Source organism: Sus scrofa, chromosome 1 (genome assembly GCF_054392235.1).
Source record: "Sus scrofa isolate SSC_HxYL_T2T_F1_AM1 chromosome 1, Sscrofa_HxYL_maternal_Yorkshire_Landrace_v2.0, whole genome shotgun sequence".
Taxonomy (NCBI): domain Eukaryota; kingdom Metazoa; phylum Chordata; class Mammalia; order Artiodactyla; family Suidae; genus Sus; species Sus scrofa.
In genome coordinates this window covers 93,232,045-93,371,642 of record NC_139383.1, presented here as the reverse complement: position 1 = coordinate 93,371,642, position 139,598 = coordinate 93,232,045, and positions in this window count along the sequence as shown.

Below are 139,598 nucleotides of genomic sequence, written 5' to 3'. Positions count from 1 at the left end.
TGCTCAGGAAAGCAGCGCTTTCAGCTTTGTCCCCTAGGTCTCTGCTTGCCGTAGGGCCAAGGAGGGTTTGGGGTGCCTCCTGCTCCCTGGGCACTGGTGCTGTGCTGGTGGTCGCTGGAGCTAGATACCAACTCCAAACGTGCTCTACTTCAGGAAGAAGGCAGATGGGGCCTGAAAAGGCCTTGTGTGCACTGGCCCCAGAACTTCACATTCCGCCAGCTGGGGAGGGACCCAGCTAGGGCCCATCTCAGAAAAGGCACAAAACTAGCTTGTGGCAGCTGCATTCATGAAAGTGAAACTCTCCTCTGGGAAACCAAGCTCAGCCCCAACGCGTGATTGCTCAAAAAAGCAGCGCTTTCTTGTTTCTCCCTTAGCCCATTGCTCGCCATAGGAACAAGGAAGGTCTGGGCTGCCTCCTGCTCCGTGTGAACTGGTGCTTTGCAGGTCATCACTAGAGCTGGAAACCAACTCCAAACGTGCTCTACTTCAGGGAGATGGCCGATGGGGCCGGAAAAGCCTTGTGTGCAGTGGCCCAAACACCCCACACTTTGCCAGCTAGGGAGGGACCCAGCTAGGGCCCATCTCAGAAAAGGCACAAAACTAGCTTCTGGCAGCTGCATTCGTGAAAGTGAAACTCTCCTCGGGACACCAAGCTCAGCCCCAATGCGTGTTTGCTCAGGAAAGCAGCGCTTTCTGGTTTCTCCCCTTGCCCATTGCTCACCATAGGAACCTGGAGGTTCTGCGCTGCCTCAAGCTCCCTGGGCACTTGTGCTTTGCTGGTGGTCGCTTGAGGTTGAAACCTACTTCAAACGTGCTCTCCTTTGGGGAGAAGGCGGATGGGACCTGAAAAGGCCTTGTGTGCCGTGGCACCACCACCCTTCCTTTCACCAGCTAGGGAGGGACCCAGCTAGGGCCCATCTCAGAAAAGGCACAAAACTAGCTTCCGGCAGCTGAATTTGCAAAAGTGAAACTCTCCTCGGGAAAACAAGCTCAGCCCCAATGCGTGTTTGCTCAGGAAAGCAGCGCTTTCCGGTTTCTCCCCTAGCCCTTTGCTCGCCATAGGAACAAGGAGGGTCTGGGCTGCCTCCTGCTCCCTGTGCCCTGGTGCTTTGCTGGTGGTCGCTGGAGCTGGAAGCCAACTCCAAACGTGCTCTACTTCAGGAAGAAGGCGGATGGGGCCTGAAAAGGCCTTGTGTGCAATGGCCCCACCACCCCATCTTTCTCCAACTAGGGAGAGACCCACCTAGTGCCCATCTCAGAAAAGGCACAAAACTAGCTTCTGGGAGCTGCATTCATGAAAGTGAAACTCTCCTCTGGGAAACCAAGCTCAGCCCCAACGCGTGATTGCTCAAGAAAGCAGCGCTTTCTGGTTTCTCCCCTAGCCCATTGCTCGCCATAGGAACAAGGAGGGTCTGGGCTGCCTCCTGCTCCGTGTGAACTGGTGCTTTGCAGGTCATCACTAGAGCTGGAAACCAACTCCAAACGTGCTCTACTTCAGGGAGAAGGCCGATGGGGCCGGAAAAGGCCTTGTGTGCAGTGGCCCCAACACCCAACACTTTGCCAGATAGGGAGGGACCCAGCTAGGGCCCATCTCAGAAAAGGCACAAAACTAGCTTCTGGGTGCTGCATTCGCGAAAGTGAAACTCTCCTCGGGAAACCAAGCTCAGCCCCAATGTGTGTTTGCTCAGGAAAGCAGCGCTTTCTGGATTCTCCCCTAGGTCAATGCTTGCCTTAGGGCCAAGGAGGTTCTGGACTGCCTACTGCCTCGTGGGTACTGGTGCTGTGCTGGTGGTCTCTGGAGCTGGATACCAACTCCCTACGTGCTCTACCTCAGGGAGAAGGCAGATGGGGCCTGAAAAGTCCTTGTGTGAACTGGCCCCAGCACCCTCATTTCGCCAGCTAGGGAGGGACCCAGCTAGGGCCCATCTCAGAAAAGGCACAAAACTAGCTTCCGGCAGCTGAATTTGCAAAAGTGAAACTCTCCTCGGGAAAACAAGCTCAGCCCCAATGCGTGTTTGCTCAGGAAAGCAGCGCTTTCTGGTTTCTCCCCTAGCCTTTGCTCGCCATATGAACAAGGAGGGTCTGGGCTGCCTCCTGCTCCCTGTGCCCTGGTGCTTTGCTGGTGGTCGCTGTAGCTGGAAGCCAACTCCAAACGAGCTCTACTTCAGGAAGAAGGTGGATGGGGCCTGAAAAGGCCTTGTGTGCAATGGCCCCACCACCCCATCTTTCTCCAACTAGGGAGAGACCCACCTAGTGCCCATCTCAGAAAAGGCACAAAACTAGCTTCTGGGAGCTGCATTCATGAAAGTGAAACTCTCCTCTGGGAAACCAAGCTCAGCCCCAACGCGTGATTGCTCAAGAAAGCAGCGCTTTCTGGTTTCTCCCCTAGCCCATTGCTCGCCATAGGAACAAGGAGGGTCTGGGCTGCCTCCTGCTCCGTGTGAACTGGTGCTTTGCAGGTCATCACTAGAGCTGGAAACCAACTCCAAACGTGCTCTACTTCATGGAGAAGGCCGATGGGGCCGGAAAAGGCCTTGTGTGCAGTGGCCCCAACACCCAACACTTTGCCAGATAGGGAGGGACCCAGATAGGGCCCATCTCAGAAAAGGCACAAAACTAGCTTCTGGGTGCTGCATTCGCGAAAGTGAAACTCTCCTCGGGAAACCAAGCTCAGCCCCAATGCGTGTTTGCTCAGGAAAGCAGCGCTTTCTGGATTCTCCCCTAGGTCAATGCTTGCCTTAGGGCCAAGGAGGTTCTGGACTGCCTACTGCCTCGTGGGTACTGGTGCTGTGCTGGTGGTCTCTGGAGCTGGATACCAACTCCCTACGTGCTCTACCTCAGGGAGAAGGCAGATGGGGCCTGAAAAGTCCTTGTGTGAACTGGCCCCAGCACCCACATTTCGCCAGCTAGGGAGGGACCCAGCTAGGGCCCATCTCAGAAAAGGCACAAAACTAGCTTCCGGCAGCTGAATTTGCAAAAGTGAAACTCTCCTCGGGAAAACAAGCTCAGCCCCAATGCGTGTTTGCTCAGGAAAGCAGCGCTTTCTGGTTTCTCCCCTAGCCTTTGCTCGCCATATGAACAAGGAGGGTCTGGGCTGCCTCCTGCTCCCTGTGCCCTGGTGCTTTGCTGGTGGTCGCTGTAGCTGGAAGCCAACTCCAAACGTGCTCTACTTCAGGAAGAAGGTGGATGGGGCCTGAAAAGGCCTTGTGTGCAATGGCCCCACCACCCCATCTTTCTCCAACTAGGGAGAGACCCACCTAGTGCCCATCTCAGAAAAGGCACAAAACTAGCTTCTGGGAGCTGCATTCATGAAAGTGAAACTCTCCTCTGGGAAACCAAGCTCAGCCCCAACGCGTGATTGCTCAAGAAAGCAGCGCTTTCTGGTTTCTCGCCTAGCCCATTGCTCGCCATAGGAACAAGGAGGGTCTGGGCTGCCTCCTGCTCCATGTGTACTGGTGCTTTGCAGGTCATCACTAGAGCTGGAAACCAACTCCAAACGTGCTCTACTTCAGGGAGAAGGCCGATGGGGCCGGAAAAGGCCTTGTGTGCAGTGGCCCCAACACCCCACACTTTGCCAGATAGGGAGGGACCCAGCTAGGGCCCATCTCAGAAAAGGCACAAAACTAGCTTCTGGGTGCTGCATTCGCGAAAGTGAAACTCTCCTCGGGAAACCAAGCTCAGCCCCAATGCGTGTTTGCTCAGGAAAGCAGCGCTTTCTGGATTCTCCCCTAGGTCAATGCTTGCCTTAGGGCCAAGGAGGTTCTGGGCTGCCTACTGCTCCCTGGGTACTGGTGCTGTGCTGGTGGTTTCTGGAGCTGAATACCAACTCCCTACGTGCTCTACCTCAGGGAGAAGGCGGATGGGGCCTGAAAAGGCCTTGTGTGAACTGGCCCCAGCACCCTCCTTTCGCCAGCTGGGGAGGGACCCAGCTAGGGCCCATCTCAGAAAAGGCACAAAACTAGCTTGTGGCAGCTGCATTCATGAAAGTGAAACTCTCCTCTGGGAAACCAAGCTCAGCCCCAACGCGTGATTGCTCAAAAAAGCAGCGCTTTCTTGTTTCTCCCTTAGCCCATTGCTCGCCATAGGAACAAGGAAGGTCTGGGTTGCCTCCTGCTCCGTGTGAACTGGTGCTTTGCAGGTCATCACTAGAGCTGGAAACCAACTCCAAACGTGCTCTACTTCAGGGAGATGGCCGATGGGGCCGGAAAAGCCTTGTGTGCAGTGGCCCAAACACCCCACACTTTGCCAGCTAGGGAGGGACCCAGCTAGGGCCCATCTCAGAAAAGGCACAAAACTAGCTTCTGGCAGCTGCATTCGTGAAAGTGAAACTCTCCTCGGGACACCAAGCTCAGCCCCAATGCGTGTTTGCTCAGGAAAGCAGCGCTTTCTGGTTTCTCCCCTTGCCCATTGCTCACCATAGGAACCTGGAGGTTCTGCGCTGCCTCAAGCTCCCTGGGCACTTGTGCTTTGCTGGTGGTCGCTTGAGGTTGAAACCTACTTCAAACGTGCTCTCCTTTGGGGAGAAGGCGGATGGGACCTGAAAAGGCCTTGTGTGCCGTGGCACCACCACCCTTCCTTTCACCAGCTAGGGAGGGACCCAGCTAGGGCCCATCTCAGAAAAGGCACAAAACTAGCTTCCGGCAGCTGAATTTGCAAAAGTGAAACTCTCCTCGGGAAAACAAGCTCAGCCCCAATGCGTGTTTGCTCAGGAAAGCAGCGCTTTCCGGTTTCTCCCCTAGCCCTTTGCTCGCCATAGGAACAAGGAGGGTCTGGGCTGCCTCCTGCTCCCTGTGCCCTGGTGCTTTGCTGGTGGTCGCTGGAGCTGGAAGCCAACTCCAAACGTGCTCTACTTCAGGAAGAAGGCGGATGGGGCCTGAAAAGGCCTTGTGTGCAATGGCCCCACCACCCCATCTTTCTCCAACTAGGGAGAGACCCACCTAGTGCCCATCTCAGAAAAGGCACAAAACTAGCTTCTGGGAGCTGCATTCATGAAAGTGAAACTCTCCTCTGGGAAACCAAGCTCAGCCCCAACGCGTGATTGCTCAAGAAAGCAGCGCTTTCTGGTTTCTCCCCTAGCCCATTGCTCGCCATAGGAACAAGGAGGGTCTGGGCTGCCTCCTGCTCCGTGTGAACTGGTGCTTTGCAGGTCATCACTAGAGCTGGAAACCAACTCCAAACGTGCTCTACTTCAGGGAGAAGGCCGATGGGGCCGGAAAAGGCCTTGTGTGCAGTGGCCCCAACACCCAACACTTTGCCAGATAGGGAGGGACCCAGCTAGGGCCCATCTCAGAAAAGGCACAAAACTAGCTTCTGGGTGCTGCATTCGCGAAAGTGAAACTCTCCTCGGGAAACCAAGCTCAGCCCCAATGTGTGTTTGCTCAGGAAAGCAGCACTTTCTGGATTCTCCCCTAGGTCAATGCTTGCCTTAGGGCCAAGGAGGTTCTGGACTGCCTACTGCCTCGTGGGTACTGGTGCTGTGCTGGTGGTCTCTGGAGCTGGATACCAACTCCCTACGTGCTCTACCTCAGGGAGAAGGCAGATGGGGCCTGAAAAGTCCTTGTGTGAACTGGCCCCAGCACCCTCATTTCGCCAGCTAGGGAGGGACCCAGCTAGGGCCCATCTCAGAAAAGGCACAAAACTAGCTTCCGGCAGCTGAATTTGCAAAAGTGAAACTCTCCTCGGGAAAACAAGCTCAGCCCCAATGCGTGTTTGCTCAGGAAAGCAGCGCTTTCTGGTTTCTCCCCTAGCCTTTGCTCGCCATATGAACAAGGAGGGTCTGGGCTGCCTCCTGCTCCCTGTGCCCTGGTGCTTTGCTGGTGGTCGCTGTAGCTGGAAGCCAACTCCAAACGAGCTCTACTTCAGGAAGAAGGTGGATGGGGCCTGAAAAGGCCTTGTGTGCAATGGCCCCACCACCCCATCTTTCTCCAACTAGGGAGAGACCCACCTAGTGCCCATCTCAGAAAAGGCACAAAACTAGCTTCTGGGAGCTGCATTCATGAAAGTGAAACTCTCCTCTGGGAAACCAAGCTCAGCCCCAACGCGTGATTGCTCAAGAAAGCAGCGCTTTCTGGTTTCTCCCCTAGCCCATTGCTCGCCATAGGAACAAGGAGGGTCTGGGCTGCCTCCTGCTCCGTGTGAACTGGTGCTTTGCAGGTCATCACTAGAGCTGGAAACCAACTCCAAACGTGCTGTACTTCATGGAGAAGGCCGATGGGGCCGGAAAAGGCCTTGTGTGCAGTGGCCCCAACACCCAACACTTTGCCAGATAGGGAGGGACCCAGATAGGGCCCATCTCAGAAAAGGCACAAAACTAGCTTCTGGGTGCTGCATTCGCGAAAGTGAAACTCTCCTCGGGAAACCAAGCTCAGCCCCAATGCGTGTTTGCTCAGGAAAGCAGCGCTTTCTGGATTCTCCCCTAGGTCAATGCTTGCCTTAGGGCCAAGGAGGTTCTGGACTGCCTACTGCCTCGTGGGTACTGGTGCTGTGCTGGTGGTCTCTGGAGCTGGATACCAACTCCCTACGTGCTCTACCTCAGGGAGAAGGCAGATGGGGCCTGAAAAGTCCTTGTGTGAACTGGCCCCAGCACCCACATTTCGCCAGCTAGGGAGGGACCCAGCTAGGGCCCATCTCAGAAAAGGCACAAAACTAGCTTCCGGCAGCTGAATTTGCAAAAGTGAAACTCTCCTCGGGAAAACAAGCTCAGCCCCAATGCGTGTTTGCTCAGGAAAGCAGCGCTTTCTGGTTTCTCCCCTAGCCTTTGCTCGCCATATGAACAAGGAGGGTCTGGGCTGCCTCCTGCTCCCTGTGCCCTGGTGCTTTGCTGGTGGTCGCTGTAGCTGGAAGCCAACTCCAAACGTGCTCTACTTCAGGAAGAAGGTGGATGGGGCCTGAAAAGGCCTTGTGTGCAATGGCCCCACCACCCCATCTTTCTCCAACTAGGGAGAGACCCACCTAGTGCCCATCTCAGAAAAGGCACAAAACTAGCTTCTGGGAGCTGCATTCATGAAAGTGAAACTCTCCTCTGGGAAACCAAGCTCAGCCCCAACGCGTGATTGCTCAAGAAAGCAGCGCTTTCTGGTTTCTCGCCTAGCCCATTGCTCGCCATAGGAACAAGGAGGGTCTGGGCTGCCTCCTGCTCCATGTGTACTGGTGCTTTGCAGGTCATCACTAGAGCTGGAAACCAACTCCAAACGTGCTCTACTTCAGGGAGAAGGCCGATGGGGCCGGAAAAGGCCTTGTGTGCAGTGGCCCCAACACCCCACACTTTGCCAGATAGGGAGGGACCCAGCTAGGGCCCATCTCAGAAAAGGCACAAAACTAGCTTCTGGGTGCTGCATTCGCGAAAGTGAAACTCTCCTCGGGAAACCAAGCTCAGCCCCAATGCGTGTTTGCTCAGGAAAGCAGCGCTTTCTGGATTCTCCCCTAGGTCAATGCTTGCCTTAGGGCCAAGGAGGTTCTGGGCTGCCTACTGCTCCCTGGGTACTGGTGCTGTGCTGGTGGTTTCTGGAGCTGAATACCAACTCCCTACGTGCTCTACCTCAGGGAGAAGGCGGATGGGGCCTGAAAAGGCCTTGTGTGAACTGGCCCCAGCACCCTCCTTTCGCCAGCTAGGGAGGGACCCACCTAGGGCCCATCTCAGAAAAGGCACAAAACTAGCTTCTGGCAGCTGCATTCGTGAAAGTGAAACTCTCCTCGGGACACCAAGCTCAGCCCCAATGCGTGTTTGCTCAGGAAAGCAGCGCTTTCTGGTTTCTCCCCTTGCCCATTGCTCACCATAGGAACATGGAGGTTCTGCGCTGCCTCAAGCTCCCTGGGCACTTGTGCTTTGCTGGTGGTCGCTGGAGCTGGAAACCTACTTCAAACGTGCTCTCCTTTGGGGAGAAGGCGGATGGGTCCTGAAAAGGCCTTGCGTGCCGTGGCACCACCACCCTTCCTTTCGCCAGCTAGGGAGGGACCCAGCTAGGGCCCATCTCAGAAAAGGCACAAAACTAGTTTCTGGCAGCTGCATTTGCAAATGTGAAACTCTCCTTGGGACACCAAGCTCAGCCCCAATGCGTGTTTGCTCAGGAAAGCAGCGCTTTCTGGTTTCTCCCCTAGCCCTTTGCTCGCCATAGGAACAAGGAGGGTCTGGGCTGCCTCCTGCTCCCTGTGCCCTGGTGCTTTGCTGCTGTTCGCTGGAGCTGGAAGCCAACTCCAAACGTGCTCTACTTCAGGAAGAAGGCGGATGGGGCCTGAAAAGACCTTGTGTGCAATGGCCCCACCACCCCATCTTTCTCCAGCTAGGGAGAGACCCACCTAGTGCCCATCTCAGAAAAGGCACAAAACTAGCTTCTGGGAGCTGCATTCATGAAAGTGAAACTCTCCTCGGGAATCCAAGCTCAGCCCCAATGCGTGTTTGCTCAGGAAAGCAGCGCTTTCTGGTTTCTCCCCTAGGTCTCTGCTTGCCATAGGAACAAGGAGGGTCTGGGCTGCCTCCAACTCCCTGTGCACTGGTGCTTTGCAGGTCATCCCTAGAGCTGGAAACCAACTCCAAACGTGCTGTACTTCAGGGAGAAGGCATATGGGGCCTGCAAAGGCCTTTTGTGCATGGGCCCGATCATCCCACATTCTGCCAGCTGGGGAGGGACCCAGCTAGGGGCTATCTCAGAAAAGGCACAAAACTAGCTTCTGGCAGCTGCATTCGCGAAAGTGAAACTCTCCTCCGGACACCAAACTCAGCCCCAATGCGTGTTTGCTCAGGAAAGCAGCGCTTTCCGGTTTCTCCCCTATGTCTCTGCTTGCCCTAGGGCCAAGAAGGGTCTGGCTGCTTCTTGCTCCCTGGGCACTGGTGCTTTGCAGGTCATCGCAAGAGCTGGAAAGCAACTCCAAACGTGCTCTCATTTGGGGAGAAGGCGGATGGGAATTGAAAAGACTTTTGTGCACTGGCCACAGCAACCAACCCTTTGCCAGGTAGGGAGGGAACCAGCTATGTCCCATCTCAGAAAAGGCACAAAACTAGCTTCTGGGAGCTGCACTCGCGAGAGTGAAACTCTCCTCGGGAAACCAAGCTCAGCCACAATGCGTGTTTGCTCAGGAAAGCAGTGCTTTCTGGTTTCTTCCCTAGGTCTGTGCTTGCCACAGGAACAAGGAGGGTCTGGGCTGCCTCCTGCTCCCTGGGCACTGGTGCTTTGCTGGTGGTCCCTGGACCTGGAAACCTACTCCAAACGTGCTCTCCTTTGGGGAGAAGGCGGATGGGGCCTGAAAAGGCCTTGTGTGCACTGGCCCCACCAGCCCACCTTTCGCCAGCTAGGGAGAGACCCACCTAGGGCCCATCTAAGAAAAGGCACAAAACTAGCTTCTCCCAGATGCATTTGCGAAAGTGAAACTCTCCTCGGGAAACCAAGCTCAGCCCCAATGCGTGTTTGCTCAGGAAAGCAGCTCTTCTTGGTTTCTCCCCTAGCCCATTGCTCGTCATAGGAACAAGGAGTGTCTGGGCTTCCTCCTGCTCCCTGTGCACTGGTGCTTCGCAAGTCATTGCTAGAACTGGAAACCAACTCCAAACGTGCTCTCCTTTTAGGAGAAGGCGGATGGGGCCTGAAAAGGCCTTGTGTGCACTGGCCCCAGCACCCCACCCTTCCTTTCGCCAGCTAGGGAGGGACCCAGCTAGGGCCCATCTCAGAAAAGGCACAAAACTAGCTTCTGGCAGCTGCATTCGTGAAAGTGAAACTCTCCTCGGGACACCAAGCTCAGCCCCAATGCGTGGTTGCTCAGGAAAGCAGCGCTTTCAGCTTTGTCCCCTAGGTCTCTGCTTGCCCTAGGGCCAAGGAGGGTTTGGGGTGCCTCCTGCTCCATGGGCACTGGTGCTGTGCTGGTGGTCACTGGAGCTGGATACCAACTCCAAACGTGCTCTACTTCAGGAAGTAGGCAGATGGGGCCTGAAGAGGCCTTGTGTGCACTGGCCCCAGAACTCCACATTCCGCCAGCTGGGGAGGGACCCAGCTAGGGCCCATCTCAGAAAAGGCACAAAACTAGTTTCTGGCAGCTGCATTCGTGAAAGTGAAACACTCCTCGGGAAGCCAAGCTCAGCCCCAATGCGTGATTGCTCAGGAAAGCAGCGCTTTCTAGTTTCTCCCCTAGCCCATTGCTTCCCATAGGAACAAGCAGGTCTGGGCTGCCTCCTGCTCCATGTCCCCTGGTGCTTTGCTGGTGGTCGCTGGAGCTGGAAACCTACTCCATACGTGATCTTGTTTGGGGAGAATGCGGATCGGGCCTGAAAAGGCCTTGTGTGCACTGGCCGCACCACCCCAACTTTCGCCAGCTAGGGAGAGACACACCTAGGGCCCATCTCAGAAAAGGCACAAAACTACCTTGTGGCGCTGCATTCGTGAAAGTGAAACTCTCCTCGGGAAACCAAGCTCAGCCCCAATGCGTGTTTTCTCAGGAAAGCGGCGCTTTCGGCTTTGTCCCCTAGGTCTCTGCTTGCCCTAGGGCCAAGGATGGTTTGGGGTGCCTCCTGCTCCCTGGGCACTGGTGTTGTGCTGGTGGTCGCTGGAGCTGGAAGCCAACTCCAAACGTGCTCTACTTCAGGAAGAAGGTGGATGGGGCCTGAAAAGGCCTTGTGTGCAATGGCCCCACCACCCCATCTTTCTCCAACTAGGGAGAGACCCACCTAGTGCCCATCTCAGAAAAGGCACAAAACTAGCTTCTGGGAGCTGCATTCATGAAAGTGAAACTCTCCTCTGGGAAACCAAGCTCAGCCCCAACGCGTGATTGCTCAAGAAAGCAGCGCTTTCTGGTTTCTCGCCTAGCCCATTGCTCGCCATAGGAACAAGGAGGGTCTGGGCTGCCTCCTGCTCCATGTGTACTGGTTCTTTGCAGGTCATCACTAGAGCTGGAAACCAACTCCAAACGTGCTCTACTTCAGGGAGAAGGCCGATGGGGACTGAAAAGGCCTTGTGTGCAGTGGCCCCAACACCCAAACTTTGCCAGATAGGGAGGGACCCAGCTAGGGCCCATCTCAGAAAAGGCACAAAACTAGCTTCTGGGTGCTGCATTCGCGAAAGTGAAACTCTCCTCGGGAAACCAAGCTCAGCCCCAATGCGTGTTTGCTCAGGAAAGCAGCGCTTTCTGGATTCTCCCCTAGGTCAATGCTTGCCTTAGGGCCAAGGAGGTTCTGGGCTGCCTACTGCTCCCTGGGTACTGGTGCTGTGCTGGTGGTTTCTGGAGCTGAATACCAACTCCCTACGTGCTCTACCTCAGGGAGAAGGCGGATGGGGCCTGAAAAGGCCTTGTGTGAACTGGCCCCAGCACCCTCCTTTCGCCAGCTAGGGAGGGACCCACCTAGGGCCCATCTCAGAAAAGGCACAAAACTAGCTTCTGGCAGCTGCATTCGTGAAAGTGAAACTCTCCTCGGGACACCAAGCTCAGCCCCAATGCGTGTTTGCTCAGGAAAGCAGCGCTTTCTGGTTTCTCCCCTTGCCCATTGCTCACCATAGGAACATGGAGGTTCTGCACTGCCTCAAGCTCCCTCGGCACTTGTGCTTTGCTGGTGGTCGCTGGAGCTGGAAACCTACTTCAAACGTGCTCTCCTTTGGGGAGAAGGCGGATGGGGCCTGAAAAGGCCTTGCGTGCCATGGCACCACCACCCTTCCTTTCGCCAGCTAGGGAGGGACCCAGCTAGGGCCCATCTCAGAAAAGGCACAAAATTAGTTTCTGGCAGCTGCATTTGCAAAAGTGAAACTCTCCTTGGGACACCAAGCTCAGCCCCAATGCGTGTTTGCTCAGGAAAGCAGCGCTTTCTGGTTTCTCCCCTAGCCCTTTGCTCGCCATAGGAACAAGGAGGGTCTGGGCTGCCTCCTGCTCCCTGTGCCCTGGTGCTTTGCTGCTGTTCGCTGGAGCTGGAAGCCAACTCCAAACGTGCTCTACTTCAGGAAGAAGGCGGATGGGGCCTGAAAAGACCTTGTGTGCAATGGCCCTACCACCCCATCTTTCTCCAGCTAGGGAGAGACCCACCTAGTGCCCATCTCAGAAAAGGCACAAAACTAGCTTCTGGGAGCTGCATTCATGAAAGTGAAACTCTCCTCGGGAATCCAAGCTCAGCCCCAATGCGTGTTTGCTCAGGAAAGCAGCGCTTTCTGGTTTCTCCCCTAGGTCTCTGCTTGCCATAGGAACAAGGAGGGTCTGGGCTGCCTCCAACTCCCTGTGCACTGGTGCTTTGCAGGTCATCCCTAGAGCTGGAAACCAACTCCAAACGTGCTGTACTTCAGGGAGAAGGCAGATGGGGCCTGCAAAGGCCTTTTGTGCATGGGCCCGATCATCCCACATTCTGCCAGCTGGGGAGGGACCCAGCTAGGGGCCATCTCAGAAAAGGCACAAAACTAGCTTCTGGCAGCTGCATTCGCGAAAGTGAAACTCTCCTCCGGACACCAAACTCAGCCCCAATGCGTGTTTGCTCAGGAAAGCAGCGCTTTCCGGTTTCACCCCTATGTCTCTGCTTGCCCTAGGGCCAAGAAGGGTCTGGCTGCTTCTTGCTCCCTGGGCACTGGTGCTTTGCAGGTCATCGCTAGAGCTGGAAAGCAACTCCAAACGTGCTCTCATTTGGGGAGAAGGCGGATGGGACTTGAAAAGACTTGTGTGCACTGGCCACAGCAACCCACCCTTTGCCAGGTAGGGAGGGAACCAGCTAGGTCCCATCTCAGAAAAGGCACAAAACTAGCTTCTGGGAGCTGCACTCGCGAGAGTGAAACTCTCCTCGGGAAACCAAGCTCAGCCCCAATGCGTGTTTGCTCAGGAAAGCAGCGCTTTCTGGTTTCTCCCCTAGGTCTGTGCTTGCCACAGGAACAAGGAGGGTCTGGGCTGCCTCCTGCTCCCTGGGCACTGGTGCTTTGCTGGTGGTCGCTGGACCTGGAAACCTACTCCAAACGTGCTCTCCTTTGGGGAGAAGGCGGATGGGGCCTGAAAAGGCCTTGTGTGCTCTGGCCCCACCAGCCCACCATTCGCCAGCTAGGGAGAGACCCACCTAGGGCCCATCTAAGAAAAGGCACAAAACTAGCTTCTTGCAGATGCATTTGCGAAAGTGAAACTCTCCTCGGCAAACCAAGCTCAGCCCCAATGCGTGTTTGCTCAGGAAAGCAGTGCTTTCTGGTTTCTCCCATAGCCCATTGCTCGCCATAGGAACTAGGAGTGTCTGGGCTGCCTCATGCTCCCTGTGCACTGCTGCTCTGCAGGTCATTGCTAGAGCTAGAAACCTTCTCCAAACGTGCTCTACGTCAGGGAGAAGGCGGATGTGGAGTGAAAAAGCATTGTGTGCACTGGCCCCAACACCCCAAGCTTTGCCATCTATGGAGGGACTTAGCTAGGGCCCATCTCATAAAAGGCACAAAACTAGCTTCTGGGAGCTGTATTCACGAAAGTGAAACTCTCCTCGGGAAACCAAGCTCAGCCCCAATGCGTGTTTGCTCAGGAAAGCAGCGCTCTCAGCTTTGTCCCCTAGGTCTGTGCTCGCCATAGGAACAAGGAGGGTCTGGGATGCCTCCTGCTCCCTGGGGAATGGTGCTTTGCTGGTAGTCGCTGGAGCTGGAAACCTACTCCAACCGTGCTCTCCTTTGGGGAGAAGGCGGATGGGGCCTGAAAAGGCCTTGTGTGCACTGGCCCCAGGACCCCACCTTTCGCCAGCTAGGGAGAGACCCACCTAAGGCCCTTCTAAGAAAAGGCACAGAACTAGCTTCTGGCAGCTGCATTTGCGAAAGTGAAACTCTCCTCAGGAAACCAAGCTCAGCCCCAATGCGTTTTTGTTCAGGAAAGCAGTGCTTCTGGTTTCTCCCATAGCCTATTGCTCGCAATAAGAAGAAGGAGGGTCTGGCCTTCCTCCTGCTCCCTGTGCACTGGTGCTTTGCAGGTCATTGCTAGAGCTGGAAACCAATTCCAAACGTGATCTCATTTGGGGAGAAGGCGGATGGGGCCTGAAAAGGCCTTTTGTGCACTGGCCTCACCACCCCACCTTTCGCCCGGTAGGGAGGGACCCAGCTAGGGCCCATCTCAGAAAAGGCAGAAAACTAGCTTCTGTCAGCTGCATTCGTGAAAGTGAAACTCTCCTCGGGACACCAAGCTCAGCCCCAATGCGTGTTTGCTCAGGAAAGCTGCGCTTTCCGGTTTCTCCCGTAGGTCTCCGCTTGCCCTATGACCAAAGAGGGTCTGGGGTGCCTCTTGCTCTCTGGGCACTGGTGCTTTGCAGGTCATCTCTAGAGCTGGAAACCAACTCCAAACGTGCTCTACATCAAGGAGAAGGCGGATGGGGCCTGAAAAGGCCTTGTGGGCACTGGCCCCAGCACCCAAACCTTTGACAGCAAGGGAGGGACCCTCCTAGGGCCCATCTCAGAAAAGGCACAAAACTAGCTTCTGGCAGCTGCATTTGCGAAAATGAAACTCTCCTCGGGAAACCAAGCTCAGCCCCAATGCGTGTTTGCTCAGGAAAGCAGCACTTTCAGCCTTGTCCCCTATGTCTCTGCTTACCCTAGGACCAAGAAGGGTCTGGGCTGCCTTCTGCTCCCTGGGCACTGGTGCTGTCCTGGTGGTCTCTGGAGCTGGATACCAACTCCAAACGTGCTCTACTTCAGGGAGAAAGAGGATGCGGCCTGAAAATGCCTTGTGTGCACTGGCCCCAGAACCCCACATTCCGCCAGCTGGGGAGGGACCCAGCTAGGGCCCATCTCAGAAAAGGCACAAAACTAGCTTCTGGCAGCTACATTTGTGAAAGTGAAACTCTCCTCAGGAAACCAAGCTCAGCCCAAATGCGTGTTGCTCAGGAAAGCAGCGCTTTCTGGTTTCTCTCCTAGCCAATTGCTCGCCATAGTAACAAGGAGGGTCGGGGCTGCCTCCTGCTCCCTGTGCACTGGTGCTTTGCAGGTCATTAGTAGAGCTGGAAACCAACTCCAAACGTGCTCTACTTCAGGGAGAAGGCAGATGGGGCCTGAGAAGGCCTTGTGTTCACTGGCCCCACGCCACAACTTTCTACACGTAGGGAGGGACCCAGCAAGGGCCCATCGCAGAAAAGGCACAAAACTAGCTTCTGGCAGGTGCATTCGTGAAATGAAACTCTCCTCAGGAAACCAAGCTCAGCCCCAATGCGTGTTTGTTCAGGAAAGCAGCCCTTTCCTGTTTCTCCCCTAGGTAAATGCTTGCCTTAGGGCCAAGGAGGTTTGGGCTGCCTACTGCTCCCTGGGCACTGGTGCTGTGCTGGTGCTCGCTGGAGCTGGAAACCAACTCCTTTGGGGACAAGGCGGATGGGGCCTGAAAAGCCTTGTGTGCAATGGGTCCAGCACCCCACACTTTGCCAGCTAGGGAGGTTAACCAGGTAGTGCCCATCTCATAAAGGGCACAAAACTAGCTTTTGGCAGCTGCATTCGCAAAAGTGAAACTCTCCTCGGGAAACCAAGCTCAGGCCAAGCTCAGGCCCAATGCGTGTTTGCTCAGGAACGCAGAGCTTTCCGGTTTCTCCCCTAGCCCATTGCTTGATATAGGAACAAGGAGGGTCTGGGCTCCCTCCTGCTCCCTGTGCACTGCTGCTTTGCAGGTCATCGCTAGAGCTGGAAACCAACTCCCAGTGTGCTCTACTTCAGGGAGAAGGCAGATGGGGCCTGAAAAAGCCTTGTGTGCAGTGGCCCCAGCACCACAACTTTCTCCAGGTAGGGAGGGACACAGCTAGGGCACATCTCAGAAAAGGCACAAAACTAGCTTCTGGCAGCTGCATTCGTGAAAGTGAAACTCTCCTCGGGAAACCAAGCTCTGCCCCAATGCGTGTTTGCTCAGGAAAGCAGCGCTTTCCGGTTTCTCCCCTAGGTCAATGCTTGCCTTAGGGCGAAGGAGGTTCTGGGCTGCCTCCTGCTCCCTGGTCACTGGTGCTTTGCTGGTGTTCGCTGGAACTGGAAACCAACTCCAAACGTGCTGTCCTTTGGGGACAAGGCGGATGTTGCCTGAAAAGGCCTTGTGTGTACTGGCCCAATCACCCCACTTTCACTAGCTCCGGAGGGACCCACCTAGGGCCCATCTCAGAAAAGGCACAAAACTAGCTTCTGGCAGCTGCATTCGTGAATGTGAGACTCTCCTCGGGAAACCATGCTCAGCCCCAATGCGTGTTTGCTCAGGAAAGCAGTGCTTTCCGGTTTCTCCCCTAGCCCATTGCTTGCTATAGGAACAAGGAGGGTCTGGGCTACCTCCTGCTCCCTGTGCACTGGTGCTTTTCTGGTGGTCGCTGAAGCTGGAAACCAACTACAAACGTGCTCTACATCAGGGAGAAGGTGTATGGGGCCTGAAAAGGCCTTGTGTGCACTGGCCACAGCACCCCAAACTTTGCCAGCTGCGGAGGGCCCCAGCTAGGTCCCATCTCATAAAAGGCACAAATCTAGCTTCTGGGGGCTGCATTCACGAGAGTGAAACTCTCCTCGGAAAACCAAGCTCAGCCCCAATGCGTGTTTGCTCAGGAAAGCAGCGCTTTCTGGTTTGTCACCTAGGTCTCTGCTTGCCCTAGGGCCAAGAAGGGTCTGGGCAGCCTCCTGCTCCCGGGCACTGGTGCTGTGCTGGTGCTCCCTGGAGCTGGAAACTTACTCCAAACGGGCTCTCATTTGGGGAGAAGGTAGATCGGGCGTGAAAAGGCCTTGTGTACTGGCCATAGCACCCAACATTCTGCCAGCTAGGGAGGGACCCACCAAGGGCCCATCTCAGAAAAGGCACAAAACTAGCATCTGGGAGCTGCATTGGCGAAAGAAACTCTCCTCGGGAATCCAAGCTCAGCCCCAGTGCGAGTTTGCTCCGGAAAGCAGCGCTTTCTGGTTTCTCCCGTAGCCCATTGCTCGCATAGGAATAAGGAGGGTATGGGCTTCCTCCTGCTCCGTGTGCACTGGTGCATTGTAGGTCATCGCTGGAGGTGGAAACCAACTACAAACGTGCTCTACTTCAGGGAGAAGGTGGATGGGGCCTGAAAAGGGCTTGTGTGCAATGGCCCCAGCACCCCACACTTTGCCAGCTAGGAAGGGAACAAGCTGGGGCCTAACTCAGAAAAGGCACAAAACTAGATTCTGGGAGCTGCATTCACGAATGTGAAACTATCCTGGGGAAACCAAGCTCAGCCCCAATGCGTGTTTGCTCAGGAAAGCAGCGCATTCTGGTTTCTCCCCTAGCCCATTGCTCGCCATAGGAATAAGGAGGGTCTGGGCTGCCTCCAGTTCCGTGTGCACTGGTGCTTTGCATGTCATCGCTAGAGCTGGAAACCAACACCAACTGTGCTCTCCTTTGGGGAGAAGGCGGATGGGGCCTGAAAAGGCCTTGTGTGCACTGGCCCAAGCACCCAACCCTTTGGCAGGTAGGGAGGGACCCAGCTAGGGCCCATCTCAGAAAAGGCAGACAACTAGCTTCTAGCAGCTGCATTTGCGAAAGTGAAACTCTCCTCGAGAAACCAAGCTCAGCCCCAATGCGTGTTTGCTCAGGAAAGCAGCGCTTTCAGCTTTGTCACCTAGGTCTCTGCTTGCCATAGGGCCAAGAAAAGTCTGGGCAGCCTCCTGCTCCCTGGGCACTGGTGCTGTGCTGGTGCTCGCTGGAGCTGGAAACCTACTACAAACGTGCTCTACTTCAGGAATAAGGCGGATGGGGCCTGAAAATGCCTTGTGTGCACTGACCCCAGCACCCCACATTCCACCAGCTAGGGAGGGACCTACCTAGGTCCCATCTCAGAAACGGCACAAAACTAGCGTCTGGGAGCTGCATTCACGAAAGTGAAACCCTCCTCGGGAAACCAAGCTCAGCCCCAGTGCGTGTTTGCTCAGGAAAGCAGCGCTTTCTGGTTTCTCCCCTAGCCCATTGCTCGAATAGGAATAAGGAGGGTCTGGGCTTCCTCCTGCTCCGTGTGCACTGGTGCTTTGCAGGTCATCGCTAGAGCTGGAAACCAACTCCAAACGTGCTCTACATCAGGGAAATGGTTGATGGTTTTTGAAAAGCCTTGTGTGCAATGGCCCCACCAACCCATTTTTCTCCAGGGAGGGAGGGACCCAGCTAGGGCCCATCTCAGAAAAGGCACAAAACTAGCTTCTGGTAGCTGCGTTCGTGAAAGTGAAACTCTCCTCGGGAAACCAAGCTCAGCCCCAATGCGCGATTGCTCAGGAAAGTAGCGCTTTCTGGTTTCTCACCTAGCCCATTGCTTGTCCTATGGCCAAGGAGGGTCTGGGCTGACTCCTGCTCCCTGGGCACTGGTGCTGTTCTGGTGCTCGCTGGAGCTGGAAACCTACTCCAAACGTGGTCTCCTTTGGGGAGAAGGCAGAAGGGGCCGGAAAAGTCCTTGTGTGCAATGTCCCCAGAACCCCAATTTCCGCCAGCTAGGCAGGACCCACATAGGGCCCATCTCAGAAAAAGCACAAAACTAGCTTCTGACATCTGCATTCGTGAAAGTGAAACTCTCCTCGGCAAACCAAGCTCAGCCCCAATGCGTGTTTGCTCAGGAAAGCAGCGCTTACGGGTTTCTACCCTAGGTCAATGCTTGCCTAAGAGCCAAGGATGTTCTGGGCTGCCTCCTGCTCCCTGGGCACTGGTGCTGTGCTGGTGCTCGCTGGAGCTAGAAACCAACTCCAAACGTGCTCTCCTTTGGGGACAAGGCGGATGTTGCCTGAAAAGGCCTTGTGTGTACTGGCCCAAGCACCCCACCTTTCACTAGCTACGGAGGGACCCACCTAGGGCCCATCTCAGGAAAGGCACAAAACTAGCTTCTGGCTGCTGCATTTGCGAAAGGGAAACTCTCCTCAGGAAACCAAGCTCAGCCCCAATGCGTGTTGTTCAGGAAAGCAGTGCTTTCTGGTTTCTCCCCTAGCCTATTGCTCACAATAAGAACATGGAGGGTCTTGTCTTCCTCCTGCTCCCTGTGCACTGGAGCTTTGCAGGTCATTGCTAGAGCTGGAAACCAACTCCAAACGTGCTCTACTTCAGGGAAAAGGCCGATGGGGCCTAAAAGGCCTTGTGTGCACTGGCCCCAGCACCCCAAACTTTGCCAGCTACGGAGGACCCAACTAAGTCCCATCTCAGAAAAGGCACAAATCTAGCTTCTGGGAGCTGCATTCGCGAGAGTGAGACTATCCTCGGGAAACCAAGCTCAGCCCCAATGCGTGTTTGTTCAGGATAGTAGTGCTTACAGGTTTCTCCCCTAGGTCTCTACCTGCTCTATGGCCAAGGAGGGTCTGGGCTGTCTCTTGCTCTCTGGGCACTGGTGCTTTGCAGGTCATCGCTGGAACTGGAAACCAACTCCAAACGTGCTCTCCTTTGGGGAGAGGGCGGATGGGGCCTGAAAAGGCCTTGTATGCCCTGGCCCCAGCACCCAACCCTTTGACAGGTAGGGAAGGAGACAGCTAGGGCCCATCTAAGAAAAGGCACAAAACTACCTTCAAGCAGCTGTATTCGCGAAAGTGAAACTCTCCTCGGGAAACCAACCTGAGCCCCAATGCGTGTTTGCTCAGGAAAGCAGCGCATTCTGGTTTCTCCCCTAGCCCATTGCTCGCCATAGGAACAAGGAGGGTCTGGGCTGCATCCTGCTCCGTGTTCTTTGGTGCTGTACTGGGGCTCGCTGGAGCTGGAAACCTACTTCAAACGTGCTCTCATTTGGGGAGAAGGTGGATGGGGCCTGAAAAGGCCTTGTGTGCACTGGCCCCACCACCCCAAATTCCGCCAGCTAGGGAGGGACCCACCTAGGACCCATCTCAGAAAAGACACAAAACTAGCTTATGGCAGCTGCATTTGCGAAAGAGAAACTCTCCTCGGGAAACCAAGCTCAGCCCCAATGCGTGATTGCTCAAGAAAGCAGCGCTTTCTGGTTTCTCCCCTAGCCCATTGCTCGCCATAGGGACAAGGAGGGTCGGGGCTGCCTCCTGCTCCCTGTGCGCTGGTGCTCTGCAGGTCATCGCTAGAGCTGGAAACCAACTCCAAACGTGCTCTCCTTTGGGGAGAAGGCGGATGGGGCCTGAAAAGGCCTTGTGTGCCCTGGCCCAAGCACCCAACCCTTTGCCAGGTAGGGAGGGACCCAGCTAGGGCCCATCTCAGAAAAGGCAGACAACTAGCTTCTAGCAGCTGCATTTGCGAAAGTGAAACTCTCCTCGGGAATCCAAGCTAAGCCACAATGCGTGTTTGCTGAGGAAAGCAACGCTTTCAGCTTTGTCACCTAGTTCTCTTCTTGTGATATGGCCAAGGAGGGTCTGGGCTTCCTCCTGCTCCCTGTTCCCTGGTGCTTTGCTGGTGGTCGCTGCAGATGGAAACCAACTCCAAACGTGCTCTCCTTTGGGGAGAAGGTGGATGGGGCCTGAAAAGGCCTTGTGTGCACTGGCCCCACACCCCACATTTCGCCAGCTAGGGAGGGACCCACCTAGGGCCCATCTCAGAAAAGGCACAAAACTATCGTCTGGGAGCTGCATTCATGAAAGTGAAACTCTCCTCGGGAAACCAAGCTCAGCCCCAATGCGTGTTTGCTCAGGAAAGCAGCGCTTTCTGGTTTCTCCCCTAGCCCATTGCTCGCATAGGAATAAGGATGTTCTGGGCTTCCTCCTTCTCCGTGTGCACTGGTGCTTTGTAGGTCATCGCTAGAGCTGGAAACCAACTACAAACGTGCTCTACTTCAGGGAGAAGGTGGAAGGGGCCTGAAAAGGCCTTGTGTGCACTGGCCACAGCACCCCAACCTTTGCCACCTAGGGAGGGACCCACCTAGGGCCCATCTCAGAAAAGGCACAAAACTATCGTCTGGGAGCTGCATTCACGAAAGTGAAACTCTCCTCGGGAATCCAAGCTCAGCCCCAATGCCTGTTTGCTCAGGAAAGCAGCGCTCTCAGGTTTCTCCCATAGCCAATTGCTTCCTATAGGAACAAGGAGGGTCTGGGCTGCCTCCTACTCCCTGTGCCCTGGTGCTTTGCTAGTGGTCGCTGGAGCTGGAAACCTACTCCAAACGTGCTCTCGTTTGGGGAGAAGGCGGATGGGGCCTGAAAAAGCCTTGTGTACACTGGCCCCAACACCCCACACTTTGCCAGCTATGGAGGGACCCAGCTAGGGCCCAACTAATAAAAGGCACAAAACTAGCTTCAGGGAGCTGCATTCGTGAAAGTGAAACTCTCCTCGGGAAACCAAGCTCAGCCCCAGTGCGATTTTGCTCAGGAAAGCAGCGCTTTCTGGTTTCTCCCCTAGCCAATTGCTCGCATAGGAATACTGAGGGTCTGGGCTTCCTCCTGCTCCGTGTGCACTGGTGCTTTGCAGGTCATCGCTAGAGCTGGAAACCAACTCCAAACGTGCTCTACATCAGGGAGAATGTTGATGGTTCCTGAAAAGCCTTGTGTGCAATGGCCCCACCAACCCATTTTTTTCCAGGTTGGGAGGGACCCAGCTAGGGCCCATCTCAGAAAAGGCACAAAACTAGCTTCTGGGAGCTGCGTTCGTGAAAGTGAAACTTTCCTCGGGGATCCAAGCTCAGCCCCAATGCGTGTTTGCTCAGGAAAGCAGCGCTTTCTGGTTTCTCACATAGCCCATTGCTTGTCCTAGGGCCTAGGAGCGACTGGGCTGCATCCTGCTCCCTGTGCACTGGTGCTTTGCTGGTGCTCGCTGGAGCTGGAAACCAACTCCAACCGTGCTCCCCTTTGGGGAGAAGACAGATGGGGCCTCAAAAGGCCTTGTGTGCACTTGCCCCTGAACCCCACATTCCGCCAGCTAGGGAGGGACCCACCTAGGGCCCATCTCAGAAAAGGCACAAAACTAGCTTCTGGGAGCTGCATTCACGAGAGTGAAACTCTCCTCGGCAAACCAAGCTCAGCCCCAATGCGTGTTTGCTCAGGAAAGCAGTGCTTTCTGGTTTATCCCATAGCCCATTGCTCGCCATAGGAACTAGGAGTGTCTGGGCTGCCTCATGCTCCCTGTGCACTGCTGCTCTGCAGGTCATTGCTAGAGCTAGAAACCTTCTCCAAACGTGCTCTACGTCAGGGAGAAGGCGGATGTGGAGTTAAAAAGCATTGTGTGCACTGGCCCCAACACCCCACGCTTTGCCATCTATGGAGGGACTTAGCTAGGGCCCATCTCATAAAAGGCACAAAACTAGCTTCTGGGAGCTGTATTCACGAAAGTGAAACTGTCCTCGGGAAACCAAGCTCAGCCCCAATGCGTGTTTGCTCAGGAAAGCAGCGCTCTCAGCTTTGTCCCCTAGGTCTGTGCTCGCCATAGGAACAAGGAGGGTCTGGGATGCCTCCTGCTCCCTGGGGAATGGTGCTTTGCTGGTAGTCGCTGGAGCTGGAAACCTACTCCAACCGTGCTCTCCTTTGGGGAGAAGGCGGATGGGGCCTGAAAAGGCCTTGTGTGCACTGGCCCCAGGACCCCACCTTTCGCCAGCTAGGGAGAGACCCACCTAAGGCCCTTCTAAGAAAAGGCACAGAACTAGCTTCTGGCAGCTGCATTTGCGAAAGTGAAACTCTCCTCAGGAAACCAAGCTCAGCCCCAATGCGTTTTTGTTCAGGAAAGCAGTGCTTCTGGTTTCTCCCATAGCCTATTGCTCGCAATAAGAAGAAGGAGGGTCTGGCCTTCCTCCTGCTCCCTGTGCACTGGTGCTTTGCAGGTCATTGCTAGAGCTGGAAACCAATTCCAAACGTGATCTCGTTTGGGGAGAAGGCGGATGGGGCCTGAAAAGGCCTTTTGTGCACTGGCCTCACCACCCCACCTTTCGCCCTGTAGGGAGGGACCCAGCTAGGGCCCATCTCAGAAAAGGCAGAAAACTAGCTTCTGTCAGCTGCATTCGTGAAAGTGAAACTCTCCTCGGGACACCAAGCTCAGCCCCAATGCGTGTTTGCTCAGGAAAGCTGCGCTTTCCGGTTTCTCCCGTAGGTCTCCGCTTGCCGTATGAACAAAGAGGGTCTGGGGTGCCTCTTGCTCTCTGGGCACTGGTGCTTTGCAGGTCATCTCTAGAGCTGGAAACCAACTCCAAACGTGCTCTACATCAAGGAGAAGGCGGATGGGGCCTGAAAAGGCCTTGTGGGCACTGGCCCCAGCACCCAAACCTTTGACAGCAAGGGAGGGACCCTCCTAGGGCCCATCTCAGAAAAGGCACAAAACTAGCTTCTGGCAGCTGCATTTGCGAAAATGAAACTCTCCTCGGGAAACCAAGCTCAGCCCCAATGCGTGTTTGCTCAGGAAAGCAGCACTTTCAGCCTTGTCCCCTATGTCTCTGCTTACCCTAGGACCAAGAAGGGTCTGGGCTGCCTTCTGCTCCCTGGGCACTGGTGCTGTCCTGGTGGTCTCTGGAGCTGGATACCAACTCCAAACGTGCTCTACTTCAGGGAGAAAGAGGATGCAGCCTGAAAATGCCTTGTGTGCACTGGCCCCAGAACCCCACATTCCGCCAGCTGGGGAGGGACCCAGCTAGGGCCCATCTCAGAAAAGGCACAAAACTAGCTTCTGGCAGCTACATTTGTGAAAGTGAAACTCTCCTCAGGAAACCAAGCTCAGCCCAAATGCGTGTTGCTCAGGAAAGCAGCGCTTTCTGGTTTCTCTCCTAGCCAATTGCTCGCCATAGTAACAAGGAGGGTCGGGGCTGCCTCCTGCTCCCTGTGCACTGGTGCTTTGCAGGTCATTAGTAGAGCTGGAAACCAACTCCAAACGTGCTCTACTTCAGGGAGAAGGCGGATGGGGCCTGAGAAGGCCTTGTGTTCACTGGCCCCACGCCACAACTTTCTACAGGTAGGGAGGGACCCAGCAAGGGCCCTTCTCAGAAAAGGCACAAAACTAGCTTCTGGCAGGTGCATTCGTGAAATGAAACTCTCCTCAGGAAACCAAGCTCAGCCCCAATGCGTGTTTGTTCAGAAAGCAGCCCTTTCCTGTTTCTCCCCTAGGTAAATGCTTGCCTTAGGGCCAAGGAGGTTTGGGCTGCCTACTGCTCCCTGGGCACTGGTGCTGTGCTGGTGCTCGCTGGAGCTGGAAACCAACTCCTTTGGGGACAAGGCGGATGGGGCCTGAAAAGCCTTGTGTGCAATGGCTCCAGCACCCCACACTTTGCCAGCTAGGGAGGTTAACCAGGTAGTGCCCATCTCATAAAAGGCACAAAACTAGCTTTTGGCAGCTGCATTCGCAAAAGTGAAACTCTCCTCGGGAAACCAAGCTCAGGCCAAGTTCAGGCCCAATGCGTGTTTGCTCAGGAACGCAGAGCTTTCCGGTTTCTCCCCTAGCCCATTGCTTGATATAGGAACAAGGAGGGTCTGGGCTCCCTCCTGCTCCCTGTGCACTGCTGCTTTGCAGGTCATCGCTAGAGCTGGAAACCAACTCCCAGTGTGCTCTACTTCAGGGAGAAGGCAGATGGGGCCTGAAAAAGCCTTGTGTGCAGTGGCCCCAGCACCACAACTTTCTCCAGGTAGGGAGGGACACAGCTAGGGCACATCTCAGAAAAGGCACAAAACTAGCTTCTGGCAGCTGCATTCGTGAAAGTGAAACTCTCCTCGGGAAACCAAGCTCTGCCCCAATGCGTGTTTGCTCAGGAAAGCAGCGCTTTCCGGTTTCTCCCCTAGGTCAATGCTTGCCTTAGGGCGAAGGAGGTTCTGGGCTGCCTCCTGCTCCCTGGGCACTGGTGCTTTGCTGGTGTTCGCTGGAACTGGAAACCAACTCCAAACGTGCTGTCCTTTGGGGACAAGGCGGATGTTGCCTGAAAAGGCCTTGTGTGTACTGGCCCAATCACCCCACTTTCACTAGCTCCGGAGGGACCCACCTAGGGCCCATCTCAGAAAAGGCACAAAACTATCGTCTGGGAGCTGCATTCATGAAAGTGAAACTCTCCTCGGGAAACCAAGCTCAGCCCCAATGCGTGTTTGCTCAGGAAAGCAGCGCTTTCTGGTTTCTCCCCTAGCCCATTGCTCGCATAGGAATAAGGATGTTCTGGGCTTCCTCCTTCTCCGTGTGCACTGGTGCTTTGTAGGTCATCGCTAGAGCTGGAAACCAACTACAAACGTGCTCTACTTCAGGGAGAAGGTGGAAGGGGCCTGAAAAGGCCTTGTGTGCACTGGCCACAGCACCCCAACCTTTGCCACCTAGGGAGGGACCCACCTAGGGCCCATCTCAGAAAAGGCACAAAACTATCGTCTGGGAGCTGCATTCACGAAAGTGAAACTCTCCTCGGGAATCCAAGCTCAGCCCCAATGCCTGTTTGCTCAGGAAAGCAGCGCTCTCAGGTTTCTCCCATAGCCAATTGCTTCCTATAGGAACAAGGAGGGTCTGGGCTGCCTCCTACTCCCTGTGCCCTGGTGCTTTGCTAGTGGTCGCTGGAGCTGGAAACCTACTCCAAACGTGCTCTCGTTTGGGGAGAAGGCGGATGGGGCCTGAAAAAGCCTTGTGTACACTGGCCCCAACACCCCACACTTTGCCAGCTATGGAGGGACCCAGCTAGGGCCCAACTAATAAAAGGCACAAAACTAGCTTCAGGGAGCTGCATTCGTGAAAGTGAAACTCTCCTCGGGAAACCAAGCTCAGCCCCAGTGCGATTTTGCTCAGGAAAGCAGCGCTTTCTGGTTTCTCCCCTAGCCAATTGCTCGCATAGGAATACTGAGGGTCTGGGCTTCCTCCTGCTCCGTGTGCACTGGTGCTTTGCAGGTCATCGCTAGAGCTGGAAACCAACTCCAAACGTGCTCTACATCAGGGAGAATGTTGATGGTTCCTGAAAAGCCTTGTGTGCAATGGCCCCACCAACCCATTTTTTTCCAGGTTGGGAGGGACCCAGCTAGGGCCCATCTCAGAAAAGGCACAAAACTAGCTTCTGGGAGCTGCGTTCGTGAAAGTGAAACTTTCCTCGGGGATCCAAGCTCAGCCCCAATGCGTGTTTGCTCAGGAAAGCAGCGCTTTCTGGTTTCTCACATAGCCCATTGCTTGTCCTAGGGCCTAGGAGCGACTGGGCTGCATCCTGCTCCCTGTGCACTGGTGCTTTGCTGGTGCTCGCTGGAGCTGGAAACCAACTCCAACCGTGCTCCCCTTTGGGGAGAAGACAGATGGGGCCTCAAAAGGCCTTGTGTGCACTTGCCCCTGAACCCCACATTCCGCCAGCTAGGGAGGGACCCACCTAGGGCCCATCTCAGAAAAGGCACAAAACTAGCTTCTGGGAGCTGCATTCACGAGAGTGAAACTCTCCTCGGCAAACCAAGCTCAGCCCCAATGCGTGTTTGCTCAGGAAAGCAGTGCTTTCTGGTTTCTCCCATAGCCCATTGCTCGCCATAGGAACTAGGAGTGTCTGGGCTGCCTCATGCTCCCTGTGCACTGCTGCTCTGCAGGTCATTGCTAGAGCTAGAAACCTTCTCCAAACGTGCTCTACGTCAGGGAGAAGGCGGATGTGGAGTTAAAAAGCATTGTGTGCACTGGCCCCAACACCCCACGCTTTGCCATCTATGGAGGGACTTAGCTAGGGCCCATCTCATAAAAGGCACAAAACTAGCTTCTGGGAGCTGTATTCACGAAAGTGAAACTGTCCTCGGGAAACCAAGCTCAGCCCCAATGCGTGTTTGCTCAGGAAAGCAGCGCTCTCAGCTTTGTCCCCTAGGTCTGTGCTCGCCATAGGAACAAGGAGGGTCTGGGATGCCTCCTGCTCCCTGGGGAATGGTGCTTTGCTGGTAGTCGCTGGAGCTGGAAACCTACTCCAACCGTGCTCTCCTTTGGGGAGAAGGCGGATGGGGCCTGAAAAGGCCTTGTGTGCACTGGCCCCAGGACCCCACCTTTCGCCAGCTAGGGAGAGACCCACCTAAGGCCCTTCTAAGAAAAGGCACAGAACTAGCTTCTGGCAGCTGCATTTGCGAAAGTGAAACTCTCCTCAGGAAACCAAGCTCAGCCCCAATGCGTTTTTGTTCAGGAAAGCAGTGCTTCTGGTTTCTCCCATAGCCTATTGCTCGCAATAAGAAGAAGGAGGGTCTGGCCTTCCTCCTGCTCCCTGTGCACTGGTGCTTTGCAGGTCATTGCTAGAGCTGGAAACCAATTCCAAACGTGATCTCGTTTGGGGAGAAGGCGGATGGGGCCTGAAAAGGCCTTTTGTGCACTGGCCTCACCACCCCACCTTTCGCCCGGTAGGGAGGGACCCAGCTAGGGCCCATCTCAGAAAAGGCAGAAAACTAGCTTCTGTCAGCTGCATTCGTGAAAGTGAAACTCTCCTCGGGACACCAAGCTCAGCCCCAATGCGTGTTTGCTCAGGAAAGCTGCGCTTTCCGGTTTCTCCCGTAGGTCTCCGCTTGCCGTATGAACAAAGAGGGTCTGGGGTGCCTCTTGCTCTCTGGGCACTGGTGCTTTGCAGGTCATCTCTAGAGCTGGAAACCAACTCCAAACGTGCTCTACATCAAGGAGAAGGCGGATGGGGCCTGAAAAGGCCTTGTGGGCACTGGCCCCAGCACCCAAACCTTTGACAGCAAGGGAGGGACCCTCCTAGGGCCCATCTCAGAAAAGGCACAAAACTAGCTTCTGGCAGCTGCATTTGCGAAAATGAAACTCTCCTCGGGAAACCAAGCTCAGCCCCAATGCGTGTTTGCTCAGGAAAGCAGCACTTTCAGCCTTGTCCCCTATGTCTCTGCTTACCCTAGGACCAAGAAGGGTCTGGGCTGCCTTCTGCTCCCTGGGCACTGGTGCTGTCCTGGTGGTCTCTGGAGCTGGATACCAACTCCAAACGTGCTCTACTTCAGGGAGAAAGAGGATGCAGCCTGAAAATGCCTTGTGTGCACTGGCCCCAGAACCCCACATTCCGCCAGCTGGGGAGGGACCCAGCTAGGGCCCATCTCAGAAAAGGCACAAAACTAGCTTCTGGCAGCTACATTTGTGAAAGTGAAACTCTCCTCAGGAAACCAAGCTCAGCCCAAATGCGTGTTGCTCAGGAAAGCAGCGCTTTCTGGTTTCTCTCCTAGCCAATTGCTCGCCATAGTAACAAGGAGGGTCGGGGCTGCCTCCTGCTCCCTGTGCACTGGTGCTTTGCAGGTCATTAGTAGAGCTGGAAACCAACTCCAAACGTGCTCTACTTCAGGGAGAAGGCGGATGGGGCCTGAGAAGGCCTTGTGTTCACTGGCCCCACGCCACAACTTTCTACAGGTAGGGAGGGACCCAGCAAGGGCCCATCTCAGAAAAGGCACAAAACTAGCTTCTGGCAGGTGCATTCGTGAAATGAAACTCTCCTCAGGAAACCAAGCTCAGCCCCAATGCGTGTTTGTTCAGAAAGCAGCCCTTTCCTGTTTCTCCCCTAGGTAAATGCTTGCCTTAGGGCCAAGGAGGTTTGGGCTGCCTACTGCTCCCTGGGCACTGGTGCTGTGCTGGTGCTCGCTGGAGCTGGAAACCAACTCCTTTGGGGACAAGGCGGATGGGGCCTGAAAAGCCTTGTGTGCAATGGCTCCAGCACCCCACACTTTGCCAGCTAGGGAGGTTAACCAGGTAGTGCCCATCTCATAAAAGGCACAAAACTAGCTTTTGGCAGCTGCATTCGCAAAAGTGAAACTCTCCTCGGGAAACCAAGCTCAGGCCAAGCTCAGGCCCAATGCGTGTTTGCTCAGGAACGCAGAGCTTTCCGGTTTCTCCCCTAGCCCATTGCTTGATATAGGAACAAGGAGGGTCTGGGCTCCCTCCTGCTCCCTGTGCACTGCTGCTTTGCAGGTCATCGCTAGAGCTGGAAACCAACTCCCAGTGTGCTCTACTTCAGGGAGAAGGCAGATGGGGCCTGAAAAAGCCTTGTGTGCAGTGGCCCCAGCACCACAACTTTCTCCAGGTAGGGAGGGACACAGCTAGGGCACATCTCAGAAAAGGCACAAAACTAGCTTCTGGCAGCTGCATTCGTGAAAGTGAAACTCTCCTCGGGAAACCAAGCTCTGCCCCAATGCGTGTTTGCTCAGGAAAGCAGCGCTTTCCGGTTTCTCCCCTAGGTCAATGCTTGCCTTAGGGCGAAGGAGGTTCTGGGCTGCCTCCTGCTCCCTGGGCACTGGTGCTTTGCTGGTGTTCGCTGGAACTGGAAACCAACTCCAAACGTGCTGTCCTTTGGGGACAAGGCGGATGTTGCCTGAAAAGGCCTTGTGTGTACTGGCCCAATCACCCCACTTTCACTAGCTCCGGAGGGACCCACCTAGGGCCCATCTCAGAAAAGGCACAAAACTAGCTTCTGGCAGCTGCATTCGTGAATGTGAGACTCTCCTCGGGAAACCATGCTCAGCCCCAATGCGTGTTTGCTCAGGAAAGCAGTGCTTTCCGGTTTCTCCCCTAGCCCATTGCTTGCTATAGGAACAAGGAGGGTCTGGGCTACCTCCTGCTCCCGGTGCACTGGTGCTTTTCTGGTGGTCGCTGAAGCTGGAAACCAACTACAAACGTGCTCTACATCAGGGAGAAGGTGTATGGGGCCTGAAAAGGCCTTGTGTGCACTGGCCACAGCACCCCAAACTTTGCCAGCTGCGGAGGGCCCCAGCTAGGTCCCATCTCATAAAAGGCACAAATCTAGCTTCTGGGGGCTGCATTCACGAGAGTGAAACTCTCCTCGGAAAACCAAGCTCAGCCCCAATGCGTGTTTGCTCAGGAAAGCAGCGCTTTCTGGTTTGTCACCTAGGTCTCTGCTTGCCCTAGGGCCAAGAAGGGTCTGGGCAGCCTCCTGCTCCCGGGCACTGGTGCTGTGCTGGTGCTCCCTGGAGCTGGAAACTTACTCCAAACGTGCTCTCATTTGGGGAGAAGGTTGATCGGGCGTGAAAAGGCCTTGTGTACTGGCCACAGCACCCAACATTCCGCCAGCTAGGTAGGGGCCCACCAAGGGCCCATCTCAGAAAAGTCACAAAACTAGCATCTGGGAGCTGCATTGGCGAAAGAAACTCTCCTCGGGAATCCAAGCTCAGCCCCAGTGCGAGTTTGCTCCGGAAAGCAGCGCTTTCTGGTTTCTCCCGTAGCCCATTGCTCGCATAGGAATAAGGAGGGTATGGGCTTCCTCCTGCTCCGTGTGCACTGGTGCATTGTAGGTCATCGCTGGAGGTGGAAACCAACTACAAACGTGCTCTACTTCAGGGAGAAGGTGGATGGGGCCTGAAAAGGGCTTGTGTGCAATGGCCCCAGCACCCCACACTTTGCCAGCTAGGAAGGGAACAAGCTGGGGCCTAACTCAGAAAAGGCACAAAACTAGATTCTGGGAGCTGCATTCACGAATGTGAAACTATCCTGGGGAAACCAAGCTCAGCCCCAATGCGTGTTTGCTCAGGAAAGCAGCGCATTCTGGTTTCTCCCCTAGCCCATTGCTCGCCATAGGAATAAGGAGGGTCTGGGCTGCCTCCAGTTCCGTGTGCACTGGTGCTTTGCATGTCATCGCTAGAGCTGGAAACCAACACCAACTGTGCTCTCCTTTGGGGAGAAGGCGGATGGGGCCTGAAAAGGCCTTGTGTGCACTGGCCCAAGCACCCAACCCTTTGGCAGGTAGGGAGGGACCCAGCTAGGGCCCATCTCAGAAAAGGCAGACAACTAGCTTCTAGCAGCTGCATTTGCGAAAGTGAAACTCTCCTCGGGAAACCAAGCTCAGCCCCAATGCGTGTTTGCTCAGGAAAGCAGCGCTTTCAGCTTTGTCACCTAGGTCTCTGCTTGCCATAGGGCCAAGAAAAGTCTGGGCAGCCTCCTGCTCCCTGGGCACTGGTGCTGTGCTGGTGCTCGCTGGAGCTGGAAACCTACTACAAACGTGCTCTACTTCAGGAATAAGGCGGATGGGGCCTGAAAATGCCTTGTGTGCACTGACCCCAGCACCCCACATTCCACCAGCTAGGGAGGGACCTACCTAGGTCCCATCTCAGAAACGGCACAAAACTAGCGTCTGGGAGCTGCATTCACGAAAGTGAAACCCTCCTCGGGAAACCAAGCTCAGCCCCAGTGCGATTTTGCTCAGGAAAGCAGCGCTTTCTGGTTTATCCCCTAGCCCATTGCTCGAATAGGAATAAGGAGGGTCTGGGCTTCCTCCTGCTCCGTGTGCACTGGTGCTTTGCAGGTCATCGCTAGAGCTGGAAACCAACTCCAAACGTGCTCTACATCAGGGAGAATGTTGATGGTTCCTGAAAAGCCTTGTGTGCAATGGCCCCACCAACCCATTTTTCTCCAGGGAGGGAGGGGCCCAGCTAGGGCCCATCTCAGAAAAGGCACAAAACTAGCTTCTGGTAGCTGCGTTCGTGAAAGTGAAACTCTCCTCGGGAAACCAAGCTCAGCCCCAATGCGCGATTGCTCAGGAAAGTAGCGCTTTCTGGTTTCTCACCTAGCCCATTGCTTGTCCTATGGCCAAGGAGGGTCTGGGCTGACTCCTGCTCCCTGGGCACTGGTGCTGTTCTGGTGCTCGCTGGAGCTGGAAACCTACTCCAAACGTGGTCTCCTTTGGGGAGAAGGCAGAAGGGGCCGGAAAAGTCCTTGTGTGCAATGTCCCCAGAACCCCAATTTCCGCCAGCTAGGCAGGACCCACCTAGGGCCCATCTCAGAAAAAGCACAAAACTAGCTTCTGACATCTGCATTCGTGAAAGTGAAACTCTCCTCGGCAAACCAAGCTCAGCCCCAATGCGTGTTTGCTCAGGAAAGCAGCGCTTACGGGTTTCTACCCTAGGTCAATGCTTGCCTAAGAGCCAAGGATGTTCTGGGCTGCCTCCTGCTCCCTGGGCACTGGTGCTGTGCTGGTGCTCGCTGGAGCTGGAAACCAACTCCAAACGTGCTCTCCTTTGGGGACAAGGCGGATGTTGCCTGAAAAGGCCTTGTGTGTACTGGCCCAAGCACCCCACCTTTCACTAGCTACGGAGGGACCCACCTAGGGCCCATCTCAGGAAAGGCACAAAACTAGCTTCTGGCTGCTGCATTTGCGAAAGGGAAACTCTCCTCAGGAAACCAAGCTCAGCCCCAATGCGTGTTGTTCAGGAAAGCAGTGCTTTCTGGTTTCTCCCCTAGCCTATTGCTCACAATAAGAACATGGAGGGTCTTGTCTTCCTCCTGCTCCCTGTGCACTGGAGCTTTGCAGGTCATTGCTAGAGCTGGAAACCAACTCCAAACGTGCTCTACTTCAGGGAAAAGGCCGATGGGGCCTAAAAGGCCTTGTGTGCACTGGCCCCAGCACCCCAAACTTTGCCAGCTACGGAGGACCCAACTATGTCCCATCTCAGAAAAGGCACAAAACTAGCTTCTGGGAGCTGCATTCGCGAGAGTGAGACTATCCTCGGGAAACCAAGCTCAGCCCCAATGCGTGTTTGTTCAGGATAGTAGTGCTTACAGGTTTCTCCCCTAGGTCTCTACCTGCTCTATGGCCAAGGAGGGTCTGGGCTGCCTCTTGCTCTCTGGGCACTGGTGCTTTGCAGGTCATCGCTGGAACTGGAAACCAACTCCAAACGTGCTCTCCTTTGGGGAGAGGGCGAATGGGGCCTGAAAAGGCCTTGTATGCCCTGGCCCCAGCACCCAACCCTTTGACAGGTAGGGAAGGAGACAGCTAGGGCCCATCTAAGAAAAGGCACAAAACTACCTTCAAGCAGCTGTATTCGCGAAAGTGAAACTCTCCTCGGGAAACCAACCTGAGCCCCAATGCGTGTTTGCTCAGGAAAGCAGCGCATTCTGGTTTCTCTCCTAGCCCATTGCTCGCCATAGGAACAAGGAGGGTCTGGGCTGCATCCTGCTCCGTGTTCACTGGTGCTGTACTGGGGCTCGCTGGAGCTGGAAACCTACTTCAAACGTGCTCTCATTTGGGGAGAAGGTGGATGGGGCCTGAAAAGGCCTTGTGTGCACTGGCCCCAGCACCCCAAATTCCGCCAGCTAGGGAGGGACCCACCTAGGACCCATCTCAGAAAAGACACAAAACTAGCTTATGGCAGCTGCATTTGCGAAAGAGAAACTCTCCTCGGGAAACCAAGCTCAGCCCCAATGCGTGATTGCTCAAGAAAGCAGCGCTTTCTGGTTTCTCCCCTAGCCCATTGCTCGCCATAGGGACAAGGAGGGTCGGGGCTGCCTCCTGCTCCCTGTGCGCTGGTGCTCTGCAGGTCATCGCTAGAGCTGGAAACCAACTCCAAACGTGCTCTCCTTTGGGGAGAAGGCGGATGGGGCCTGAAAAGGCCTTGTGTGCCCTGGCCCAAGCACCCAACCCTTTGCCAGGTAGGGAGGGACCCAGCTAGGGCCCATCTCAGAAAAGGCAGACAACTAGCTTCTAGCAGCTGCATTTGCGAAAGTGAAACTCTCCTCGGGAATCCAAGCTCAGCCACAATGCGTGTTTGCTGAGGAAAGCAACGCTTTCAGCTTTGTCACCTAGTTCTCTGCTTGTGATATGGCCAAGGAGGGTCTGGGCTTCCTCCTGCTCCCTGTTCCCTGGTGCTTTGCTGGTGGTCGCTGCAGATGGAAACCAACTCCAAACGTGCTCTCCTTTGGGGAGAAGGTGGATGGGGCCTGAAAAGGCCTTGTGTGCACTGGCCCCACACCCTACATTTCGCCAGCTAGGGAGGGACCCACCTAGGGCCCATCTCAGAAAAGGCACAAAACTATCGTCTGGGAGCTGCATTCATGAAAGTGAAACTCTCCTCGGGAAACCAAGCTCAGCCCCAATGCGTGTTTGCTCAGGAAAGCAGCGCTTTCTGGTTTCTCCCCTAGCCCATTGCTCGCATAGGAATAAGGATGTTCTGGGCTTCCTCCTTCTCCGTGTGCACTGGTGCTTTGTAGGTCATCGCTAGAGCTGGAAACCAACTACAAACGTGCTCTACTTCAGGGAGAAGGTGGAAGGGGCCTGAAAAGGCCTTGTGTGCACTGGCCACAGCACCCCAACCTTTGCCACCTAGGGAGGGACCCACCTAGGGCCCATCTCAGAAAAGGCACAAAACTATCGTCTGGGAGCTGCATTCACGAAAGTGAAACTCTCCTCGGGAATCCAAGCTCAGCCCCAATGCCTGTTTGCTCAGGAAAGCAGCGCTCTCAGGTTTCTCCCATAGCCAATTGCTTCCCATAGGAACAAGGAGGGTCTGGGCTGCCTCCTACTCCCTGTGCCCTGGTGCTTTGCTAGTGGTCGCTGGAGCTGGAAACCTACTCCAAACGTGCTCTCGTTTGGGGAGAAGGCGGATGGGGCCTGAAAAAGCCTTGTGTACACTGGCCCCAACACCCCACACTTTGCCAGCTATGGAGGGACCCAGCTAGGGCCCAACTAATAAAAGGCACAAAACTAGCTTCAGGGAGCTGCATTCGTGAAAGTGAAACTCTCCTCGGGAAACCAAGCTCAGCCCCAGTGCGATTTTGCTCAGGAAAGCAGCGCTTTCTGGTTTCTCCCCTAGCCAATTGCTCGCATAGGAATACTGAGGGTCTGGGCTTCCTCCTGCTCCGTGTGCACTGGTGCTTTGCAGGTCATCGCTAGAGCTGGAAACCAACTCCAAACGTGCTCTACATCAGGGAAATGGTTGATGGTTTTTGAAAAGCCTTGTGTGCAATGGCCCCACCAACCCATTTTTCTCCAGGGAGGGAGGGACCCAGCTAGGGCCCATCTCAGAAAAGGCACAAAACTAGCTTCTGGTAGCTGCGTTCGTGAAAGTGAAACTCTCCTCGGGAAACCAAGCTCAGCCCCAATGCGCGATTGCTCAGGAAAGTAGCGCTTTCTGGTTTCTCACCTAGCCCATTGCTTGTCCTATGGCCAAGGAGGGTCTGGGCTGACTCCTGCTCCCTGGGCACTGGTGCTGTTCTGGTGCTCGCTGGAGCTGGAAACCAACTCCAACCGTGCTCCCCTTTGGGGAGAAGACAGATGGGGCCTCAAAAGGCCTTGCGTGCACTTGCCCCTGAACCCCACATTCCGCCAGCTAGGGAGGGACCCACCTAGGGCCCATCTCAGAAAAGGCACAAAACTAGCTTCTGGGAGCTGCATTCACGAGAGTGAAACTCTCCTCGGCAAACCAAGCTCAGCCCCAATGCGTGTTTGCTCAGGAAAGCAGTGCTTTCTGGTTTCTCCCATAGCCCATTGCTCGCCATAGGAACTAGGAGTGTCTGGGCTGCCTCATGCTCCCTGTGCACTGCTGCTCTGCAGGTCATTGCTAGAGCTAGAAACCTTCTCCAAACGTGCTCTACGTCAGGGAGAAGGCGGATGTGGAGTGAAAAAGCATTGTGTGCACTGGCCCCAACACCCCACGCTTTGCCATCTATGGAGGGACTTAGCTAGGGCCCATCTCATAAAAGGCACAAAACTAGCTTCTGGGAGCTGTATTCACGAAAGTGAAACTGTCCTCGGGAAACCAAGCTCAGCCCCAATGCGTGTTTGCTCAGGAAAGCAGCGCTCTCAGCTTTGTCCCCTAGGTCTGTGCTCGCCATAGGAACAAGGAGGGTCTGGGATGCCTCCTGCTCCCTGGGGAATGGTGCTTTGCTGGTAGTCGCTGGAGCTGGAAACCTACTCCAACCGTGCTCTCCTTTGGGGAGAAGGCGGATGGGGCCTGAAAAGGCCTTGTGTGCACTGGCCCCAGGACCCCACCTTTCGCCAGCTAGGGAGAGACCCACCTAAGGCCCTTCTAAGAAAAGGCACAGAACTAGCTTCTGGCAGCTGCATTTGCGAAAGTGAAACTCTCCTCAGGAAACCAAGCTCAGCCCCAATGCGTTTTTGTTCAGGAAAGCAGTGCTTCTGGTTTCTCCCATAGCCTATTGCTCGCAATAAGAAGAAGGAGGGTCTGGCCTTCCTCCTGCTCCCTGTGCACTGGTGCTTTGCAGGTCATTGCTAGAGCTGGAAACCAATTCCAAACGTGATCTCGTTTGGGGAGAAGGCGGATGGGGCCTGAAAAGGCCTTTTGTGCACTGGCCTCACCACCCCACCTTTCGCCCGGTAGGGAGGGACCCAGCTAGGGCCCATCTCAGAAAAGGCAGAAAACTAGCTTCTGTCAGCTGCATTCGTGAAAGTGAAACTCTCCTCGGGACACCAAGCTCAGCCCCAATGCGTGTTTGCTCAGGAAAGCTGCGCTTTCCGGTTTCTCCCGTAGGTCTCCGCTTGCCGTATGAACAAAGAGGGTCTGGGGTGCCTCTTGCTCTCTGGGCACTGGTGCTTTGCAGGTCATCTCTAGAGCTGGAAACCAACTCCAAACGTGCTCTACATCAAGGAGAAGGCGGATGGGGCCTGAAAAGGCCTTGTGGGCACTGGCCCCAGCACCCAAACCTTTGACAGCAAGGGAGGGACCCTCCTAGGGCCCATCTCAGAAAAGGCACAAAACTAGCTTCTGGCAGCTGCATTTGCGAAAATGAAACTCTCCTCGGGAAACCAAGCTCAGCCCCAATGCGTGTTTGCTCAGGAAAGCAGCACTTTCAGCCTTGTCCCCTATGTCTCTGCTTACCCTAGGACCAAGAAGGGTCTGGGCTGCCTTCTGCTCCCTGGGCACTGGTGCTGTCCTGGTGGTCTCTGGAGCTGGATACCAACTCCAAACGTGCTCTACTTCAGGGAGAAAGAGGATGCAGCCTGAAAATGCCTTGTGTGCACTGGCCCCAGAACCCCACATTCCGCCAGCTGGGGAGGGACCCAGCTAGGGCCCATCTCAGAAAAGGCACAAAACTAGCTTCTGGCAGCTACATTTGTGAAAGTGAAACTCTCCTCAGGAAACCAAGCTCAGCCCAAATGCGTGTTGCTCAGGAAAGCAGCGCTTTCTGGTTTCTCTCCTAGCCAATTGCTCGCCATAGTAACAAGGAGGGTCGGGGCTGCCTCCTGCTCCCTGTGCACTGGTGCTTTGCAGGTCATTAGTAGAGCTGGAAACCAACTCCAAACGTGCTCTACTTCAGGGAGAAGGCGGATGGGGCCTGAGAAGGCCTTGTGTTCACTGGCCCCACGCCACAACTTTCTACAGGTAGGGAGGGACCCAGCAAGGGCCCATCTCAGAAAAGGCACAAAACTAGCTTCTGGCAGGTGCATTCGTGAAATGAAACTCTCCTCAGGAAACCAAGCTCAGCCCCAATGCGTGTTTGTTCAGGAAAGCAGCCCTTTCCTGTTTCTCCCCTAGGTAAATGCTTGCCTTAGGGCCAAGGAGGTTTGGGCTGCCTACTGCTCCCTGGGCACTGGTGCTGTGCTGGTGCTCGCTGGAGCTGGAAACCAACTCCTTTGGGGACAAGGCGGATGGGGCCTGAAAAGCCTTGTGTGCAATGGCTCCAGCACCCCACACTTTGCCAGCTAGGGAGGTTAACCAGGTAGTGCCCATCTCATAAAAGGCACAAAACTAGCTTTTGGCAGCTGCATTCGCAAAAGTGAAACTCTCCTCGGGAAACCAAGCTCAGGCCAAGCTCAGGCCCAATGCGTGTTTGCTCAGGAACGCAGAGCTTTCCGGTTTCTCCCCTAGCCCATTGCTTGATATAGGAACAAGGAGGGTCTGGGCTCCCTCCTGCTCCCTGTGCACTGCTGCTTTGCAGGTCATCGCTAGAGCTGGAAACCAACTCCCAGTGTGCTCTACTTCAGGGAGAAGGCAGATGGGGCCTGAAAAAGCCTTGTGTGCAGTGGCCCCAGCACCACAACTTTCTCCAGGTAGGGAGGGACACAGCTAGGGCACATCTCAGAAAAGGCACAAAACTAGCTTCTGGCAGCTGCATTCGTGAAAGTGAAACTCTCCTCGGGAAACCAAGCTCTGCCCCAATGCGTGTTTGCTCAGGAAAGCAGCGCTTTCCGGTTTCTCCCCTAGGTCAATGCTTGCCTTAGGGCGAAGGAGGTTCTGGGCTGCCTCCTGCTCCCTGGGCACTGGTGCTTTGCTGGTGTTCGCTGGAACTGGAAACCAACTCCAAACGTGCTGTCCTTTGGGGACAAGGCGGATGTTGCCTGAAAAGGCCTTGTGTGTACTGGCCCAATCACCCCACTTTCACTAGCTCCGGAGGGACCCACCTAGGGCCCATCTCAGAAAAGGCACAAAACTAGCTTCTGGCAGCTGCATTCGTGAATGTGAGACTCTCCTCGGGAAACCATGCTCAGCCCCAATGCGTGTTTGCTCAGGAAAGCAGTGCTTTCCGGTTTCTCCCCTAGCCCATTGCTTGCTATAGGAACAAGGAGGGTCTGGGCTACCTCCTGCTCCCGGTGCACTGGTGCTTTTCTGGTGGTCGCTGAAGCTGGAAACCAACTACAAACGTGCTCTACATCAGGGAGAAGGTGTATGGGGCCTGAAAAGGCCTTGTGTGCACTGGCCACAGCACCCCAAACTTTGCCAGCTGCGGAGGGCCCCAGCTAGGTCCCATCTCATAAAAGGCACAAATCTAGCTTCTGGGGGCTGCATTCACGAGAGTGAAACTCTCCTCGGAAAACCAAGCTCAGCCCCAATGCGTGTTTGCTCAGGAAAGCAGCGCTTTCTGGTTTGTCACCTAGGTCTCTGCTTGCCCTAGGGCCAAGAAGGGTCTGGGCAGCCTCCTGCTCCCGGGCACTGGTGCTGTGCTGGTGCTCCCTGGAGCTGGAAACTTACTCCAAACGTGCTCTCATTTGGGGAGAAGGTTGATCGGGCGTGAAAAGGCCTTGTGTACTGGCCACAGCACCCAACATTCTGCCAGCTAGGTAGGGGCCCACCAAGGGCCCATCTCAGAAAAGTCACAAAACTAGCATCTGGGAGCTGCATTGGCGAAAGAAACTCTCCTCGGGAATCCAAGCTCAGCCCCAGTGCGAGTTTGCTCCGGAAAGCAGCGCTTTCTGGTTTCTCCCGTAGCCCATTGCTCGCATAGGAATAAGGAGGGTATGGGCTTCCTCCTGCTCCGTGTGCACTGGTGCATTGTAGGTCATCGCTGGAGGTGGAAACCAACTACAAACGTGCTCTACTTCAGGGAGAAGGTGGATGGGGCCTGAAAAGGGCTTGTGTGCAATGGCCCCAGCACCCCACACTTTGCCAGCTAGGAAGGGAACAAGCTGGGGCCTAACTCAGAAAAGGCACAAAACTAGATTCTGGGAGCTGCATTCACGAATGTGAAACTATCCTGGGGAAACCAAGCTCAGCCCCAATGCGTGTTTGCTCAGGAAAGCAGCGCATTCTGGTTTCTCCCCTAGCCCATTGCTCGCCATAGGAATAAGGAGGGTCGGGGCTGCCTCCTGCTCCCTGTGCGCTGGTGCTCTGCAGGTCATCGCTAGAGCTGGAAACCAACTCCAAACGTGCTCTCCTTTGGGGAGAAGGCGGATGGGGCCTGAAAAGGCCTTGTGTGCCCTGGCCCAAGCACCCAACCCTTTGGCAGGTAGGGAGGGACCCAGCTAGGGCCCATCTCAGAAAAGGCAGACAACTAGCTTCTAGCAGCTGCATTTGCGAAAGTGAGACTCTCCTCGGGAAACCAAGCTCAGCCCCAATGCGTGTTTGCTCAGGAAAGCAGCGCTTTCAGCTTTGTCACCTAGGTCTCTGCTTGCCATAGGGCCAAGAAAAGTCTGGGCAGCCTCCTGCTCCCTGGGCACTGGTGCTGTGCTGGTGCTCGCTGGAGCTGGAAACCTACTACAAACGTGCTCTACTTCAGGAATAAGGCGGATGGGGCCTGAAAATGCCTTGTGTGCACTGACCCCAGCACCCCACATTCCACCAGCTAGGGAGGGACCTACCTAGGTCCCATCTCAGAAACGGCACAAAACTAGCGTCTGGGAGCTGCATTCACGAAAGTGAAACCCGCCTCGGGAAACCAAGCTCAGCCCCAGTGCGATTTTGCTCAGGAAAGCAGCGCTTTCTGGTTTCTCCCCTAGCCCATTGCTCGAATAGGAATAAGGAGGGTCTGGGCTTCCTCCTGCTCCGTGTGCACTGGTGCTTTGCAGGTCATCGCTAGAGCTGGAAACCAACTCCAAACGTGCTCTACATCAGGGAGAATGTTGATGGTTCCTGAAAAGCCTTGTGTGCAATGGCCCCACCAACCCATTTTTCTCCAGGGAGGGAGGGGCCCAGCTAGGGCCCATCTCAGAAAAGGCACAAAACTAGCTTCTGGTAGCTGCGTTCGTGAAAGTGAAACTCTCCTCGGGAAACCAAGCTCAGCCCCAATGCGCGATTGCTCAGGAAAGTAGCGCTTTCTGGTTTCTCACCTAGCCCATTGCTTGTCCTATGGCCAAGGAGGGTCTGGGCTGACTCCTGCTCCCTGGGCACTGGTGCTGTTCTGGTGCTCGCTGGAGCTGGAAACCTACTCCAAACGTGGTCTCCTTTGGGGAGAAGGCAGAAGGGGCCGGAAAAGTCCTTGTGTGCAATGTCCCCAGAACCCCAATTTCCGCCAGCTAGGCAGGACCCACCTAGGGCCCATCTCAGAAAAAGCACAAAACTAGCTTCTGACATCTGCATTCGTGAAAGTGAAACTCTCCTCGGCAAACCAAGCTCAGCCCCAATGCGTGTTTGCTCAGGAAAGCAGCGCTTACGGGTTTCTACCCTAGGTCAATGCTTGCCTAAGAGCCAAGGATGTTCTGGGCTGCCTCCTGCTCGCTGGGCACTGGTGCTGTGCTGGTGCTCGCTGGAGCTGGAAACCAACTCCAAACGTGCTCTCCTTTGGGGACAAGGCGGATGTTGCCTGAAAAGGCCTTGTGTGTACTGGCCCAAGCACCCCACCTTTCACTAGCTACGGAGGGACCCACCTAGGGCCCATCTCAGGAAAGGCACAAAACTAGCTTCTGGCTGCTGCATTTGCGAAAGGGAAACTCTCCTCAGGAAACCAAGCTCAGCCCCAATGCGTGTTGTTCAGGAAAGCAGTGCTTTCTGGTTTCTCCCCTAGCCTATTGCTCACAATAAGAACATGGAGGGTCTTGTCTTCCTCCTGCTCCCTGTGCACTGGAGCTTTGCAGGTCATTGCTAGAGCTGGAAACCAACTCCAAACGTGCTCTACTTCAGGGAAAAGGCCGATGGGGCCTAAAAGGCCTTGTGTGCACTGGCCCCAGCACCCCAAACTTTGCCAGCTACGGAGGACCCAACTATGTCCCATCTCAGAAAAGGCACAAATCTAGCTTCTGGGAGCTGCATTCGCGAGAGTGAGACTATCCTCGGGAAACCAAGCTCAGCCCCAATGCGTGTTTGCTCAGGATAGTAGTGCTTACAGGTTTCTCCCCTAGGTCTCTACCTGCTCTATGGCCAAGGAGGGTCTGGGCTGCCTCTTGCTCTCTGGGCACTGGTGCTTTGCAGGTCATCGCTGGAACTGGAAACCAACTCCAAACGTGCTCTCCTTTGGGGAGAGGGCGGATGGGGCCTGAAAAGGCCTTGTATGCCCTGGCCCCAGCACCCAACCCTTTGACAGGTAGGGAGGGAGACAGCTAGGGCCCATCTCAGAAAAGGCACAAAACTACCTTCAAGCAGCTGTATTCGCGAAAGTGAAACTCTCCTCGGGAAACCAACCTGAGCCCCAATGCGTGTTTGCTCAGGAAAGCAGCGCATTCTGGTTTCTCCCCTAGCCCATTGCTCGCCATAGGAACAAGGAGGGTCTGGGCTGCCTCCTGCTCCGTGTTCACTGGTGCTGTACTGGGGCTCGCTGGAGCTGGAAACCTACTTCAAACGTGCTCTCATTTGGGGAGATGGTGGATGGGGCCTGAAAAGGCCTTGTGTGCACTGGCCCCAGCACCCCAAATTCCGCCAGCTAGGGAGGGACCCACCTAGGACCCATCTCAGAAAAGACACAAAACTAGCTTATGGCAGCTGCATTTGCGAAAGTGAAACTCTCCTCGGGAAACCAAGCTCAGCCCCAATGCGTGATTGCTCAAGAAAGCAGCGCTTTCTGGTTTCTCCCCTAGCCCATTGCTCGCCATAGGGACAAGGAGGGTCGGGGCTGCCTCCTGCTCCCTGTTCCCTGGTGCTTTGCTGGTGGTCGCTGCAGATGGAAACCAACTCCAAACGTGCTCTCCTTTGGGGAGAAGGCGGATGGGGCCTGAAAAGGCCTTGTGTGCCCTGGCCCAAGCACCCAACCCTTTGCCAGGTAGGGAGGGACCCAGCTAGGGCCCATCTCAGAAAAGGCAGACAACTAGCTTCTAGCAGCTGCATTTGCGAAAGTGAAACTCTCCTCGGGAATCCAAGCTCAGCCACAATGCGTGTTTGCTGAGGAATGCAGCGCTTTCAGCTTTGTCACCTAGTTCTCTGCTTGCGATATGGCCAAGGAGGGTCTGGGCTTCCTCCTGCTCCCTGTTCCCTGGTGCTTTGCTGGTGGTCGCTGCAGATGGAAACCAACTCCAAACGTGCTCTCCTTTGGGGAGAAGGTGGATGGGGCCTGAAAAGGCCTTGTGTGCACTGGCCCCACCACCCCACATTTCGCCAGCTAGGGAGGGACCCACCTAGGGCCCATCTCAGAAAAGGCACAAAACTATCGTCTGGGAGCTGCATTCATGAAAGTGAAACTCTCCTCGGGAAACCAAGCTCAGCCCCAATGCGTGTTTGCTCAGGAAAGCAGCGCTTTCTGGTTTCTCCCCTAGCCCATTGCTCGCATAGGAATAAGGATGTTCTGGGCTTCCTCCTTCTCCGTGTGCACTGGTGCTTTGTAGGTCATCGCTAGAGCTGGAAACCAACTACAAACGTGCTCTACTTCAGGGAGAAGGTGGAAGGGGCCTGAAAAGGCCTTGTGTGCACTGGCCACAGCACCCCAACCTTTGCCACCTAGGGAGGGACCCACCTAGGGCCCATCTCAGAAAAGGCACAAAACTATCGTCTGGGAGCTGCATTCACGAAAGTGAAACTCTCCTCGGGAATCCAAGCTCAGCCCCAATGCCTGTTTGCTCAGGAAAGCAGCGCTCTCAGGTTTCTCCCATAGCCAATTGCTTCCCATAGGAACAAGGAGGGTCTGGGCTGCCTCCTACTCCCTGTGCCCTGGTGCTTTGCTAGTGGTCGCTGGAGCTGGAAACCTACTCCAAACGTGCTCTCGTTTGGGGAGAAGGCGGATGGGGCCTGAAAAAGCCTTGTGTACACTGGCCCCAACACCCCACACTTTGCCAGCTATGGAGGGACCCAGCTAGGGCCCAACTAATAAAAGGCACAAAACTAGCTTCAGGGAGCTGCATTCGTGAAAGTGAAACTCTCCTCGGGAAACCAAGCTCAGCCCCAGTGCGATTTTGCTCAGGAAAGCAGCGCTTTCTGGTTTCTCCCCTAGCCAATTGCTCGCATAGGAATACTGAGGGTCTGGGCTTCCTCCTGCTCCGTGTGCACTGGTGCTTTGCAGGTCATCGCTAGAGCTGGAAACCAACTCCAAACGTGCTCTACATCAGGGAAATGGTTGATGGTTTTTGAAAAGCCTTGTGTGCAATGGCCCCACCAACCCATTTTTCTCCAGGGAGGGAGGGACCCAGCTAGGGCCCATCTCAGAAAAGGCACAAAACTAGCTTCTGGTAGCTGCGTTCGTGAAAGTGAAACTCTCCTCGGGAAACCAAGCTCAGCCCCAATGCGCGATTGCTCAGGAAAGTAGCGCTTTCTGGTTTCTCACCTAGCCCATTGCTTGTCCTATGGCCAAGGAGGGTCTGGGCTGACTCCTGCTCCCTGGGCACTGGTGCTGTTCTGGTGCTCGCTGGAGCTGGAAACCTACTCCAAACGTGGTCTCCTTTGGGGAGAAGGCAGAAGGGGCCGGAAAAGTCCTTGTGTGCAATGTCCCCAGAACCCCAATTTCCGCCAGCTAGGCAGGACCCACCTAGGGCCCATCTCAGAAAAAGCACAAAACTAGCTTCTGACATCTGCATTCGTGAAAGTGAAACTCTCCTCGGCAAACCAAGCTCAGCCCCAATGCGTGTTTGCTCAGGAAAGCAGCGCTTACGGGTTTCTACCCTAGGTCAATGCTTGCCTAAGAGCCAAGGATGTTCTGGGCTGCCTCCTGCTCCCTGGGCACTGGTGCTGTGCTGGTGCTCGCTGGAGCTGGAAACCAACTCCAATCGTGCTCTCCTTTGGGGACAAGGCGGATGTTGCCTGAAAAGGCCTTGTGTGTACTGGCCCAAGCACCCCACCTTTCACTAGCTACGGAGGGACCCACCTAGGGCCCATCTCAGGAAAGGCACAAAACTAGCTTCTGGCTGCTGCATTTGCGAAAGGGAAACTCTCCTCAGGAAACCAAGCTCAGCCCCAATGCGTGTTGTTCAGGAAAGCAGTGCTTTCTGGTTTCTCCCCTAGCCTATTGCTCACAATAAGAACATGGAGGGTCTTGTCTTCCTCCTGCTCCCTGTGCACTGGAGCTTTGCAGGTCATTGCTAGAGCTGGAAACCAACTCCAAACGTGCTCTACTTCAGGGAAAAGGCCGATGGGGCCTAAAAGGCCTTGTGTGCACTGGCCCCAGCACCCCAAACTTTGCCAGCTACGGAGGACCCAACTATGTCCCATCTCAGAAAAGGCACAAATCTAGCTTCTGGGAGCTGCATTCGCGAGAGTGAGACTATCCTCGGGAAACCAAGCTCAGCCCCAATGCGTGTTTGCTCAGGATAGTAGTGCTTACAGGTTTCTCCCCTAGGTCTCTACCTGCTCTATGGCCAAGGAGGGTCTGGGCTGCCTCTTGCTCTCTGGGCACTGGTGCTTTGCAGGTCATCGCTGGAACTGGAAACCAACTCCAAACGTGCTCTCCTTTGGGGAGAGGGCGGATGGGGCCTGAAAAGGCCTTGTATGCCCTGGCCCCAGCACCCAACCCTTTGACAGGTAGGGAGGGAGACAGCTAGGGCCCATCTCAGAAAAGGCACAAAACTACCTTCTAGCAGCTGTATTCGCGAAAGTGAAACTCTCCTCGGGAAACCAACCTGAGCCCCAATGCGTGTTTGCTCAGGAAAGCAGCACATTCTGGTTTCTCCCCTAGCCCATTGCTCGCCATAGGAACAAGGAGGGTCTGGGCTGCCTCCTGCTCCGTGTTCACTGGTGCTGTACTGGGGCTCGCTGGAGCTGGAAACCTACTTCAAACGTGCTCTCATTTGGGGAGAAGGTGGATGGGGCCTGAAAAGGCCTTGTGTGCACTGGCCCCAGCACCCCAAATTCCGCCAGCTAGGGAGGGACCCACCTAGGACCCATCTCAGAAAAGACACAAAACTAGCTTATGGCAGCTGCATTTGCGAAAGTGAAACTCTCCTCGGGAAACCAAGCTCAGCCCCAATGAGTGATTGCTCAAGAAAGCAGCGCTTTCTGGTTTCTCCCCTAGCCCATTGCTCGCCATAGGGACAAGGAGGGTCGGGGCTGCCTCCTGCTCCCTGTGCACTGGTGCTCTGCAGGTCATCGCTAGAGCTGGAAACCAACTCCAAACGTGCTCTCCTTTGGGGAGAAGGCGGATGGGGCCTGAAAAGGCCTTGTGTGCCCTGGCCCAAGCACCCAACCCTTTGGCAGGTAGGGAGGGACCCAGCTAGGGCCCATCTCAGAAAAGGCAGACAACTAGCTTCTAGCAGCTGCATTTGCGAAAGTGAAACTCTCCTCGGGAATCCAAGCTCAGCCACAATGCGTGTTTGCTGAGGAAAGCAACGCTTTCAGCTTTGTCACCTAGTTCTCTGCTTGCGATATGGCCAAGGAGGGTCTGGGCTTCCTCCTGCTCCCTGTTCCCTGGTGCTTTGCTGGTGGTCGCTGCAGATGGAAACCAACTCCAAACGTGCTCTCCTTTGGGGAGAAGGTGGATGGGGCCTGAAAAGGCCTTGTGTGCACTGGCCCCACCACCCCACATTTCGCCAGCTAGGGAGGGACCCACCTAGGGCCCATCTCAGAAAAGGCACAAAACTATCGTCTGGGAGCTGCATTCATGAAAGTGAAACTCTCCTCGGGAAACCAAGCTCAGCCCCAATGCGTGTTTGCTCAGGAAAGCAGCGCTTTCTGGTTTCTCCCCTAGCCCATTGCTCGCATAGGAATAAGGATGTTCTGGGCTTCCTCCTTCTCCGTGTGCACTGGTGCTTTGTAGGTCATCGCTAGAGCTGGAAACCAACTACAAACGTGCTCTACTTCAGGGAGAAGGTGGAAGGGGCCTGAAAAGGCCTTGTGTGCACTGGCCACAGCACCCCAACCTTTGCCACCTAGGGAGGGACCCAGCTAGGGCCCATCTCAGAAAAGGCACAAAACTATCGTCTGGGAGCTGCATTCACGAAAGTGAAACTCTCCTCGGGAATCCAAGCTCAGCCCCAATGCCTGTTTGCTCAGGAAAGCAGCGCTCTCAGGTTTCTCCCATAGCCAATTGCTTCCTATAGGAACAAGGAGGGTCTGGGCTGCCTCCTACTCCCTGTGCCCTGGTGCTTTGCTAGTGGTCGCTGGAGCTGGAAACCTACTCCAAACGTGCTCTCGTTTGGGGATAAGGCGGTTAGGGCCTGAAAAAGCCTTGTGTACACTGGCCCCAACACCCCACACTTTGCCAGCTATGGAGGGACCCAGCTAGGGCCCAACTAATAAAAGGCACAAAACTAGCTTCAGGGAGCTGCATTCGTGAAAGTGAAACTCTCCTCGGGAAACCAAGCTCAGCCCCAGTGCGATTTTGCTCAGGAAAGCAGCGCTTTCTGGTTTCTCCCCTAGCCAATTGCTCGCATAGGAATACTGAGGGTCTGGGCTTCCTCCTGCTCCGTGTGCACTGGTGCTTTGCAGGTCATCGCTAGAGCTGGAAACCAACTCCAAACGTGCTCTACATCAGGGAGAATGTTGATGGTTCCTGAAAAGCCTTGTGTGCAATGGCCCCACCAACCCATTTTTTTCCAGGTTGGGAGGGACCCAGCTAGGGCCCATCTCAGAAAAGGCACAAAACTAGCTTCTGGGAGCTGCGTTCGTGAAAGTGAAACTTTCCTCGGGGATCCAAGCTCAGCCCCAATGCGTGTTTGCTCAGGAAAGCAGCGCTTTCTGGTTTCTCACATAGCCCATTGCTTGTCCTAGGGCCTAGGAGCGACTGGGCTGCATCCTGCTCCCTGTGCACTGGTGCTTTGCTGGTGCTCGCTGGAGCTGGAAACCAACTCCCACCGTGCTCCCCTTTGGGGAGAAGACAGATGGGGCCTCAAAAGGCCTTGTGTGCACTTGCCCCTGAACCCCACATTCCGCCAGCTAGGGAGGGACCCACCTAGGGCCCATCTCAGAAAAGGCACAAAACTAGCTTCTGGGAGCTGCATTCGCGAGAGTGAAACTCTCCTCGGCAAACCAAGCTCAGCCCCAATGCGTGTTTGCTCAGGAAAGCAGTGCTTTCTGGTTTCTCCCATAGCCCATTGCTCGCCATAGGAACTAGGAGTGTCTGGGCTGCCTCATGCTCCCTGTGCACTGCTGCTCTGCAGGTCATTGCTAGAGCTAGAAACCTTCTCCAAACGTGCTCTACGTCAGGGAGAAGGCGGATGTGGAGTGAAAAAGCATTGTGTGCACTGGCCCCAACACCCCACGCTTTGCCATCTATGGAGGGACTTAGCTAGGGCCCATCTCATAAAAGGCACAAAACTAGCTTCTGGGAGCTGTATTCACGAAAGTGAAACTGTCCTCGGGAAACCAAGCTCAGCCCCAATGCGTGTTTGCTCAGGAAAGCAGCGCTCTCAGCTTTGTCCCCTAGGTCTGTGCTCGCCATAGGAACAAGGAGGGTCTGGGATGCCTCCTGCTCCCTGGGGAATGGTGCTTTGCTGGTAGTCGCTGGAGCTGGAAACCTACTCCAACCGTGCTCTCCTTTGGGGAGAAGGCGGATGGGGCCTGAAAAGGCCTTGTGTGCACTGGCCCCAGGACCCCACCTTTCGCCAGCTAGGGAGAGACCCACCTAAGGCCCTTCTAAGAAAAGGCACAGAACTAGCTTCTGGCAGCTGCATTTGCGAAAGTGAAACTCTCCTCAGGAAACCAAGCTCAGCCCCAATGCGTTTTTGTTCAGGAAAGCAGTGCTTCTGGTTTCTCCCATAGCCTATTGCTCGCAATAAGAAGAAGGAGGGTCTGGCCTTCCTCCTGCTCCCTGTGCACTGGTGCTTTGCAGGTCATTGCTAGAGCTGGAAACCAATTCCAAACGTGATCTCGTTTGGGGAGAAGGCGGATGGGGCCTGAAAAGGCCTTTTGTGCACTGGCCTCACCACCCCACCTTTCGCCCGGTAGGGAGGGACCCAGCTAGGGCCCATCTCAGAAAAGGCAGAAAACTAGCTTCTGTCAGCTGCATTCGTGAAAGTGAAACTCTCCTCGGGACACCAAGCTCAGCCCCAATGCGTGTTTGCTCAGGAAAGCTGCGCTTTCCGGTTTCTCCCGTAGGTCTCCGCTTGCCGTATGAACAAAGAGGGTCTGGGGTGCCTCTTGCTCTCTGGGCACTGGTGCTTTGCAGGTCATCTCTAGAGCTGGAAACCAACTCCAAACGTGCTCTACATCAAGGAGAAGGCGGATGGGGCCTGAAAAGGCCTTGTGGGCACTGGCCCCAGCACCCAAACCTTTGACAGCAAGGGAGGGACCCTCCTAGGGCCCATCTCAGAAAAGGCACAAAACTAGCTTCTGGCAGCTGCATTTGCGAAAATGAAACTCTCCTCGGGAAACCAAGCTCAGCCCCAATGCGTGTTTGCTCAGGAAAGCAGCACTTTCAGCCTTGTCCCCTATGTCTCTGCTTACCCTAGGACCAAGAAGGGTCTGGGCTGCCTTCTGCTCCCTGGGCACTGGTGCTGTCCTGGTGGTCTCTGGAGCTGGATACCAACTCCAAACGTGCTCTACTTCAGGGAGAAAGAGGATGCAGCCTGAAAATGCCTTGTGTGCACTGGCCCCAGAACCCCACATTCCGCCAGCTGGGGAGGGACCCAGCTAGGGCCCATCTCAGAAAAGGCACAAAACTAGCTTCTGGCAGCTACATTTGTGAAAGTGAAACTCTCCTCAGGAAACCAAGCTCAGCCCAAATGCGTGTTGCTCAGGAAAGCAGCGCTTTCTGGTTTCTCTCCTAGCCAATTGCTCGCCATAGTAACAAGGAGGGTCGGGGCTGCCTCCTGCTCCCTGTGCACTGGTGCTTTGCAGGTCATTAGTAGAGCTGGAAACCAACTCCAAACGTGCTCTACTTCAGGGAGAAGGCGGATGGGGCCTGAGAAGGCCTTGTGTTCACTGGCCCCACGCCACAACTTTCTACAGGTAGGGAGGGACCCAGCAAGGGCCCATCTCAGAAAAGGCACAAAACTAGCTTCTGGCAGGTGCATTCGTGAAATGAAACTCTCCTCAGGAAACCAAGCTCAGCCCCAATGCGTGTTTGTTCAGGAAAGCAGCCCTTTCCTGTTTCTCCCCTAGGTAAATGCTTGCCTTAGGGCCAAGGAGGTTTGGGCTGCCTACTGCTCCCTGGGCACTGGTGCTGTGCTGGTGCTCGCTGGAGCTGGAAACCAACTCCTTTGGGGACAAGGCGGATGGGGCCTGAAAAGCCTTGTGTGCAATGGCTCCAGCACCCCACACTTTGCCAGCTAGGGAGGTTAACCAGGTAGTGCCCATCTCATAAAAGGCACAAAACTAGCTTTTGGCAGCTGCATTCGCAAAAGTGAAACTCTCCTCGGGAAACCAAGCTCAGGCCAAGCTCAGGCCCAATGCGTGTTTGCTCAGGAACGCAGAGCTTTCCGGTTTCTCCCCTAGCCCATTGCTTGATATAGGAACAAGGAGGGTCTGGGCTCCCTCCTGCTCCCTGTGCACTGCTGCTTTGCAGGTCATCGCTAGAGCTGGAAACCAACTCCCAGTGTGCTCTACTTCAGGGAGAAGGCAGATGGGGCCTGAAAAAGCCTTGTGTGCAGTGGCCCCAGCACCACAACTTTCTCCAGGTAGGGAGGGACACAGCTAGGGCACATCTCAGAAAAGGCACAAAACTAGCTTCTGGCAGCTGCATTCGTGAAAGTGAAACTCTCCTCGGGAAACCAAGCTCTGCCCCAATGCGTGTTTGCTCAGGAAAGCAGCGCTTTCCGGTTTCTCCCCTAGGTCAATGCTTGCCTTAGGGCGAAGGAGGTTCTGGGCTGCCTCCTGCTCCCTGGGCACTGGTGCTTTGCTGGTGTTCGCTGGAACTGGAAACCAACTCCAAACGTGCTGTCCTTTGGGGACAAGGCGGATGTTGCCTGAAAAGGCCTTGTGTGTACTGGCCCAATCACCCCACTTTCACTAGCTCCGGAGGGACCCACCTAGGGCCCATCTCAGAAAAGGCACAAAACTAGCTTCTGGCAGCTGCATTCGTGAATGTGAGACTCTCCTCGGGAAACCATGCTCAGCCCCAATGCGTGTTTGCTCAGGAAAGCAGTGCTTTCCGGTTTCTCCCCTAGCCCATTGCTTGCTATAGGAACAAGGAGGGTCTGGGCTACCTCCTGCTCCCGGTGCACTGGTGCTTTTCTGGTGGTCGGTGAAGCTGGAAACCAACTACAAACGTGCTCTACATCAGGGAGAAGGTGTATGGGGCCTGAAAAGGCCTTGTGTGCACTGGCCACAGCACCCCAAACTTTGCCAGCTGCGGAGGGCCCCAGCTAGGTCCCATCTCATAAAAGGCACAAATCTAGCTTCTGGGGGCTGCATTCACGAGAGTGAAACTCTCCTCGGAAAACCAAGCTCAGCCCCAATGCGTGTTTGCTCAGGAAAGCAGCGCTTTCTGGTTTGTCACCTAGGTCTCTGCTTGCCCTAGGGCCAAGAAGGGTCTGGGCAGCCTCCTGCTCCCGGGCACTGGTGCTGTGCTGGTGCTCCCTGGAGCTGGAAACTTACTCCAAACGTGCTCTCATTTGGGGAGAAGGTTGATCGGGCGTGAAAAGGCCTTGTGTACTGGCCATAGCACCCAACATTCTGCCAGCTAGGGAGGGACCCAACAAGGGCCCATCTCAGAAAAGGCACAAAACTAGCATCTGGGAGCTGCATTGGCGAAAGAAACTCTCCTCGGGAATCCAAGCTCAGCCCCAGTGCGAGTTTGCTCCGGAAAGCAGCGCTTTCTGGTTTCTCCCGTAGCCCATTGCTCGCATAGGAATAAGGAGGGTATGGGCTTCCTCCTGCTCCGTGTGCACTGGTGCATTGTAGGTCATCGCTGGAGGTGGAAACCAACTACAAACGTGCTCTACTTCAGGGAGAAGGTGGATGGGGCCTGAAAAGGGCTTGTGTGCAATGGCCCCAGCACCCCACACTTTGCCAGCTAGGAAGGGAACAAGCTGGGGCCTAACTCAGAAAAGGCACAAAACTAGATTCTGGGAGCTGCATTCACGAATGTGAAACTATCCTGGGGAAACCAAGCTCAGCCCCAATGCGTGTTTGCTCAGGAAAGCAGCGCATTCTGGTTTCTCCCCTAGCCCATTGCTCGCCATAGGAATAAGGAGGGTCTGGGCTGCCTCCAGTTCCGTGTGCACTGGTGCTTTGCATGTCATCGCTAGAGCTGGAAACCAACACCAACTGTGCTCTCCTTTGGGGAGAAGGCGGATGGGGCCTGAAAAGGCCTTGTGTGCACTGGCCCAAGCACCCAACCCTTTGGCAGGTAGGGAGGGACCCAGCTAGGGCCCATCTCAGAAAAGGCAGACAACTAGCTTCTAGCAGCTGCATTTGCGAAAGTGAAACTCTCCTCGGGAAACCAAGCTCAGCCCCAATGCGTGTTTGCTCAGGAAAGCAGCGCTTTCAGCTTTGTCACCTAGGTCTCTGCTTGCCATAGGGCCAAGAAAAGTCTGGGCAGCCTCCTGCTCCCTGGGTACTGGTGCTGTGCTGGTGCTCGCTGGAGCTGGAAACCTACTACAAACGTGCTCTACTTCAGGAATAAGGCGGATGGGGCCTGAAAATGCCTTGTGTGCACTGACCCCAGCACCCCACATTCCACCAGCTAGGGAGGGACCTACCTAGGTCCCATCTCAGAAACGGCACAAAACTAGCGTCTGGGAGCTGCATTCGCGAAAGTGAAACCCTCCTCGGGAAACCAAGCTCAGCCCCAGTGCGTGTTTGCTCAGGAAAGCAGCGCTTTCTGGTTTCTCCCCTAGTCCATTGCTCGAATAGGAATAAGGAGGGTCTGGGCTTCCTCCTGCTCCGTGTGCACTGGTGCTTTGCAGGTCATCGCTAGAGCTGGAAACCAACTCCAAACGTGCTCTACATCAGGGAAATGGTTGATGGTTTTTGAAAAGCCTTGTGTGCAATGGCCCCACCAACCCATTTTTCTCCAGGGAGGGAGGGACCCAGCTAGGGCCCATCTCAGAAAAGGCACAAAACTAGCTTCTGGTAGCTGCGTTCGTGAAAGTGAAACTCTCCTCGGGAAACCAAGCTCAGCCCCAATGCGCGATTGCTCAGGAAAGTAGCGCTTTCTGGTTTCTCACCTAGCCCATTGCTTGTCCTATGGCCAAGGAGGGTCTGGGCTGACTCCTGCTCCCTGGGCACTGGTGCTGTTCTGGTGCTCGCTGGAGCTGGAAACCTACTCCAAACGTGGTCTCCTTTGGGGAGAAGGCAGAAGGGGCCGGAAAAGTCCTTGTGTGCAATGTCCCCAGAACCCCAATTTCCGCCAGCTAGGCAGGACCCACCTAGGGCCCATCTCAGAAAAAGCACAAAACTAGCTTCTGACATCTGCATTCGTGAAAGTGAAACTCTCCTCGGCAAACCAAGCTCAGCCCCAATGCGTGTTTGCTCAGGAAAGCAGCGCTTACGGGTTTCTACCCTAGGTCAATGCTTGCCTAAGAGCCAAGGATGTTCTGGGCTGCCTCCTGCTCCCTGGGCACTGGTGCTGTGCTGGTGCTCGCTGGAGCTGGAAACCAACTCCAAACGTGCTCTCCTTTGGGGACAAGGCGGATGTTGCCTGAAAAGGCCTTGTGTGTACTGGCCCAAGCACCCCACCTTTCACTAGCTACGGAGGGACCCACCTAGGGCCCATCTCAGGAAAGGCACAAAACTAGCTTCTGGCTGCTGCATTTGCGAAAGGGAAACTCTCCTCAGGAAACCAAGCTCAGCCCCAATGCGTGTTGTTCAGGAAAGCAGTGCTTTCTGGTTTCTCCCCTAGCCTATTGCTCACAATAAGAACATGGAGGGTCTTGTCTTCCTCCTGCTCCCTGTGCACTGGAGCTTTGCAGGTCATTGCTAGAGCTGGAAACCAACTCCAAACGTGCTCTACTTCAGGGAAAAGGCCGATGGGGCCTAAAAGGCCTTGTGTGCACTGGCCCCAGCACCCCAAACTTTGCCAGCTACGGAGGACCCAACTATGTCCCATCTCAGAAAAGGCACAAATCTAGCTTCTGGGAGCTGCATTCGCGAGAGTGAGACTATCCTCGGGAAACCAAGCTCAGCCCCAATGCGTGTTTGCTCAGGATAGTAGTGCTTACAGGTTTCTCCCCTAGGTCTCTACCTGCTCTATGGCCAAGGAGGGTCTGGGCTGCCTCTTGCTCTCTGGGCACTGGTGCTTTGCAGGTCATCGCTGGAACTGGAAACCAACTCCAAACGTGCTCTCCTTTGGGGAGAGGGCGGATGGGGCCTGAAAAGGCCTTGTATGCCCTGGCCCCAGCACCCAACCCTTTGACAGGTAGGGAGGGAGACAGCTAGGGCCCATCTCAGAAAAGGCACAAAACTACCTTCTAGCAGCTGTATTCGCGAAAGTGAAACTCTCCTCGGGAAACCAACCTGAGCCCCAATGCGTGTTTGCTCAGGAAAGCAGCACATTCTGGTTTCTCCCCTAGCCCATTGCTCGCCATAGGAACAAGGAGGGTCTGGGCTGCCTCCTGCTCCGTGTTCACTGGTGCTGTACTGGGGCTCGCTGGAGCTGGAAACCTACTTCAAACGTGCTCTCATTTGGGGAGAAGGTGGATGGGGCCTGAAAAGGCCTTGTGTGCACTGGCCCCAGCACCCCAAATTCCGCCAGCTAGGGAGGGACCCACCTAGGACCCATCTCAGAAAAGACACAAAACTAGCTTATGGCAGCTGCATTTGCGAAAGTGAAACTCTCCTCGGGAAACCAAGCTCAGCCCCAATGCGTGATTGCTCAAGAAAGCAGCGCTTTCTGGTTTCTCCCCTAGCCCATTGCTCGCCATAGGGACAAGTAGGGTCGGGGCTGCCTCCTGCTCCCTGTGCACTGGTGCTCTGCAGGTCATCGCTAGAGCTGGAAACCAACTCCAAACGTGCTCTCCTTTGGGGAGAAGGCGGATGGGGCCTGAAAAGGCCTTGTGTGCCCTGGCCCAAGCACCCAACCCTTTGGCAGGTAGGGAGGGACCCAGCTAGGGCCCATCTCAGAAAAGGCAGACAACTAGCTTCTAGCAGCTGCATTTGCGAGAGTGAAACTCTCCTCGGGAATCCAAGCTCAGCCACAATGCGTGTTTGCTGAGGAAAGCAACGCTTTCAGCTTTGTCACCTAGTTCTCTGCTTGCGATATGGCCAAGGAGGGTCTGGGCTTCCTCCTGCTCCCTGTTCCCTGGTGCTTTGCTGGTGGTCGCTGCAGATGGAAACCAACTCCAAACGTGCTCTCCTTTGGGGAGAAGGTGGATGGGGCCTGAAAAGGCCTTGTGTGCACTGGCCCCACCACCCCACATTTCGCCAGCTAGGGAGGGACCCACCTAGGGCCCATCTCAGAAAAGGCACAAAACTATCGTCTGGGAGCTGCATTCATGAAAGTGAAACTCTCCTCGGGAAACCAAGCTCAGCCCCAATGCGTGTTTGCTCAGGAAAGCAGCGCTTTCTGGTTTCTCCCCTAGCCCATTGCTCGCATAGGAATAAGGATGTTCTGGGCTTCCTCCTTCTCCGTGTGCACTGGTGCTTTGTAGGTCATCGCTAGAGCTGGAAACCAACTACAAACGTGCTCTACTTCAGGGAGAAGGTGGAAGGGGCCTGAAAAGGCCTTGTGTGCACTGGCCACAGCACCCCAACCTTTGCCACCTAGGGAGGGACCCACCTAGGGCCCATCTCAGAAAAGGCACAAAACTATCGTCTGGGAGCTGCATTCACGAAAGTGAAACTCTCCTCGGGAATCCAAGCTCAGCCCCAATGCCTGTTTGCTCAGGAAAGCAGCGCTCTCAGGTTTCTCCCATAGCCAATTGCTTCCTATAGGAACAAGGAGGGTCTGGGCTGCCTCCTACTCCCTGTGCCCTGGTGCTTTGCTAGTGGTCGCTGGAGCTGGAAACCTACTCCAAACGTGCTCTCGTTTGGGGAGAAGGCGGATGGGGCCTGAAAAAGCCTTGTGTACACTGGCCCCAACACCCCACACTTTGCCAGCTATGGAGGGACCCAGCTAGGGCCCAACTAATAAAAGGCACAAAACTAGCTTCAGGGAGCTGCATTCGTGAAAGTGAAACTCTCCTCGGGAAACCAAGCTCAGCCCCAGTGCGATTTTGCTCAGGAAAGCAGCGCTTTCTGGTTTCTCCCCTAGCCAATTGCTCGCATAGGAATACTGAGGGTCTGGGCTTCCTCCTGCTCCGTGTGCACTGGTGCTTTGCAGGTCATCGCTAGAGCTGGAAACCAACTCCAAACGTGCTCTACATCAGGGAAATGGTTGATGGTTTTTGAAAAGCCTTGTGTGCAATGGCCCCACCAACCCATTTTTCTCCAGGGAGGGAGGGACCCAGCTAGGGCCCATCTCAGAAAAGGCACAAAACTAGCTTCTGGTAGCTGCGTTCGTGAAAGTGAAACTCTCCTCGGGAAACCATGCTCAGCCCCAATGCGCGATTGCTCAGGAAAGTAGCGCTTTCTGGTTTCTCACCTAGCCCATTGCTTGTCCTATGGCCAAGGAGGGTCTGGGCTGACTCCTGCTCCCTGGGCACTGGTGCTGTTCTGGTGCTCGCTGGAGCTGGAAACCTACTCCAAACGTGGTCTCCTTTGGGGAGAAGGCAGAAGGGGCCGGAAAAGTCCTTGTGTGCAATGTCCCCAGAACCCCAATTTCCGCCAGCTAGGCAGGACCCACCTAGGGCCCATCTCAGAAAAAGCACAAAACTAGCTTCTGACATCTGCATTCGTGAAAGTGAAACTCTCCTCGGCAAACCAAGCTCAGCCCCAATGCGTGTTTGCTCAGGAAAGCAGCGCTTACGGGTTTCTACCCTAGGTCAATGCTTGCCTAAGAGCCAAGGATGTTCTGGGCTGCCTCCTGCTCCCTGGGCACTGGTGCTGTGCTGGTGCTCGCTGGAGCTGGAAACCAACTCCAAACGTGCTCTCCTTTGGGGACAAGGCGGATGTTGCCTGAAAAGGCCTTGTGTGTACTGGCCCAAGCACCCCACCTTTCACTAGCTACGGAGGGACCCACCTAGGGCCCATCTCAGGAAAGGCACAAAACTAGCTTCTGGCTGCTGCATTTGCGAAAGGGAAACTCTCCTCAGGAAACCAAGCTCAGCCCCAATGCGTGTTGTTCAGGAAAGCAGTGCTTTCTGGTTTCTCCCCTAGCCTATTGCTCACAATAAGAACATGGAGGGTCTTGTCTTCCTCCTGCTCCCTGTGCACTGGAGCTTTGCAGGTCATTGCTAGAGCTGGAAACCAACTCCAAACGTGCTCTACTTCAGGGAAAAGGCCGATGGGGCCTAAAAGGCCTTGTGTGCACTGGCCCCAGCACCCCAAACTTTGCCAGCTACGGAGGACCCAACTATGTCCCATCTCAGAAAAGGCACAAATCTAGCTTCTGGGAGCTGCATTCGCGAGAGTGAGACTATCCTCGGGAAACCAAGCTCAGCCCCAATGCGTGTTTGCTCAGGATAGTAGTGCTTACAGGTTTCTCCCCTAGGTCTCTACCTGCTCTATGGCCAAGGAGGGTCTGGGCTGCCTCTTGCTCTCTGGGCACTGGTGCTTTGCAGGTCATCGCTGGAACTGGAAACCAACTCCAAACGTGCTCTCCTTTGGGGAGAGGGCGGATGGGGCCTGAAAAGGCCTTGTATGCCCTGGCCCCAGCACCCAACCCTTTGACAGGTAGGGAGGGAGACAGCTAGGGCCCATCTCAGAAAAGGCACAAAACTACCTTCTAGCAGCTGTATTCGCGAAAGTGAAACTCTCCTCGGGAAACCAACCTGAGCCCCAATGCGTGTTTGCTCAGGAAAGCAGCACATTCTGGTTTCTCCCCTAGCCCATTGCTCGCCATAGGAACAAGGAGGGTCTGGGCTGCCTCCTGCTCCGTGTTCACTGGTGCTGTACTGGGGCTCGCTGGAGCTGGAAACCTACTTCAAACGTGCTCTCATTTGGGGAGAAGGTGGATGGGGCCTGAAAAGGCCTTGTGTGCACTGGCCCCAGCACCCCAAATTCCGCCAGCTAGGGAGGGACCCACCTAGGACCCATCTCAGAAAAGACACAAAACTAGCTTATGGCAGCTGCATTTGCGAAAGTGAAACTCTCCTCGGGAAACCAAGCTCAGCCCCAATGCGTGATTGCTCAAGAAAGCAGCGCTTTCTGGTTTCTCCCCTAGCCCATTGCTCGCCATAGGGACAAGGAGGGTCGGGGCTGCCTCCTGCTCCCTGTGCGCTGGTGCTCTGCAGGTCATCGCTAGAGCTGGAAACCAACTCCAAACGTGCTCTCCTTTGGGGAGAAGGCGGATGGGGCCTGAAAAGGCCTTGTGTGCCCTGGCCCAAGCACCCAACCCTTTGGCAGGTAGGGAGGGACCCAGCTAGGGCCCATCTCAGAAAAGGCAGACAACTAGCTTCTAGCAGCTGCATTTGCGAGAGTGAAACTCTCCTCGGGAATCCAAGCTCAGCCACAATGCGTGTTTGCTGAGGAAAGCAACGCTTTCAGCTTTGTCACCTAGTTCTCTGCTTGCGATATGGCCAAGGAGGGTCTGGGCTTCCTCCTGCTCCCTGTTCCCTGGTGCTGTGCTGGTGGTCGCTGCAGATGGAAACCAACTCCAAACGTGCTCTCCTTTGGGGAGAAGGTGGATGGGGCCTGAAAAGGCCTTGTGTGCACTGGCCCCACCACCCCACATTTCGCCAGCTAGGGAGGGACCCACCTAGGGCCCATCTCAGAAAAGGCACAAAACTATCGTCTGGGAGCTGCATTCATGAAAGTGAAACTCTCCTCGGGAAACCAAGCTCAGCCCCAATGCGTGTTTGCTCAGGAAAGCAGCGCTTTCTGGTTTCTCCCCTAGCCCATTGCTCGCATAGGAATAAGGATGTTCTGGGCTTCCTCCTTCTCCGTGTGCACTGGTGCTTTGTAGGTCATCGCTAGAGCTGGAAACCAACTACAAACGTGCTCTACTTCAGGGAGAAGGTGGAAGGGGCCTGAAAAGGCCTTGTGTGCACTGGCCACAGCACCCCAACCTTTGCCACCTAGGGAGGGACCCACCTAGGGCCCATCTCAGAAAAGGCACAAAACTATCGTCTGGGAGCTGCATTCACGAAAGTGAAACTCTCCTCGGGAATCCAAGCTCAGCCCCAATGCCTGTTTGCTCAGGAAAGCAGCGCTCTCAGGTTTCTCCCATAGCCAATTGCTTCCTATAGGAACAAGGAGGGTCTGGGCTGCCTCCTACTCCCTGTGCCCTGGTGCTTTGCTAGTGGTCGCTGGAGCTGGAAACCTACTCCAAACGTGCTCTCGTTTGGGGAGAAGGCGGATGGGGCCTGAAAAAGCCTTGTGTACACTGGCCCCAACACCCCACACTTTGCCAGCTATGGAGGGACCCAGCTAGGGCCCAACTAATAAAAGGCACAAAACTAGCTTCAGGGAGCTGCATTCGTGAAAGTGAAACTCTCCTCGGGAAACCAAGCTCAGCCCCAGTGCGATTTTGCTCAGGAAAGCAGCGCTTTCTGGTTTCTCCCCTAGCCAATTGCTCGCATAGGAATACTGAGGGTCTGGGCTTCCTCCTGCTCCGTGTGCACTGGTGCTTTGCAGGTCATCGCTAGAGCTGGAAACCAACTCCAAACATGCTCTACATCAGGGAAATGGTTGATGGTTTTTGAAAAGCCTTGTGTGCAATGGCCCCACCAACCCATTTTTCTCCAGGGAGGGAGGGACCCAGCTAGGGCCCATCTCAGAAAAGGCACAAAACTAGCTTCTGGTAGCTGCGTTCGTGAAAGTGAAACTCTCCTCGGGAAACCAAGCTCAGCCCCAATGCGCGATTGCTCAGGAAAGTAGCGCTTTCTGGTTTCTCACCTAGCCCATTGCTTGTCCTATGGCCAAGGAGGGTCTGGGCTGACTCCTGCTCCCTGGGCACTGGTGCTGTTCTGGTGCTCGCTGGAGCTGGAAACCTACTCCAAACGTGGTCTCCTTTGGGGAGAAGGCAGAAGGGGCCGGAAAAGTCCTTGTGTGCAATGTCCCCAGAACCCCAATTTCCGCCAGCTAGGCAGGACCCACCTAGGGCCCATCTCAGAAAAAGCACAAAACTAGCTTCTGACATCTGCATTCGTGAAAGTGAAACTCTCCTCGGCAAACCAAGCTCAGCCCCAATGCGTGTTTGCTCAGGAAAGCAGCGCTTACGGGTTTCTACCCTAGGTCAATGCTTGCCTAAGAGCCAAGGATGTTCTGGGCTGCCTCCTGCTCCCTGGGCACTGGTGCTGTGCTGGTGCTCGCTGGAGCTGGAAACCAACTCCAAACGTGCTCTCCTTTGGGGACAAGGCGGATGTTGCCTGAAAAGGCCTTGTGTGTACTGGCCCAAGCACCCCACCTTTCACTAGCTACGGAGGGACCCACCTAGGGCCCATCTCAGGAAAGGCACAAAACTAGCTTCTGGCTGCTGCATTTGCGAAAGGGAAACTCTCCTCAGGAAACCAAGCTCAGCCCCAATGCGTGTTGTTCAGGAAAGCAGTGCTTTCTGGTTTCTCCCCTAGCCTATTGCTCACAATAAGAACATGGAGGGTCTTGTCTTCCTCCTGCTCCCTGTGCACTGGAGCTTTGCAGGTCATTGCTAGAGCTGGAAACCAACTCCAAACGTGCTCTACTTCAGGGAAAAGGCCGATGGGGCCTAAAAGGCCTTGTGTGCACTGGCCCCAGCACCCCAAACTTTGCCAGCTACGGAGGACCCAACTATGTCCCATCTCAGAAAAGGCACAAATCTAGCTTCTGGGAGCTGCATTCGCGAGAGTGAGACTATCCTCGGGAAACCAAGCTCAGCCCCAATGCGTGTTTGCTCAGGATAGTAGTGCTTACAGGTTTCTCCCCTAGGTCTCTACCTGCTCTATGGCCAAGGAGGGTCTGGGCTGCCTCTTGCTCTCTGGGCACTGGTGCTTTGCAGGTCATCGCTGGAACTGGAAACCAACTCCAAACGTGCTCTCCTTTGGGGAGAGGGCGGATGGGGCCTGAAAAGGCCTTGTATGCCCTGGCCCCAGCACCCAACCCTTTGACAGGTAGGGAGGGAGACAGCTAGGGCCCATCTCAGAAAAGGCACAAAACTACCTTCTAGCAGCTGTATTCGCGAAAGTGAAACTCTCCTCGGGAAACCAACCTGAGCCCCAATGCGTGTTTGCTCAGGAAAGCAGCACATTCTGGTTTCTCCCCTAGCCCATTGCTCGCCATAGGAACAAGGAGGGTCTGGGCTGCCTCCTGCTCCGTGTTCACTCGTGCTGTACTGGGGCTCGCTGGAGCTGGAAACCTACTTCAAACGTGCTCTCATTTGGGGAGAAGGTGGATGGGGCCTGAAAAGGCCTTGTGTGCACTGGCCCCAGCACCCCAAATACCGCCAGCTAGGGAGGGACCCACCTAGGACCCATCTCAGAAAAGACACAAAACTAGCTTATGGCAGCTGCATTTGCGAAAGTGAAACTCTCCTCGGGAAACCAAGCTCAGCCCCAATGCGTGATTGCTCAAGAAAGCAGCGCTTTCTGGTTTCTCCCCTAGCCCATTGCTCGCCATAGGGACAAGGAGGGTCGGGGCTGCCTCCTGCTCCCTGTGCACTGGTGCTCTGCAGGTCATCGCTAGAGCTGGAAACCAACTCCAAACGTGCTCTCCTTTGGGGAGAAGGCGGATGGGGCCTGAAAAGGCCTTGTGTGCCCTGGCCCAAGCACCCAACCCTTTGGCAGGTAGGGAGGGACCCAGCTAGGGCCCATCTCAGAAAAGGCAGACAACTAGCTTCTAGCAGCTGCATTTGCGAGAGTGAAACTCTCCTCGGGAATCCAAGCTCAGCCACAATGCGTGTTTGCTGAGGAAAGCAACGCTTTCAGCTTTGTCACCTAGTTCTCTGCTTGCGATATGGCCAAGGAGGGTCTGGGCTTCCTCCTGCTCCCTGTTCCCTGGTGCTTTGCTGGTGGTCGCTGCAGATGGAAACCAACTCCAAACGTGCTCTCCTTTGGGGAGAAGGTGGATGGGGCCTGAAAAGGCCTTGTGTGCACTGGCCCCACCACCCCACATTTCGCCAGCTAGGGAGGGACCCACCTAGGGCCCATCTCAGAAAAGGCACAAAACTATCGTCTGGGAGCTGCATTCATGAAAGTGAAACTCTCCTCGGGAAACCAAGCTCAGCCCCAATGCGTGTTTGCTCAGGAAAGCAGCGCTTTCTGGTTTCTCCCCTAGCCCATTGCTCGCATAGGAATAAGGATGTTCTGGGCTTCCTCCTTCTCCGTGTGCACTGGTGCTTTGTAGGTCATCGCTAGAGCTGGAAACCAACTACAAACGTGCTCTACTTCAGGGAGAAGGTGGAAGGGGCCTGAAAAGGCCTTGTGTGCACTGGCCACAGCACCCCAACCTTTGCCACCTAGGGAGGGACCCACCTAGGGCCCATCTCAGAAAAGGCACAAAACTATCGTCTGGGAGCTGCATTCACGAAAGTGAAACTCTCCTCGGGAATCCAAGCTCAGCCCCAATGCCTGTTTGCTCAGGAAAGCAGCGCTCTCAGGTTTCTCCCATAGCCAATTGCTTCCAATAGGAACAAGGAGGGTCTGGGCTGCCTCCTACTCCCTGTGCCCTGGTGCTTTGCTAGTGGTCGCTGGAGCTGGAAACCTACTCCAAACGTGCTCTCGTTTGGGGAGAAGGCGGATGGGGCCTGAAAAAGCCTTGTGTACACTGGCCCCAACACCCCACACTTTGCCAGCTATGGAGGGACCCAGCTAGGGCCCAACTAATAAAAGGCACAAAACTAGCTTCAGGGAGCTGCATTCGTGAAAGTGAAACTCTCCTCGGGAAACCAAGCTCAGCCCCAGTGCGATTTTGCTCAGGAAAGCAGCGCTTTCTGGTTTCTCCCCTAGCCAATTGCTCGCATAGGAATACTGAGGGTCTGGGCTTCCTCCTGCTCCGTGTGCACTGGTGCTTTGCAGGTCATCGCTAGAGCTGGAAACCAACTCCAAACGTGCTCTACATCAGGGAGAATGTTGATGGTTCCTGAAAAGCCTTGTGTGCAATGGCCCCACCAACCCATTTTTTTCCAGGTTGGGAGGGACCCAGCTAGGGCCCATCTCAGAAAAGGCACAAAACTAGCTTCTGGGAGCTGCGTTCGTGAAAGTGAAACTTTCCTCGGGGATCCAAGCTCAGCCCCAATGCGTGTTTGCTCAGGAAAGCAGCGCTTTCTGGTTTCTCACATAGCCCATTGCTTGTCCTAGGGCCTAGGAGCGACTGGGCTGCATCCTGCTCCCTGTGCACTGGTGCTTTGCTGGTGCTCGCTGGAGCTGGAAACCAACTCCCACCGTGCTCCCCTTTGGGGAGAAGACAGATGGGGCCTCAAAAGGCCTTGTGTGCACTTGCCCCTGAACCCCACATTCCGCCAGCTAGGGAGGGACCCACCTAGGGCCCATCTCAGAAAAGGCACAAAACTAGCTTCTGGGAGCTGCATTCGCGAGAGTGAAACTCTCCTCGGCAAACCAAGCTCAGCCCCAATGCGTGTTTGCTCAGGAAAGCAGTGCTTTCTGGTTTCTCCCATAGCCCATTGCTCGCCATAGGAACTAGGAGTGTCTGGGCTGCCTCATGCTCCCTGTGCACTGTTGCTCTGCAGGTCATTGCTAGAGCTAGAAACCTTCTCCAAACGTGCTCTACGTCAGGGAGAAGGCGGATGTGGAGTGAAAAAGCATTGTGTGCACTGGCCCCAACACCCCACGCTTTGCCATCTATGGAGGGACTTAGCTAGGGCCCATCTCATAAAAGGCACAAAACTAGCTTCTGGGAGCTGTATTCACGAAAGTGAAACTGTCCTCGGGAAACCAAGCTCAGCCCCAATGCGTGTTTGCTCAGGAAAGCAGCGCTCTCAGCTTTGTCCCCTAGGTCTGTGCTCGCCATAGGAACAAGGAGGGTCTGGGATGCCTCCTGCTCCCTGGGGAATGGTGCTTTGCTGGTAGTCGCTGGAGCTGGAAACCTACTCCAACCGTGCTCTCCTTTGGGGAGAAGGCGGATGGGGCCTGAAAAGGCCTTGTGTGCACTGGCCCCAGGACCCCACCTTTCGCCAGCTAGGGAGAGACCCACCTAAGGCCCTTCTAAGAAAAGGCACAGACCTAGCTTCTGGCAGCTGCATTTGCGAAAGTGAAACTCTCCTCGGGAAACCAAGCTCAGCCCCAGTGCGATTTTGCTCAGGAAAGCAGCGCTTTCTGGTTTCTCCCCTAGCCAATTGCTCGCATAGGAATACTGAGGGTCTGGGCTTCCTCCTGCTCCGTGTGCACTGGTGCTTTGCAGGTCATCGCTAGAGCTGGAAACCAACTCCAAACGTGCTCTACATCAGGGAGAATGTTGATGGTTCCTGAAAAGCCTTGTGTGCAATGGCCCCACCAACCCATTTTTTTCCAGGTTGGGAGGGACCCAGCTAGGGCCCATCTCAGAAAAGGCACAAAACTAGCTTCTGGGAGCTGCATTCGTGAAAGTGAAACTCTCCTCGGGACACCAAGCTCAGCCCCAATGCGTGTTTGCTCAGGAAAGCTGCGCTTTCCGGTTTCTCCCGTAGGTCTCCGCTTGCCCTATGACCAAAGAGGGTCTGGGGTGCCTCTTGCTCTCTGGGCACTGGTGCTTTGCAGGTCATCGCTAGAGCTGGAAACCACCTCCAAACGTGCTCTCCTTTGGGGAGAAGTCCGATGGGGCCTGAAAAGGCCTTGTGTGCACTGGCCACAGCACCCAAACCTTTGCCAGGTAGGGAGGGTCCAAGCTAGGGCTCATCTCAGAAAAGGCACAAAACTAGCTTCTAGCAGCTGCATTCGCGAAAGTGAAACTCTCCTCGGGAAACCAAGCTCAGCCCCAATGCATGTTTGCTCAGGAAAGCAGCGCTTTCTGGTTTCTCCCCTAGGTGTGTGCTTGCCCTAGGGCCAAGGAGGGTCTGGGCTGCCTCCTGCTCCCTGGGCACTGGTGCTGTGCTGGTGGTCGCTGGAGCTGGAAACCTACTCCTAACGTACTCTCCTTTGGGGAGAAGGCGGTCGGGGCCTGAAAAGGCCTTGTGTGCACTGAACCCAGCACCCCACATTCCGCCAGCTAAGGAGGGACCCACCTAGGGCCCATCTCAGAAAAGGCACAAAACTAGCTTCTGGCAGCTGCATTCGCGAGAGTGGAACTCTCCTCGGGAAACCAAGCTCAGCCCCAATGCGAGTTTGCTCAGGAAAGCAGTGCTTTCTGGTTTCTCCCCTAGCCCATTGCTCGCATAGGAATAAGGAGGGTCTGGGCTTACTCCTGCTCCGTGTGCACTGGTGCTTTGCAGGTCATCGCTAGAGCTGGAAACCTACTCCAAACGTGGTCTCCTTTGGGGAGAAGGCAGAAGGGGCCTGAAAAGTCCTTGTGTGCAATGTCCCCAGAACCCCAATTTCCGCCAGCTAGGCAGGACCCACCTAGGGCCCATCTCAGAAAAAGCACAAAACTAGCTTCTGACATCTGCATTCGTGACAGTGAAACTCTCCTCAGGAAACCAAGCTCAGCCCCAATGCGTGTTTGCTCAGGAAAGCAATGCTTTCAGCTTTGTCCCCTAGGTCTGTGCTTGCGCTAGAGTCAAGGAGGGTCTGGGCTGCCTCCTGCTCCCTGGGCACTGGTGCTGTGCTGGTGCTCGCTGGAGCTGGAAACCAACTCCAAACGTGCTCTACTTCAGGGAGAAGGTGTATGGGGCCTGAAAAGGCCTTGTGTGCACTGGCCCCAGCACCCCAAACTTTGCCAGCTGCGGAGGGCCCCAGCTAGGTCCCATCTCATAAAAGGCACAAATCTAGCTTCTGGGGGCTGCATTCACGAGAGTGAAACTCTCCTCGGAAAACCAAGCGCAGCCCCAATGCGTGTTTGCTCAGGAAAGCAGCGCTTTCTGGTTTGTCACCTAGGTCTCTGCTTGCCCTAGGGCCAAGAAGGGTCTGGGCAGCCTCCTGCTCCCGGGCACTGGTGCTGTGCTGGTGCTCCCTGGAGCTGGAAACTTACTCCAAACGTGCTCTCATTTGGGGAGAAGGTTGATCGGGCGTGAAAAGGCCTTGTGTACTGGCCACAGCACCCAACATTCCGCCAGCTATGGAGGGACCCACCAAGGGCCCATCTCAGAAAAGGCACAAAACTAGCATATGGGAGCTGCATTGGTGAAAGAAACTCTCCTCGGGAATCCAAGCTCAGCCCCAGTGCGAGTTTGCTCCGGAAAGCAGCGCTTTCTGGTTTCTCCCGTAGCCCATTGCTCGCATAGGAATAAGGAGGGTATGGGCTTCCTCCTGCTCCGTGTGCACTGGTGCATTGTAGGTCATCGCTGGAGGTGGAAACCAACTACAAACGTGCTCTACTTCAGGGAGAAGGTGGATGGGGCCTGAAAAGGGCTTGTGTGCAATGGCCCCAGCACCCCACACTTTGCCAGCTAGGAAGGGAACAAGCTGGGGCCTAACTCAGAAAAGGCACAAAACTAGATTCTGGGAGCTGCATTCACGAATGTGAAACTATCCTGGGGAAACCAAGCTCAGCCCCAATGCGTGTTTGCTCAGGAAAGCAGCGCATTCTGGTTTCTCCCCTAGCCCATTGCTCGCCATAGGAATAAGGAGGGTCTGGGCTGCCTCCAGTTCCGTGTGCACTGGTGCTTTGCATGTCATCGCTAGAGCTGGAAACCAACTCCAAACGTGCTCTCCTTTGGGGAGAAGGCGGATGGGGCCTGAAAAGGCCTTGTGTGCACTGGCCCAAGCACCCAACCCTTTGGCAGGTAGGGAGGGAGACAGCTAGGGCCCATCTCAGAAAAGGCACAAAACTACCTTCTAGCAGCTGTATTCGCGAAAGTGAAACTCTCCTCGGGAAACCAACCTGAGCCCCAATGCGTGTTTGCTCAGGAAAGCAGCGCATTCTGGTTTCTCCCCTAGCCCATTGCTCGCCATAGGAACAAGGAGGGTCTGGGCTGCCTCCTGCTCCGTGTTCACTGGTGCTGTACTGGGGCTCGCTGGAGCTGGAAACCTACTTCAAACGTGCTCTCATTTGGGGAGAAGGTGGATGGGGCCTGAAAAGGCCTTGTGTGCACTGGCCCCAGCACCCCAAATTCCGCCAGCTAGGGAGGGACCCACCTAGGACCCATCTCAGAAAAGACAAAAAACTAGCTTATGGCAGCTGCATTTGCGAAAGTGAAACTCTCCTCGGAAAACCAAGCTCAGCCCCAATGCGTGATTGCTCAAGAAAGCAGCGCTTTCTGGTTTCTCCCCTAGCCCATTGCTCGCCATAGGGACAAGGAGGGTCGGGGCTGCCTCCTGCTCCCTGTGCGCTGGTGCTCTGCAGGTCATCGCTAGAGCAGGAAACCAACTCCAAACGTGCTCTCCTTTGGGGAGAAGGCGGATGTTGCCTGAAAAGGCCTTGTGTGTACTGGCCCAAGCACCCCACCTTTCACTAGCTACGGAGGGACCCACCTAGGGCCCATCTCAGGAAAGGCACAAAACTAGCTTCTGGCTGCTGCATTTGCGAAAGGGAAACTCTCCTCAGGAAACCAAGCTCAGCCCCAATGCGTGTTGTTCAGGAAAGCAGTGCTTTCTGGTTTCTCCCCTAGCCTATTGCTCACAATAAGAACATGGAGGGTCTTGTCTTCCTCCTGCTCCCTGTGCACTGGAGCTTTGCAGGTCATTGCTAGAGCTGGAAACCAACTCCAAACGTGCTCTACTTCAGGGAAAAGGCCGATGGGGCCTAAAAGGCCTTGTGTGCACTGGCCCCAGCACCCCAAACTTTGCCAGCTACGGAGGACCCAACTATGTCCCATCTCAGAAAAGGCACAAATCTAGCTTCTGGGAGCTGCATTCGCGAGAGTGAGACTATCCTCGGGAAACCAAGCTCAGCCCCAATGCGTGTTTGCTCAGGATAGTAGTGCTAACAGGTTTCTCCCCTAGGTCTCTACCTGCTCTATGGCCAAGGAGGGTCTGGGCTGCCTCTTGCTCTCTGGGCACTGGTGCTTTGCAGGTCATCGCTGGAACTGGAAACCAACTCCAAACGTGCTCTCCTTTGGGGAGAGGGCGGATGGGGCCTGAAAAGGCCTTGTATGCCCTGGCCCCAGCACCCAACCCTTTGACAGGTAGGGAGGGAGACAGCTAGGGCCCATCTCAGAAAAGGCACAAAACTACCTTCTAGCAGCTGTATTCGCGAAAGTGAAACTCTCCTCGGGAAACCAACCTGAGCCCCAATGCGTGTTTGCTCAGGAAAGCAGCGCATTCTGGTTTCTCCCCTAGCCCATTGCTCGCCATAGGAACAAGGAGGGTCTGGGCTGCCTCCTGCTCCGTGTTCACTGGTGCTGTACTGGGGCTCGCTGGAGCTGGAAACCTACTTCAAACGTGCTCTCATTTGGGGAGAAGGTGGATGGGGCCTGAAAAGGCCTTGTGTGCACTGGCCCCAGCACCCCAAATTCCGCCAGCTAGGGAGGGACCCACCTAGGACCCATCTCAGAAAAGACACAAAACTAGCTTATGGCAGCTGCATTTGCGAAAGTGAAACTCTCCTCGGAAAACCAAGCTCAGCCCCAATGCGTGATTGCTCAAGAAAGCAGCGCTTTCTGGTTTCTCCCCTAGCCCATTGCTCGCCATAGGGACAAGGAGGGTCGGGGCTGCCTCCTGCTCCCTGTGCGCTGGTGCTCTGCAGGTCATCGCTAGAGCTGGAAACCAACTCCAAACGTGCTCTCCTTTGGGGAGAAGGCGGATGTTGCCTGAAAAGGCCTTGTGTGTACTGGCCCAAGCACCCCACCTTTCACTAGCTACGGAGGGACCCACCTAGGGCCCATCTCAGGAAAGGCACAAAACTAGCTTCTGGCTGCTGCATTTGCGAAAGGGAAACTCTCCTCAGGAAACCAAGCTCAGCCCCAATGCGTGTTGTTCAGGAAAGCAGTGCTTTCTGGTTTCTCCCCTAGCCTATTGCTCACAATAAGAACATGGAGGGTCTTGTCTTCCTCCTGCTCCCTGTGCACTGGAGCTTTGCAGGTCATTGCTAGAGCTGGAAACCAACTCCAAACGTGCTCTACTTCAGGGAAAAGGCCGATGGGGCCTAAAAGGCCTTGTGTGCACTGGCCCCAGCACCCCAAACTTTGCCAGCTACGGAGGACCCAACTATGTCCCATCTCAGAAAAGGCACAAATCTAGCTTCTGGGAGCTGCATTCGCGAGAGTGAGACTATCCTCGGGAAACCAAGCTCAGCCCCAATGCGTGTTTGCTCAGGATAGTAGTGCTAACAGGTTTCTCCCCTAGGTCTCTACCTGCTCTATGGCCAAGGAGGGTCTGGGCTGCCTCTTGCTCTCTGGGCACTGGTGCTTTGCAGGTCATCGCTGGAACTGGAAACCAACTCCAAACGTGCTCTCCTTTGGGGAGAGGGCGGATGGGGCCTGAAAAGGCCTTGTATGCCCTGGCCCCAGCACCCAACCCTTTGACAGGTAGGGAGGGAGACAGCTAGGGCCCATCTCAGAAAAGGCACAAAACTACCTTCTAGCAGCTGTATTCGCGAAAGTGAAACTCTCCTCGGGAAACCAACCTGAGCCCCAATGCGTGTTTGCTCAGGAAAGCAGCGCATTCTGGTTTCTCCCCTAGCCCATTGCTCGCCATAGGAACAAGGAGGGTCTGGGCTGCCTCCTGCTCCGTGTTCACTGGTGCTGTACTGGGGCTCGCTGGAGCTGGAAACCTACTTCAAACGTGCTCTCATTTGGGGAGAAGGTGGATGGGGCCTGAAAAGGCCTTGTGTGCACTGGCCCCAGCACCCCAAATTCCGCCAGCTAGGGAGGGACCCACCTAGGACCCATCTCAGAAAAGACACAAAACTAGCTTATGGCAGCTGCATTTGCGAAAGTGAAACTCTCCTCGGGAAACCAAGCTCAGCCCCAATGCGTGATTGCTCAAGAAAGCAGCGCTTTCTGGTTTCTCCCCTAGCCCATTGCTCGCCATAGGGACAAGGAGGGTCGGGGCTGCCTCCTGCTCCCTGTGCACTGGTGCTCTGCAGGTCATCGCTAGAGCTGGAAACCAACTCCAAACGTGCTCTCCTTTGGGGAGAAGGCGGATGGGGCCTGAAAAGGCCTTGTGTGCCCTGGCCCAAGCACCCAACCCTTTGCCAGGTAGGGAGGGACCCAGCTAGGGCCCATCTCAGAAAAGGCAGACAACTAGCTTCTAGCAGCTGCATTTGCGAAAGTGAAACTCTCCTCGGGAATCCAAGCTCAGCCACAATGCGTGTTTGCTGAGGAAAGCAACGCTTTCAGCTTTGTCACCTAGTTCTCTGCTTGCGATATGGCCAAGGAGGGTCTGGGCTTCCTCCTGCTCCCTGTTCCCTGGTGCTTTGCTGGTGGTCGCTGCAGATGGAAACCTACTCCAAACGTGCTCTCGTTTGGGGAGAAGGCGGATGGGGCCTGAAAAAGCCTTGTGTACACTGGCCCCAACACCCCACACTTTGCCAGCTATGGAGGGACCCAGCTAGGGCCCAACTAATAAAAGGCACAAAACTAGCTTCAGGGAGCTGCATTCGTGAAAGTGAAACTCTCCTCGGGAAACCAAGCTCAGCCCCAGTGCGATTTTGCTCAGGAAAGCAGCGCTTTCTGGTTTCTCCCCTAGCCAATTGCTCGCATAGGAATACTGAGGGTCTGGGCTTCCTCCTGCTCCGTGTGCACTGGTGCTTTGCAGGTCATCGCTAGAGCTGGAAACCAACTCCAAACGTGCTCTACATCAGGGAGAATGTTGATGGTTCCTGAAAAGCCTTGTGTGCAATGGCCCCACCAACCCATTTTTTTCCAGGTTGGGAGGGACCCAGCTAGGGCCCATCTCAGAAAAGGCACAAAACTAGCTTCTGGGAGCTGCGTTCGTGAAAGTGAAACTTTCCTCGGGGATCCAAGCTCAGCCCCAATGCGTGTTTGCTCAGGAAAGCAGTGCTTTCTGGTTTCTCCCATAGCCCATTGCTCGCCATAGGAACTAGGAGTGTCTGGGCTGCCTCATGCTCCCTGTGCACTGCTGCTCTGCAGGTCATTGCTAGAGCTAGAAACCTTCTCCAAACGTGCTCTACGTCAGGGAGAAGGCGGATGTGGCCTGAAAAAGCATTGTGTGCACTGGCCCCAACACCCCACGCTTTGCCATCTATGGAGGGACTTAGCTAGGGCCCATCTCATAAAAGGCACAAAACTAGCTTCTGGGAGCTGTATTCACGAAAGTGAAACTGTCCTCGGGAAACCAAGCTCAGCCCCAATGCGTGTTTGCTCAGGAAAGCAGCGCTCTCAGCTTTGTCCCCTAGGTCTGTGCTCGCCATAGGAACAAGGAGGGTCTGGGATGCCTCCTGCTCCCTGGGGAATGGTGCTTTGCTGGTAGTCGCTGGAGCTGGAAACCTACTCCAACCGTGCTCTCCTTTGGGGAGAAGGCGGATGGGGCCTGAAAAGGCCTTGTGTGCACTGGCCCCAGGACCCCACCTTTCGCCAGCTAGGGAGAGACCCACCTAAGGCCCTTCTAAGAAAAGGCACAGAACTAGCTTCTGGCAGCTGCATTTGCGAAAGTGAAACTCTCCTCAGGAAACCAAGCTCAGCCCCAATGCGTTTTTGTTCAGGAAAGCAGTGCTTCTGGTTTCTCCCATAGCCTATTGCTCGCAATAAGAAGAAGGAGGGTCTGGCCTTCCTCCTGCTCCCTGTGCACTGGTGCTTTGCAGGTCATTGCTAGAGCTGGAAACCAATTCCAAACGTGATCTCGTTTGGGGAGAAGGCGGATGGGGCCTGAAAAGGCCTTTTGTGCACTGGCCTCACCACCCCACCTTTCGCCCGGTAGGGAGGGACCGAGCTAGGGCCCATCTCAGAAAAGGCAGAAAACTAGCTTCTGGCAGCTGCATTCGTGAAAGTGAAACTCTCCTCGGGACACCAAGCTCAGCCCCAATGCGTGTTTGCTCAGGAAAGCTGCGCTTTCCGGTTTCTCCCGTAGGTCTCCGCTTGCCCTATGACCAAAGAGGGTCTGGGGTGCCTCTTGCTCTCTGGGCACTGGTGCTTTGCAGGTCATCGCTAGAGCTGGAAACCACCTCCAAACGTGCTCTCCTTTGGGGAGAAGTCCGATGGGGCCTGAAAAGGCCTTGTGTGCACTGGCCACAGCACCCAAACCTTTGCCAGGTAGGGAGGGTCCAAGCTAGGGCTCATCTCAGAAAAGGCACAAAACTAGCTTCTAGCAGCTGCATTCGCGAAAGTGAAACTCTCCTCGGGAAACCAAGCTCAGCCCCAATGCATGTTTGCTCAGGAAAGCAGCGCTTTCTGGTTTCTCCCCTAGGTGTGTGCTTGCCCTAGGGCCAAGGAGGGTCTGGGCTGCCTCCTGCTCCCTGGGCACTGGTGCTGTGCTGGTGGTCGCTGGAGCTGGAAACCTACTCCTAACGTACTCTCCTTTGGGGAGAAGGCGGTCGGGGCCTGAAAAGGCCTTGTGTGCACTGGACCCAGCACCCCACATTCCGCCAGCTAAGGAGGGACCCACCTAGGGCCCATCTCAGAAAAGGCACAAAACTAGCTTCTGGCAGCTGCATTCGCGAGAGTGGAACTCTCCTCGGGAAACCAAGCTCAGCCCCAATGCGAGTTTGCTCAGGAAAGCAGTGCTTTCTGGTTTCTCCCCTAGCCCATTGCTCGCATAGGAATAAGGAGGGTCTGGGCTTACTCCTGCTCCGTGTGCACTGGTGCTTTGCAGGTCATCGCTAGAGCTGGAAACCTACTCCAAACGTGGTCTCCTTTGGGGAGAAGGCAGAAGGGGCCTGAAAAGTCCTTGTGTGCAATGTCCCCAGAACCCCAATTTCCGCCAGCTAGGCAGGACCCACCTAGGGCCCATCTCAGAAAAAGCACAAAACTAGCTTCTGACATCTGCATTCATGACAGTGAAACTCTCCTCAGGAAACCAAGCTCAGCCCCAATGCGTGTTTGCTCAGGAAAGCAATGCTTTCAGCTTTGTCCCCTAGGTCTGTGCTTGCCCTAGAGTCAAGGAGGGTCTGGGCTGCCTCCTGCTCCCTGGGCACTGGTGCTGTGCTGGTGCTCGCTGGAGCTGGAAACCAACTCCAAACGTGCTCTACTTCAGGGAGAAGGTGTATGGGGCCTGAAAAGGCCTTGTGTGCACTGGCCCCAGCACCCCAAACTTTGCCAGCTGCGGAGGGCCCCAGCTAGGTCCCATCTCATAAAAGGCACAAATCTAGCTTCTGGGGGCTGCATTCACGAGAGTGAAACTCTCCTCGGAAAACCAAGCGCAGCCCCAATGCGTGTTTGCTCAGGAAAGCAGCGCTTTCTGGTTTGTCACCTAGGTCTCTGCTTGCCCTAGGGCCAAGAAGGGTCTGGGCAGCCTCCTGCTCCCGGGCACTGGTGCTGTGCTGGTGCTCCCTGGAGCTGGAAACTTACTCCAAACGTGCTCTCATTTGGGGAGAAGGTTGATCGGGCGTGAAAAGGCCTTGTGTACTGGCCACAGCACCCAACATTCCGCCAGCTAGGGAGGGACCCACCAAGGGCCCATCTCAGAAAAGGCACAAAACTAGCATATGGGAGCTGCATTGGTGAAAGAATCTCTCCTCGGGAATCCAAGCTCAGCCCCAGTGCGAGTTTGCTCCGGAAAGCAGCGCTTTCTGGTTTCTCCCGTAGCCCATTGCTCGCATAGGAATAAGGAGGGTATGGGCTTCCTCCTGCTCCGTGTGCACTGGTGCATTGTAGGTCATCGCTGGAGGTGGAAACCAACTACAAACATGCTCTACTTCAGGGAGAAGGTGGATGGGGCCTGAAAAGGGCTTGTGTGCAATGGCCCCAGCACCCCACACTTTGCCAGCTAGGAAGGGAACAAGCTGGGGCCTAACTCAGAAAAGGCACAAAACTAGATTGTGGGAGCTGCATTCACGAATGTGAAACTATCCTGGGGAAACCAAGCTCAGCCCCAATGCGTGTTTGCTCAGGAAAGCAGCGCATTCTCGTTTCTCCCCTAGCCCATTGCTCGCCATAGGAATAAGGAGGGTCGGGGCTGCCTCCTGCTCCCTGTGCGCTGGTGCTCTGCAGGTCATCGCTAGAGCTGGAAACCAACTCCAAACGTGCTCTCCTTTGGGGAGAAGGCGGATGGGGCCTGAAAAGGCCTTGTGTGCCCTGGCCCAAGCACCCAACCCTTTGGCAGGTAGGGAGGGACCCAGCTAGGGCCCATCTCAGAAAAGGCAGACAACTAGCTTCTAGCAGCTGCATTTGCGAAAGTGAAACTCTCCTTGGGAAACCAAGCTCAGCCCCAATGCGTGTTTGCTCAGGAAAGCAGCGCTTTCAGCTTTGTCACCTAGGTCTCTGCTTGCCATAGGGCCAAGAAAAGTCTGGGCAGCCTCCTGCTCCCTGGGCACTGGTGCTGTGCTGGTGCTCGCTGGAGCTGGAAACCTACTACAAACGTGCTCTACTTCAGGAATAAGGCGGATGGGGCCTGAAAATGCCTTGTGTGCACTGACCCCAGCACCCCACATTCCACCAGCTAGGGAGGGACCTACCTAGGTCCCATCTCAGAAACGGCACAAAACTAGCGTCTGGGAGCTGCATTCACGAAAGTGAAACCCTCCTCGGGAAACCAAGCTCAGCCCCAGTGCGTGTTTGCTCAGGAAAGCAGCGCTTTCTGGTTTCTCCCCTAGCCCATTGCTCGCATAGGAATACTGAGGGTCTGGGCTTCCTCCTGCTCCGTGTGCACTGGTGCTTTGCAGGTCATCGCTAGAGCTGGAAACCAACTCCAAACGTGCTCTACATCAGGGAGAATGTTGATGGTTCCTGAAAAGCCTTGTGTGCAATGGCCCCACCAACCCATTTTTCTCCAGGGAGGGAGGGGCCCAGCTAGGGCCCATCTCAGAAAAGGCACAAAACTAGCTTCTGGTAGCTGCGTTCGTGAAAGTGAAACTCTCCTCGGGAAACCAAGCTCAGCCCCAATGCGCGATTGCTCAGGAAAGTAGCGCTTTCTGGTTTCTCACCTAGCCCATTGCTTGTCCTATGGCCAAGGAGGGTCTGGGCTGACTCCTGCTCCCTGGGCACTGGTGCTGTTCTGGTGCTCGCTGGAGCTGGAAACCTACTCCAAACGTGGTCTCCTTTGGGGAGAAGGCAGAAGGGGCCGGAAAAGTCCTTGTGTGCAATGTCCCCAGAACCCCAATTTCCGCCAGCTAGGCAGGACCCACCTAGGGCCCATCTCAGAAAAAGCACAAAACTAGCTTCTGACATCTGCATTCGTGAAAGTGAAACTCTCCTCGGCAAACCAAGCTCAGCCCCAATGCGTGTTTGCTCAGGAAAGCAGCGCTTACGGGTTTCTACCCTAGGTCAATGCTTGCCTAAGAGCCAAGGATGTTCTGGGCTGCCTCCTGCTCCCTGGGCACTGCTGCTGTGCTGGTGCTCGCTGGAGCTGGAAACCAACTCCAAACGTGCTCTCCTTTGGGGACAAGGCGGATGTTGCCTGAAAAGGCCTTGTGTGTACTGACCCAAGCACCCCAAATTTCACTAGCTCCGGAGGGACCCACCTAGGGCCCATCTCAGGAAAGGCACAAAACTAGCTTCTGGCTGCTGCATTTGCGAAAGGGAAACTCTCCTCAGGAAACCAAGCTCAGCCCCAATGCGTGTTGTTCAGGAAAGCAGTGCTTTCTGGTTTCTCCCCTAGCCTATTGCTCACAATAAGAACATGGAGGGTCTTGTCTTCCTCCTGCTCCCTGTGCACTGGAGCTTTGCAGGTCATTGCTAGAGCTGGAAACCAACTCCAAACGTGCTCTACTTCAGGGAAAAGGCCGATGGGGCCTAAAAGGCCTTGTGTGCACTGGCCCCAGCACCCCAAACTTTGCCAGCTACGGAGGACCCAACTATGTCCCATCTCAGAAAAGGCACAAATCTAGCTTCTGGGAGCTGCATTCGCGAGAGTGAGACTATCCTCGGGAAACCAAGCTCAGCCCCAATGCGTGTTTGCTCAGGATAGTAGTGCTAACAGGTTTCTCCCCTAGGTCTCTACCTGCTCTATGGCCAAGGAGGGTCTGGGCTGCCTCTTGCTCTCTGGGCACTGGTGCTTTGCAGGTCATCGCTGGAACTGGAAACCAACTCCAAACGTGCTCTCCTTTGGGGAGAGGGCGGATGGGGCCTGAAAAGGCCTTGTATGCCCTGGCCCCAGCACCCAACCCTTTGACAGGTAGGGAGGGAGACAGCTAGGGCCCATCTCAGAAAAGGCACAAAACTACCTTCTAGCAGCTGTATTCGCGAAAGTGAAACTCTCCTCGGGAACCAACCTGAGCCCCAATGCGTGTTTGCTCAGGAAAGCAGCGCATTCTGGTTTCTCCCCTAGCCCATTGCTCGCCATAGGAACAAGGAGGGTCTGGGCTGCCTCCTGCTCCGTGTTCACTGGTGCTGTACTGGGGCTCGCTGGAGCTGGAAACCTACTTCAAACGTGCTCTCATTTGGGGAGAAGGTGGATGGGGCCTGAAAAGGCCTTGTGTGCACTGGCCCCAGCACCCCAAATTCCACCAGCTAGGGAGGGACCCACCTAGGACCCATCTCAGAAAAGACACAAAACTAGCTTATGGCAGCTGCATTTGCGAAAGTGAAACTCTCCTCGGGAAACCAAGCTCAGCCCCAATGCGTGATTGCTCAAGAAAGCAGCGCTTTCTGGTTTCTCCCCTAGCCCATTGCTCGCCATAGGGACAAGGAGGGTCGGGGCTGCCTCCTGCTCCCTGTGCGCTGGTGCTCTGCAGGTCATCGCTAGAGCTGGAAACCAACTCCAAACGTGCTCTCCTTTGGGGAGAAGGCGGATGGGGCCTGAAAAGGCCTTGTGTGCCCTGGCCCAAGCACCCAACCCTTTGCCAGGTAGGGAGGGACCCAGCTAGGGCCCATCTCAGAAAAGGCAGACACCTAGCTTCTAGCAGCTGCATTTGCGAAAGTGAAACTCTCCTCGGGAATCCAAGCTCAGCCACAATGCGTGTTTGCTGAGGAAAGCAGCGCTTTCAGCTTTGTCACCTAGTTCTCTGCTTGCGATATGGCCAAGGAGGGTCTGGGCTTCCTCCTGCTCCCTGTTCCCTGGTGCTTTGCTGGAGGTCGCTGCAGATGGAAACCAACTCCAAACGTGCTCTCCTTTGGGGAGAAGGTGGATGGGGCCTGAAAAGGCCTTGTGTGCACTGGCCCCACCACCCCACATTTCGCCAGCTAGGGAGGGACCCACCTAGGGCCCATCTCAGAAAAGGCACAAAACTATCGTCTGGGAGCTGCATTCATGAAAGTGAAACTCTCCTCGGGAAACCAAGCTCAGCCCCAATGCGTGTTTGCTCAGGAAAGCAGCGCTTTCTGGTTTCTCCCCTAGCCCATTGCTCGCATAGGAATAAGGATGTTCTGGGCTTCCTCCTTCTCCGTGTGCACTGGTGCTTTTTAGGTCATCGCTAGAGCTGGAAACCAACTACAAACGTGCTCTACTTCAGGGAGAAGGTGGAAGGGGCCTGAAAAGGCCTTGTGTGCACTGGCCACAGCACCCCAACCTTTGCCACCTACGGAGGGACCCACCTAGGGCCCATCTCAGAAAAGGCACAAAACTATCGTCTGGGAGCTGCATTCACGAAAGTGAAACTCTCCTCGGGAATCCAAGCTCAGCCCCAATGCCTGTTTGCTCAGGAAAGCAGCGCTCTCAGGTTTCTCCCATAGCCAATTGCTTCCTATAGGAACAAGGAGGGTCTGGGCTGCCTCCTACTCCCTGTGCCCTGGTGCTTTGCTAGTGGTCGCTGGAGCTGGAAACCTACTCCAAACGTGCTCTCGTTTGGGGAGAAGGCGGATGGGGCCTGAAAAAGCCTTGTGTACACTGGCCCCAACACCCCACACTTTGCCAGCTATGGAGGGACCCAGCTAGGGCCCAACTAATAAAAGGCACAAAACTAGCTTCAGGGAGCTGCATTCGTGAAAGTGAAACTCTCCTCGGGAAACCAAGCTCAGCCCCAGTGCGATTTTGCTCAGGAAAGCAGCGCTTTCTGGTTTCTCCCCTAGCCAATTGCTCGCATAGGAATACTGAGGGTCTGGGCTTCCTCCTGCTCCGTGTGCACTGGTGCTTTGCAGGTCATCGCTAGAGCTGGAAACCAACTCCAAACGTGCTCTACATCAGGGAGAATGTTGATGGTTCCTGAAAAGCCTTGTGTGCAATGGCCCCACCAACCCATTTTTTTCCAGGTTGGGAGGGACCCAGCTAGGGCCCATCTCAGAAAAGGCACAAAACTAGCTTCTGGTAGCTGCGTTCGTGAAAGTGAAACTTTCCTCGGGGATCCAAGCTCAGCCCCAATGCGTGTTTGCTCAGGAAAGCAGCGTTTTCTGGTTTCTCACATAGCCCATTGCTTGTCCTAGGGCCTAGGAGCGACTGGGCTGCATCCTGTTCCCTGTGCACTGGTGCTTTGCTGGTGCTCGCTGGAGCTGGAAACCAACTCCAACCGTGCTCCCCTTTGGGGAGAAGACAGATGGGGCCTCAAAAGGCCTTGTGTGCACTTGCCCCTGAACCCCACATTCCGCCAGCTATGGAGGGACCTAGCTAGGGCCCATCTCAGAAAAGGCACAAAACTAGCTTCTGGAAGCTGTATTCACGAAAGTGAAACTCTCCTCGGGAAACCAAGCTCAGCCCCAATGCGTGTTTGCTCAGGAAAGCAGCGCTCTCAGCTTTGTCCCCTAGGTCTGTGCTCGCCATAGGAACAAGGAGGGTCTGGGATGCCTCCTGCTCCCTGGGGAATGGTGCTTTGCTGGTAGTCGCTGGAGCTGGAAACCTACTCCCACCGTGCTCTCCTTTGGGGAGAAGGCAGATGGGGCCTGAAAAGGCCTTGTGTGCACTGGCCCCAGGACCCCACCTTTCGCCAGCTAGGGAGAGACCCTCCTAAGGCCCTTCTAAGAAAAGGCACAGAACTAGCTTCTGGCAGCTGCATTTGCGAAAGTGAAACTCTCCTCAGGAAACCAAGCTCAGCCCCAATGCGTTTTTGTTCAGGAAAGCAGTGCTTCTGGTTTCTCCCATAGCCTATTGCTCGCAATAAGAAGAAGGGGGGTCTGGCCTTCCTCCTGCTCCCAGTGCACTGGTGCTTTGCAGGTCATTGCTAGAGCTGGAAACCAATTCCAAACGTGATCTCGTTTGGGGAGAAGGCGGATGGGGCCTGAAAAGGCCTTTTGTGCACTGGCCTCACCACCCCACCTTTCGCCTGGTAGGGAGGGACCCAGCTAGGGCCCATCTCAGAAAAGGCACAAAACTAGCTTCTGGGAGGGGCATTCGCGAGAGTGAAACTCTCCTCGGCAAACCAAGCTCAGCCCCAATGCGTGTTTGCTCAGGAAAGCTGCGCTTTCGGGTTTCTCCCATAGCCCATTGCTCGCCATAGGAACTAGGAGTGTCTGGGCTGCCTCATGCTCCCTGTGCCCTGCTGCTCTGCAGGTCATTGCTAGAGCTAGAAACCTTCTCCAAACGTGCTCTACGTCAGTGAGAAGGCGGATGTGGCCTGAAAAAGCATTGTGTGCACTGGCCCCAACACCCCACGCTTTGCCATCTATGGAGGGACTTAGCTAGGGCCCATCTCATAAAAGGCACAAAACTAGCTTCTGGGAGCTGTATTCACGAAAGTGAAACTCTCCTCGGGAAACCAAGCTCAGTCCCAATGCGTGTTTGCTCAGGAAAGCAGCGCTCTCAGCTTTGTCCCCTAGGTCTGTGCTCGCCATAGGAACAAGGAGGGTCTGGGATTCCTCCTGCTCCCTGGGGAATGGTGCTTTGCTGGTAGTCGCTGGAGCTGGAAACCTACTCCCACCGTGCTCTCCTTTGGGGAGAAGGCGGATGGGGCCTGAAAAGGCCTTGTGTGCACTGGCCACAGCACCCCACCTTTCGCCAGCTAGGGAGAGACCCTCCTAAGGCCCTTCTAAGAAAAGGCACAGAACTAGCTTCTGCCAGCTGCATTTGCGAAAGTGAAACTCTCCTCAGGAAACCAAGCTCAGCCCCAATGCGTTTTTGTTCAGGAAAGCAGTGCTTCTGGTTTCTCCCATAGCCTATTGCTCGCAATAAGAAGAAGGGGGGTCTGGCCTTCCTCCTGCTCCCAGTGCACTGGTGCTTTGCAGGTCATTGCTAGAGCTGGAAACCAATTCCAAACGTGATCTCGTTTGGGGAGAAGGCGGATGGGGCCTGAAAAGGCCTTTTGTGCACTGGCCTCACCACCCCACCTTTCGCCCTGTAGGGAGGGACCCAGCTAGGGCCCATCTCAGAAAAGGCACAAAACTAGCTTCTGGGAGCTGCATTCGCGAGAGTGAAACTCTCCTCGGCAAACCAAGCTCAGCCCCAATGCGTGTTTGCTCAGGAAAGCTGCGCTTTCCGGTTTCTCCCATAGCCCATTGCTCGCCATAGGAACTAGGAGTGTCTGGGCTGCCTCATGCTCCCTGTGCACTGCTGCTCTGCAGGTCATTGCTAGAGCTAGAAACCTTCTCCAAACGTGCACTACGTCAGGGAGAAGGCGGATGTGGCCTGAAAAAGCATTGTGTGCACTGGCCCCAACACCCCACGCTTTGCCATCTATGGAGGGACCTAGCTAGGGCCCATCTCATAAAAGGCACAAAACTAGCTTCTGGGAGCTGTATTCACGAAAGTGAAACTCTCCTCGGGAAACCAAGCTCAGTCCCAATGCGTGTTTGCTCAGGAAAGCAGCGCTCTCAGCTTTGTCCCCTAGGTCTGTGCTCGCCATAGGAACAAGGAGGGTCTGGGATGCCTCCTGCTCCCTGGGGAATGGTGCTTTGCTGGTAGTCGCTGGAGCTGGAAACCTACTCCAACCGTGCTCTCCTTTGGGGAGAAGGCGGATGGGGCCTGAAAAGGCCTTGTGTGCACTGGCCCCAGGACCCCACCTTTCACCAGCTAGGGAGAGACCCTCCTAAGGCCCTTCTAAGAAAAGGCACAGAACTAGCTTCTGCCAGCTGCATTTGCGAAAGTGAAACTCTCCTCAGGAAACCAAGCTCAGCCCCAATGCGTTTTTGTTCAGGAAAGCAGTGCTTCTGGTTTCTCCCATAGCCTATTGCTCGCAATAAGAAGAAGGAGGGTCTGGGCTTCCTCCTGCTCCCTGTGCACTGGTGATTTGCAGGTCATTGCTAGAGCTGGAAACCAATTCCAAACGTATTCTCCTTTGGGGAGAAGGCGGATGGGGCCTGAAAAGGCCTTTTGTGCACTGGCCTCACCACCCCACCTTTCGCCCGGTAGGGAGGGACCCAGCTAGGGCTCATCTCAGAAAAGGCAGAAAACTAGCTTCTGGCAGCTGCATTCGTGAAAGTGAAACTCTCCTCGGGAAACCAAGCTCAGCCCCAATGCGTGTTTGCTCAGGAAAGCTGCGCTTTCCGGTTTCTCCCGTAGGTTTCCGCTTGCCCTATGACCAAAGAGGGTCTTGGGTGCCTCTTGCTCTCTGGGCACTGGTGCTTTGCAGGTCATCGCTAGAGCTGGAAACCACCTCCAAACGTGCTCTCCTTTGGGGAGAAGTCCGATGGGGCCTGAAAAGGCCTTCTGTGCACTGGCCACAGCACCCAACGCTTTGCCAGGTAGGGAGGGTCCAAGCTAGGGCTCATCTCAGAAAAGGCACAAAACTAGCTTCTGGCAGCTGCATTCGCGAGAGTGGAACTCTCCTCGGGAAACCAAGCTCAGCCCAGTAACTGTTTGCTCAGGAAAGCAGCGCTCTCAGGTTTCTCCCATAGCCAATTGCTTCCTATAGGAACAAGGAGGGTCTGGGCTGCCTCCTACTCCCTGTGCCCTGGTGCTTTGCTAGTGGTCGCTGGAGCTGGAAACCTACTCCAAACGTGCTCTCGTTTGGGGAGAAGGCGGATGGGGCCTGAAAAAGCCTTGTGTACACTGGCCCCAACACCCCACACTTTGCCAGCTATGGAGGGACCCAGCTAGGGCCCAACTAATAAAAGGCACAAAACTAGCTTCAGGGAGCTGCATTCGTGAAAGTGAAACTCTCCTCGGGAAACCAAGCTCAGCCCCAGTGCGATTTTGCTCAGGAAAGCAGCGCTTTCTGGTTTCTCCCCTAGCCAATTGCTCGCATAGGAATACTGAGGGTCTGGGCTTCCTCCTGCTCCGTGTGCACTGGTGCTTTGCAGGTCATCGCTAGAGCTGGAAACCAACTCCAAACGTGCTCTACATCAGGGAGAATGTTGATGGTTCCTGAAAAGCCTTGTGTGCAATGGCCCCACCAACCAATTTTTTCCAGGTTGGGAGGGACCCAGCTAGGGCCCATCTCAGAAAAGGCACAAAACTAGCTTCTGGGAGCTGCGTTCGTGAAAGTGAAACTTTCCTCGGGGATCCAAGCTCAGCCCCAATGCGTGTTTGCTCAGGAAAGCAGCGCTTTCTGGTTTCTCACATAGCCCATTGCTTGTCCTAGGGCCTAGGAGCGACTGGGCTGCATCCTGTTCCCTGTGCACTGGTGCTTTGCTGGTGCTCGCTGGAGCTGGAAACCAACTCCAACCGTGCTCCCCTTTGGGGAGAAGACAGATGGGGCCTCAAAAGGCCTTGTGTGCACTTGCCCCTGAACCCCACATTCCGCCAGCTAGGGAGGGACCCACCTAGGGCCCATCTCAGAAAAGGCACAAAACTAGCTTCTGGGAGCTGCATTCGCGAGAGTGAAACTCTCCTCGGCAAACCAAGCTCAGCCCCAATGCGTGTTTGCTCAGGAAAGCAGTGCTTTCTGGTTTCTCCCATAGCCCATTGCTCGCCATAGGAACTAGGAGTGTCTGGGCTGCCTCATGCTCCCTGTGCACTGCTGCTCTGCAGGTCATTGCTAGAGCTAGAAACCTTCTCCAAACGTGCTCTACGTCAGGGAGAAGGCGGATGTGGCCTGAAAAAGCATTGTGTGCACTGGCCCCAACACCCCACGCTTTGCCATCTATGGAGGGACCTAGCTAGGGCCCATCTCATAAAAGGCACAAAACTAGCTTCTGGAAGCTGTATTCACGAAAGTGAAACTCTCCTCGGGAAACCAAGCTCAGCCCCAATGCGTGTTTGCTCAGGAAAGCAGCGCTCTCAGCTTTGTCCCCTAGGTCTGTGCTCGCCATAGGAACAAGGAGGGTCTGGGATGCCTCCTGCTCCCTGGGGAATGGTGCTTTGCTGGTAGTCGCTGGAGCTGGAAACCTACTCCCACCGTGCTCTCCTTTGGGGAGAAGGCGGATGGGGCCTGAAAAGGCCTTGTGTGCACTGGCCCCAGGACCCCACCTTTCGCCAGCTAGGGAGAGACCCTCCTAAGGCCCTTCTAAGAAAAGGCACAGAACTAGCTTCTGGCAGCTGCATTTGCGAAAGTGAAACTCTCCTCAGGAAACCAAGCTCAGCCCCAATGCGTTTTTGTTCAGGAAAGCAGTGCTTCTGGTTTCTCCCATAGCCTATTGCTCGCAATAATAAGAAGGGGGGTCTGGGCTTCCTCCTGCTCCCAGTGCACTGGTGCTTTGCAGGTCATTGCTAGAGCTGGAAACCAATTCCAAACGTGATCTCGTTTGGGGAGAAGGCGGATGGGGCCTGAAAAGGCCTTTTGTGCACTGGCCTCACCACCCCACCTTTCGCCTGGTAGGGAGGGACCCAGCTAGGGCCCATCTCAGAAAAGGCACAAAACTAGCTTCTGGGAGCTGCATTCGCGAGAGTGAAACTCTCCTCGGGAAACCAAGCTCAGCCCCAATGCGTGTTTGCTCAGGAAAGCTGCGCTTTCGGGTTTCTCCCATAGCCCATTGCTCGCCATAGGAACTAGGAGTGTCTGGGCTGCCTCATGCTCCCTGTGCCCTGCTGCTCTGCAGGTCATTGCTAGAGCTAGAAACCTTCTCCAAACGTGCTCTACGTCAGGGAGAAGGCGGATGTGGCCTGAAAAAGCATTGTGTGCACTGGCCCCAACACCCCACGCTTTGCCATCTATGGAGGGACCTAGCTAGGGCCCATCTCATAAAAGGCACAAAACTAGCTTCTGGGAGCTGTATTCACGAAAGTGAAACTCTCCTCGGGAAACCAAGCTCAGCCCCAATGCGTGTTTGCTCAGGAAAGCAGCGCTCTCAGCTTTGTCCCCTAGGTCTGTGCTCGCCATAGGAACAAGGAGGGTCTGGGATTCCTCCTGCTCCCTGGGGAATGGTGCTTTGCTGGTAGTCGCTGGAGCTGGAAACCTACTCCCACCGTGCTCTCCTTTGGGGAGAAGGCGGATGGGGCCTGAAAAGGCCTTGTGTGCACTGGCCACAGGACCCCACCTTTCGCCAGCTAGGGAGAGACCCTCCTAAGGCCCTTCTAAGAAAAGGCACAGAACTAGCTTCTGCCAGCTGCATTTGCGAAAGTGAAACTCTCCTCAGGAAACCAAGCTCAGCCCCAATGCGTTTTTGTTCAGGAAAGCAGTGCTTCTGGTTTCTCCCATAGCCTATTGCTCGCAATAAGAAGAAGGGGGGTCTGGCCTTCCTCCTGCTCCCAGTGCACTGGTGCTTTGCAGGTCATTGCTAGAGCTGGAAACCAATTCCAAACGTGATCTCGTTTGGGGAGAAGGCGGATGGGGCCTGAAAAGGCCTTTTGTGCACTGGCCTCACCACCCCACCTTTCGCCCTGTAGGGAGGGACCCAGCTAGGGCCCATCTCAGAAAAGGCACAAAACTAGCTTCTGGGAGCTGCATTCGCGAGAGTGAAACTCTCCTCGGCAAACCAAGCTCAGCCCCAATGCGTGTTTGCTCAGGAAAGCTGCGCTTTCCGGTTTCTCCCATAGCCCATTGCTCGCCATAGGAACTAGGAGTGTCTGGGCTGCCTCATGCTCCCTGTGCACTGCTGCTCTGCAGGTCATTGCTAGAGCTAGAAACCTTCTCCAAACGTGCTCTACGTCAGGGAGAAGGCGGATGTGGCCTGAAAAAGCATTGTGTGCACTGGCCCCAACACCCCACGCTTTGCCATCTATGGAGGGACCTAGCTAGGGCCCATCTCATAAAAGGCACAAAACTAGCTTCTGGGAGCTGTATTCACGAAAGTGAAACTCTCCTCGGGAAACCAAGCTCAGTCCCAATGCGTGTTTGCTCAGGAAAGCAGCGCTCTCAGCTTTGTCCCCTAGGTCTGTGCTCGCCATAGGAACAAGGAGGGTCTGGGATTCCTCCTGCTCCCTGGGGAATGGTGCTTTGCTGGTAGTCGCTGGAGCTGGAAACCTACTCCCACCGTGCTCTCCTTTGGGGAGAAGGCGGATGGGGCCTGAAAAGGCCTTGTGTGCACTGGCCCCAGGACCCCACCTTTCGCCAGCTAGGGAGAGACCCTCCTAAGGCCCTTCTAAGAAAAGGCACAGAACTAGCTTCTGCCAGCTGCATTTGCGAAAGTGAAACTCTCCTCAGGAAACCAAGCTCAGCCCCAATGCGTTTTTGTTCAGGAAAGCAGTGCTTCTGGTTTCTCCCATAGCCTATTGCTCGCAATAAGAAGAAGGAGGGTCTGGGCTTCCTCCTGCTCCCTGTGCACTGGTGATTTGCAGGTCATTGCTAGAGCTGGAAACCAATTCCAAACGTGATCTCGTTTGGGGAGAAGGCGGATGGGGCCTGAAAAGGCCTTTTGTGCACTGGCCTCACCACCCCACCTTTCGCCCGGTAGGGAGGGACCCAGCTAGGGCTCATCTCAGAAAAGGCAGAAAACTAGCTTCTGGCAGCTGCATTCGTGAAAGTGAAACTCTCCTCGGGAAACCAAGCTCAGCCCCAATGCGTGTTTGCTCAGGAAAGCTGCGCTTTCCGGTTTCTCCCGTAGGTTTCCGCTTGCCCTATGACCAAAGAGGGTCTTGGGTGCCTCTTGCTCTCTGGGCACTGGTGCTTTGCAGGTCATCGCTAGAGCTGGAAACCACCTCCAAACGTGCTCTCCTTTGGGGAGAAGTCCGATGGGGCCTGAAAAGGCCTTCTGTGCACTGGCCACAGCACCCAACGCTTTGCCAGGTAGGGAGGGTCCAAGCTAGGGCTCATCTCAGAAAAGGCACAAAACTAGCTTCTGGCAGCTGCATTCGCGAGAGTGGAACTCTCCTCGGGAAACCAAGCTCAGCCCAGTAACTGTTTGCTCAGGAAAGCAGCGCTCTCTGGTTTCTCCCCTAGCCCTTTGCTTGCCATAGGAAAAAGGAGTGTCTGGATTGCCTCCTGCTCCCTGTGCACTGCTGCTTTGCTGGTGGTCGCTGGAGCTGGAAATCAACTCCAAACGTGCTCTTGTTTGGGCAGAAGGCGGATGGGGTCTAAAAAAGCATTGTGTGCACTGTCCGCACCAGCCCACACTTTGCCAACTATGGAGGCACCCAGCTAGGGCCCAACTCAGAAAAGGCACAAAACTAGCTTCTGGGAGCTGCATTCGAGAAATTGAAACTCTCCTCGGGAAACCAGGTTCAGCCCCAATGCGTGTTTGCTCAGGAAAGCAGTGCTTTCTGGTTTCTCCCCTAGGTCTGTGCCTGGCATAGAAACAACGATGGTCTGTGCTGCCTCCTTCTCCCTGTGCACTGGTGCTTTGCTTCTGGTCGCTGGAGCTGGAAAGCAACTCCAAACGTGCTCTACTTTGGGGAGAAGGTGGATGGGGCCTGAAAAGGCCTTGTGTTCACTGGCCCAAGCAACACACACTTTGCCAGCTAGGGAGGGACCCAATAGGGCCCATCTCAGAAAAGGCACAAATCTAGTCTTTGGGAGCTGCATTCAAAAAAGTGAAACTCTCCTCGGGAAACCAAGCTCAACCCCGATGCGTGTTTGCTCAGGAAAGCAGCGCTTTCCGGGTTCTCCCCTAGGTCAATACATGCCCTAGGGCCAAGGAGGTTCTGGGTGCCTCCTGCTCCCTGGGCACTGGTGCTGTGCTGGTGGTCGCTGGAGGTGGAAACCAACTCCAAACGTGCTCTCCTTTGGGGAGAAGGCGGATGTGGCCTGAAAAGGCCTTGTGAGCATTGGCCACATAACCCCACCTTTCGCCAGCTACGGAGGGAGGCAGCTAGGGCACATCTCAGAAAAGGCACAAAACTAGCTTCTGGCAGCTGCATTCGCGAAAGTATAAATCTCCTCAGAAAACAAAGCTCAGCCCCAATGCGTGTTTCCTCAGGAAAGCAGTGCTTTCTGGTTTCTCCCCTAGGTCTGTGCTTGCCATAGGAACAAGGAGGGTCTGGGCTGCCTTCTGCTCCCTAGGCACTAGTGCTGTGCTGGTGCTCACTGGAGCTGGAAACCAACTCCGAACGTGCTCTCATTTGGGGAGAATGCGGATGGGATCTGAAAAGACCTTGTGTGCACTGGCCCCAGCACCCCACATTCCGCCAGCTAGGGAGGGACGCAGCTAGGTCCATCTCAAAAAAGGCACAAAACTAGTTTCTGGCAGCTGCATTCGTGAAAGTGAAACTCTCCTCGGGAAACCAAGCTCAGCCCCAATGCGTTTTTGCTCCGGAAAGTAGCGCTTTGTGATTTCTCCCATAGCCCATTGGTGCCATAGGAACAAGGATGGTCTGGGCTTCCTCCTGCTCTGTGTGCACTGGTGCTTTGCAGGTCATCGCTAGAGATGGAAACCAACTCCAAACGTGCTCTACCTCAGTGAGAAGGCGGATGGGGCCTGAAAAGGCCTTCTGTGCACTGGCCCCACCACCGCACTTTTAACCAGCTAGGGAGGGACCCTCCTAGGGACCATCTCAGCAAAGGCACAAAACTAGCTTCTGGCAGCTACATTCGCGACAGTGAAACTCTCCTCGGGAAACCAAGCTCAGCCCCAATGCGTGTTTGCTCAGGAAAGCTGCGCTCTCAGCTTTGTCCCCTAGGTCTATGCTCGCCATAGGAACAAGGAGGGTCTGGGATGCCTCCTGCTCCCTGGGCAATGGTGCTTTGCTGGAAGTCACTGGAGCTGGAAACCTACTCCAATCGTGCTCTACTTTGGGGAGAAGGTGGATGGGGCCTGAAAAGGCCTTGTGTGCACTGGCCCCAGGACCCCACCTTTCGCCAGCTAGGGAGAGGCCCACCTAGGGCCCTTCTAAGAAAAGGCACAGAACTAGCTTCTGCCAGCTGCATTTGTGAAAGTGAAACTCTCCTCAGGAATCCAAGCTCAGCCCCAATGCGTTTTTGTTCAGGAATGCAGCGCTTTCTGGTTTCTCCCCTAGGCTCTTGCTCATAATAAGAACAAGGAGGGTCTGGGCTTCCTCCTGGTCCCTGTGCACTGGTGCTTTGCAGGTCATTGCTAGAGCTGGAAACCAATTCCAAACGTGATCTCGTTTGGGGAGAAGGCGGATGGGGCCTGAAAAGGCCTTTTGTGCACTGGCCTCACCACCCCACATTTCGCCAGCTAGGGAGGGACCCAGCTAGGGCCCATCTCAGAAAAGGCACAAAACTAGCTTCTGGGAGCTACATTCACGAGAGTGAAACTCTCCTCGGGAAGCCAAGCTCAGCCCCAATGCGTGTTTGCTCAGGAAAGCAGCGCTATCTGGTTTCTCCCCTAACCCATTGCTCGCCATAGGAACAAGGATGGTCTGGGCTTCCTCCTGCTCCGTGTGCACCGGTGCTTTGCAGGTCATCGCTAGAGATGGAAACCAACTCCAAACGTGCTTTACCTCAGTGAAAAGGCCGATGGGGCCTGAAAAGTCCTTCTGTGCACTGGCCCCACCACCCCATTTTCGCCAGCTATGGAGGGACGCAGCTAGAGCCCATCGCATAAAAGGCACAAAACTAGCTTCTGGCAGCTGCATTCGCAAGAGTGAAACTCTCCTCGGGAAACCAAGCTCAGCCCCATGCGTGTTTGCTCAGGAAAGCAGCGCTTTCTGGTTTCTCCCCTTGGTCTGTGCTTACCATAGGAACCAGGAGGGTCCTGGCTGCCTCCTGCTCCCTGGGCAATGGTGCTTTGCTGGTGGTTGCTGGAGCTGGAAACCTAATACAAACGTGCTCTTCTTTGGGGAGAAGGCGGATGGGGCCTGAAAAAGCCTTGTGTGCACTGGCCCCAGGACCCCACCTTTCGCCAGCTAGGGAGAGACCCACCTAGGGCCCATCTAAGAAAAGGCACAGAACTAGCTTCTGCCAGCTGCATTTGAGAAAGTGAAACTCTCCTCAGGAAACCAAGCTCAGCCCCAATGCATGTTTGATCAGGAAAGCAGTGTTTTCTAGTTTCTCCCCTAGCCTATTGCTCACAATAAGAACAAGGAGGGTCTGGGCTTCCTCCTGCTCCCTGTGCACTGGTGCTTTGCAGGTCATTGCTTCAGCTGGAAACCAATTCCAAACGTGATCTCGTTTGGGGAGAAGGGGGATGGATCCTGAAAAGGCGTTGTGTGCACTGGCCCCACAAACCCATCTTTCTCCAGGAGGGGGGGACCCAGCTAGGTCTCATCTCAGAAAAGGCACAAAACGAGCTTCTGGGAGCTGCGATCGTGAAAGTGAAACTCTCCTCGGGAAACCAAGCTCAGCCCCAATGCGTGTTTGCTCAGGAATGCAGCCCTTTCTGCTTTCTCACCTAGCCCATTGCTTGTCCTATGGACAAGGATGGTCTGGGCTGCCTCCTGCTTCGTGTGCACTGGTGCTTTGCAGGTCATCGCTAGAGCTGGAAGCCAACTCCAAACGTGCTCTTGTTTGGGGAGAAGGCGAATGGGGCCTCAAAAGTCCTTGTGTGCACTGGCCCCACCACCGCCCCCTTTGCAAGCTAGGAAGGGACCCAGCTAAAGCCCATCTCAGAAAAAGCATAAAACTAGCCTCTGGGTGCTGCATTCGCGAAAAAGAAACTCTCCTCAGGGAACCAGGCTCCGCCCCAATGCGTGTTTGCTCAGGATAGCAGCGCTTTCAGCTTTGTCCCTTAGGTCTGCGCTTGGCCTAAGGCCGAGGAGGGTCTGGACTGCCTCCTGCTCCCTGGGCACTGGTGCTCTGCTGGTGCTCACTGGAGCTGGAAACCAACTCCAAACGTGCTCCACTTCAGGGAGAAGGCGGATGAGGCCTGAAAAGGCCTTTTGTGCACTGGCCCCACACCCCACCCTTTGCCAGCTAGGGAGGGACCCAGCTAGGGCCCATCTCAGAAAAGACACAATTCTAGCTTCTGGCAGTTGCATTCACGAAAGTGAAACTCTCCTCGGGAAACCAAGCTCAGCCCCAATGCGTGATTGCTCAGGAAAGAAGCGGTCTCAGCTTTGTCCCCTAGGTCTGTGCTCGCCATAGGAACAAGGAGGGTCTGGGATGCCTCCTGCTCCCTGGGCAATGATGCTTTGCTGGAAGTCACTGGAGCTGGAAACCTACTCCAATCGTGCTCTACTTTGGGGAGAAGGCGGATGGGGCCTGAAAAGGCCTTGTGTGCACTGGCCCCAGGACCCCACCTTTCGCCAGCTAGGGAGAGACCCACCTAGGGCCCTTCTAAGAAAAGGCACAGAACTAGCTTCTGGCAGCTGCATTTGCGAAAGTGAAACTCTCCTCAGGAATCCAAGCTCAGGCCCAATGCGTTTTTGTTCAGGAAAGCAGTGCTTCTGGTTTCTCCCCTAGGCAATTGCTCGCAATAAGAACAAGGAGGGTCTGGGCTTCCTGCTGGTCCCTGTGCACTGGTGCTTTGCAGGTCATTGCTAGAGCTGGAAACCAATTCCAAACGTATTCTCGTTTGGGGAGAAGGCGGATGGGGCTTGAAAAGGCCTTTTGTGCACTGGCCTCACCACCCCACATTTCGCCAGATAGGGAGGGACCCACCTAGGCCCCATCTCAGAAAAGGCACAAAACTAGCTTCTGGCAGCTGCATTCGTGAAAGTGAAACTCTCCTCGGGAAAGCAAGCTCAGCCCCAAGGCGTGTTTGCTCAGCAAAGCAGCGCTTTCGGTTTTCTCACCTGCGTCTATGCTTGCCCTAGGAACAAGGACGGTCTGGGCTGCCTCCTGCTCCCTGTGCACTGGTGCTTTGATATTGGTCGCTGGAGCTGGAAACCAACTCAAAACGTGCTCTCCTTTGGGGAGAAGGCGGATGGGGCCTGAAAAGCCTTGTGTGCACTGTCCCCACCAGTACAACTTTCGCCAGCTAGGGAGGGACCCAGCTAGGGCCCATCTCAGAAAAGGCACAAAACTAGCTTCTGGGAGCTGCATTCGCGAAAGTGAAACTCTCCTGGGAAACCAAGCTCAGCCACAATGCGTGTTTGCTCAGGAAAGCAGTGCTTTCTGGTTTCTCCCCTAGCCCATTGCTCGCCATGGGAACAAGGAGGGTCTGGGCTTCCTCCTGCACCCTGTGCACTGGTTCTTTGCAGGGCATTGCTAGAGCTGCAAACCAACTCCAAACGTGCTGTACTTCAGGGAGAAGGTGGATGGGGCCTGAAAAGGCCTTGTGTGCACTGGCCGCACCACCCCACATTCCGCCAACTAGGGAGGGACCCACCTAGGCACCATCTCAGAAAAGGCACAAAACTAGTTTCTGGCAGCTGCAATCGTGAAAGTGAAACTCTCCTCGGGAAACCAAGCTCAGCCCCAATGTGTGTTTTCTCAGGAAAGCAGCGCATTCTGGTTTCTCCCCTAGCCCATTGCTCGCCATAGGAACAAGGAGGGTCTGGGCTGCCTCCTGCTTCGTGTGCACTGGTGCTTGCAGGTCATCGCTAGAGCTGGAAACCAACTCCAAATGTGCTCTTGTTTGGGGAGAAGGCGAATGGGGCCTCAAAAGGCCTTGTGTGCACTGGCCCCACCACCGCCCCCTTTGCAAGCTAAGAAGGGACCCAGCTAGAGCCCATCTCAGAAAAGGCATAAAACTAGCTTCTGGGTGCAGCATTCGCGAAAGTGAAACTCTCCTCGGGGAACCAAGCTCAGCCCCAATGCGTGTTTGCTCAGGATAGCAGCGCTTTCAGCTTTGTCCCCTAGGTCTGCGCTTGGCCTAAGCCCAAGGAGGGTCTGGGCTGCCTCCTGCTCCCTGGGCACTGGTGCTCTGCTGGTGGTTGCTGGAGCTGGAAACCAACTCCCAACGTGCTCCACTTCAGGGAGAAGGCTGATGAGGCCTGAAAAGGCCTTGTGTGCACTGGCCCGAGAACCCCACATTCTGCCAGCTAGGGACGGACCCAGCTAGGGCCCATCTCAGAAAAGGCACAAAACTAGTTTCTGGCAGCTGCATTCATGAAAGTGAAACTCTGCTCGGGAAACCAAGCTCAGCCCCAAAGTGTGTTTGCTCAAGAGCATCGCTTTCTGTTTTTCCCCCTAGCGCATTGCTTGCCATAGGAACAAGGATGGTCTGGACGGCCTCCTGCTCCCTGTGCACTGGTGCTTTTCTGGTGGTCGCTGGAGCTGGAAACCAACTCCAAACGTGGTCTCGTTGGGGGAGAATGCGGATCGGGCCTGAAAAGGCCTTGTGTGCACTGGCCCCACCACCCCAACTTTCGCCAGCTAGGGAGAGACCCACCTAGGGCCCATCTCAGAAAAGGCGCAAAACTAGCTTCTGGCAGCTGCATTCATGAAAGTGAAACTCGCCTCGGGAAGACAAGCTCAGCCCCAATGCGTGTTTGCTCAGGAAAGCAGCGCTTTCTGGTTTCTCCCCTAGCCCATTGCTCGACATAGGAACAAGGAGGGTCTGGGCTGCCTCCTGCTCCCTGTACACTGGTTCTTTTCAGGTCATTGCTAGAGCTGGAAACCAACTCCAAACGTGCTCTACTTCAGGGAGAAGGCGGATGGGGCCTGAAAAGGTCTTGTGTGCACTGGCCCCACCACCCCACATTCCGCCAGCTAGGGAGGGACCCAGCTAGGTACCATCTCAGATAAGGCACAAAACTAGCTTCTGGGAGCTGCGTTCGTGACAGTGAAACTCTCCTCAGGAATCGAAGCTCAGCCCCAAAGACTGTTTACTCAGGATAGCAGCGCTTTCTGGTTTCTCCCCTAGCCCATTGCTTGCCATAGGAACAAGGAGGGTCTGGGCTGCCACCTGCTCCGTGTGCACTGGTGCTTTGCAGGTCATCGCTAGAGATGGAAACCCACTCCAAACGTGCTCTACTTCAGGGAGAAGGCCGATGGGGACTGAAAAGGCCTTGTGTGCAGTGGCTCCAACATCCAAACCTTTGCCAGCTAGGGAGGGACCCACCAAGGTCCCATCTCAGAAAAGGCACAAAACAAGCTTCTGGGAGCTGCATTCGCGAGAGTGAAACTCTCCTCGGGAAACCAAGCTCAGCCCCAATGCTTGTTTGTTCAGGAAAGCAGCGCTTTCTGATTTCTCTCCTAGGTCTCTGCTTGCCATAGGAACAAGGAGGGTCTGGGCTGCCTCCTGTTCCCTGTGCACTGGTGCTTTGATAGTGGTCGCTGGAGCTGGAAACCTTATTCAAACGTGCTCTCCATTGTGGAGAAGGCGGATGGGGCCTGAAAAGTCCTTGTGTGCATTTTCCCCAGAACCCCACATTCCGCCAGCTACGGAGAGAACCACCGAGTGCCCATCTCAGAAACGGCACAAAACTAGCTTCTGAGCGCTGCCTTTGGGAAAGTGAAACTCTGCACGGGAAAGCAAGCTCAGCCTCAATGCTTGTTTGTTGAGGAAATCAGCGCTTTCTGGTTTCTCCCCTAGGATTCTGCTCACCATAGGAACAAGGAGGGTCTAGGCTGCCTCCTGCTCCCTGTGCATTGGTGTTTTGCAGCTCATCGGTAGAACTGGAAACCAACTCCAAACGTGCTCTACATCAGGGAGATGGCCGATGGGGCCTGAAAAGGCCTTGTTTGCAGTGGCCCGACGAGCCCAACGTTTGCCAGCTAGGGAGAGAACCACCGAGTGCCCATCTCAGAAACGGCACAAAACTAGCTTCTGGGCGCTACCTTTGCGAAAGTGAAACTCTCCTCAGGAAACCAAGCTCAGCCCCAATGCTTGTTTGTTCAGGAATGCAGCGCTTTCTGATTTCTCCCCTAGGTCTCTGCTCGCCATAGGAACAAGGAGGGTCTGGGCTGCCTCCTGCTCCCTGTGCAGTGGTGCATTGCATGTCATCGCTAGAGCTGGAAACCAACTCCAAACGTGCTCTACATCAGGGAGAAGGCATGCGGGGCCTGAAAAGGCCTTGTGTGCCCTGGCCCCAACACCCAGCCTTTGCCAGCTAGGGAGGGACCCAGCTAGGGCCCATCTCAGATAAGGCACAATACTAGCTTCTGGGAGCTGCATTAGTGAGAATGAAACTCTCCTACAAACCAGGCTCAGCCCCAATGCGTGTTTTCTCAGGAAAGCAGCGCTTTCCGGTTTCTCCTTTATGCCTCTGCTTGCCCTAAGGCCAAGGAGGGTCTGGGCTGCCTCCTGCTCCGTGTGCACCTCTGGTTTGCAGGTCATCGCTAGAGCTGGAAACCAACTCCAAACGTGCTCTACTTCAGGGAGAAGGCCGATGGGGACTGAAAAGTCCTTCTGTGCAGTGTCCCCAACATCCCACCCTTTGCCAGCTAGGGAGGGACCCAGCTAGGTCCCATCTCAGAAAAGGCACAAAACTAGCTTGTGGGAGGTGCATTCGCGAGAGTGAAATTCTCGGGAAACCAAGCTCAGGCCCAATGCTTGTTTGTTCATAAAAGCAGCGCTTTCTGGTTTCTCCCCTAGGTCTCTGTTTGCCATAGGAACAAGGAGGGTCTGGGCTGCCTCCTGCTCCCTGTGCACTGGTGCTTTGATAGTGGTCGCTGGAGCTGCAAACCTACTGCAAACTTGCTCTGCTTTGGGGAGAAGGTGGATGGGTCTGAAAAGGCCTTGTGTGCACTGGCCCAACACCCCACCTTTCACGAGCTAGGGAGGGACCCACCTAGGGCCCATCTCAGAAAAGGCGCAAAACTAGCTTCTGGCAGCTGCATTTGCGAAATTGAAACTCTCCTCTGGTAACCAAGCTCAGCCCCAATGCGTGTTTGCTGAGGAAAGCAGCGCTTTCTGGTTTCTCCCCTAGCCCATTGCTCGCCATAGGAACAAGGTGGGTCTGAGCTGCCTCCTGCTCCCTGTGCACTGGTGCTTTGCTGGTGGTCGCTGGAGCTGGAAACCAACTCCAAACGTGCTCTACATCAGGGAGAAGGCGGATGTGTCCTGAAAAAGCCTTGTGTGCACTGGCCCAATCACCCCACACTTTGCCAGCTAGGGAGGGACCCACCTAGGGCCCATCATAGAAAAGGCACAAAACTAGCTTCTGGGCGCTGCATTCGCGAGAGTGAAACTCTACTCGGGAATCCAAGCTCAGCCCCAATGCGTGTTTGGTCAGGAAAGTAGCGCTCTCCGGTTTCCCCCCTATGTCTGTGCTTGCCCTAGGGCCAAGGAGGGTCTGGGCTGCCCTCTGCTCCCTGGGTACTGGTGCTGTGCTGGTGGTCGCTGGAGCTGGAAACCAATTCCAAACGTGCTCTCCTTTGGGGAGAAGGCGGATGGGGCCTTATGAGCCCTAGTGTACACTGGCCCCAGCACCCCACCCTTTCCCAGCTAGGGAGGGAACCAGCTAAGCCCCATCTTAGAAAAGGCACAAAACTAGCTTCTAGCAGCTGCATTCACGAAAGTGATACTCTCCTCCGGAAACCAAGCTAAGCCCCAATGCGGGTTTGCACAGGAAAGCAATGCTTTCCGGTTTCTCCACTATATCTGTGCTTGCCCTAGGACCAAGGAGGGTCTCACCTGCCTCCTGCTCCCTGGGCACTGGTGCTGTGCTGGTGGTCGCTGGAGCTGGAAACCAACTCCAAACGTGCTGTACTTAAGGGAGAAGGCAGATGGGGCCTGAAAAAGCCTTGTGTGCACTGGCCCCAACACCTCACCCTTTCCAGCTATGGAGGGACCCAGCTAGGGCCCATCTCAGAAAAGGCACAAAACTAGCTTCTGGGAGCTGCATTCACCAAAGAGAAACTCTCCTCGGGAAACCAAGCTCAGCCCCAAGGCGTGTTTGCTCAGGAAAGCAGCGCTCTCAGCTTTGTCCCCTAGGTCTCTGCTTGCACTAGTGCCAAGGTGGGTCTGGGCTGCCTGCCTCCTGCTCCCTGGGCACTGTTGCTGTGCTGATGGCTGCTGGAGGTGGAAACCAAATCCAAACGTGCTCTCCTTTGGAGGAGAAGGCGGATGCGGCCTGAAAAGGCCTTGTGTGCACTGGCCCCAGCACTCCACATTCCGCCAGCTAGGGAGGGAAGCACCTAGGGCCCATCTCAGAAAAGGCACAAAACTAGTTTCTGGGAGCTTCATTCACGAAAGTGAAACTATCCTGGGGAAACCAAGCTCACCCCAATGCGTGTTTGCCCAGGAAAGCAGCTCTTTCTGGTATCTACCCTAGCCCAATGCTTGCCATAGGGCCAAGGAGATTCTGGGCTGCCTCCTGCTCCCTGTGCACTGGTGCATTGCTGGTGGTCGCTGGAGTTGGAAACCAACTCCAAACGTACTCTCCTTTGGGGAGAAGGCGGATGGGGCCAGAAAAGTCCTTGTGTGCATTGGCCCCACAACCCCAACCTTCGCTAGCTAGGGAGGGACCCAGCTTGGGCCCATCTCACAAAAGGCACAAAACTAGCTTCTGGCAGCTGCGTTTGTGAAAGTGAAACTCTCCTCGGGAAACCAAGCTCAGACCCAATGCATGTTTGCTCAGGAAAGCTGCGCTTTCTGGTTTCTCCACAGGCCATTGCTCGCCATAGGAGCTCGAAGGGTCTGGGCTTCCTCCTGCTCCGTGTGCACTGGTGCTTTGCAGGTCTTGGCTAGAGCTGGAAACCAAGTCCAAACCTGCTCTACTTCAGGGAGAAGGCGGATGGGGCCTCAGAAGACCTTGTGTGCACTGGCCCCAACATCCCACATTTTGCCAGCTAGGGAGGGATCCGGCAAGTCCCATCTCAGAAAAGGCACAAAACTAGCTTCTGGCAGCAGCATTTGCGAAAGTGAAACTCTCCTCGGGAAACCAAGCTCAGCCCCAATGCGTGTTTGCTCAGGAAAGCAGCGCATTCTGGTTTCTCCCCTAGCCCATTGCTTGCCATAGGAACAAGGAGGGTCTGGACTTCCTCCTGCTCGCTGTGCACTGGTGCTCTGCAGGTCATCGCTAGAGCTGGAAACCAACTCCAAATGTGCTCTGCTTTAGGGAGAAGGGGGATGGGGCCTGAAAAGGCCTTGTGTGCACTGGCCCAAGCACCCAACCCTTTGCCAGGTATGGAGGGACCCAGCTAGGGCCCATCTCAGAATAGGCACAAAACTAGCTTCTGGGAGCTGCATTCGTGAAAGTGAAACTCTCCTCGGGAAACCAAACTCAGCCCCAATGCGTGTTTGCTGAGGAAAGTAGCGCATTCCGGTTTCTCCCCTAGGTCTATGCTTGCCTGATGGCCAAGAATATTCTGGGCTGCCTAATGCTCCCTAGGCACTGGTGCTGTGCTGGTGGTCGCTGAAATTGGAAACCAACACCAAAAGTGCACTCCTTTGGGGAGAAGGCGGATGGGGCCTGAAAAGGCCTTGTGTGCACTGGCCCCAGTGCCCCACCTTTGGCCAGCTAGGGAGGAAAGTACCTAGGGCCCATCTGAAAAAAAGCACAAAACCAGCTTCTGGCAGCTGCATTCGTGAAGGTGAAACTCTCCTCGGGAAACCAAGCTCAGCCCCAATGCGGGTTTGCTCAGGAAAGCAGAGCTTTCTGGTTTCTCCCCTAGCCGATTGCTCGCCGTAGGAACAAGGAGGGTCTGGGCTTCCTCCTGCTCCGTGCGCCCTGGTGCTTGGCAGTCATTGCTAGAGCTGGAAACGACCTCCAAACATGCTCTACTTCAGGGAGAATGCGGATGGGGCCTGAAAAGGCCTGGTGTGCACTGGCCCCACCACCCCACATTCCGCCAGCCAGGGAGGGACCCACCTAGGGCCCATCTCAGAAAAGGCACAAAACTATCTTCTGGCAGCAACAATTGCGAAAGTGAAACTCTCCTCGAGAACCCAGGCTCAGCCCCAATGCGTGTTTGCTCAGGAAAGAAGCTCCTTTCTGGTTTCTCCCCTAGCCCATTGCTTGCCATAGGAACAAGGAGGATCTGGGCTTCCTCCTGCTCTGTGTGCACTGGTGCTTTGCAGGTCATCGCTAGAGATGGAAACGAACTCCAAACGTGCTCTACTTCAGGGAGAAGGCGGATGGGGCCTGAAAAGGCCTTGTGTGCAAGGGCCCCACCAGCCCAACTTTCGCCAGCTAGGGAGGGACCCAGCTAGGGCCCATCTCAGAAAAGGCACAAAACAAGCTTCTGGGAGCTGAATTCATGAAAGTGAAACTCTCCTCGGGAAACCAAGCTCAGCCCCAATGCTTGTTTGCTCAGGAAAGAAGCGCTTTCTGGTTTCTTACCTAGGTCTGTGCTTCACATAGGTCCAAGGAGGTTCTGGGCTTCCTACTGCTCTGTGGGCACTGGTGCTTTGCTGGTGGTCGCTGGACCTGGAAACCTACTCCAAACGTGCTCTACTTCAGGGAGGAGGTGGATGGGGCCAGAATATGACTTGTGTGCAAGGGCCCCACCACCTCATCTTTCTACAGGTAGGGAGGGACCCAGCTAGGGCCCACCTCACAAAAGGCACAAAACTAGCTTCTGGGAGCTGCCTTCGTGAAAGTGAAACTCTCCTCGGGAAACCAAGCTCAGCCCCAATGCGTGTTTGCTCAGGAAAGCAGCATTTTCCAGTTGTCCCCTAGCCCATGGCTCGCCAAAGGAACAAGGAGGGTCTGGACTTCCTCCTGCTCCATCGGCTCTGGTGATTTGCAGGTCATCACTAGAGCTGGAAACCAACTCCAACGAGCTCTACTACAGGAAGAAAGTGGCAGGGGCATAAAAAGGCCTTGTGTGCACTGGCCCCACCACCCCACATTCCGCTAGCTACGGAGGAACCCAGCTAGGGCCCATCTCAGAAAAGGCACAAAACTACCTTTTGGCAGCAACATTTGCGAAAGTGAAACTCTCCTCGAGAACCCAAGCTCAGCCCCAATGCGTGTTTGCTCAGGAAAGAAGCTCCTTTCTGGTTTCTCCCCTAGCCCATTGCTTGCCATAGGAACAAGGAGGGTCTGGGCTTCCTCCTGCTCTGTGTGCACTGGTGCTTTGCAGGTCATCGCTAGAGATGGAAACGAACTCCAAACGTGCTCTACTTCAGGGAGAAGGCGGATGGGGCCTGAAAAGGCCTTGTGTGCACTGCCCCCATCAACCCACTTTCCGAAAGCTAGGGAGGGACCCAGCTAGGGCCCATCTCAGAAAAGGTACAAAACTAGCTTCTGGCAGCTGCATTCGGGAAAGTGAAACTCCCCTCGGGAAACCAAGCTCAGCCCCAATGCCTGTTTGCTCAGGAAAGCAGCGCTTTCTGGTTTCTTCCCTAGGTCTGTGCTTCACATAGGTCCAAGGAGGGTCTGGGCTTCCTACTGCTCCGTGAGCACTGGTGCTTTGCTGGTGGTCGCTGGAGCTGGAAACCAACACCAACGTGCTCTCCTTTGGGGAGAAGGGGATGGGGCCTGAAAATCCCTTGTGTGCACTGGCCCCACAACCCCACCTTTCGCCAGCTTGGGGGAGACCCACCTAGAGCCCATCTCAGTAAAGGCACAAAGCTAGCTTCTGGGAGCTACATTCGTGAATGTGAAACTCTTCTCAGGAAACCACGCTCAGCCCCAAAGCGTGATTGCTCAGGAAAGCAGCATTTTCCAGTTGTTCCCCTAGCCCATGGCTCGCCAAAGGAACAAGGAGGGTCTGGACTTCCTCCTGCTCCGAGGGCTCTGGTGATTTGCAGGTCATCGCTAGAGCTGGAAACCAACTCTAAATGTGCTCTACTTCAGGGAGAAGGCGGATGGGGCCTGAAAAGGCCTTGTGTGCACTGTCCCCACAACCCCACCTTTCGCCAGCAAGGGAGAGACCCACCTAGGGCCCATCTCATAAAAGGCACAAAACTAGTTTTTGGCAGCTGCATTCGTGAAAGTGAAACTCTCCTCGGGAAACCAAGCTCAGCCCCAATGCGTGTTTGCTCCGGAAAGCAGCGCTTTCCGGTTTCTCCCCTAGTTCTGCAGTTCCCCTAGGGCCAAGGAGTGTCTGGGCTGCCTACTGCTCCCTGTGCACCTGTGCTTAGCAGGTCGTTGCTGGAGCTGGAAAGCAACTCCAAACGTGCTCACTTTGGGGAGAATGCGGATGGGGTCTGAAAAGACCTGGTGTGGACTAGCCCCCGCACCCGTCCCTTCGCCAGATAGGGAAGGACCCAGCAGGGACCCATCTAAGGAAAGGCACAAAACTAGCTTCTGGGAGCGGCATCGCAAGAGTGAAACTCTCCTCGGGAAACCAAGCTCAGCCCCAATGCGTGTTTGCTCAGGAAAGCAGCGCTTTCTGTTTTCTCCCCTAGGTCTATGCTTGCCTTAGGGCCAAGGAGGTTCTGGGCTGCCTCCTGCTCCCTCTGCACTGGTGGTTTGCTGGTGTTCTCTGGAGCTGGAAACCTACTCCAAACGTGCGCTCCTTTGCGGAGAAGGCGGATGGGTCAGAAAAGGCCTTGTGTGCACTGGACCCAGACCCCACATTCAGCCAGCTATTTAGGGACCCAGCTAGGGCCCATCTCAGAAAAGGCACAAAAGTAGCTTCTGGGAGCTGCATTCGCAAGAGTGAAACTCTCCTCGGGAAACCAAGCTCAGCCCCAATGCGTCTTTGCTCAGGAAAGCAGCGCATTCTGGTTTCTCCCCTATGTATGTGCTTACCATAGGAAAAACTACGGTCTGGGCTGCCTCCAGCTCCCTGTGCACTGGTGCTTTGCTGGTGGTCGCTGGAGCTGGAAACCTACTCCAAACGTGCTCTACTTCAGGGAGAAGGCGGATGGGGCCTGAAAAGGCCTTCTGTGCAGTGGCCCCATCAGCCCAACTTTCGCCAGCTAGGGATGGACCCAGCTAGGGCCCATCTCAGAAAAGGCACAAAACTGGCTTCTGACAGCTGCATTCGCGAAAGTGAAACTCTCCTCGGGAAACCAAGCTCAGCCCCAATGCGTGTTTGCTTTGGAAAGCAGTGCTCTGGTTTCTCCCCTAGCCCTTTACTCGCCATAGGAACAAGGAGGGTCTGGGCTTCCTCCTGCTCCCTGTGCACTGGTGCTTTGCAGGTCAACGCTGGAGCTGGAAACCAACTCCAAACGTGCTCTACTTCAGGGAGAATGCGGATGGGGCCTGAAAATGCCTTGTGTGCACTGGCCCAAGCACTCCACATTCCGCCAGCTAGGGAGGGATCCAGCTAGGGCCCATCTCAGAAAAGGCACAAAACTAGCTTCTGGGAGCTGCATTCGCAAGAGTGAAACTCTCCTCGGGAAACCAAGCTCAGCCCCAATGCGTGTTTGCTGAGGAAAGCAGCGCTTTCTGGTTTCTCCCCTAGACCATTGCTCGCCATAAGAACAAGGAGGGTCTGTGCTGCCTCCTGCTCCCTGTGCACTGGAGCTTTGCAGTTCATTGGTAGAGCTGGAAACCAACTCCAAACGTGCTCTGCTTCAGGGAGATGGCGGATGGGGCCTGAAAAGGCCTTGTTTGCAATGTCCCCACCACCCCACATTTCTACAGGTAGGGAGCGACCAATCTGGGGCCCAGCTCACAAAGGGCAGAAAACTAGGTTCTGGGAGCTGCGTTCGTGAAAGTGAAACTCTCCTCGGGAAACCAAGCTCATCCCCAATGCGTGTTTGCTCAGGAAAGCAGCGCTTTCTGGTTTCTCCCCTAGGTCTATACTGCTTCCTGGGCACTGGTGCTGTCCTGGTGGTCTCTGGAGCTGGAAACCTACTCCAAACGTGCTCTCCTTTGCGGAGAAGGCGGATTGGGCCAGAAAATGCCTTGTGTGCACTGGACCCAGACCCCATATTCTGCCAGCTACTTAGGGACCCAGCTAAGGCCCATCTCAGAAAAGGCACAAAACTAGCTTCTGGCAGCTGCATTCATGATAGTGAAATTCTCCTCGGGAAACCAAGCTCAGCCCCAATGCGTGTTTGCTCCAGAAAGCAGCGCTTTCTGGTTTCTCCCCTAGCCCATTGCTCGCCATAGGTACAAGGAGGGTCTGGGCTGCCTCCTGCTCCCTGTGCCCTGGTGCTTTGCTGGTGGTCGCTGGAGCTGGAAACCAACTCCAAACGTGCTCTACTTTGGGGAGAAGGCGGATGGGGCCTGTAAAGGCTTTGTGTGCCCTGGAACCAGCAACGCACATTCCGGCAGCTAGGGAGGGACCCAGCTATGGCCCATCTCAGAAAAGGCACAAAACTTGCTTCTGGCAGCTGCGTTCATGAAAGTGAAACTCTCCTTGGGAAACCAAGCTCAGCCCCAATGCGTGTTTGCTCAGGAAAGCAGAGGTTTCTAGTTTCTCCCCTAGGCCTGTGCTCGGCATAGGGCCGAGGAGGATGTGGGCTGCCTCCCGCTCCCTGGGACCGAAACATTGCAGGACATCGCTGGAGCTAGAAACTAAATGCAAACATGTTCTACTTCTGGGAGAAGGCAGATGGGGCCTGAAAAGGCCTTTTTTTGCACTGGCCCCAGCACCCCAACCTTCGCCAGCTTGGGTGGGATCCAACTAGGGCCCATCTAAAAAACGGCACAAAACTAGCTTCTGGGAGCTGCATTCGAGAAAGAGAAACTCTCCCTGGGAAACCAAGATTAGCCCCAAAGCGTGTTTGCTCAGGAAAGGAGCGCTTTCCGGTTACTCCCCTAGGCCTGTGCTTGCCCTTGGGCCGAGGAGGTCTGGTCTGCTTCCCGCTCCCTGTGCACTGGTTCTTTGCTGGTGGTACCCGGAGCTGGAAACCACCTCTGAAAGTGCTCTCCTTCGGGGAGAAGGTGGATGGGGCCTGAAAAGGCCTTGTGTGCACTGGACCCAGCTCCCCACCTTTCCCCAGCTAGGGAGGGATCCAGCTAGGGCCCATCTCGGAAACGGAATAAAACTAGCATCTGGGAGCTGCATTCGCGAAAGTGAAACTCTCTGCGAGAAACCAAGCTCAGCCACAATGCCTGTTTGCTCAGGAAAGCTGTGCTTTCTCTTTTCTCCTCTAGTCCTGTGCTCACCCTAGGACGGAGTATTGTCTGGGCTGCCTCCAGCTCCTTGTGCACCAGTAGTTTGCAGGTGGTCGCTGGAGCTGGAAACCAACTCCAAACGTGCTCTACTTCAGGGAGAAGGCGGATGGGGCCTGAAAAGGCCTTGTGTGCACTTGCACCTACACCCCACCCTTCGCCAACTAGGGAGGGAAACAGCTAGGGCCAAACTCTGAAACGGCAGAAAACTAGCTTCTGGGAGCTACATTCACGGAACTGAAACACTCTGCGTGAAACCTATACGTGTTTGCTCAGGAAAGGAGCGATGTCTGGTTTCTCCACTGGCCCTTTGCTAGCCCTAGGGCCAAGGAGGGTCTGGGCTGCCTCCTGCTCCCTATGCACTGGTGCTGTGCTGGTGGTCGCCGGATCTGGAAACCACCTCCAAACGTGCTCTCCTTCGGGGAGAAAGCCGATGGGGACTGAAAAGGTCTTGTGTGCTCTGGCCCCAGCACCCCACCCTTCGCCAGCTAGGGAGGGACCCACCAAGGGCCCATTGCAGAAATGGCAAAAAACTAGCTTCTGGAAGCTGCATTCAAGAAAGTTAAACTCTCCTCGGGAAACCAAGCTCAGCCCCAATGCCTGTTTGCTCAGGAAAACAGCGCTTTCTGGTTTCTCCCCTAGCCCTGTGTTCGGCCTTGGCCCTAGGAGGGTCTGTGCTGCCTCCCACTCCCTGTGCAATGGTGCTATGCTGGTGTTCGCCAGAGCTGTAAACCAAATCCAAACGTGCTCTCGTTCGGGGAGAAGGCCGATGGGGCCTGAAAATGCCTTTTGTGCACTGGCCCCAGCACCCCACAATTCACCAGCTAGGGATGGAGCCAGCTAGGGCCCATCTCGTAAAAGGCACAAAACTAGCTCCTGGGAGCTGCATTCACGAAAGTGAAACTCTCCTCGGGAAACCAAGCTCAGCCCCAATATGAGTTTGCTCAGGAAAGCAGCGCATTCCGGTTTCTCTCCTAGGTCTATGCTTGCCTTAGGGCCAAGGAGGTCCTGGACTGCCTACTGCTCCATGGGCACTGGTGCTGTGCTGGTGGTCTCTGGAGCTGGAAACCTACTCCAAACGTGCTCTCCTTTGCGGAGAAGGCGGTTGGGGCCAGAAAAGGCCTTGTGTGCACTGACCCAGAGCCCACATTCCACCAGCTAGTTAGGGACCCAGCTAAGGCCCATCTCAGAAAAGGCACAAAACTAGCTTCTGGGAGCTGCATTCAAGAAAATTAAACTCTCCGCAGGAAACCACGAACAGACCCAATGCTTGCTTGATCAGGAAAGCAGTCCTTGCCGATTTCTACCCTAGGCCTGTGCTGGCCCTAGGGCCGAGGAGGGTCTGGGCTGCCTCCTGCTCCCTGTGCACCGGTGATTTGCTGGTGGTCACTGGAGCTGGAAACCACCTCCAAACGTGCTCTACTTCAGGGAGAAGGCCGATGGGGCCTGAAAAGGCCTTGTGTGCATTTGCACCTGCACCCCACCCTTCGCCAACTAGGGAGGGACCCAGCTAAGACCAAACTCGGAAACGGCACAAAACTAGCTTCTAGGAGCTGCATTCGCGAAAGAGAAACTCTCCTCGGGCAACCAAGCAAAGCCCCAATGCGTGTTTTCTCAGGAAAGCAGCGTTTTGTGGTTTCTCCCGTCGCCCATTGCTCGCCCTATGGCCGAGGAGGGTATTGACTGCCTCCCCCTCCCTGTGCACTGGTGCTATGCTGGTGTTCGCCGGAGCTTTAAACCACTCCAAACGTGCTCTCTTTCGGGGAGAAGGCCGATGGGGCCGGAAAAGGCCTTGTGTGCACTGGCCCCAGCACCCCAACCTTCGCCAGCTATGGAGGGATCCACCTAGGGCCCATCAAAGAAACGGCACAAAACAGGCTTCTGGGAGATGCATTCGCGAAAGTGAAACTCTCCTCGGGAAATCAAGGTCAGCCCCAATGCGTGTTTGCTCAGGAAAGCAGCGCTTTCTGGTTTCTCCCCTAGGCCTTTGCTCGCCCTATGGCCGAGGAGGGTCTGGGCTGCCTCCCGCACCCTGTGCAATGGTGCTATGCTGGTGTTCGCCGGAGCTGTAAACCAAATCCAAACGAGCTCTCGTTCGGGGAGAAGGCCGATGGGGCCTGAAAACGCTTTGTGTGCACAGGCCCCAGCACCCCACCCTTCGCCAGATAGGGAGGGACCCACCTAGGTCCCATCTCGGAAAAGGCACAATACTAGCTTCTGGGAGCTGCATTCGCGAAAGTGGAACTCTCCGCGGGAAACCAAGCTCAGCCCCAATGCGTGTTTGCTCAGGAAAGCAGTGTTTTCTTGTTTCTCCCCTCGCCCTGTGCTCACCCTACGGCCGAAGAGGGTCTGTGCTGCCTCCAGCTCTCTGTGCACCACTGCTTTCCAGGTGGTCGCTGGAGCTAGAAACCAAATCCAACCGTGTTCTACTTCTGGGAGAAGTCGGATGGGGCGTGAAAAAGCCTAGTGTGCTCTGGCCCCAGCACCCCACCATTCGCCAGCTAGGGAGCAACCCACCTAGGGCACATGTGAGAATCGGCACAAAACTAGCTTAGGGGAGCTGCCTTCTTGAAACTGAAACTCTCATCGGGAAACCAAGCACAGCCCCAATAGGTGTTTGCTCAGGAAAGCGGTGCTTGCGGATTTCCACCCTAGCACTGTGCTTGCCTTAGGGCCTTGGAGGGTCTGGGCTGCCTCCTGCTCCCTGTGCACCAGTATTATGCTAGTGGTCGCCTCACCTGGAAACCAACTCCAAAAGTGCTCTCCTTCATGGAAATGGCGGATGGGGCCTGAAAAGGCCTTGTGTGCACTGGCCCCATCACCCCACCCTTCAACAGCTAGGGAGGGACCCAAATAGGGCCCATCTAAGAAATGGCACAAATCTAGCTTCTGGGAGCTGCATTCACGAAAGTGAAACTCTCCTCAGGAATGCAAGCTCAGCCCCAATGCGTGTTTGCTCACGAAAACAGCGCTTGCCAGTTTCTCCCCCAGCCATGTGCTGGCTCAAGGACAAAGGAGGGTCGGTGCTGCCTTCAGCTCCCTGTGCACCGGTGCTTTGCTGGTGGTCGTCGGAACTGGATATTAACTCCAAACATGCTCTCCTTCAGGGAGAAGGCGGATGGGGCCTGATAAGGCCTTGTGTGCACTGGCCCCAGCACCCCATCCTTCGCCAGCTAGGGAGAGAACCACCAGGGCCCATCTCAGTAACGGCACAAAACTGGCTTCTGGGAGCTGCCTTCTCAAAAGTGAAACTCTCCTCGGGAAACCAAGCTCAGCCCCAATGCCTGTTTGCTCAGGAAAGCAGCGCTTGCCGATTTCCACCCTAGTCGTGTGCTCACCTTAGGCCCAAGGAGGGTCTGGGCTGCCTCTAGCTCCCTGTCCACTGGTATTTTGCTGGTGGTCGCCAGAGCTGGAAACCAGCTCCAAACGTGCTCTCCTTCATGAAGAAGGCGGATGGGGCCTGAAAAGTCCTGCTGTGCACTGGCCCATCACGCCTACCATCGCCATCTATGGAGGGACCCATATAGGACACAACAGAAATTGCACAAAACGAGCTTCTGGGAGCTGCATTCACGAAAGTGAAACTCTCCTCGTAAAACCAAGCTCAGCCCCAATGCGTGTTTGCTCAGCAAAGCCGTGCTTGCTGGTTTCTCCCCCAGCCATATGCAGGCCAAAGGACTAAGGAGGGTCGGGGCTGCCTCCCACTCCCTGTGCAGCGGTGATTTGCTGGTGGTCTTCGGAACTGGAAACCAACTCCAAACGTGCTCTCCTTCATGGAGCAGGCGGATGGGGCCTGAAAAGGCCTTGTGTGCACTGGCCCCAGCACCCCATCCTTCGCCAGTTAAGGAGGGTCCCAACTAAGGCCCATCTCAGAAGAGGCACAAAAACAGCTTCTGGGTGCTGCCTTCTCGAAAGTGAAACTCTCCTCGGGAAACCAAGCTCAGCCCCAATGCGTGTTTGTTCTAGAAAGCACCACTTTCTGGTTTCTCCCCTAGCCCTGTGCTCACCCTACAGCCAAGGAGGGTCTGGCTGCCTCCTGCTCCCTGTGCAGTGGTTTTTGCTGGTAGTCGCCGGAGCTGGAAACCACCTCCAAACGTGCTCTCCTTCGAGGAGAAGGGGGATGGGGCCTGAAAAGGCCTTGTGTGCTCTGGCCCAGCACCCCAACTTTAGCCAGCTAGAGAGGAACCCACCTAGGGCCCATCTAAGAAACGGCACAAAACTAGCTTAGGGGAGCTGCCTTCTCGAAGTTGAAACTCTCCTCGGAAACCAAGCTCAGCCCCAATGCGTGTTTGCTCAGGAAAGCAGCGCTTGTTGATATCCACCCTAGCCCTGTGCTGGCCCAAGGAGCAAGGATGGTAGGGATTGCTCCGTGTTCACCGGTGTTTTGCTGGTGGTTGCCAGAGCTGGAAACCACCTCCAAACATGCTCTCCTTTGGGGAGAAGGTGGATGGGGCCTGAAAAGGCCTTGTGGGCCCTGGCCCCTGCACCCCATCCTTCACCAGTTAGAGAGGGTCCCAACTAGGGCCCATCCAAAAATGTCACAAATCTAGCTTCTGGGAGTTGCATTCGCGAAAGTGAAACTCTCATCGGGAAACCAAGCTCAACCCCAATGCGTGTTTCCTCTGGAAAGCAGCAATTGCCGGTTTCTTCCCTAGCCCTCTTCTCTACCTGGGACCAAGGAGGTCTGGGCTGCCTCCTGCTCCCTGTGCACCGGAGCTTTGCTGTGGTTGCCAGGGCGGGAAACGAACTCAAAAAAGGGGTCTCCTTCAGAGAGAAGTCCGATGGTGCCAAAAAATGCTTTGTGTGAACAGGCCACCGCACGCAACCCTTCGCCAGCTAGGAAGGGAGCCACATAGGGCCCATTTAAGAAATGGCACAAAACCAGCTTCTGGGAGCTGCCTTCTCAAAATTGAAACTCTCCTCGGGAAACCAAGCTCAGCTCCAATGCCTATTAGCTCAGGAAACCAGCGCTTGCCGGTTTCTCACCTATCCCTGTGCTCGCCCTAGGGCTGAGGAGCGTCTGGGCTGCCTCCTGCTGCCTGTGCAACGGTGCTTTGCTGGTGGTCGCCGGAGCTGGAAACCACCTCCAAACGTGCTCTCCTCTGGATAGAAGGCGGACTGGACCTCAAAAAAGCATTGTGTGCACTGGCCCCATCATCCCACCCTTCGCCATCTAGGGAGGGACCCACCTAGGGCCCATCTCAGAAACGGCACAGAACTAGCATTTCGGAGCTGCATCGTGAAAGTGAAACTCTCCTCAGGAAAACAAGCTCAGCCCCAAAGCGTGTTTTCTCAGGAAAGCAGCTCTTTCTGGTTTCTCCCCTAACCCTGTGCTAGCCCTAAGGCCGAGGAGGGTCTGGGCTTCCTCCAGCTTCCTGTGCACCAGTGATTTGCTGGTGGTCGCTGGAGCTGAAAACCACCTCCAAACATGCAATCACATGGGGAGAATGCGGATGGGGCCTGAAAAGGCTTTGTGTGCACTGGCCCCAGCACCCCACACTTCGCCAGCTAGGGAGGGACCCACCTAGGGCCCATCTCAGAAATGGCACAAAACCAGCTACTGGGAGCTGACTTCTCGACAGGGAAACTCTCCTCTTGAAACCACGCTCAGCCCCAATGCGTGTAGGCTGAGGAAAGCAGCGCTTGCCCCTTTCTCCCCTAGCCCTGTGCTCGCCCTTGGGCCGAGGAAGGTCTGGGCTGCCTCTGCTCCCTGTGCACAGGTGCTTTGCTGGTCTTCACCGGAGCTGGAAACCAACTTCAAATGTGCTCACCTTTGGGGAGAAGGTGGATGGGGACTGAAAAGGCCTTGTGTGCTCTTGCACCATCACCTCACGATTTGACAGCTAGGGAAGGTCCCACGTAGGGCCCATCTCAGAAAAGGCACAAAAGTAGCTTCTGCGAGCTGCCTTCTCAAAAGTAAAACTCTCCTTGGGTAACCAAGCTCAGCCCCAGTGCGTGTTTGCTCAGGAACGCAGCGCTTGCCGGTTTCTCCCCTAGCCCTGTGCTCGCCATAAGGCTAAGGATGCTCTGGGCTGCCTCCGGCTCCCTGTGCAGAGGTGCTTTGCTGGTGGTCGCAGGAGCTAGAAGCCAACTCCAAACTTGCTCTCCTTCAGGGAGAAGACGGATGGGGCCTGAAAAGGCCTTGTGTCCACTGTCCCCAGATCCCCACACTTCGCCAGCTCGTGAGGGAGCAACATAGGGCCCATCTTAGAAACTGCACAAAACGAGATTCTGGGAGCTGCCTTCTGCAAGGGAAACTGTGCTTCGGTTACAAACCTCAGCCCCAATGCGTCTTTGCTCAGGAAAGCAGCGCTTGCCTTTTTCTGGCATAGCCCATGATCCCCATTGGGCCAAGGATAGTCTGGACTTCCTCTGGCTCCTTGGACACTTCTGTTAGGCTGGTACTCTCTGGAGCTTGTAACCAACTCCAAACGTGTTCTCCTTCGGGGAGAAGGCTGATTTTTCATGAAAAGTCCTTGTTTGCACAAGCCACAACCACCCACCCTAAGCCAGCTAGGGAGGGAATCTCCGAGGTCCTATCTCCTATACAGAAGAAATCTCCCTTCTAGGAGCTACATTATGCAAAGGGAAACTGTGCTCATGGAACAAACCTCCAACCCAAAGTGTCTTTGCTCAGGAATGCAGCGCTTCCCTTTTCTCACCTAGCCCTATGCTACCCATAGGGCCAAGGAGGGTCTGGGCAGCCTCTGGCTCCATGGGCACTGCTGCTTAGCTGGTGGTCTCCGCAGCTTGAATCCAACTCCAAACATGTTCTCCTTAGGGGAGAGGGCTGATTTGGCATGAAAAGGCCTTGTTTGCACAAGCCCCAGTCACCCACCCTGAGCCACATAGGGAGGGACCTACCGAAGGCATATCTACGAAACGGCACAAAACTCGCTTCTGGAAGCTGCTTTCTGCAAAGGGAAACTGTGCTCGGGGAGCAAACCTCACCCCCAATGCGTATTTGCTCTGGAATGCAGCGCTTGCCTATTTCTCCCCTGGCCCTAGGTTCCCCTTAGGGCCAAGGAGGGTCTGATCTGTCTCTATCTCCGTGGGCACTGCTGCTAGGCTGGTGCTCTCTGGAGCTTGAATCCAACTCCAAATGTGTTCTCCTTCGGGGAGAAGGCTGATTTGGCATGAAAAGGCCTTGTTTGCACAGGCCCCAGCCACCCACCCTGACCCAGCAATGGAAGGACCCACATAGGGCCTATTACGTCAATGGCAGAAAATCGATTCTAGGAGCTGCATTCTGCAAAGGGAAACTCTGCTCTGGGAAAGACTTCAGCCCAAATGCGTCTTTGCTCAAGAACGCAGCGCTTGTGTATTTCTCCCCTAGCCCTAGGCTCCCCTTAGGGCCAAGGAGGGCCTGGGCTGCCTCTGGCTCTGTGGGCACTGCTGCTTGGCCGGTGGTCTCCGCAGCCTGAACCCAATTCCAAACGTGTTCTCCTTCATGGAGAAGGCGGATTTGGCATGAAAATGCCTTGTGTGCACAGGCCCCAGCCACCCACCCTGAGCCAGCTAGGGAGGGACCTACGGAAGGCATATCTCCAAAACACACAAAACTCGCTTGTAGGAGCTGCATTCTGCAAAGGGAAATTGTGCTCGGGGAACTAACCTCAGCACCAATGGGTCTTTCCACAGGAACGCAGCGATTGCCTATTTCTCCCCTAGCCCTATGCTCCCTTTAGGGCCAAGGAGGGCCTGGTCTGCCTCTGGATCCGTGGGCACTGCTGGTAGGCTGGTGCTCTCTGGAGCTTGAATCCAACTCCAATGTGTTCTCCTTCGCGGAGAAGCCTGATTTGTCATGAAGAGACCTTTTTTGCACAGGCCCCAGCCACCCACCCTGAGCCAGCTAGGGAAGGACCCACCGAGGGCCTCTCTCCGAAAGGCAGAAATCTTGCTTCTAGCAGCTGCATTCTGCAAAGGGAAACTGTTCTCAGGGAAGAAACTTCTACCCCAATGCTTCTTTGCTCAGGAACGCAGCGCTTCCCTATTTCTCCCCTAGCCCTGTGCTCCCCATCCGTCCAAGGATGGTCTGGGCTGCCTCTGGCTCTGTAACACTGCTGCTATGCTGGTGCTCTCTGGAGCTTGAATCCAACTCCAAATGTGTTCTCCTTCGGGGAGAAGGCTGATTTGGCATGAAAAGGCTTTGTTTGCACAGGCCCCAGTCAACCACCCTGAGCCAGCTAGGGAGGGACCCACTGAGGGCCTATCGCCGAAAGGCAGAAATCTCGCTTCTGCAAGCTGCATTCTGCAAAGGGAAACTGTGCTCGGGGAACAACCCTCACCCCAATGCGTTTTTGCTCTGGAACGCAGCGCTTGCCTATTTCTCCCCTAGCCCTAGGCTCTCATTATGGCCAGGGAGGGTCTAGTCTGCCTCTGGCTCCGTGGGTACCGCTGCTAGGCTGGTGCTCTCTGGAGCTTGCTTCCAACTCCAAATGTGTTCTGCTTCGGAGAGAAGGCTGATTTGTCATGAGAAGGCCTTTTTTGCACATGCCCCAACCACCCACCCTGAGCTAGCAAGGGAGGGACCTATATAGAGCCTATCTCCGAAAAGGCATCAAACTCGCATCTGGAAGCTGACTACTGCAAACAGAATCTGTGCTCGGGGAACAAACCTCAGCCCCAAAGTGTCTTTACTCAGGAACTAAGTGCTTACCTATTTCTCCCCTAGACCTAGGCTCTCTTTAGGGCCAAGGAGGGTCTGGGCTGCCTCTGGATCCGTGAGCACTGCTGCTAGGCTGGTGCTCTCTGGAGCTTGAATCCAACTCCAAATGTGTTCTCCATTGGGGAGAAGGCTGATTTGTCATGAGAAGGCATTGTTTGCAGAGGCCCCAGCCAACCACCCTGAGCCAGCAAGGGAAGGACCCACCGAGGGCCTGTCTCCGAAAGGCAGAAATCTCGCTTCTGCAAGCTGCATTCTGCAAAGGGAAACTGTGCTCGGGGAACAACCCTCATCCCCAATGCGTTTTTGCTCTGGAACGCAGCGCTTGCCTATTTCTCCCCTAGCCCTAGGCACCCCTAGGGCCAAGGAGGGTCTGGGCTGCCTCTGGCTCCATGGGCACTGCTGCTTGGCTGGTGGTCTCCGCAGCTTGAAACCAACTCCAAATGTGTTCTCCTTTGGGGAGAAGGCCGATTTGTCATGAAAAGGCCTTTTTTGTACAGGCCCCAACCACCAACCCTGAGCCAGCTAGGGAGGGACCAACCGAAGGCATATCTCTGAAAGGCAGAAATCTCGCTTCTAGGAGCTGCATTCTGCAAAGGGAAACTGTGCTCATGGAACAAACTTCTACCCCAATGCTTATTTCCTCAGGATCTCAGTGCTTGCCTATTTCGCCCCTAGCCCTAGGCACCCCTTAGGGCTAAGGAGGGTCTGTGCTGCCTCTGGCTCCCTGGGCACTGCTGCTTGGCTGCTGGTCTCCGCAGCTTGAATCCAACTCCAAACATGTTCTCCTTCACGGAGAAGGCTGATTTGGCATGAAAAGGCCTTGTTTGCACAGGCCCCAGTCACCCCCCTGAGCCAGGTAGGGAGCTACCCACATAGGGCCTATTTTGTCAACGGCAGAAAATTGATTCTAGGAGCTGCATTCTGCAAATGGAAACTCTGCTTGGGGACACACCTCAGCCCAAATGCATCTTTGCTCAAGAAAGCAGCGCTTGCGTATTTCTCCCCTAGCCATAGGCTCCCCTTAGGGCCAAGGAGGGTCTGGGCTGCCTCTGGCACCGTGGGCACTGCTGCTTGGCTGGTGGTCTTGAAGGAATGAAAATGCAACCTGACCCTCCCAGAACACAGGAAGTTAATAAGAAACTCTAAATGCCCTTGAATTCAGACCCTGTTCCCTATTGGTAAAAGATCATACTTTTTGCTGTTTTAGGACTTGCTTTCTGTTCTGTACAAAACTATGTGGAAGGGGAAAAACAGGCCCCTGAGTATGTGCCTCTATGCATGAAACTTCTTGAAACTGCTTGAGATAACAGGGAAAAAGGTTCCTAACTGCTTGTTTGGCTTCTGTAAAGCTGCTTGCATTAGATAAAAAGAGAAGTTAATCGCCTAACCGACCCCAGTAAGATCAGGTGCGCCACAAAATGTTGAAAATCCTGATAAATATATCTTGGCGACAATATGTCTCCCCCACCCAGGGACAGGCACAAGCACGTAACTCCAGAACAATTTAAAATTAATTGGTCCACAAAGCGCGGGCTCTTGAAGTTTTGAATTGACTGGTTTGTGATATTTTAAAACGATTAGTGTGTAAAAGCGCGGGCTTTGTTGTGAACCCCATAAAAGCTGTCCCAACTCCACACTCGGGGCAACAGTCCTCTACCCCTGCGTGGCGTACGACTGTGGGCACCAGCACGCTCGGAATAAAAATCCTCTTGCTGTTTGCATCAAGACCGCTTCTCGTGAGTGATTTGGGGTGTCGCCTCTTCCGAGTCTGGACGAGTGGGATTTTCACTTGACCGGCCTTTCATTTGGTGCATTGGCTGGGAATCCTGCGACCACCTCTCACACCCGAGAACCGACTTGGAGGTAAAAGTGATCCCCTTTGGAACGTGTGTGTTTCGGCTGGCGTCTCTGTTCTGAGTGTCTGTTTTCGGTGATGCGCGCTTTCGGTTTGCAGCTGTCCTCTCAGACCGTGAGGACTGGAGGACTGTGATCAGCAGACGTGCTAGGAGGATCACAGGCTGCCGCCCTGGGGGACGCCCCAGGAGGTGGGGAGAGCCAGGGACGCCTGGTGGTCTCCTTCTGTAGGTCAGAGGACCGAGTTCTGTTGTTAAAGCGAAAGCTTCCCCCTCCGCGGCCGTCCGACTCTTTTGCCTGTTTGTGGAAGACGCGGACGTGTCCCGTGTGTCTGGATCTGTTGGTTTCTGTTTTGTGTGTCTTTGTCTTGTGCGTCCTTGTCTACAGTTTTAATATGAGACAGATGGTGATGCCCCTCTTAGTTTGACTCTTGACCATTGGACTGAAGTTAAATCCAGGGCTCATAATTTGTCAGTTCAGGTTAAGAAGGGACCTTGGCAGACTTTCTGTGCCTCTTAATGGCCGACATTCGGTGTTGGATGGCCATCAGTGAGGACCTTTAATTCTGAGATTATCCTGGCTGTTAAAGCAATTATTTTTCAGACTGGACCCAGCTCTCATCCCGATCAGGAGCCCTATATCCTTATGTGGCAAGATTTGGCAGAGGATCCTCCGCCATGGGTTAAACCATGGCTGAATAAACCAAGAAAGCCAGGTCCCCAAATTCTGGCTCTTGGAGAGAAAAACAAACACTCGGCTGAAAAAGTCAAGCCCTCTCCTCATATCTACCCCGAGATTGAGGAGCTGCCGGCTTGGCCGGTACCCCAGTCTGTTTCCCCACCCCCTTATCTGGCACAGGGTGCTGCGGGGGGACCCTCTGCCCCTCCTGGAGCTCCGGCGGTGGAGGGACCTGCTGCAGGGACTCGGAGCCAGAGGGGGGCCACCCCGGAGCGGACAGACAAGATCGCGACATTACCGCTGCGCACGTACGGCCCTCCCATACCAGGGGGCCAATTACAACCCCTCCAGTATTGGCCCTTTTCTTCTGCAGATCTCTATAATTGGAAAACTAACCATCCCCCTTTTTCGGAGGATCCCCAACGCCTCACGGGGTTGGTGGAGTCCCTTATGTTCTCTCACCAGCCTACTTGGGATGATTGTCAACAGCTGCTGCAGACACTCTTCACAACCGAGGAGTGAGAGAGAATTCTGTTAGAGACTAGAAGAAATGTTCCTGGGGCCGACGGGTGACCCACGCAGTTGCAAAATGAGATTGACATGGGATTTCCCTTGACTCGCCCCGGTTGGGACTACAACACGGCTGAAGGTAGGGAGAGCTTGAAAATCTATCACCAGGCTCTGGTGGCGGGTCTCACTAATTTGGCTAAGGTAAAAGAGGTGATGCAGGGACCGAATGAACTTCCCTCGATTTTTCTTGAGAGGCTCATGGAAGCCTTCAGGCGGTTCACCCCTTTTGATCCTACCTCGGAGGCCCAGAAAGCCTCAGTGGCCCTGGCCTTCATAGGACAATTGGCCCAGAATATCAGAAAGAAGCTTCAGAGACTGGAAGGGTTACAGGAGGCTGAGTTACGTGATCTAGTGAAGGAGGCAGAAAAAGTGTATTACAAAAGGGAGACAGAAGAAGAAAGGGAACAAAGAAAAGAGAGAGAAAGAGAGAAAAGGGAGAAAAGACGTGATAGAAGGTAAGAGAAAAATTTGACTAAGATCTTAGCTACAGTGGTTGAAGAAGAAAGCAATAGGGAAAGAGAGAGAAATTTTAAAAAAATTAGGTCAGGCCCTAGACAGTCAGGGAACCTGGGCAATAAGACCCCACTTGACAAGGACCAATGTGCATATTGTAAAAAAAAAAGACACTGGGCAAGGGACTGCCCCAAAAAGGGAAACAAGGGACTGAAGGTCCTAGCTCTCAAAGAAGATAAAGACTAGGGAAGACGGGGTTCGGACCCCCTCCCCGAGCCCAGGGTAACTCTAAAGGTGGAGGGGCAACCAGTTGAGTTTCTGGTTGATACCGGAGCGAAGCATTCAGTGCTACTACAGCCATTATGAAAACTAAAAGATAAAAAATCCTAGGTGATGGGTGCCACAGGGCAACGACAGTATCCATGGAACAGTTGACTTGGGAGTGGGGCGGGTAACCCACTCGTTTCTGGTCATCCCTGGGTGCCCAGCACCCCTCTTAGGTAGAGACTTACTGACCAAGATGGGAACACAAATTTCTTTTGAACAAGGAAAACCAGAAGTGTCTGCAAATAACAAACCTATCACTGTGTTGACCCTCCAATTAGATGATGAATATTGACTATATTCTCCCCTAGTAAAGCCTGATCAAAATATACAATTCTGGTTAGAACAGTTTCCCCAAGTCTGGGCAGAAACCGCAGGGATGGATTTGGCAAAGCAAGTTCCCCCGCAGGTTATTCAACTGAAGGCCAGTGCTACACCAGTATCAGTCAGACAGTACCCCTTGAGTAAAGAAACTCGAGAAGGAATTCAGCCACATGTTCAAAGATTAATCCAACAGGGCATCCTAGTTCCTGTCCAATCTCCCTGGAATACTCCCCTGCTACCGGTTAGAAAGCCTGGGACCAATGACTATCGACCAGTACAGGACTTGAGAGAGGTCAATAAACGGGTGCAGGATATACACCCAACGGTCCCGAACCCTTATAACCTCTTGTGTGCTCTCCCGCCCCAACGGAGCTGGTATACAGTATTGGACTTAAAGGATGCCTTCTTCTGCCTGAGACTACATCCCACTAGCCAACCACTTTTTGCCTTCGATTGGAAAGATCCAGGTACAGGAAGAACCGGGCAGCTCACCTGGACCCGACTGCCCCAAAGGTTCAAAAACGCCCCAACCATCTTTGACGAAGCCCTACACAGAGACCTGGCCAACTTCAGGATCCAACACCCTCAGGTGACCCTCCTCCAGTACGTGGATGACCTGCTTCTGGCGGGAGCCACCAAACAGGACTGCTTAGAAGGTACGAAGACACTACTGCTGGAATTGTCTGACATAGGCTACAGAGCCTCCACTAAAAAGGCCCAGATTTGCAGGAGAGAGGTAACATACTTGGGATACAGTTTGCGGGGTGGGCAGCGATGGCTGACAGAGGCACGGAAGAAAACTGTAGTCCAGATACCGGCCCCAACCACAGCCAAACAAGTGAGAGAGTTTTTGGGGACAGCTGGATTTTGCAGACTGTGGATCCCGGGGTTTGCAACCTTAACAGCCCCACTCTACCCGCTAACCAAAGAAAAAGGGGAATTCTCCTGGGCTCCTGAGCACCAGAAGGCATTTGATGCTATCAAAAAGGCCCTGCTGAGCGCACCTGCTCTGGCCCTCCCTGATGTAACTAAACCCTTTACCCTTTATGTGGATGAACGTAAGGGAGTAGCCCGGGGAGTTCTAACCCAAACCCTAGGACCATGGAGGAGACCTGTTGCCTACCTGTCAAAGAAGCTCGATCCTGTAGCCAGTGGTTGGCCCATATGCCTGAAGGCTATCGCAGCTCTGGCCATACTGGTCAAGGACGCTGACAAATTGACTTTGGGACAGAATATAACTGTAATAGCCCCCCATGCGTTGGAAAACATCGTTCGGCAGCCCCCAGACTGATGGATGACCAACGCCCGCATGACCCACTATCAAAGCCTGCTTCTCACAGAGAGGGTCACGTTCGCTCCACCAGCCACTCTCAACCCTGCCACTCTTCTGCCTGAAGAGACTGATGAACCAGTGACTCATGATTGCCATCAACTATTGATTGAGGAGACTGGGGTCCGCAAGGACCTTACAGACATACCGCTGACTGGAGAAGTGCTAACCTGGTTCACTGATGGAAACAACTATGTGGTAGAAGATAAGAGGATGGCTGGGGCGGTGGTGGTGGATGGGACCCGCAAGATCTGGGCCAGCAGCCTGCCGGAAGGGACTTCAGCACAAAAGGCTGAGCTCATGGCCCTCACGCAAGCTTTGCGGCTGGCCAAAGGGAAATCCATAAACATTTATACGGACAGCAGGTATGCCTTTGCAACTGCACACGTACACGGGGCCATCTATAAGCAAAGGGGGTTGCTTACCTCAGCAGAGAGGGAAATAAAGAACAAAGAGGAAATTCTAAGCCTATTAGAAGCCTTACATTTGCCAAAAAGGCTAGCTATTATACACTGTCCTGGACATCAGAAAGCCAAAGATCTCATATCCAGAGGGAACCAGATGGCTGACCAGGTTGCCAAGCAGGCAGCCCAGGGTGTTAACCTTCTGCCTATAATAAAAACGCCCAAAGCCCCAGAACCCGGACGACAGTACACCCTAGAAGACTGGCAAGAGATAAAAAAGATAGACCAGTTCTCTGAGACTCTGGAGGGGACCTGCTATACCTCAGATAGAAAGGAAATCCTGCCCCACAAAGAAGGGTTAAAATATGTCCAACAGATACATAGTCTAACCCACCTAGGAACTAAACACCTACAGCAGTTGGTCAGAACATCCCCTTATCATGTTCTGAGGCTACCAGGAGTGGCTGACTCGGTGGTCAAACATTGTGTGCCCTGCCAGCTGGTTAATGCTAATCCTTCCAGAATACCTCCAGAAAAGAGACTAAGGGGAAGCCACCCAGGCGCTCACTGGGAAGTGGACTTCACTGAGATAAAGCCGGCTAAATACGGAAACAAATATCTATTAGTTTTTGTAGACACCTTTTCAGGATGGGTAGAGGCTTATCCTACTAAGAAAGAGACTTCAACTGTGGTGGCTAAAAAAATACTGGAGGAAATTTTTCCGAGATTTGGAATACCTAAGGTAATAGGGTCAGACAATGGTCCAGCTTTCGTTGCCCAGGTAAGTCAGGGACTGGCCAAGATATTGGGGATTGATTGGAAACTGCATTGTGCATAGAGACCCCAAAGCTCAGGACAGGTAGAGAGGATAAATAAAACCATTAAAGAGACCCTTACCAAATTGACCACAGAGACTGGCATTAATAATTAGATAGCTCTCCTGCCCTTTGTGCTTTTTAGGGTTAAGAACACCCCTGGACAGTTTGGGCTGACCCCCTATAAATTGCTCTACGGGGGACCCCCCCATTGGCAAAAATTGCCTCTGTACATAGTGCTGATGTGCTGCTTTCCCAGCCTTTGTTCTCTAGGCTCAAGGTGCTCGAGTGGGTGAGGCAGCGAGCGTGGAAGCAGCTCCGGGAGGCCTACTCAGAAGGAGACTTGCAAGTTCCACATTGCTTCCAAGATAAAGATTCAGTCTATGTTAGACACCACCGTGCAGAAAACCTCGAGACTTGGTGGAAGGGCCCTTATCTCGTACTTTTGACCACACCAACAGCTGTAAAAGTTAAAGGAATCTCCACCTGGATCCATGCATCCCACGTTAAGCCGGCGCCACCTCCCGATTCGGGGTAGAGATCTGAAAAGACTGAAAATCCCCTTAAGCTTCGCCTCCATCGCTTGGTTCCTTACTCTGTCAATAACTCCTCAAGTTAATGGTAAACGCCTTGTGGACAGCCCGAACTCCCATAAACCCTTATCTCTCACCTGGTTACTTACTGACTCCAGTACAGGTATTACTATTAACAGCACTCAAGGGGAGGCTCCCTTAAGGACCTGGTGGCCTGAGTTATATGTCTGCCTTGGATCGGTAATCCCTGGTCTCAACGACCAGGCCACACCCCCCGATGTACTCCATGCTTACAGGTTTTATGTTTGCCCAGGACCCCCAAATAATAAAAAATACTGTGAAAATCCTCAGGATTTCTTTTACAAACAATAGAGCTGCGTAACTTCTAATGATGGGAATTGGAAATGGCCAGTCTCTCAACAAGACAGAGTAAGTTACTCTTTTGTTAACAATCCTACCACTTATAATCAATTTAATTATGGCCATGGGAGATAAAAAGATTGACAACAGCGGGTACAAAAAGATGTACAAAATAAGCAAATAAGCTGTAATTTGTTAGACCTAGATTACTTAAAAATAAGTTTCACTGAAAAAAAAAACAAGAAAATATTCAAAAGTGGGTAAATGGTATGTCTTGAAAAATAATGTACTATGGAGGCTCTGGGAAAAGGAAAGGATCTATTCTAACTATTCGCCTCAGAATACAAACTCAGATGGAACCTCCGGTTGCTATAGGACCAAATAAGGGTTTGGCCGAACAAGGACCTCCAATCCAAGAACAGAGGCCATCTCCTAACCCCTCTGATTACAATACAACCTCTGGATCAGTCCCCACTGAGCCTAACATCACTATTAAAACAGGGGCGAAACTTTTTAGCCTAATCCAGGGAACTTTTCAAGCTCTTAACTCCACGACTCCAGAGGCTACCTCTTCTTGTTGGCTTTGCTTAGCTTCGGGCCCACCTTACTATGAGAAAATGGCTAGAGGAGGAAAATTCAATGTGACAAAGAAACATAGAGACCAATGTACATAGGGATCCCAAAATAAGCTTACCCTTACTGAGGTTTCTGGAAAAGACACCTGCATAGGGAGGGTTCCCCCATCCCACCAACACCTTTGTAACCACACTGAAGCCTTTAATCGACCTCTAAGAGTCAGTATCTGGTACCCGGTTATGACAGGTGGTGGACATGTAATACTGGATTACCCCTTGTGTTTCCACCCTGGTTTTCAACCAAACTAAAGACTTTTGCGTTATGGTCCAAATTGTCCCCCGGGTGTACTACTATCCCGAAAAAACGGTCCTTGATAAATATGACTATAGATATAATTGGCCAAAAAGAGAACCCATATCCCTGACACTAGCTGTAATGCTCGGACTGGGAGTGGCTGCAGGCGTGGGAACAGGAACGGCTGCCCTAATCACAGGACCACAACAGCTAGAAAAAGGAATTAGTGACCTACATCGAATTGTAACAAAAGATCTCCAAGCCCTAAAACAATCTGTCAGTAACCTAGAGGAATCCCTAACCTCCTTATCTGAAGTGGTTCTACAGAACAGAAGGGGGTTAGATCTGTTATTTCTAAAAGAAAGTGGGTTATGTGTAGCCTTAAAAGAAGAACGCTGCTTTTATGTAGATCATTCAGGAGCTATCAGGGACTCCATGAGCAAGCTCAGAGAAAGGTTAAAAAAACGTCACAAAGAAAAAGAGGCTGGCCAAGGATGGTTTGAGGGATGGTTCAACAAGTCCCCATGGGTGACCACCCTGCTTTCTGCTCTAACAGGACCCCTAGTAATACTGCTCCTGTTACTTACAGTTGGGCCTTGCTTAATTAATCGGTTTGTTGCCTTTGTTAGAAAACAAGTGAGTGCAGTTCAGATCATGGTACTTAGACAGCAGTACAAAGGCCTTCCAAGCCAAGGAGAAACTGACCTTTAGCCTTCCTAGTTCTAAGATTAGAACTATTAACAAGAGAAGAAGTGGGGAATGAAAGGATGAAAATGCAACCGGACCCTCCCAGAACACAGGAAGTTAATAAGAAACTCTAAATGCCCTTGAATTCAGACCCTGTTCCCTATTGGTAAAAGATCATACTTTTTGCTGTTTTAGGACTTGCTTTCTGTTCTGTACAAAACTATGTGGAAGGGGAAAAACAGGCCCCTGAGTATGTGCCTCTATGCATGAAACTTCTTGAAACTGCTTGAGATAACAGGGAAAAAGGTTCCTAACTGCTTGTTTGGCTTCTGTAAAGCTGCTTGCATTAGATAAAAAGAGGAGAAGTTAATCGCCTAACCGACCCCAGTAAGATCAGGTGCGCCACAAAATGTTGAAAATCCTGATAAATATATCTTGGCGACAATATGTCTCCCCCACCCAGGGACAGGCACAAGCACGTAACTCCAGAACAATTTAAAATTAATTGGTCCACAAAGCGCGGGCTCTTGAAGTTTTGAATTGACTGGTTTGTGATATTTTAAAACGATTAGTGTGTAAAAGCGCGGGCTTTGTTGTGAACCCCATAAAAGCTGTCCCAACTCCACACTCGGGGCAACAGTCCTCTACCCCTGCGTGGCGTACGACTGTGGGCACCAGCACGCTCGGAATAAAAATCCTCTTGCTGTTTGCATCAAGACCGCTTCTCGTGAGTGATTTGGGGTGTCGCCTCTTCCGAGTCCGGACGAGTGGGATTTTCACTCGACTGGCCTTTCAGTCTCCGCAGCCTGAACCCAATTCCAAACGTGTTCTCCTTCGTGGAGAAGGCGGATTTGGCATGAAAATGCCTTGTGTGCACAAGCCCCAGGTACCCACACTGAGCCACCTAGGGAGGGACCTACCGAAGGCATATCTCCGAAACAGCACAAAACTCGCTTCTGGAAGCTGCATTCTGCAAAGGGAAACTGTGCTCGGGGAACAAACCTCACCCCCAATGCGTTTTTGCTCTGGAACGCAGTGCTTGCCTATTTCTCCCCTAGCCCTAGGCTCCCTTTAGGGCCAAGGAGGGTCGGGCTGCCTCTGGCTCCGTGGGCACTTCTGCTAGGCTGGTGCTCTCTGGAGCTTGAATCCAAATCAAATGTGTTCTCCTTCAGGGAGAAGGCTGATTTATCATGAAAAGGCCTTTGTTGCATGGAGAAAGCTGATTTGGCATTAAAAGGCCTTGTTTGCACAGACCACAGTCAACCACCCTGAGCCAGATAGGGAGGGAACCACTGAAGGGCTATCTCTGAAATGGCACAGAACTCGCTTCTGGAAGCAGCATTCAGCAGGGGGAAAATCTGCTCGGCGAACAACCTCAACCCCAAAGCATATTTGCTCTGCAATGCAGCGCTTGACTGTTTATCACCTAGCCCTATGATCCTCATAGTGCCAAGGAGGGTCTGGGCTGCCTCTGCTCCGTGGGCTCTGCTTCTTGGCTGGTGATCTCCGCTGCCTGAACCCAATTCCAAACGTGTTCTACTCATAGAGATGACTGATTTGGCATGGAAAGGTCTTGTTTGCACAGGCCCCAGTCACCCACCCAAACCAGCTAGGGAGGGACTTACCGAAGACATATCTCCAAAACAGCACAAAGCTCGCTTCTGGAAGCTGCATTCTGCAAAGGGAAACTGTGCTCGAGGAACAAACCTCACCCCCAATGCGTATTTGGTCTGGAACGCAGCACTTGCCTATTTCTCCCCTAGCCGTAGGCTACCCTTAGGGACAAGGAGGGTCTGTGTTGCCTCTGGATCCGTGGGCACTGCAGCTAGGCTGGTGCTCTCTGGAGCTTGAATCCAACTTCAAATGTGTTCCCTTTTGGGGAGAAGGTTGATTTGGCATGAAAAGGCCTTGTTTGCACAGGCCCTAGACACCCACACTGAGCCAACTAGGGAGGGAACCTCCGAGGTCCTATCTCCGAAATGGCAGAAATCTTGCTTCTAGGAGCTGCATTCTGCAAAGGGAAATTATGCTCAGGAAACAAACATCAGCCCCAATGGGTCTTTCCTCACGAAATCAGCGCTTGCCTATTTCTCCCCTAGCCCTATGCTCCCACTAGGGCCAATAGTGTCTGGGCTGCCTCTGGCTCCATGGGCACTGCTGATTGGCTGCTTGTCTCTGCAGATTGAAACCAACTCCAAACGTTTTCTTCTTCATGGAGAAGGCTGATTTAGCAAGAAGGCCTTGTTTGCACAGGCCCCAACCACCCACCCTGAGCCAGCTAGGGAGGGAACCACATGGGGCCTATCTGGGAAATGGCAGAAATTTCGCTTCTAGCAGCTGCATTCTGCAAAGGGAAATTATGCTCAGGGAACAATCCTCAGCCCCAAAGCGTCATTGCTCAGGAACGCAGCGCTTGCCTATTTCTCACGTGGCACTGTGTGCCCCATATAGCCAAGGAGGGTCTGGGCTGCCTCTGGCTCGGGGGGGCACTGCTTTTTGGTGGGTAGTTTCCACATTTGAAGCCAACTCCAAACGTGTTCTCCTTCAGGCAGGAGGCTGATTTGGCAGGAAAAGGCCTTGTTTGCACAGGCCACATCCACCCAACCTGAGCCAGCTAGGGAGGGACCCACCGAGGGCGTATCTTGGAACCAGCAGATATCTCGATTCTAGGAGCTGCATTCTGCAAAGGGAAACTGTGCTCAGGAACAAACCTCAGCCCCAAAGCGTCTTTGCTCGGGAACGCAACGCTTGCCTATTTCTCACCCAGCCCAATGCTCCTCATGCGGCCAAGGAGGGTCTGGGCTGCCTCTGGCTCGTTGGGCACTGCTGCTTGGCGGGTGGTTTCCACAGCTTGAAAACATTCCAAATGTCTTCTCCTTCAGTGAGGAGGCTGATTTGGCATGCAAAGGCCTTGTTTGCACAGGCCCCAGCCACCCACCCTGAGCCAGCTAGGCAACGACCCAACGGGGAGAGCCTATCTCCGAAACTGGACAAATCTCGCTTCTAGGAGCTGTATTCCCCAAGGGAAACTGTGCTCGGGGAGCAAACCTCAGCACCAATGGGTTTTTCCACAGGAAGGCAGCGCTTGCCTATTTCTCACCTAGCCCTTGGCTCCCCTTATGGCCAAGGAGGGTCTGGGCTGCCTCTGGCTCCGTGAGCACTGCTGCTTGGCTGCAGGTCTCTGCAGCTTGGATCCAACTCGAAACGTGTTCTCCTTTGGGGAGAAGGCTGATTTGGCATGAAAAGGGCTTGTTTACACAGGCCCCAGCCACCCAACCTGAGCCAACTAGGGAGGGAACATCCGAGGTCCTATCTCCGAAATGGCAGAAATCTCGCTTCTAGGAGCTGCATTCTGCAAAGGGAAACTGTGCTCGGGGAACAAACTTCAACCCCAATGGGTCTTTCCTCACGAAATCAGCGCTTGCCTATTTCTCCCCTAGCCCTATGCTCCCCATAGGGCCAATAGTGTCTGGGCTGCCTCTGGCTCAGGGCGCACTGCTGATTGGCTGCTGGTCTCTACAGATTGAAACCAACTCTAAACGTTTTCCTCTTCATGGAGAAGGCTGATTTAGCAAGAAAAGGCCTTGTTTGCACAGGCCCCAGCCACCCACCCTGAGCCAGCTGGGGAGGGACTCACCTAGGGCCTATCTCTGAAAAGGAAGAAATCTCGCTTCTAGGAGCTGCATTCTGCAAAGGGAAACTTGGCTCAGGGAACAATCCTCAGCCCCAATGCGTCTTTGCTCAGGAACGCAGCGCTTGCCTATTTCTCCCCTAGCCCTATGCTCCCCATAGGGCCAAGGAGGGTCTGGGTTGCCTCTGGCCCCGTGGGCACTGCTTTTTGGTGGGTAGTTTCCACATCTTGAAGCCAACTCCAAACGTGTTCTCCTTCAGGCAGGAGGCTGATTTGGCAGGAAAAGGCCTTGTTTGCCCAGGCCACATCCACCCAACCTGAGCCAGCTAGGGAGGGACCCACCGAGGGCATATCTTGGAACCAGCAGATATCTCGATTCTAGGAGCTGCATTCTGCAAAGGGAAACTGTGCTCAGGAACAAACCTCAGCCCCAAAGCGTCTTTGCTCGGGAACGCAACGCTTGCCATTTTCTCCCACAGCCCAATGCCCCTCATGGGGCCAAGGAGGGTCTGGGCTGCCTCTGGCTCCTTGGGCACTTCTGCTTGGCGGGTGGTTTCCACAGCTTGAAAACATTCCAAATGTCTTCTCCTTCAGTCAGGAGGCTGATTTGGCATGAAAAGGCCTTGTTTGCACAGGCCCAATCCACCCAACCTGACCCAGCTTGGGAGGAACCCAACGAAGGCCTATCTTGGAACTAGCAGAAATCTCGATTCTAAGAGCTGCATTCTGCAAAGGGAAACTGTGCTCGGCCCCAAACCTCAGCCCCAAAGCGTCTTTGCTCGGGAACGCAGCGCTTGCCTATTTCTCCCCTAGCCTTATGCTCCCCACAGGGCCAAGGAGGGTCTGGGCTGCCTCTGGCTCCCTGGGCTCTGCTGCTTGGTTGGTGCTCTCTCCAGCTTGAAACCAACTCCAAACGTGTTCTCCTTTGGGGAGAAGGCTGATTTGGCATGCAAAGGCCTTGTTTGCACAGGCCCCAGCCACCCACCCTGAGCCAGCTATTGAAGGACCCAACTTGGGAGAGCCTATCTCCGAAAGGGCAGAAATCTCGCTTCTAGGAGCTGCATTCTGCAAAGGGAATCTGTGCTCGGGGAACAAACCTCAGCACCAATGGGTCTTTCCACAGGAACGAGCGCTTGCCTATTTCTCACCTAGACGTTGGTTCCCCTTATGGCCAAGGAGGGTCTGGGCTGCCTCTGGCTCCGTAACACTGCTGCTTGGATGGTGGTCTCTGCAGCTTGAAACCAACTCCAAACGTGTTCTCCTTTGGGGAGAAGGCTGATTTGGAATGAAAAGGCCTTGTTTGCACAGAACCTAGCCACCCACCCTGAGCCAGCTATTGAAGGACCCAACTTGGGAGAGCCTATCTCCGAAAGGGCAGAAATCTCGCTTCTAGGAGCTGCAGTCTGCAAAGGGAAACTGTGCTCAGGGAACAAACTTCACCCCAATGGGTCGTTCCTCACGAAATAAGCGCTTGCGTATTTCTCCCCTAGCCCTATGCTCCCCATAGGGCCAATAGTGTCTGGGCTGCCTCTGGCTCAGGGCGCACTGCTGATTGGATGCTTGTCTCTGCAGATTGAAACTAACTCCAAACGGTTTCTTCTTCATGGAGAAGGCTGATTTAGCAAGAAAAGGCCTTGTTTGCACAGGCCCCAGCCACCCACCCTGAGCCAGCTAGTGAGGGACCCAACAAGGGCCTATCTTGGAACCAGCAGAAATCTCGATTCTAAGAGCTGCATTCTGCAAAGGGAACCTGTGCTCGGGAACAATCCTCAGCCCCAAAGAGTCTTTGCTTGGGAATGCAGCACTTGCCTATTTCTCCCCTAGCCCTATGCTCCCCACAGGGCCAAGGATGGTCTGGGCTGCCTCTGGCTCCCTGGGCTCTGCTGCTTGGTTGGTGCTCTCCCCAGCTTGAAACCAACTCCAAACATGTTCTCCTTCGTGGAGAAGGGTGGTTTGGCATGAAAAGGCCTTTTTTGCACAGGACCCAGCCACCCAGCCTGAGCCAGCTGGGGAGGGACCCACCGAGGTCCTATCTCAGAAGCAGCAGAAATCTCGCCTCTAAGAGCTGCATTCTGCAAAGGGAAATTATGCTCAGGAAACAAACCTCAGCCCCAAAGCATCATTGCTCAGGAACGCAGCCCTTGCCTATTTCGCACCTAGCCCTTGGCTCCCCTTATGGCCAAGGAGGATCTGGGCTGCCTCTGGCTCCGTGAGCACTGCTGCTTGGCTGCAGGTCTCCGCAGCTTGGATCCAACTCGAAACGTGTTCTCCTTTGGGGAGAAGGCTGATTTGGCATGAAAAGGCCTTGTTTGCACAGGCCACAGCCATCCACCCTGAGCCAGCTAGGGAGGGACCCACAGAGGACCTATCTCCGAAACGGCACAAAACTCGCTTCTGGAAGCTGAAATTCTGCAAAGGGAATCTGTGCTCGGGGAACAAACCTCACCCCCAATGTGTCTTTGCTCAAGAAGGCAGCGCTTGGCAATCTCACCTAGCCCTATGCTCCCCTTAGGGCCAAGGAGGATCTAGGCTACATCCGGCTCTGTAACACTGCTGCTTGGGTGGTGGACTCTGCAGCTTGAAGCCAACTCCAAACGTGTTCCCTTTTGGGGAGAAGGTTGATGTGGCATGAAAAGGCCTTGTTTGCACAGGCCCCAGCCACCCACCCTGAGCCAGCTAGGGAGGGAACCACAGAGGTCCTATCTATGTAATGGCACAAAACTCGCTTCTGGAAGCTGCATTCTGCAAAGGGAAACTGTGCTCAGGAGCAAAACTCAGCCCCAAAGCATCTTTGCTCAAGAAGGCAGCAGTTGCCTATCTCACATAGCCCTAGGCTCCCCTTAGGGCAAAGGTGTGTCTGGGCTGCCTCTGGCTCGGGGGGCACTGCTGCTTGGCTATTGGTCTCCGCAGCTTGAAGGCAACTCCAAACTTGGTCTCCTTCGTGGACAAGGCTGATTTGGCATGAAAAGGCCTTGTTTGCACAGGCCCCAGCCACCCACCCTGAGCCAGCTAGGGAGGGACCCACCGATGCCCTATCTCCGAAACTGGAGAAATCTCGCTTCTAGGAGCTGCATTCTGCAAAGGGAAACTGTGCTCGTAATCACACCTCAGCCCCAATGCGTCTTTGCTCCGGAACGCAGCGCTTGCCTATTTCTCCCCTAGCCCTAGGCTCCCTTTAGGGCCAAGGAGGGTCTGGGCTGCCTCTGGCTCCTTGGGCACTTCTGCTTGGCGGGTGGTTTCCACAGCTTGAAAACATTCCAAATGTCTTCTCCTTCAGTCAGGAGGCTGATTTGGCATGCAAAGGCCTTGTTTGCACAGGCCCCAGCCACCCACCCTGAGCCAGCTAGGCAACGACCCAACGGGGAGAGCCTATCTCCGAAACTGGACAAATCTCGCTTCTAGGAGCGGTATTCCCCAAGGGAATGTGTGCTCGGGGAGCAAACCTCAGCACCAATGGGTCTTTCCACAGGCAGGCAGCGCTTGCCTATTTCTCACCTAGCCCTTGGCTCCCCTTATGGCCAAGGAGGATCTGGGCTGCCTCTGGCTCCGTGAGCACTGCTGCTTGGCTGCAGGTCTCTGCAGCTTGGATCCAACTCGAAACGTGTTCTCCTTTGGGGAGAAGGCTGATTTGGCATGAAAAGGGCTTGTTTACACAGGCCCCAGCCACCCACCCTGAGCCAGCTGGGGAGGGAACCTCCGAGGTCCTATCTCCGAAATGGCAGAAATCTCGCTTCTAGGAGCTGCATTCTGCAAAGGGAAACTGTGCTCGGGGAACAAACTTCAACCCCAATGGGTCTTTCCTCACGAAATCAGCGCTTACCTATTTCTCCCCTAGCCCTATGCTCCCCATAGGGCCAAGGAGGGTCTGGGTTGCCTCTGGCCCCGTGGGCACTGCTTTTTGGTGGGTAGTTTCCACATCTTGAAGCCAACTCCAAACGTGTTCTCCTTCAGGCAGGAGGCTGATTTGGCATGAAAAGGCCTTGTTTGCACAGGCCCAATCCACCCAACCTGACCCAGCTTGGGAGGAACCCAACGAAGGCCTATCTTGGAACTAGCAGAAATCTCGATTCTAAGAGCTGCATTCTGCAAAGGGAAACTGTGCTCGGCCCCAAACCTCAGCCCCAAAGCGTCTTTGCTCGGGAACGCAGCGCTTGCCTATTTCTCCCCTAGCCTTATGCTCCCCACAGGGCCAAGGAGGGTCTGGGCTGCCTCTGGCTCCCTGGGCTCTGCTGCTTGGTTGGTGCTCTCTCCAGCTTGAAACCAACTCCAAACGTGTTCTCCTTTGGGGAGAAGGCTGATTTGGCATGCAAAGGCCTTGTTTGCACAGGCCCCAGCCACCCACCCTGAGCCAGCTATTGAAGGACCCAACTTGGGAGAGCCTATCTCCGAAAGGGCAGAAATCTCGCTTCTAGGAGCTGCATTCTGCAAAGGGAATCTGTGCTCGGGGAACAAACCTCAGCACCAATGGGTCTTTCCACAGGAACGAGCGCTTGCCTATTTCTCACCTAGACGTTGGTTCCCCTTATGGCCAAGGAGGGTCTGGGCTGCCTCTGGCTCCGTAACACTGCTGCTTGGATGGTGGTCTCTGCAGCTTGAAACCAACTCCAAACGTGTTCTCCTTTGGGGAGAAGGCTGATTTGGAATGAAAAGGCCTTGTTTGCACAGAACCTAGCCACCCACCCTGAGCCAGCTATTGAAGGACCCAACTTGGGAGAGCCTATCTCCGAAAGGGCAGAAATCTCGCTTCTAGGAGCTGCAGTCTGCAAAGGGAAACTGTGCTCAGGGAACAAACTTCACCCCAATGGGTCGTTCCTCACGAAATAAGCGCTTGCGTATTTCTCCCCTAGCCCTATGCTCCCCATAGGGCCAATAGTGTCTGGGCTGCCTCTGGCTCAGGGCGCACTGCTGATTGGATGCTTGTCTCTGCAGATTGAAACTAACTCCAAACGGTTTCTTCTTCATGGAGAAGGCTGATTTAGCAAGAAAAGGCCTTGTTTGCACAGGCCCCAGCCACCCACCCTGAGCCAGCTAGTGAGGGACCCAACAAGGGCCTATCTTGGAACCAGCAGAAATCTCGATTCTAAGAGCTGCATTCTGCAAAGGGAACCTGTGCTCGGGAACAATCCTCAGCCCCAAAGAGTCTTTGCTTGGGAATGCAGCACTTGCCTATTTCTCCCCTAGCCCTATGCTCCCCACAGGGCCAAGGATGGTCTGGGCTGCCTCTGGCTCCCTGGGCTCTGCTGCTTGGTTGGTGCTCTCTCCAGCTTGAAACCAACTCCAAACATGTTCTCCTTCGTGGAGAAGGGTGGTTTGGCATGAAAAGGCCTTTTTTGCACAGGACCCAGCCACCCAGCCTGAGCCAGCTGGGGAGGGACCCACCGAGGTCCTATCTCAGAAGCAGCAGAAATCTCGCCTCTAAGAGCTGCATTCTGCAAAGGGAAATTATGCTCAGGAAACAAACCTCAGCCCCAAAGCATCATTGCTCAGGAACGCAGCCCTTGCCTATTTCGCACCTAGCCCTTGGCTCCCCTTATGGCCAAGGAGGATCTGGGCTGCCTCTGGCTCCGTGAGCACTGCTGCTTGGCTGCAGGTCTCCGCAGCTTGGATCCAACTCGAAACGTGTTCTCCTTTGGGGAGAAGGCTGATTTGGCATGAAAAGGCCTTGTTTGCACAGGCCACAGCCATCCACCCTGAGCCAGCTAGGGAGGGACCCACAGAGGACCTATCTCCGAAACGGCACAAAACTCGCTTCTGGAAGCTGAAATTCTGCAAAGGGAATCTGTGTTTGGGGAACAAACCTCACCCCCAATGTGTCTTTGCTCAAGAAGGCAGCGCTTGGCAATCTCACCTAGCCCTATGCTCCCCTTAGGGCCAAGGAGGATCTAGGCTACATCCGGCTCTGTAACACTGCTGCTTGGGTGGTGGACTCTGCAGCTTGAAGCCAACTCCAAACGTGTTCCCTTTTGGGGAGAAGGTTGATGTGGCATGAAAAGGCCTTGTTTGCACAGGCCCCAGCCACCCACCCTGAGCCAGCTAGGGAGGGAACCACAGAGGTCCTATCTATGTAATGGCACAAAACTCGCTTCTGGAAGCTGCATTCTGCAAAGGGAAACTGTGCTCAGGAGCAAAACTCAGCCCCAAAGCATCTTTGCTCAAGAAGGCAGCAGTTGCCTATCTCACATAGCCCTAGGCTCCCCTTAGGGCAAAGGTGTGTCTGGGCTGCCTCTGGCTCGGGGGGCACTGCTGCTTGGCTATTGGTCTCCGCAGCTTGAAGCCAACTCCAAACTTGGTCTCCTTCGTGGACAAGGCTGATTTGGCATGAAAAGGCCTTGTTTGCACAGGCCCCAGCCACCCACCCTGAGCCAGCTAGGGAGGGACCCACCGATGCCCTATCTCCGAAACTGGAGAAATCTCGCTTCTAGGAGCTGCATTCTGCAAAGGGAAACTGTGCTCGTAATCACACCTCAGCCCCAATGCGTCTTTGCTCCGGAACGCAGCGCTTGCCTATTTCTCCCCTAGCCCTAGGCTCCCTTTAGGGCCAAGGAGGGTCTGGGCTGCCTCTGGCTCCTTGGGCACTTCTGCTTGGCGGGTGGTTTCCACAGCTTGAAAACATTCCAAATGTCTTCTCCTTCAGTCAGGAGGCTGATTTGGCATGCAAAGGCCTTGTTTGCACAGGCCCCAGCCACCCACCCTGAGCCAGCTAGGCAACGACCCAACGGGGAGAGCCTATCTCCGAAACTGGACAAATCTCGCTTCTAGGAGCTGTATTCTCCAAAGGGAAACTGTGCTCGGGGAGCAAACCTCAGCACCAATGGGTCTTTCCACAGGAACGCAGCGCTTGCCTATTTCTCACCTAGCCCTTGGCTCCCCTTATGGCCAAGGAGGATCTGGGCTGCCTCTGGCTCCGTGAGCACTGCTGCTTGGCTGCAGGTCTCCGCAGCTTGGATCCAACTCGAAACGTGTTCTCCTTTGGGGAGAAGGCTGATTTGGCATGAAAAGGGCTTGTTTACACAGGCCCCAGCCACCCACCCTGAGCCAGCTGGGGAGGGAACCTCCGAGGTCCTATCTCCGAAATGGCAGAAATCTCGCTTCTAGGAGCTGCATTCTGCAAAGGGAAACTGTGCTCGGGGAACAAACTTCAACCCCAATGGGTCTTTCCTCACGAAATCAGCGCTTACCTATTTCTCCCCTAGCCCTATGCTCCCCATAGGGCCAAGGAGGGTCTGGGTTGCCTCTGGCCCCGTGGGCACTGCTTTTTGGTGGGTAGTTTCCACATCTTGAAGCCAACTCCAAACGTGTTCTCCTTCAGGCAGGAGGCTGATTTGGCAGGAAAAGGCCTTGTTTGCACAGGCCACATCCACCCAACCTGAGCCAGCTAGGGAGGGACCCACCGAGGGCGTATCTTGGAACCAGCAGATATCTCGATTCTAGGAGCTGCATTCTGCAAAGGGAAACTGTGCTCAGGAACAAACCTCAGCCCCAAAGCGTCTTTGCTCGGGAACGCAACGCTTGCCTATTTCTCACCCAGCCCAATGCTCCTCATGCGGCCAAGGAGGGTCTGGGCTGCCTCTGGCTCGTTGGGCACTGCTGCTTGGCGGGTGGTTTCCACAGCTTGAAAACATTCCAAATGTCTTCTCCTTCAGTGAGGAGGCTGATTTGGCATGCAAAGGCCTTGTTTGCACAGGCCCCAGCCACCCACCCTGAGCCAGCTAGGCAACGACCCAACGGGGAGAGCCTATCTCCGAAACTGGACAAATCTCGCTTCTAGGAGCTGTATTCCCCAAGGGAAACTGTGCTCGGGGAGCAAACCTCAGCACCAATGGGTTTTTCCACAGGAAGGCAGCGCTTGCCTATTTCTCACCTAGCCCTTGGCTCCCCTTATGGCCAAGGAGGGTCTGGGCTGCCTCTGGCTCCGTGAGCACTGCTGCTTGGCTGCAGGTCTCTGCAGCTTGGATCCAACTCGAAACGTGTTCTCCTTTGGGGAGAAGGCTGATTTGGCATGAAAAGGGCTTGTTTACACAGGCCCCAGCCACCCAACCTGAGCCAACTAGGGAGGGAACATCCGAGGTCCTATCTCCGAAATGGCAGAAATCTCGCTTCTAGGAGCTGCATTCTGCAAAGGGAAACTGTGCTCGGGGAACAAACTTCAACCCCAATGGGTCTTTCCTCACGAAATCAGCGCTTGCCTATTTCTCCCCTAGCCCTATGCTCCCCATAGGGCCAATAGTGTCTGGGCTGCCTCTGGCTCAGGGCGCACTGCTGATTGGCTGCTGGTCTCTACAGATTGAAACCAACTCTAAACGTTTTCCTCTTCATGGAGAAGGCTGATTTAGCAAGAAAAGGCCTTGTTTGCACAGGCCCCAGCCACCCACCCTGAGCCAGCTGGGGAGGGACTCACCTAGGGCCTATCTCTGAAAAGGAAGAAATCTCGCTTCTAGGAGCTGCATTCTGCAAAGGGAAACTTGGCTCAGGGAACAATCCTCAGCCCCAATGCGTCTTTGCTCAGGAACGCAGCGCTTACCTATTTCTCCCCTAGCCCTATGCTCCCCATAGGGCCAAGGAGGATCTGGGTTGCCTCTGGCCCCGTGGGCACTGCTTTTTGGTGGGTAGTTTCCACATCTTGAAGCCAACTCCAAACGTGTTCTCCTTCAGGCAGGAGGCTGATTTGGCAGGAAAAGGCCTTGTTTGCCCAGGCCACATCCACCCAACCTGAGCCAGCTAGGGAGGGACCCACCGAGGGCGTATCTTGGAACCAGCAGATATCTCGATTCTAGGAGCTGCATTCTGCAAAGGGAAACTGTGCTCAGGAACAAACCTCAGCCCCAAAGCGTCTTTGCTCGGGAACGCAACGCTTGCCATTTTCTCCCACAGCCCAATGCCCCTCATGCGGCCAAGGAGGGTCTGGGCTGCCTCTGGCTCCTTGGGCACTTCTGCTTGGCGGGTGGTTTCCACAGCTTGAAAACATTCCAAATGGCTTCTCCTTCAGTGAGGAGGCTGATTTGGCATGAAAAGGCCTTGTTTGCACAGGCCCAATCCACCCAACCTGACCCAGCTTGGGAGGAACCCAACGAAGGCCTATCTTGGAACTAGCAGAAATCTCGATTCTAAGAGCTGCATTCTGCAAAGGGAAACTGTGCTCGGCCCCAAACCTCAGCCCCAAAGCGTCTTTGCTCGGGAACGCAGCGCTTGCCTATTTCTCCCCTAGCCTTATGCTCCCCACAGGGCCAAGGAGGGTCTGGGCTGCCTCTGGCTCCCTGGGCTCTGCTGCTTGGTTGGTGCTCTCTCCAGCTTGAAACCAACTCCAAACGTGTTCTCCTTTGGGGAGAAGGCTGATTTGGCATGCAAAGGCCTTGTTTGCACAGGCCCCAGCCACCCACCCTGAGCCAGCTATTGAAGGACCCAACTTGGGAGAGCCTATCTCCGAAAGGGCAGAAATCTCGCTTCTAGGAGCTGCATTCTGCAAAGGGAATCTGTGCTCGGGGAACAAACCTCAGCACCAATGGGTCTTTCCACAGGAACGAGCGCTTGCCTATTTCTCACCTAGACGTTGGTTCCCCTTATGGCCAAGGAGGGTCTGGGCTGCCTCTGGCTCCGTAACACTGCTGCTTGGATGGTGGTCTCTGCAGCTTGAAACCAACTCCAAACGTGTTCTCCTTTGGGGAGAAGGCTGATTTGGAATGAAAAGGCCTTGTTTGCACAGAACCTAGCCACCCACCCTGAGCCAGCTATTGAAGGACCCAACTTGGGAGAGCCTATCTCCGAAAGGGCAGAAATCTCGCTTCTAGGAGCTTCATTCTGCAAAGGGAAACTGTGCTCGGGGAACAAACGTCAACCCCAATGGGTCTTTCCAAACGAAATCAGCGCTTGCCTATTTCTCCCCTAGCCCTATGCTCCCCATAGGGCCAATAGTGTCTGGGCTGCCTCTGGCTCCCTGGGCTCTGCTGCTTGGTTGGTGCTCTCTCCAGCTTGAAACCAACTCCAAACATGTTCTCCTTCGTGGAGAAGGGTGGTTTGGCATGAAAAGGCCTTTTTTGCACAGGACCCAGCCACCCACCCTGAGCCAGCTGGGGAGGGACCCACCAAGGGCCTATCTTGGAAGCAGCAGAAATCTCGCTTCTAGGAGCTGCATTCTGCAAAGGGAAATTATGCTCAGGAAACAAACCTCAGCCCCAAAGCATCATTGCTCAGGAACGCAGCGCTTGCCTATTTCGCACCTAGCCCTTGGCTCCCCTTATGGCCAAGGAGGATCTGGGCTGCCTCTGGCTCCGTGAGCACTGCTGCTTGGCTGCAGGTCTCCGCAGCTTGGATCCAACTCGAAACGTGTTCTCCTTTGGGGAGAAGGCTGATTTGGCATGAAAAGGCCTTGTTTGCACAGGCCACAGCCATCCACCCTGAGCCAGCTAGGGAGGGACCCACAGAGGACCTATCTCCGAAACGGCACAAAACTCGCTTCTGGAAGCTGAAATTCTGCAAAGGGAATCTGTGCTCGGGGAACAAACCTCACCCCCAATGTGTCTTTGCTCAAGAAGGCAGCGCTTGGCAATCTCACCTAGCCCTATGCTCCCCTTAGGGCCAAGGAGGATCTAGGCTACATCCGGCTCTGTAACACTGCTGCTTGGGTGGTGGACTCTGCAGCTTGAAGCCAACTCCAAACGTGTTCCCTTTTGGGGAGAAGGTTGATGTGGCATGAAAAGGCCTTGTTTGCACAGGCCCCAGCCACCCACCCTGAGCCAGCTAGGGAGGGAACCACAGAGGTCCTATCTATGTAACGGCACAAAACTCGCTTCTGGAAGCTGCATTCTGCAAAGGGAAACTGTGCTCAGGAGCAAAACTCAGCCCCAAAGCATCTTTGCTCAAGAAGGCAGCAGTTGGCTATTGTACATACCCATAAGCCCCCTTAGGGCAAAGGTGTGTCTGGGCTGCCTCTGCTTCGGGGGGCACTGCTGCTTGGCTGTTGGTCTCCGCAGCTTGAAGCCAACTCCAAACTTGGTCTCCTTTGTGGACAAGGCTGATTTGGCATGCAAAGGCCTTGTTTGCACAGGCCCCAGCCACCCACCCTGAGCCAGCTAGGGAGGGAACCACAGAGGTCCTATCTATTTAATGGCACAAAACTCGCTTCTGGAAGCTGCATTCTGCAAAGGGAAACTGTGCTCAGGAGCAAACTTCAGCCCCAAAGTATCTTTGCTCAAGTAGGGAGCAGTTGGCAATCTCACATAGCCCTAGGATCCCCTTAGGGCAAATGAGGGTCTGGGATGCCTCTTGCTCCGGGGGGGGGGGGGCAGTGCTGCTTGGCTGTTGGTCTCCGCAGCTTGAAGCCAACTCCAAACGTGGTCTCCTTTGTGGACAAGGCTGATTTGGCATGCAAAGGCCTTGTTTGCACAGGCCCCAGCCACCCACCCTGAGCCAGCTAGGGAGGGACCCACCGATGCCCTATCTCCGAAACTGGAGAAATCTCGCTTCTAGGAGCTGCATTCTGCAAAGGGAAACTGTGCTCGTAATCACACCTCAGCCCCAATGCGTCTTTGCTCCGGAACGCAGCGCTTGCCTATTACTCCCACAGCCCAATGCCCCTCATGGGGCCAAGGAGGGTCTGGGCTGCCTCTGGCTCCTTGGGCACTTCTGCTTGGCGGGTGGTTTCCACAGCTTGAAAACATTCCAAATGTCTTCTCCTTCAGTCAGGAGGCTGATTTGGCATGCAAAGGCCTTGTTTGCACAGGCCCCAGCCACCCACCCTGAGCCAGCTAGGCAACGACCCAACGGGGAGAGCCTATCTCCGAAACTGGACAAATCTCGCTTCTAGGAGCTGTATTCTCCAAAGGGAAACTGTGCTCAGGGAGCAAACCTCAGCACCAATGGGTCTTTCCACAGGAACGCAGCGCTTGCCTATTTCTCACCTAGCCCTTGGCTCCCCTTATGGCCAAGGAGGATCTGGGCTGCCTCTGGCTCCGTGAGCACTGCTGCTTGGCTGCAGGTCTCCGCAGCTTGGATCCAACTCGAAACGTGTTCTCCTTTGGGGAGAAGGCTGATTTGGCATGAAAAGGCCTTGTTTGCACAGGCCACAGCCATCCACCCTGAGCCAGCTAGGGAGGGACCCACAGAGGACCTATCTCTGAAACGGCACAAAACTCGCTTCTGGAAGCTGAAATTCTGCAAAGGGAATCTGTGTTTGGGGAACAAACCTCACCCCCAATGTGTCTTTGCTCAAGAAGGCAGCGCTTGGCAATCTCACCTAGCCCTATGCTCCCCTTAGGGCCAAGGAGGATCTAGGCTACATCCGGCTCTGTAACACTGCTGCTTGGGTGGTGGACTCTGCAGCTTGAAGCCAACTCCAAACGTGTTCCCTTTTGGGGAGAAGGTTGATGTGGCATGAAAAGGCCTTGTTTGCACAGGCCCCAGCCACCCACCCTGAGCCAGCTAGGCAATGACCCAACGGGGAGAGCCTATCTCCGAAACTGGACAAATCTCGCTTCTAGGAGCAGTATTCTCCAAAGGGAAACTGTGCTCGGGGAGCAAACCTCAGCACCAATGGGTCTTTCCACAGGAAAGCAGCGCTTGCCTATTTCTCACCTAGCCCTTGGCTCCCCTTATGGCCAAGGAGGATCTGGGCTGCCTCTGGCTCCGTGAGCACTGCTGCTTGGCTGCAGGTCTCCGCAGCTTGGATCCAACTCGAAACGTGTTCTCCTTTGGGGAGAAGGCTGATTTGGCATGAAAAGGCCTTGTTTGCACAGGCCACAGCCATCCACCCTGAGCCAGCTAGGGAGGGACCCACAGAGGACCTATCTCCGAAACGGCACAAAACTCGCTTCTGGAAGCTGAAATTCTGCAAAGGGAATCTGTGCTCGGGGAACAAACCTCACCCCCAATGTGTCTTTGCTCAAGAAGGCAGCGCTTGGCAATCTCACCTAGCCCTATGCTCCCCTTAGGGCCAAGGAGGATCTAGGCTACATCCGGCTCTGTAACACTGCTGCTTGGGTGGTGGACTCTGCAGCTTGAAGCCAACTCCAAACGTGTTCCCTTTTGGGGAGAAGGTTGATGTGGCATGAAAAGGCCTTGTTTGCACAGGCCCCAGCCACCCACCCTGAGCCAGCTAGGGAGGGATCCACAGAGGTCCTATCTATGTAATGGCACAAAACTCGCTTCTGGAAGCTGCATTCTGCAAAGGGAAACTGTGCTCAGGAGCAAAACTCAGCCCCAAAGCATCTTTGCTCAAGAAGGCAGCAGTTGCCTATCTCACATAGCCCTAGGCTCCCCTTAGGGCAAAGGTGTGTCTGGGCTGCCTCTGGCTCGGGGGGCACTGCTGCTTGGCTATTGGTCTCCGCAGCTTGAAGCCAACTCCAAACTTGGTCTCCTTCGTGGACAAGGCTGATTTGGCATGAAAAGGCCTTGTTTGCACAGGCCCCAGCCACCCACCCTGAGCCAGCTAGGGAGGGACCCACCGATGCCCTATCTCCGAAACTGGAGAAATCTCGCTTCTAGGAGCTGCATTCTGCAAAGGGAAACTGTGCTCGTAATCACACCTCAGCCCCAATGCGTCTTTGCTCCGGAACGCAGCGCTTGCCTATTTCTCCCCTAGCCCTAGGCTCCCTTTAGGGCCAAGGAGGGTCTGGGCTGCCTCTGGCTCCTTGGGCACTTCTGCTTGGCGGGTGGTTTCCACAGCTTGAAAACATTCCAAATGTCTTCTCCTTCAGTCAGGAGGCTGATTTGGCATGCAAAGGCCTTGTTTGCACAGGCCCCAGCCACCCACCCTGAGCCAGCTAGGCAACGACCCAACGGGGAGAGCCTATCTCCGAAACTGGACAAATCTCGCTTCTAGGAGCGGTATTCCCCAAGGGAATGTGTGCTCGGGGAGCAAACCTCAGCACCAATGGGTCTTTCCACAGGCAGGCAGCGCTTGCCTATTTCTCACCTAGCCCTTGGCTCCCCTTATGGCCAAGGAGGATCTGGGCTGCCTCTGGCTCCGTGAGCACTGCTGCTTGGCTGCAGGTCTCCGCAGCTTGGATCCAACTCGAAACGTGTTCTCCTTTGGGGAGAAGGCTGATTTGGCATGAAAAGGGCTTGTTTACACAGGCCCCAGCCACCCACCCTGAGCCAGCTGGGGAGGGAACCTCCGAGGTCCTATCTCCGAAATGGCAGAAATCTCGCTTCTAGGAGCTGCATTCTGCAAAGGGAAACTGTGCTCGGGGAACAAACTTCAACCCCAATGGGTCTTTCCTCACGAAATCAGCGCTTACCTATTTCTCCCCTATCCCTATGCTCCCCATAGGGCCAAGGAGGGTCTGGGTTGCCTCTGGCCCCGTGGGCACTGCTTTTTGGTGGGTAGTTTCCACATCTTGAAGCCAACTCCAAACGTGTTCTCCTTCAGGCAGGAGGCTGATTTGGCAGGAAAAGGCCTTGTTTGCACAGGCCACATCCACCCAACCTGAGCCAGCTAGGGAGGGACCCACCGAGGGCGTATCTTGGAACCAGCAGATATCTCGATTCTAGGAGCTGCATTCTGCAAAGGGAAACTGTGCTCAGGAACAAACCTCAGCCCCAAAGCGTCTTTGCTCGGGAACGCAGCGCTTGCCTATTTCTCCCCTAGCCTTATGCTCCCCACAGGGCCAAGGAGGGTCTGGGCTGCCTCTGGCTCCCTGGGCTCTGCTGCTTGGTTGGTGCTCTCTCCAGCTTGAAACCAACTCCAAACGTGTTCTCCTTTGGGGAGAAGGCTGATTTGGCATGCAAAGGCCTTGTTTGCACAGGCCCCAGCCACCCACCCTGAGCCAGCTATTGAAGGACCCAACTTGGGAGAGCCTATCTCCGAAAGGGCAGAAATCTCGCTTCTAGGAGCTGCATTCTGCAAAGGGAATCTGTGCTCGGGGAACAAACCTCAGCACCAATGGGTCTTTCCACAGGAACGAGCGCTTGCCTATTTCTCACCTAGACGTTGGTTCCCCTTATGGCCAAGGAGGGTCTGGGCTGCCTCTGGCTCCGTAACACTGCTGCTTGGATGGTGGTCTCTGCAGCTTGAAACCAACTCCAAACGTGTTCTCCTTTGGGGAGAAGGCTGATTTGGAATGAAAAGGCCTTGTTTGCACAGAACCTAGCCACCCACCCTGAGCCAGCTATTGAAGGACCCAACTTGGGAGAGCCTATCTCCGAAAGGGCAGAAATCTCGCTTCTAGGAGCTTCATTCTGCAAAGGGAAACTGTGCTCGGGGAACAAACGTCAACCCCAATGGGTCTTTCCAAACGAAATCAGCGCTTGCCTATTTCTCCCCTAGCCCTATGCTCCCCATAGGGCCAATAGTGTCTGGGCTGCCTCTGGCTCCGTGGGCACTGCTGATTGGATGCTTGTCTCTGCAGATTGAAACCAACTCCAAACGGTTTCTTCTTCATGGAGAAGGCTGATTTAGCAAGAAAAGGCCTTGTTTGCACAGGCCCCAGCCACCCACCCTGAGCCAGCTAGTGAGGGACCCAACAAGGGCCTATCTTGGAACCAGCAGAAATCTCGATTCTAAGAGCTGCATTCTGCAAAGGGAACCTGTGCTCGGGAACAATCCTCAGCCCCAAAGAGTCTTTGCTTGGGAATGCAGTGCTTGCCTATTTCTCCCCTAACCCTATGCTCCCCACAGGGCCAAGGATGGTCTGGGCTGCCTCTGGCTCCCTGGGCTCTGCTGCTTGGTTGGTGCTCTCTCCAGCTTGAAACCAACTCCAAACATGTTCTCCTTCGTGGAGAAGGGTGGTTTGGCATGAAAAGGCCTTTTTTGCACAGGACCCAGCCACCCACCCTGAGCCAGCTGGGGAGGGACCCACCAAGGGCCTATCTTGGAACCAGCAGAAATCTCGCTTCTAGGAGCTGCATTCTGCAAAGGGAAATTATGCTCAGGAAACAAACCTCAGCCCCAAAGCGTCATTGCTCAGGAACGCAGCGCTTGCCAATTTCTCCCCTAGCCCTATGCTCCCCACAGGGCCAAGGATGGTCTGGGCTGCCTCTGGCTCCCTGGGCTCTGCTGCTTGGTTGGTGCTCTCTCCAGCTTGAAACCAACTCCAAACATGTTCTCCTTCGTGGAGAAGGGTGGTTTGGCATGAAAAGGCCTTTTTTGCACAGGACCCAGCCACCCACCCTGAGCCAGCTGGGGAGGGACCCACCAAGGGCCTATCTTGGAAGCAGCAGAAATCTCGCTTCTAGGAGCTGCATTCTGCAAAGGGAAATTATGCTCAGGAAACAAACCTCAGCCCCAAAGCATCATTGCTCAGGAACGCAGCGCTTGCCTATTTCTCACCTAGCCCTTGGCTCCCCTTATGGCCAAGGAGGATCTGGGCTGCCTCTGGCTCCGTGAGCACTGCTGCTTGGCTGCAGGTCTCCGCAGCTTGGATCCAACTCGAAACGTGTTCTCCTTTGGGGAGAAGGCTGATTTGGCATGAAAAGGCCTTGTTTGCACAGGCCACAGCCATCCACCCTGAGCCAGCTAGGGAGGGACCCACAGAGGACCTATCTCCGAAAT